The following is a 144,179-nucleotide window of genomic DNA, read 5'->3' on the forward strand; positions in this document are numbered from 1 at the left end:
TATTGAAAATTTTTAAACAGGTGAATAGTAAAACATGCCAACTGGTAATAAAATAGAGGAAACTCCATTGGTTTCTCCTTTAGAAATATAATTTATTTTTAAAATATAATGAGAACAAATTATTAAAGGAATAAAGTAAGATAAGATAGGGTGCTCTGGCACCAAGTGTTACATGCCTTGCTCGGCTACACTGTAGAAGGGTGAAGGGTGTTACATTTATTGTCCCTTAGGCAAATCCCACATCGGCAAAGCACGGAGATGGTCTTGGATTCAAAAAGTAATGATATACAAAATAGGGAAACTAATCACTAGATACGCCTTTTGGTGGAATGGCCTGGAGAGTTAGAAGAACTCCAAGGTTAAGTGTGCTCACTTGAGAGAAATCCTAGGATGGATGACCTCCTAGAAAGTTCTCCATTCCACTTATGGGACAAAATCGTGAGGCTTATGGCCAAAGCGGACAATTCTTCTAGTGGTTGGAGCCCGACCGTTACAGATCTGATCTCTCAAATCACACTCATCGACTGATCTCTTTGATTCAAAACTACTTGCTATGGTCAATCCCTCGACCTTTAACTATCCTATCTCCCTATTATGTTTCTAGAATTCTCTTTTGATGAGTCATCGAAATGGTCAGATTCTGCTAACGGACGCGTCACTTAGGGCTTCGTGAGCATTTAATGCTCGGGCAGGTATAAATAGGAAGGAGTATTGGCCATTTGCCCACTTACGCCATTTTCAGGTTTCTTAAGCAACCACGATGCTCTCTCTCATTTTCTAAAGTTTTTCGACACCGATTTATACTCCGGTAAGAGCTTTAATCTTTTTCCGATCAATTTTTATCTTTATCTTTGAAAATGAGCGATACCAATAGTCAGAGAGCTGTGAACCCTCCCTCTGTTCACATTTCAAGGACATCAAATGAAGGTGATGTGGTCAGGCCAAGTGGGTGACCTGAACCTTCCACAGCCATTATTCCGGTCCATGGTCAAGCGACTAGGCCAAAACAAGCATCGACTTCAAGGAAAGAGAACCTACTTGTGGACTAATTGCCATCAATCCTCGGGGAGGCCAATCTCCAGTCTATTAGCCAAGAGTACAATCTTCTGATTGACTCTTTTGAACTTATCAGATGCCATGGCGATCTTCGAACTGATCATTTCTTTAACGAAATCGACCTGATCATGGTGTATGAAGAGCAATTAAATGTCGGGCTTTGATTTCCCCTAAATGAATTCTATAAAGCCATTTTGAAGTTCCACCATGTCTGTGTAGCCCAGGTGCATCCGAACTCCTGGCAGACCCTGGTGGCCTTCAGAGGTCTTTACTGGGCTAAAAAACTAGAGCCCACGATGAAGGTTTTTGCTAAATTACATAGGCTCACTCGGTAAAAAGACGACGAATATTGATTTTTCCAAGTCAAGCTGAACTCCAGGCTCTTCATCGATCTCCCCTCCTCACTGAAGAACTAAAAAGATCGGTTTTTCATAATGAGAAGAAAGGATCCAAATGGCTTTAAGGGCATTCCACGTAGCTGACAGTATTTAGCTCCTAAAGTACCGAAGAAGATTGCCCTAAATAAAGATGAGAACGCCATGGTAAAGGAATTAAAGAATCAGGCAACCGTTCACAAATATTCATGCTTGGATGTCACACCTTATCCCTTGTAAGGCACGACATGTTCCCGTAGCATACCTAATGAATTACCGAACTCCACCTACTGATAACCCATTAGTTATGCTACAAAAGATTTTAAAACAAACCATAGCTTTTTATCTTATCAATTCTTTTGCGAAAAACCACATGAGAATAGTTAAAATTCCATGTAAACATTCATTGAAAATAATGATAGACTAAATATTGCAAAAGTTACATTTTCATAAGTTTCAAAGTAAAATACAAAATAGTTACAAACTCAAAATGTGATAGCAATGCAATGCTTTTAAATATAAACTGCTCAATGTTCGTACATCCATACGTATAGGTACAAAATATATCCAAAGGAATCACAAGGGTATACCTAACGTAAATACCCACAAACAATACCAAAATGCTACTTTCAAGTCTCTCACTCGGCAGCCTTCTCCTTTCCCTCACTTGCGACAGCATAAAGAAGCTATCGCTGAGTATATCACTCAGTGGTGCACAACTAATAACTTTAAAACTTAAGTTAAAACACAATTTGTCAAAGCATAATAAATCACATTTTTCTTAAGCATGAAAACTTCACAATAGTTCTAAGTCCATAAAGGCCATTTATTGGAATAACATTTTAAATAAAAAATCACACTTCATAAATCACAATTCACAAAGCATTAGTGTTTCCAACATCAACACATAGTTTAGGCCATGACACAAAATTTCATAATCAGTGCCGTGTTGTACACCACGACAAAGCAATCTCAACCTCACTAACCATTATTAATGAGGGAAGGGCTAGCTAGCTAATGAGTACTCATGTAGTCTTAACCTACTAACCGTTATTAATGGGAGACATAATCAATATCAATTATCAACCCCAAGTAGCCGTTACTACTGGGGAGTTCTGAAAGGGACTGTCATGCTAACTGTGATTTCAAAACAGTTTCCAAAAATTTCTCACTCAACAATCACATTTATAAGCCAATAAACACATTTAAATTTATCATAATATCCATATAAAGGTGGCAACACCCAAATTTCTTAAATGCAAAAGAAAAACCATATTTCATTCAAAGTAAACTTGTTCAAAGCAAACTCATTCAATTTAACACATTCCAAGCAATTTACAAGTTTAAAAATGAAGAAAATATTAGTTATGCACAAATCTTTAATAATTCTCCTTCCTTGTTACCTACTTCTCCTTGTCCATTCCAACTTATTTTTCTATTAAAATACCCAAATAGAATACCTCAATACCAATCTTAATTGCTGCCAAGAACTCATTACATGCATGTCTAATGCATCCCAAGTTAGCTTTGAAAATTTTAGAATATTTTGGTTTACGGACAGCTTGGTGCCCCAATCTTTAAACCTAATTTGAGCCTAGTTTCGATCATAATTTGGTGAGGTGTTCTTCATAAAAATTATTCATTTAGGTCTTAAATTTATTTTCCTTTTTGAATCGCCTAATTCAGAGCTGTGTAGCTCAAGTTATTACCAAAATACAGTTACTATTCACGTCACTGTTCATGCTGCAGATTCAGTTCTAGTAGATTTATCAATCCAAATTCGTTTAGCAATTTGATTAAGTTAAGTCCATAATTTGGTCTAATTTTCTTCATACAAAATGTTCTACTATGTCTTAGGTTTCCATCGGTTCAAGAATCGCCTAAATCGGAGTTTTTTAGAGAGAGTTATGGCCATGCAAAATTTACTGTTCATATGGTAAATCTGCAATTCTGTAGATTCAGTGATTCAAATATACTTAGCAATTTGATTGGGTTAAGTCCATAATTTGGCCTCAAGTTCTTCACATGAAATGTTCTACTATGTCTTAGGTTTCCATTGGTTCAAGAATCACCTAAATCGGAGTTTTCTATAGAGAGTTATGGCCATGCAAATTTTACTGTTCATATGGTCAAATTGTGCAGGTTCCAGAATTTTGTCTCTAAGTTCAAGGCTCATTTTGGATAGCTTAAGGTCATTTTCGGGGCAGAGTGTCTTCACAAATATTCTAGCCCTATATCTTAAGTTTCATTTCCAATTGGTTTCACACTAATTGGAGTTGTGTAGCTCAATTTATGGGCTGTCAAACACACTGAACTCAGTGTGCAAATTCTACCATAGGTTCAAATTTTTCATTTCTTCAATTATTCCCACTAACCAACCTCAATTCACATTTAATTCACTCAAAATGACTATAATTTAGCATTGACACATCAATGGCACTTCCTAGCACAAACCCCATAATTTTCAAATACCAAAGTTTGCAATTTTCCCTAATCCTACCATTTCATTACCTCCATTCATCAACCCAATGTCAATTCAAACTAAATAAACCTCAAATGACCATAATTTAACACTACACACATCAATTTCACTCTCTAGCACCAAAACTCCAATTTTCCCATGAATCCTAATCTCCTATAATTAAATTTATACACATTTCATGCAATTTCTTTGCCCCAATCATGTATACTACTTCAACTAAGCTTAATCTCATCATAAATTTCATTCAAAGACATCAAACCTTAACTTTTCTCTAATTTGGCCAAAACCTTAGTTTAGATTCCATGCATGTTTTCTTTCATTTTCTTATGAAATTTCATGCTTTCTCATGTAAATTCATCACACCCAAACTTGATTCAAAGCATATTTGGTTAATCAAGCATGAAAGAGAGAGCTTACCTCACTTGATGATTTTTCCCACTTCCAATCTCTTCCAAATCTTGCTCTTCTTATTTTTAATCTCTCAATCAAAGATCTCTTTGATGTTTTCTTTTAGTGGACTATGGAATTTATGAAGGGAATTGAAGTGAATCAAGACTTGGAAGGGAAAACAATGGTGGAAGAAGATTGGAGAAGAAGAGAAAAGAAAAGAGAGGGAGAGGGAAGATGGGTGGTGGCATGGAAGAAGGGAAAGAAGGAGACTTGTCTTCTTTTATACTTATTTATTCCTTTTTAATTAAATAATTAAGTTTAATTGTCAAAAGCCTATAAGTCATTAATTTTAATTAGGTCAAAAATGGAATTTAAATTCTAGATTTTTACCTCTTTTATTTTCTTTCTACTTTTACTCTAATTTTTCCCTCAATATTTCTTCATAATTCAATATTTTATTTTCATTTAATTAAATTGACATTTTGGTCAAAAATTAACTCTTAAAGTGAATTGACCAAAATACTCCTTATCGGGTCATAATCCCTCTTTTACAATATACCCAATGAGTCCTTATATTTTTGGGTCACTTGAATTTTTATTGTGTCACTTGAATTTTTATTATGTCTATCTCAATTAATTTTCTATTTATTTTTGGTCCTCAATGTGTCTTTGAATAGTACTAGTTACGGACAAAAAATGATACTATTCATAACTTGGAGGTTTGGGGTGTTACATTGGATGTGGTTATGGCCGAACTAAAATGGTGGATGATGCAAGTGATCACCCATGGGGACTATGAGCTGCAACACTCTGACCTCGGCCCTAGGATCGCTATAATCTATATCCTTAGTCTCTTAATCTTAGTGAACTCACTAATTTGTTCTTTATGCAGGTATGGTAGGAGGCAAGACTACAAAGGAAAGCCATAAGCAAAAAAGGGAGCTCACCAGGAAACTGCCCAGATGCCAAGATAGGACTTAGTGGAAGTACCGAGCTCTCCGTTCTGACCTCTAGAACAGCCAACCTCGGAGGTAGAGGTCATCACTTCTCCACCTCGATAGGCTGAACCTCCACCTCCTCTGGTCTCTTCAAGTACAGAAGGGGGGTCTTCCGGACCAGCAGTTAAGATACTCTCCTGAGGTGCTCAGGTCCTCCTTTAATCTCTAGAAAGGAATCGCTCAGTTCGGGGCAATCCCGATCTTGCTAAGGTCCTAGGTGCTACCATTTGTTTTCAAGAAGATCGAAATAAGATGGCCCAAGATAGCATTGACGATCTCCTGACTCAGACGATGAGCTTGGATTTGGAGGCTATTGCGAACCAGCATGTGATCAGAGAGAAGGCTCATCTCTTAAAACGAGAGATCATGAAAGTAGTTCAAGACGCAACAGCCGCCAAAGCCCAACTCTCAACTGCCAATGATCATATTGTTAAGTTAGAAGATCGAGCGAAGTCCTATGAAGAAAGGATAGCCGAACTGGAGCGGGAACTTGAAGACACTCAGGCCTGCCGATCTCGCTCAATTTACTGAAGAAATCAAAGTGAAGGAGGAAGAGCCCCTGGCGAGAGAGGTCGGTGCCTATGTGAATGCCCATAGCAATCTTTTGGCCGGACTCGTGAAGCGCTATCCTGAAGAAGACTTCTCCTAGATGGAGAAGCTCGCCCCAGAAGTTAAAGATGGGAGTGAGGGAAAGCCTGAGAGAGGGGAGGGAGAGGATGTTGAAAATGTAGCCAAAGAGCAGGTTGGGTGATGTGCTAGCTGTGAAGTAGCTTCCGCAAGTGCACAGTAGTATAGTTTTAAAAATAATATCATTCCCACAGAGAATTGTGCTTAAATTGGAAATAAAAGGATAAGCTAATTAGAATGGTAAAATTTAAAGATATTAAAAATGAAATTTAAAATTAAAATTGGTATTTGAGGAATTTAAACTAAATCAAACAATTAACTAAATTAATTAGACTAGATTACCAAGATTTAAGTTGAAATTGCTAATTATAAAATTGGGAGGAATTAAATCTAAATTCAATAAAAATTAAAGTGATTCTAGAGATAGGGTTCTCAATATTGTTTGCATGTGGTTTATCCCTAATTTAGCCAAACACATGAGAATTGCAATTTTGAGGGAAATCAATTCTTAGTTCTTTGAAACCTCTTTCAAGCATTTCAAAGTTGGTATTCATTAAATCAAACCCTGTTTTCACGGTATTTCAAACCTAACCCAAACATAATTAAAGCTCTAATTGATTTTTGAAATTCACCTTAATCCTCTTAGCTTATCTCTAACACCAAGAAAACTAAGTTTATTGCAAGATTATCTATCCCAAACATTCATTTTTCATTCCATCTGTCAAGGATTAAAACTTAACTTAATGAGGGCCCATTCATCAAGCAAGGCAACAAGCTCACAAGTAATAAATCAAAATGCAACAAATCTCATTTAAATGACTAAATCAGTTCAAAACCACAATACAAAGCAATATTTACAAACCCATTTCTAGAATCTCAAAGATCTACTCACAAATCATGGTTTTAAGACAAACCCAAGTATATAAATGAAGAAATAATGAAAATCTAATCTAAGGAATAGAAAAACCCAGTAGAATGATGATGAATCTGCTGCTGGAGAGTTGCAGAAATGTCCTCTGCTACTGTTGCAAAACCAGACTTCACGAGCTCCTCTTCCTTTCCTTCTTTCTTGCCCAAAATCTCTCTCTCTTTCTCCTTATGGAAAGAAAGATAAAAAGAAGCTTTTATATGGTTCAGAGGTCTGCTCTAGAATGGGTAAAAAGGTAGAAGATTCTGGAGAAAGTGATGTATTAAATCAGAAGAACGAAAATGCCACGTCAGCCATTTTCAGTAAAACGATACCAGTTGAATCGGTTGTGTGGCGAGTTGTGTCGCAGGTTGTGAAACCTGCTGCCCGAGAAAAACTGCATATCTGACAATCGACACAACCTGTGACACAAGCTGTGTTGCAGGTTGTGTCACTTTCGGCCTCTTTAACTCAACTTCAAAATTTTTGTAATTCAACTCTAATTTCTTCCAAATGGCTACTCTGATCAAAATACACCAAATTTCTCCAAATTTAACCTACAAAACACATAAATTCTAAAAATTAAACTGAGAAGTGTAAAATTACAAAATTGACTAAATATATGCTAATATCTATAGTAATAGCTATGAACAAGAGTAAATTATGTGCAAAAATTATACCTAAATAATGATATAAAATGCATGCATCAAATTCCCCCATACTCAAACTCTTGCTTGTCCCCAAGCAAAATTTCATTAAAACTCATTGGGAAGGGAATAGAATCAGTCTTTGAAAATACAAAAATCACTAATCCAAACTACCAACTTACCTCTAACCACCAACATTCCAAATTCTCACCAGCGAAGGACAAAGAATGAAGTAATCACTCTTAACAATTACATAATAGCTAAGAATTAACCAATCAACCCAAGCAACAAATACCAACCAGCTACAACAGTCAATTATGCTAAAACAAACCTAAATGAAATAGATAGTCAATGTGTCTCAAATAGATGGTGAGCAATGTATGGAAGATTATATTGTCAAACCCATATGCAAGCATAAAAGATCTAACGCCACTAATGTAACAAGCATTTTTCAAAGAATCATTAGGTCTTTTTAAAGGTTGTAATGGGGTCAAATAGGGTAAAATTATAGTTAACAAAGAAAGGGAATAAGGTAAACAAAATATGAGAATAATATTAATCATGAAACTCAAAGTGCATCCAATATTCTTTTTATTTTTTTTATTTTTTTATAATATATATATTTTTTTATATCAAGAGGAAAGAAATTCACAATGAATCTCAAGTGCCATCACAATGATTATATAAAGGGACTACTTTTTATACTTTTTTTTTTAATTGTGTACTTGTCCCTATTTCATGTCACACCTGAAATTACCTTTGGGATATTTTGGTGACCCCTTTTTTTTCAGCTTTTCATAATTACTCTAGCACTTTTCAAGATGTTTCAATCCTCCGAGTTTTTTTTATTTTTATTTTTATTTTATTTTTTTATGCACTTAATTGCTAAAATATTATTCTCATAAATAGGTGGTAGTGTTTAGGTTTTATGGCTAGGTAAATGATTTGGGTTCCAAAGAAATTAGAGAATTAAGGTTCAAGGGGGTTTGCAATAGTTGAAATGAAATTAAGGTAGGTTAAGGCTAAATGTGAGGTTTAAAATATGAAGAAATGCCTAAATCATATTCTTATCAAATGCAAGTTAAAAATTTCACTTTGAAAGATCTAAGATGCTTGTTCTAGGAATGGTAAGACGACAATGACCATTTTCTTCCTTAAAGGCTTATTCAGACACTCAAAAACTCAAAATAACTAATCAGAATCTGCATACCTAGATAAATATATTAATTTTCAGCTATTAAGTAAGAGAAAGAATAATGCTTAAGACTTTGTACCCAGCTGGAACTTTCATTCCACTGACCATCTAAAGGCAAGTTGGATTGCTTGAATAAGCAGCTTCTGGAATTCAAAGACTGGTTTAAAATCCAAAAATTTTAAATGAATAAATGAAATGCATGAATGTATAAATGTATAATGAATCTATATGCAACTAAGTATGCATAACTAAGTATATGAAGCTATATGCAGTGTATATATGTGAATATGTACAAGTATGAATTAATGAATGAGTATGTCACTATATGCAAGTGAAAAGGAAAAATAATTTTTGCAAAAATTTACCCTCTCCCCCATACTCAGAATGAACATTGCCCTCAATGTTAAAAGATTGCAAGGAATGGGATAATTTGGCTATAAATGCAATGGGTTCTCTCAAATATTATGCAGAAAATAGGTGGCTAATATGTGCATAAAGAATGGATATGTAAGCCTAAAGTGGATAAGGGGTACCCTATTTCATAAGTGGTAGCACAACTTGTGCTGAAAATGACACAAGTTTAGATAAGAATTGTTACCTCATTGAAGGTGCAGCCAATTTAATTAAATAAAATTTGGACAGCTGCTGCACTCATTGCAAAAGAAATAGTGGAATGGAATCCATTAAAGCAATTAAACTCAAAAAGTTAAAATAGGGAGGTTAAGCTCAAAAATATAACCATGAAGTGAAATTGCAAAGTAGCATATTAAAAGCAAGTGAGCAAAGCACTAAAGATTCAAAAGAAAAATGTGCTTATGAGTAACTAAAAAAAAAAAATTACTGAATAAGCAATGTTTCAAGTAAAAGAAAAGCAACACAAGCAAAATATTAACTAAACAAGTTACTAAAAACACTAATTAATTAAACAACTAAAATAAAGAGATGAAATATGTAAACTGAAAATAGAAGTTGGTCAGTCATGAATGATAACTCCTTTGCCCTTGCCATCTGGTGGAGGTGGTGGTGCTTGAGGTGATGGGTTTAGTCTAGTTTTTCAGTGGTTTTTTTTTTATCATGGGTTAGCGGGCTTTTTAGCATGGGGTTGGTCGCAGGCCCATTCTGATGAATTGGGTTGTCAACCTGCAAAACAAAATAAACGACACAAATTAGAACACAAGGATGGAGGTTGTGCCGGAAGTTGTGAAATCTTTTGCCCAAATTGTGCCCAGTAAACACAAGCTATGACACAACCAAAATCGACTGTGCCACAGGTTGTGAAATATTCTGCCCAAATTACGCCCAGTGAACACAAGCTACGACACAACCAAAATTGATTGTGCCGCAGGTTGTGAAATATTCAGCCCAAATTGCGCCCAGTGAACACAAGCTACGACACAACCAAAACCGATTGTGCCGCAGGTTGTGAAATCTGCTGCCCAAATTTGACAAAATTACATAGTACCTGAAAAATTGAAACAAATTAGATTTCAAGTGATTAGACCTTCATAACATGAATTCTAATTGCTCAACCTGTTATGTTCATCAAATACTCATAAAAAAAAATTTTCAAAGCACCAATTCACACATCCATATTCAAATAATTTTCTTTTAAACCAAGATGTCAAAGTTGGGAAAAAAACTTCCTCTAAAAATTAACAAAAAGGGCAATGAGTTCTGTAAAATCCACCAGCAAATAATCAACAATAGAAAGATGAAAAGTATAAGTGAACAAATTTAAAACTAAAATTTAAAGCTGAAATTTAAAACTAGAACTAAAAAAAAAAATTTAATTCTCATTTGCTTACAATGAATTGTATCCCATCTGCATAAGAAAATTAGAACAATGTCAAACTCTGAATAAAGAGTATAGAAAAACTTAAAACAAATATATGAAAGAAATAAAGAATCAATGAAAATTGTGGGTTATGCTCAAAAATGCTAAGTTTAGGTCTTTAGCTTGACCTTACTCAATTAAAATTTTATGGAGAATGAGAGAGATAGCAGGTTGCTATCTTCTCAATTGGTTCACCAACTGAATAATGCCTCAACCTTTGCCCATTTACCTTGAAATTACCAGATTTTTCACCAAAAATTTCCATAGCACCATGAGGAAAAACTTTCACAACTTTAAATGGACCTGACCACCTTGATTTTAATTTTCTTGGAAAAATTTCATCCTTGAATTGAATAAGAGCACCAAATCTCCTTCTTTAAAGTCCTTTTTCTTGATATGCTTATCATGCCATTTTTTAGTTCTTTCTTTATAGATCCTAGCATTTTCATAAGCATCAAGTCTCAATTCTTCTAACTCATCAAGTTGCAAAAGTCTTTTGTGTCCAGTAGCTTCTAAATCGAAATTGATTGCTCTTATGGCCCAATAAGCTTTATGATCTAACTCTACGGGCAAATGGCATGATTTTCCAAAAACTAACCTATAAGGTGTAGTTCTCATGGGAGTTTTAAAGGCTGTTCTATATGCCCAAAGAGTGTCATCTAATTTAAGGGACCAATCTTTTCTAGACTTGCTAACAGTTTGCTCCAAGATTTGCTTAAGTTCTCTATTTGTGATTTCTACTTGGCCATTTGTTTGAGGGTGATATGGTGTGGCAATCCTATGCTTTACCCCATAATTTCTAATCAATTTTTCAAATTGGTGGTTGCAAAAATGGCTACCACCATCAGTGATTATGGCACGTGGGGCACCAAATCTGGTCAAAACAAATTTTTTTAGAAATTTCTCAACTTTTGCATCATTGGTAGGTGTAGCAATAGCTTCTACCCATTTAGATACATAGCCACCCCTACCAAGATATATTTATTCCCATAAGAGGATGGAAATGGTCCCATGAAATCAATTCCCCACACATCAAACAATTCAACTTCTAATATGGACTGTTGGGGCATCTCATCTCTCTTGGAAATATTGCCTACCCTTTGGCACCTATCACACTTGCTTACAAAGTCTCTCACATGTTTAAACATATTAGGCCAATAGAAACCTAATGTCAAGACTTTTTCAACAGTTTTTGAGACACTACAATGACCACCATATTCAGAGTAATGACAATGATAAATAACATCATTTATTTCTTCCTCTGGTATACATCTCCTAATTATTCCATCATTACATCTCCTAAATAAAAGAGGCTCTTCCCAAGAATAAAATTTAACATCATGCAATAATCTTTTCTTTTGCTGCCAAGATAAATCAGGTGGCACCACAAGACAAATAATTCACAATATCAGCAAACCATGGAAGTGCATATTTCAACACATACAACTGCTCATTCATAAAAAAAATCATCAATTGGCACAATATCATCATCTTTATTTTCAGTTTTTATCCTAGAAAGGTGATCAGCCACCACATTCTCAACACTTTTTTTATCTCTTATTTCTAAATCAAATTCTTGGAGTAACAAAATCCATCTAATCAACCTAGATTTAGTTTCTTTCTTGCTCATTAAATACCTTATTGCTGCATGATCAGTGAAAACTATTACCTTTGAGTTGACCAAATAAGAACGGAATTTATTGAGTGCAAATACTACCACAAGGAACTCCTTTTCAGTTGTAGCATAATTAACTTGAGCTTCATCAAGGGTTCGGCTTGCATAGTAAATGGCATAAGGTTTTCTATCTTTTCGCTAGCCAAGGACAGCTCCAATAGCAAACTCGCTTGCATCACACATGATTTCGAATGGCAAAGTCCAATACGGGGGTTACATGATAGGAGCTGTTGTTAATGCCGTCTTTAACCTGTAAAAAGCAAGCATACAATCTTGATTAAAATCAAATTTAACATCATGATTCAAGAGATTTGTTAAGGGTTTAGCAAGTTTAGAAAAATCCTGAGTAAATCGCCGGTAAAACCCTGCATGTGTAAGAAAACTCCGCACTCCTTTGACAGTGGTTGGAGGGGGCATTTTTTCAATAGTTTCTATTTTGGCTCTATCTACTTCTATTCCCCTGTTTGAGATCAAATGCCCTAAAACGATCCCCTCTTGGACCATAAAGTGGCATTTCTCCCAATTCAACACGGATCATTATCGGACACATACGCAAGATTTTAGACAAATTAGTCAAGCATGAATCAAAATTAGTGCCATATACTGAAAAGTCATCCATGAAGACCTCCATAATTTCTTCAATAAAATAAAAAAAAATGGCCATCATGCACCTTTGAAAGGTGGCAGGCGCATTACACAATCCGAATGGCATCCTTCGATATAAAAAGATGCCATAGGGACAAGTAAAGGTAGTTTTTTCTTAGTCATCAGGATGGATTGGAATTTGAAAGAAACCAGAATATCCATCTAAGTAACAAAAGAAAGAATGCTTGGCTAATCTCTCTAACATTTGATCCATAAAAGGAAGGGGAAAATGGTCTTTTCTTATAGCATTGTTCAACTTCCTATAGTCTGTGCACATTCTCCAGCCTGCAACAGTTCTAGTGGGTATCAATTTATTATTCTCATTTTTAACAACTGTCACCCCACCTTTTTTTGGTACAACATGCACAGGACTAACCCACTCACTGTCAGAAATGGGGTAAATAATTCCAGCAGCTAGTAATTTCAGGATTTCCTTTTTCACAATATCCTTCATTGTTGGATTCAATCTTCTTTGGTGTTTAATAGAAGGTTTACTATTTGTGTAACACCCCTAAGTTCGGTAGTGCGTTCTACTGCTCCGGTGACCAGTGCTGTCCGGACAGCTAGGATGTCTAGAACCGTACTTCAATATGAGTGAGGAGGCATAAAATAATAAAATACAAGAAAAGAAAATACAAGAAAAACCAAGGAAAAATCATAGCAAAGAAATGTAACCGAGTAAGTGAGCCGGGAAACCTAGCGATAGGTGACCACACCGGGAAGTCACGGCGTGGACCGTTGACTAGCCCTGGACTGCGGGGAACCCTGGGAAACATTTTTAGGACTTAAATAGACCATTGTTGAAGAGTAAATATCATTAGAAAGATCAAAGAAAAATTAAATAATTAGTACAAAGAAAAGTGAGAAATCGAAAAAACAGACAAAATACGATTATTCAGAAAAATCGGAAAGCCACGAACAGGGCATTATGGTCATTTGACATCCCGAATTGTCTTTTGACCTAAATGTCCATTAAAAATAAATAGTATTACACTTAGAAAATGAAATGAAAAATTAATTTGGTGGTACCTAAAATAAATAGTGGAAATAATGGGTTAAATGTGGATTAATTGAAAAATTAACTTATAAAATGTTTTAATTTTAGTTAGTGGACCACTATAGGATTTATTAAACATGAAATATGGCTGAAGTGGTCCACTAACCACCTGAAATCCCATCTTCCTCAAAACCTCCCAACATTGCCGAATTGATGAACCCTTGAAAACCTCCATTAACGTTTTCTTTGAGCTTGATCCATCCTCCATTTTCAACTCCAAGCTCTTAGGTCCTTTCATGAAAAATGGTCTACACACCACAAGGAAGATATTGATGCCAATTTTGGGAAGTTTAAGCAAGGTTTAACAAGCTCCAAGCATAAGGTAAGTTCATAATTTTGAGAATTTCTTTGTTAAAGTTTATGTGCATGTTATGGGTATTAGTTTGGTGAAGGAAAATTTTGAGTTTGATGGGTTATTGTTGTTGTCATTTTGGACAGCCATGGTCACGTTTTTGATGAGGAAATTGTGCACATAATTGTTGAGAAATAATGTTGTTCATGGTGATTTAGTAACCTAGTGATTTAATGCATGTATATATGGTGAATTATGCACTTTGATGGAAATTAACTTATGGTACGGCAATGTGATGTTGATGAGTGATTTGTGGCAGCTTGTGGACACTTGAGAAAGGGTGTATATTGAAGGAAGTGTGGGCAGCATATTGACCTAGAAGGATTGATGTTAAGTATGTAAATTAAAGTTGTAAAGTGTATGTAATGTTTGTAATGTTTAGGTGTAATTGTAATGGTACTTAGAATTGTGATTGTGAATGATAATTGGTGTGTTGATGGTGATTGGAATCTGCCCAAAATAATGCTAATGTAATGTAGAAAATGTGTTGGTAATGTGCCAAAACAGTTTGGTAGGGTATGGAAGTGAACCTTGCAAAGGTAAGTGTGTGTTTGAAGTTTGGGTGTGAAATGCATATTGAGGGCAGTGTATATTTTGGCCTATAACCTTGAATGTGTAACCTCAATTGGTATGAGACCAATTTGGGGTGAAACTAGGCACAAAATGTGTCAACTTTCATTGAGAAACCATGCCAAAATTCTGCTTGCAAGGTGACCTAAAAATTTGACCAATTCGGATTAGGTGCAATTAGGACCTGAAAAATGACCAATTGGGCAGCAGTGAGTATTTAGGCCATAACTCACTCAAACCAGGTCCAATTGACCTGAAATTTTAACCATGAATAGTTAAGACCCATACCTACAAGTCTTATGAAGACACCAAAACCCAGAAATGATCATAAGCAAGTCAAACAACTTGCACAAGTTCGGGTCCAAAAACTGGCCGAACCAGAATTGACCAATTTGACCTAAAATTGACCTAAAATTGTACCACTTGACCAGCAATAGTGTAATGACCATAACTTGGTCTACTTAACTCGGATTGACCTGAAATTTTGCACCGCGTGCAATAAGACCTAGATCTACAAGTTTGTAGTTTCGACCGAGACCCGAAAACCGAGGGAACTAGATCGTCGGTTAGGTCAAACCGGTCTCGGAATCCAGAAATTGCATTAAAATGCACTAAGCAAGAAAATGACTTTGGTAAAACATACCAAACCTAAAACCTTATCGAATGTGACATTTTAACGACACTAAAACCTAATTTACCTAAAACGCAACGAGGGTCGGTATATTAGGTGATTAAGTGAATAATTGAGTTTAGTGTACTATTTACCAAACGACATCTATAAAGTCTGTTTAATTTAGTAATTAAACACTATAAATTTTGTTTCTCAGCTAACAAGGACTCAGGGAAAGGAAAGGAAATACTGAGTCCAGACCAGGGAGACAGTCATCAGAGGTTTGTGCACAACAACTGTTTCATTTGAATTATTTTCAATGGAAATAAATATTGATTAATTGTATATCATTATTTTAAATTGTGGAAATGTGTTTGAGGAATATTTATTGATTGAAAAATATTGTGAATGGTTTGAAACTGTGAAAAACTATTTGAATGACATTGATGGATACTTATTGATTGAAAAGCACTGTAAATGGTTTGAAACCACAGCTATCATGTATATTGATTGTATTCCTCTCTAGCTTGTCTAGTGGGATGAATTGAATTCCCTCTCTGGCTGAAGTGTTGAGGTGTGTGCCTGTTGAGGACGAATAGAATGAGTACTCATATTTTTGCTAGCTAGCCATGTTATTCCTCATTAGTCATCGACTTTTGGGATGAATTGAATACCTCATTAGCCATCGGCTTTTGGGATGAATTGAATTATGGATCATGATTAAGCTGTGTGTGATTTATTGATGTTTATTGTGAGATTGTGAAATGGATTTAAACTCTCATTGACATATACTGTCTGTTGAATTCAAACATGACCTGACTTATGAAAATCTATTGTGATATTGAGAAATGGAGTTTAAATTCTTATTGACCTTTATTGTCTTAAATTTGACTATGGTTTTAAGTATCCACTATTTACATGATTTATGAATTGTGATTTAAATTGTATTTGGTTAATGTTGTGCACCACTGAGACATTGTCTCGTGATAGCTTTATTCTTGTCGCGGTAGAGAGATAGGCAGAGCAGACTAGTGCATATACATCCAATGAGGATTACAGTATATTGAGTATACCGCTTTTGCTTTTATCTTGTAATGTATGACGTATGTACATATTGTTTTGGTTTTGAGCGATTGTAAATTAAATTGTACTTGAAGTTGTAAATTAATTATGAGTGTTTTGGATTGTAAAAGTTGTATTATATTTCCTTATCTCAGACTTTGAAAAATTTCTATGGAATTGTGTTGATAAATTGTTGTGTTGAGAAATGTATTGGAGTTGAGATTTGGAAAAAATTATTGAAGTGCTTTTTACGAGTTTTCAAGAAGCTGTTTTGTCCAAAATACAGATGGCACTTTGCCAAAATTTTCTGAAATTCCAAATAAACCAAATGAGTTAGTTATTTCACTTGATTCACCAAGTCTTTAACACTGTAAATAGTGCTCACCATTGTAAAAGAAGTAAGAAACGTTTTTAAAATCCCTTGTAGTGTATTTAATGGGTTATCGATGAAGCGGAGTTGGTAATTCATTAGATATACTACGGGATCATGTTATGCCTTACAGAGGGTAGGGTGTGACATGTTTTAGTGGTATCGAGCAAAGTTTTTAAATTCCGTTTTCACTGTTATTTGAATGTTCTTTTTGCATAGTACAACCGCTCAATATCATTGTTTGATACATACAAGACATTCTGATATAAATATGCACTAACGAGTGAATATTCTTGTGTTATTGTTCGGAAAGCTAAGATCCTCGCATTGAATATGGAAGAGGGTGATCGTTGATCGATCGATCTATTGAGGCTGAGGTGCAAGGGGATGCCCGGTGTACAAAATGTCGATGGTTCAAGTGACACCCCTGCGATCTGCGATTTCTGCTCGATTCGCTCAGAGATGGCTGCAATATTCCAACAAATGGTGTGTGCGCCTACTCAAGTCCCAATTCGGACACCCGTGGTACAACCACGATCTCCTACAAGGCGATATGATAAATTGATGAAGTATGGGGCTATAGAGTTTAAGGACGATAGATCCTATAGAAGGTGAGCAGTGGTTAGAGAGGATGGATAGGGTGTTCAAGAAACTTCATTGTCTGAGGAGCTCGGACTTGAATACTCGGTATCCTTACTACAAGGGGATGCTTATGGTGGTGGAAAACCATTCCCCACGATGCAGTAGAACTGCGATCTTGACACTGGAATGACTTCCTCGGGAATTGCATGTAAATACATCCACGATGCTTATGTAGACCGAAGCTACAAGAATTCTTAAGTTTGAAAGCAGAGGCGGATCGGTGGTGAGTATGAAAGAGAATTCTCCGCCTTAGCCACTATGCGATAAGCTTGCTTGCTACCGAGGAGAGATGCAAGAGGTTTGGCGGCTTGAAGCCCGATGTCAGTACAAGTGCTCGGCTTCAAACACACTAACTTCTCCGAACTTGTTTCTCAAGCCCTAGAGTTGGAAAGAGTTGAGTTTGAGACGCTCACGAGAAGAAGAGGTCGGAGAAGACAGAGAAAGAGGGAAAATTAGTAGATCGAGTTCCGGTGGTCATCTTGGAAAGAGGAAGAACTATGGGGACATGGCGGAGGTGGCAAGAAATCGGTAGGGGAAGACATTGGACAGAGACCTCCCTATCAGTCGCAGAGTACAGAAGTTCCTATCCTCCCGCCAATGTGAAACTTGTGGAAAGAATCATGGTGGAATCTGTTACAAGGCTATTGGAGCTGTTATAAGCTGTGGAGGCACGGACACTTTGCTAAGGATCGCACGGTAGTCGCGAGTTGGACCACCTCCTACTACTGCGAAGGGTCGATTGAGCCACTGTCACGAAGCTCACAACCACCTAGCAGGTAGAGGCGGGGGTAGAGGTAACCCAGAGCAGCCAAGGCACGATAAAGCAGTCGAGAACAAGGTTGCTCGATCGAGTCTATGCCATGCGGCGAGGAAGAGCGAGAGACATCGATGTTGTGGCTGGTACCTTCTCAACTTTTAACGAGAATGTATTTGTGCTATTTGATCGGGTTCTACCCATTCTTATGTGAGTGCTAGCATCATTGATTGCATTCTTTGTTCCATGTACAAAAATGGACTTTGAGGTGCTAGTAGCAAGTCCGCTAGACAGAGGTCGTGGTTAATAGAATGTATAGAGATTGTCCTTTGGTGATCCAAGGACACACTTTCTGTCGATTTCATTGAAATGCCCTTTAGAGATTATGATATCATCTTGGGCATGGATTGGTTAGCTAGGCATCATGCCATGATTGGTATGGATCAAGACGATCAATTTTGGTCTCCTCGATCTGATGATGTGGTGATACATGGGGAGAGGCAGCTATTGCCATCCAACATCATTTACTAGCGGAAAAATGATCGAGAAAAGGGTGTGAAGCATACTTGGCACATGTGGTAGACACCCAAGTGGGAGTCGGCATTGAAGGACATCCCTACGGTACATGACTTTCGGGCGTGTTTCTGATGAATTGCGGGATTACCTCCGAGAAGAAGTGCGATTTGAAATTAATGTTCACTGGTGTGGATCCAATCTCCATAACACCATACTGAGAATGGCACCAGCAGAGTTGAAGGAGTTGAAGATCGATTACAAGAATTACTTGAAAAGGGCTTCATCCGCCCTAGTGTGTCACCTTGGGGAGCACGGTGTTGTTTGTTAAGAAGAAGGATGGTACTCTCCGCTTATGTATAGACTACGAGCGGTTGAATAGGGTGACAATAAAGAGCAGATATCCATTGCCTCGCATTGATGATCATTCGATCGATTGAAGAATGCGGTGATATTCTCCAAAATTGATTTACGATCCGGTTATCATCGATTGAAGGTGCAAGAGCAGAGTATTCCAAAAGCGCTTTGAACTTCGGTATGGCCACTATGAGTTTCTAGTAATGCCATTCGGGTTAACAAATGCTCCATTGCTTTTATGGATCGATGAACACTATCTTGGACCATATCTTGATCAATTTGTGGTGGTGTTTATTGATGACATTTTGATATACTCGAGGAGTGCAGAGGAGCATGATAGACATCTGCGGATTGTACTGCAGACTTTAAAGGGAGAAACAGCTGTACGCCAAATTGTCGAAATGTGAATTTTGGCTGAAGGAAATCTCCTTTTTGGGACATGTTGTGTCAGCTGAAGGGATCAAGGTAGATTCCAGCAAGGTAGAAGCTATCCTTAATTGGAAACCGCCAGAACATCACGTAAATTCGCTCGGGCTTATTTGGATATTACCCGGTTTGTGAAGGGATTTTCTATGTTATCTTCTCCAGACCAAAGCCGGAAAGATGTAAAATTTGGTGGGTGATAAATGTCGTGAGTTTTAATGAGTTGAAGAGGTGCTTAACTGAAGCTCCAGTTCTCACTTTACCTACTCCGGGTAAAGAATACACAGTTTATAGTGATGCTTCTCACAATGGGTTAGGCTGTGTACTGATGCAAGATCGGAATGTCATTGCTTATGCATCACGCCAGCTGAAACCGCATGAGAGGAACTACCCAACACATGATGCAGGTTAGCGGCTATTGTTTTTGCTCAAGATCCGGAGACACTATCTGTATGGAGAGAAATGCTACATCTTCACAGATCACAAGAGCTTGAAGTACTTAGGTACCCAGAAGGAATTGAATTTGAGGCAGAGGAGATGGCTAGAACTCATTAAAGATTATGATTGCTTAATAGACTATCAGCCAGGAAAAGCAAATGTGGTGGCTGACGCCTTAAGTCGCAAGACTATGGCAAGTCTCAGAGTTTCTCCTTTGTCCATGGTATATGAATTGAAAGCCTGACATGCGGTTTAGAGGTTGATGATGAGGGATGACGGTAGTTGCATGGCATGTACAGCGGTGTTGATTGATCGGTCGAGAATGGTCGCTCGAGTGATGAAAAATATCGGAAGGCTGAAAGAAGTTCAGCAGGCAAGAAACTGAATTCTCTGTGTGAGATGATGGTTTATTGCTACATCGAAGCGAATGTGCGTTCCTAGTGATGTGGGCGAGCAGATCATTATGAAGGAAGCACATGAGTCTCCATTTGCTATGCACCTGGTGGAACTAAAATGTCTGAGAGGTTGAAAGAACATTCTTGGTGGATGGGCATGAAGAGAGATATAGCTGAATTTGTTTCCAAATGCCTAACTTGTCGACAAGTAAAGCGAACATCAAGTTCGGTGGTTTATTACATCCTTTGTCGATGCAGTGGAAATGGGAGCGAATAACTATGGATTTTGTTACAGTACTTCCAAGGACACAGAGTAGTCATGATGCAGTATGGGTTATAGTTGACAGATTGACTAAGTCTGCTCACTTTTTGCCAGTTCGGATGGACTATAGCATGGAAAGATTGGACAGATTGTACATATATGAGATTGTAAAATTGCATGGAGTGCCAGTATCAATTGTGTCAGAGATCCTAGGTTCACTTCTAGATTAGGGTAGTCTTGAGAGCCCTAGGAACTAGATTGAACTTCAAGACAAGATTCCACCCACAGACGGATGGCGACCGAGAGGGTTATTCAGATATTGGAGGATATGCTACGGGATTGTGTGATTGAATTTGAAGGTAGTTGGGATACACACTTGCCTTTGATTGAGTTTGCTTATAACAACAGCTACCAATCAAGCATAGGGATGCCTCCATATGAAGCTTTGTATGGCAGAAAGTGTAGAACTCCCTTATGTTGGGATGAAGTAGGTGAAAGGAAGATGATTGGACCGAGAAATTGTCCAGTGAGACAGAGGAAAAGATCAGTTGATCGAGAGATAGACTCAAGGCTGCATCGCCGTAAGTCCTATGTTGATCGAAGAGAAGAGATATTGAGTATGCGATGGGTGATAAGGTATTCCTCAAAGTTTCTCCTTGGAAGAGGATTATGAGATTTGGCGAGAAAGGGAAACTAAGTCCTCGTTTCATCGGACCATATGAAGTTACGGAAAGAGTGGGTCCTTTGGCATCTGGTTGGCATTACCTCGAGCTAGCAAGGATACAGTGTCTTCCATGTGTCCATGTTAAGGAGGCAGATCGGACCCATCTCATGTACTCTCGATTGAAGAGATTGAAGTAAATCAGACCTCTCATATGAGGAAGAACCCATAAAAATTACGGCTTATGAGGTGAAACAGTGAGAACAAGCAGATACACTGGTTAAAGTCTTTGTGGAACCATCATTCAGCCAGAAGCTACTTGGGAACGTGAAGAGGATATGAGAGACAGCACCACACTGCTCAGAGACTAATGCGTAAAATTTGAGACGAAATTTATTTAAGGGGGAGAATTGTAACACCCTAAGTTGGTAGTGCGTTCTCTTGCTCAGGTGACGATCTTTGTCCGGACTGCTAGGATGTCTAGAACCGTACTTCAATATGAGTGAGGAGGCATAAAATAATAAAATACAAGAAAAGAAAATACAAGAAAAACCAAGGAAAAATCATAGCAAAGAAATGTAACCGAGTAAGTGAGCCGGGAAACCTAGCGATGGGTGACCGCACCGGGAAGTCACGGCGTGGACCGTTGACTAGCCCTGGACTGCGGGGAACCCTGGGAAACATTTTTAGGACTTAAATAGACCATTGTTGAAGAGTAAATATCATTAGAAAGATCAAAGAAAAATTAAATAATTAGTACAAAGAAAAGTGAGAAATCGAAAAAACAGACAAAATACGGTTATTCTGAAAAATCGTGAAAGCCACCCGAACAGGGTCATTATGGTCATTTGACATCCCGAATTGTCTTTTGACCTAAATGTCCATTAAAAATAAATAGTATTACACTTAGAAAATGAAATGAAAAATTAATTTGGTGGTACCTAAAATAAATAGTGGAAATAATGGGTTAAATGTGGATTAATTGAAAAATTAACTTATAAAATGTTTTAATTTTAGTTAGTGGACCACTATAGGATTTATTAAACATGAAATATGGCTGAAGTGGTCCACTAACCACCTGAAATCCCATCTTCCTCAAAACCTCCCAACATTGCCGAATTGATGAACCCTTGAAAACCTCCATTAACGTTTTCTTTGAGCTTGATCCATCCTCCATTTTCAACTCCAAGCTCTTAGGTCCTTTCATGAAAAATGGTCTACACACCACAAGGAAGATATTGATGCCAATTTTGGGAAGTTTAAGCAAGGTTTAACAAGCTCCAAGCATAAGGTAAGTTCATAATTTTGAGAATTTCTTTGTTAAAGTTTATGTGCATGTTATGGGTATTAGTTTGGTGAAGGAAAATTTTGAGTTTGATGGGTTATTGTTGTTGTCATTTTGGACAGCCATGGTCACGTTTTGATGAGGAAATTGTGCACATAATTGTTGAGAAATAATGTTGTTCATGGTGATTTAGTAACCTAGTGATTTAATGCATGTATATATGGTGAATTATGCACTTTGATGGAAATTAACTTATGGTACGGCAATGTGATGTTGATGAGTGATTTGTGGCAGCTTGTGGACACTTGAGAAAGGGTGTATATTGAAGGAAGTGTGGGCAGCATATTGACCTAGAAGGATTGATGTTAAGTATGTAAATTAAAGTTGTAAAGTGTATGTAATGTTTGTAATGTTTAGGTGTAATTGTAATGGTACTTAGAATTGTGATTGTGAATGATAATTGGTGTGTTGATGGTGATTGGAATCTGCCCAAAATAATGCTAATGTAATGTAGAAAATGTGTTGGTAATGTGCCAAAACAGTTTGGTAGGGTATGGAAGTGAACCTTGCAAAGGTAAGTGTGTGTTTGAAGTTTGGGTGTGAAATGCATATTGAGGGCAGTGTATATTTTGGCCTATAACCTTGAATGTGTAACCTCAATTGGTATGAGACCAATTTGGGGTGAAACTAGGCACAAAATGTGTCAACTTTCATTGAGAAACCATGCCAAAATTCTGCTTGCAAGGTGACCTAAAAATTTGACCAATTCGGATTAGGTGCAATTAGGACCTGAAAAATGACCAATTGGGCAGCAGTGAGTATTTAGGCCATAACTCACTCAAACCAGGTCCAATTGACCTGAAATTTTAACCATGAATAGTTAAGACCCATACCTACAAGTCTTATGAAGACACCAAAACCCAGAAATGATCATAAGCAAGTCAAACAACTTGCACAAGTTCGGGTCCAAAAACTGGCCGAACCAGAATTGACCAATTTGACCTAAAATTGACCTAAAATTGTACCACTTGACCAGCAATAGTGTAATGACCATAACTTGGTCTACTTAACTCGGATTGACCTGAAATTTTGCACCGCGTGCAATAAGACCTAGATCTACAAGTTTGTAGTTTCGACCGAGACCCGAAAACCGAGGGAACTAGATCGTCCGGTTAGGTCAAACCAGTGCTCCGGAATCCAGAAATTGCATTAAAATGCACTAAGCAAGAAAATGACTTTGGTAAAACATACCAAACCTAAAACCTTATCGAATGTGACATTTTAACGACACTAAAACCTAATTTACCTAAAACGCAACGAGGGTCGGTATATTAGGTGATTAAGTGAATAATTGAGTTTAGTGTACTATTTACCAAACGCCATCGATAGAGACAGTTTAATTTTGTGCTGAAACACTTTAAATTGTGTTTCTCAGCTAACAAGGACTCAGGGAAAGGAAAGGAAATACTGAGTCCAGACCAGGGAGACAGTCATCAGAGGTTTGTGCACAACAACTGTTTCATTTGAATTATTTTCAATGGAAATAAATATTGATTAATTGTATATCATTATTTTAAATTGTGGAAATGTGTTTGAGGAATATTTATTGATTGAAAAATATTGTGAATGGTTTGAAACTGTGAAAAACTATTTGAATGACATTGATGGATACTTATTGATTGAAAAGCACTGTAAATGGTTTGAAACCACAGCTATCATGTATATTGATTGTATTCCTCTCTAGCTTGTCTAGTGGGATGAATTGAATTCCCTCTCTGGCTGAAGTGTTGAGGTGTGTGCCTGTTGAGGACGAATAGAATGAGTACTCATATTTTTGCTAGCTAGCCATGTTATTCCTCATTAGTCATCGACTTTTGGGATGAATTGAATACCTCATTAGCCATCGGCTTTTGGGATGAATTGAATTATGGATCATGATTAAGCTGTGTGTGATTTATTGATGTTTATTGTGAGATTGTGAAATGGATTTAAACTCTCATTGACATATACTGTCTGTTGAATTCAAACATGACCTGACTTATGAAAATCTATTGTGATATTGAGAAATGGAGTTTAAATTCTTATTGACCTTTATTGTCTTAAATTTGACTATGGTTTTAAGTATCCACTATTTACATGATTTATGAATTGTGATTTAAATTGTATTTGGTTAATGTTGTGCACCATCGAGACATTGTCTCAATGATAGCTTTTATTCTTTATCGCAGGTAGAGAGATAGACAGGGCAGCAGACTAGGCTGCATATACATCCAGCGAGGGATTACCTGGTATATTGAGTATACCGCTTTTGCTTTTTGTACTGTAATGTATGACACTGTATGTACATATTGTTTTGGTTTTGAGCAGTTGTAAATTAAATTGTACTTGAAGTTGTAAATTAATTATGAGTGTTTTGGATTGTAAAAGTTGTATTATATTTCCTTATCTCAGACTTTGAAAAATTTCTATGGAATTGTGTTGATAAATTGTTGTGTTGAGAAATGTATTGGAGTTGAGATTTGGAAAAAATTATTGAAGTGCTTTTTACGAGTTTTACAGAACTGTTTTGTCCAAAATACAGATGGCACTTTGCCAAAATTTTTACAGAAATTCTAAATAAACCAAATGAGTTAGTTATTTCACTTCAGTTCACCGAAGTCTTTAACACCTGTAAATAGTGCTCACCACTGTAAAAGAAGTAAGAAACGTTTTTAAAATCCCTTGTAGTGTATTTAATGGGTTATCAGTAGACGGAGTTGGTAATTCATTAGATATACTACGGGATCATGTTATGCCTTACAGAGGGGTAGGGTGTGACAATTTGGCTCTAGAAAAATCCTATGCATACAGACTGTTGGACTAATTCCCTTTATATCATCAATTGTATAACCCAAAACTCTACTATATTCTCTCAAAACTTTCAACAATTTGTCAATCTCAATATCAGTTAAAGATGCATTAATTATAACAGGATATGTTCCATTTGGTCCAAGAAAAGCATACCTGAGGTTGGAAGGAAGAGGTTTAAGATCTACCTTTGGGGCATCCTCTACCTTTAATGATGGTGGTTTAATCTCCAAAGTTTGCACTTCTTCAAGCTGAAAATTTGTGGCTTCAGGATGTGGTGGAGAGCTCTCTAAGTGTTGTGCAAAAGCAGCTATGTTATGATTGTCATCATCAATGCTCCCACCATGGACTAAGCAATTTTCAAGAGGGTCTTGTGGATAGCTTTTTTTGAAATGCTCTTAAACAATCTCATCAATAATGTCTACCCGCAAACAAGACTCAACTTCTTCATGTTTCCTTTTCATGGCTGGATTGATGTTGAATATCATTTGATCATCTCCCACTCTAAGTGTCAATTTCTCGCCCTTTACATCAATTAATGCACCAGTTGTTGCCAAAAAGGGTCTTCCCAATAAGATAGGAATTTTTGTGTCTTCTTCCATATCTAAAATGATAAAGTCCACCAGAATGTAGAATTTTCCAACCTTGATAGGCACATTTTCTAGAATGCCTTCTGGATACTTAATTGAACGGTCAGCCAATGAAAGATACATGTTTGTGGGCTTTAACTCTCCCATATTCAACTTCTTATATATTGAAAGTGGCATTAGGCTGACACTAGCTCCAAGGTCACATAAGGCATTTGCCACATAATTATCACCTATATGACAAGGAATGGAAAGCACACTCGGATCTTTGAGTTTGGGAGGTAACTTCTTCTGAATTATAGCACTGCATTGCTCTCCCAAGTTAACAGTATCATAATCTTCTAGTCTTCTCTTGTTGGTAAGAATCTCCTTCAAAAACTTGGCATAACTTGGCATTTGTGATAGTGCCTTAGTGAATGGCACATTGATATACAACTTCTTTAGCTCTTCAAGGAATTTGCCAAATTGTTTGTCTAGCTTATGCTTGATGAATCTTTAAGGGTAGGGAACGGTGGGCTTGTAAGGTTCAGGTGGGATGTATGGTTTCTCTCCTTCATCTTGCTCACTTTTGCTTTCTTCTTCTTTTTCATTTTTCTTTCTCTCAACTGAATTTCCTTCTTTTGTGCTCTCTTTTTCTTCTCTCTTGTTTTCACTCTCTTAACCAACTTTCTTACCACTTCTCAAGGTCACAACCTTACATTGTTCATGAGGGTTTTGTGGTTGGCTAGGTAGTTTCCCATAGGATTTGCTTCCTAATGAGCTTGCTTGTTGAGCCAATTGAGTCTCTAACATACGATTGTGGACTTGTAATTGATCCATGGTTTGTCTCATGTGTTGTATTTCTTCCTCCAACTTATATTCATCTTGCTTTGTTCAGCAAAAAATTTCTCCATCATGCTATTCAAGGTTAGCTTCGATTCATGAGATGGAAGGGATTGTTGTGCTCTTGCTTGATATCCAGGTTGTGGCTACCTAATGGGCTGAAATTGAGGTTGAAACTGAGGTCTATTCTGTTGCATATACTGCTGGTTATGAGCATAATTTGAGCTTTGACCTTGTTGAGAAAAAATTGCTTATGGTCTCCATGTTGAGTTATTCACATTAGAGTAAGAATTTCCCATAGGTTTCTGTTGATAACCTCCTACATAAGCAGCTTGTTCTTGCAAATAATCATCACCATAAGAAGAGTAATCAACTCCACAACTTTGGGTTCCATCTATGTAGGCAACTTGTTGCATAGTTGTAGGAGTTGAGGTTGTTGCCTTTGTGCAAAAATCACTAAGAAGCTGAGTCAACTGATCAAATCTTGCATTCATGTAGCTAACTGAGTCAAGTTCATAAATCCCAGCCTTCTTTGGCTCAAGTGCTCTAGGATTTCCCCATAAATGGGTATTATGAGCAATCTTCTCTAATAGATCATAGCATTCTTCACTTGTCATTCTCATGAAATCTTCTCCTGCTTGTGAATCAATTGTGTTTCTTATGGCTGGAGTAACTCTGGTGTAGAAATTATGAACAATCATCCATTTGGGTATTTCATGATGAGGACATTGCCTTTCAAGCTCCTTAAATCTCATCCAAGATTCATACAAAGTTTCATCATCCCTTGGCTTAAAAGCTACCATCAAATTCCTCAAATGAGTAGTCTTCCCAGGTGGGAAAATTTGAGATAGAAAAGCTTGAGATAGCTGCTCCCAAGTAGCTATAGTAGCTTGTGGAAGTGAGTCATATCACTCTAATGCTGAATCCCGAAGAGAAAATGGAAATAAGGTGAGCCGAATAACTTCATCTGAAACTCTAGGCTGCCTTTGTGTACCACATATCATCAAAAATTTCTTCAAATGAGAATGAGGATTTTCAAGTGGACTACCTCCAAATTGTGAATTCTGAACCATTTGAATGAGACTAGTCTTTAACCCAAATTGATTAGCTCCAATGATAGGTATATTATCTCTCACATCTGCACATCTAGGAAAAGCATAATCTAACATGGATCTTCTCTGAGGATCATTTTGATTAACAACTTCATTTTGCCTATTTTGCTTATTTCCTCCATTATCTCCACTAATAGCTCTATTTTCATTCTCCATATTTTCAATTTTCTCCTCTTGGTCAAATCTTTGTTGTTCTTCTTTTTCTGCTTCCTTTCTTCTCTTGTATTCCTTTTTGTTGGCTCGATAAAATTTTTCAATTTCAGGGTTGAACAACAATTCAGTATCACTTGTGCTTTTCGATCGTCTCATAAACAAGAAAAGTACCTAAAAAACACAAGGAACAGCAGTGAAAATAAAAGAAAATAAAAATTCTAATCAGCTTAAAACAATTAAAATCCAAATTAAAAACAAACAACTCCCCGGCAACGGCGCCAAAAACTTGATGTGCTAGCTGTGAAATAGCTTCCGCAAGTGCACGGGTCACAGTAGTATAGTTTTAAAAATAATATCGTTCCCATAGAGAATTGTGCTTAAATTTGAAATAAAAGAATAAGCTAATTAGAATGGTAAAATTTAAAGATATTAAAAATGAAATTTAAAATTAAAATTGGTATTTGAGGAATTTAAACTAAATCAAACTGTAACACCCCTAAGTTCGGTAGTGCGTTCTACTGCTCCGGTGACCAGTGCTGTCCGGACAGCTAGGATGCCTAGAACTACACTTCAATATGAATGAGGAGACATAAATAATGAAATACAAGAAAAGAAAATACAAGAAAAACAAAGGAAAAATCATAGCAAAGAAATGTAACCAAGTTAAGCGAGCCGAAAACCCTAGCGATGGGTGACCGCACCGGGAAGTCACGGCGTGGACCGTTGACTAGCCCTGGACTGCGGGGAACCCTGGAAAACATTTTAGGACTTAAATAGACCCTTGTTGAAGAATAAATATCATTAGAAATATCAAAGAAAAATTAAATAATTAGTACAAAAAAATGTGAGAAATCGAAAAACAGACAAAACCCGGTATTACCGAAAAATCGAGAATGCAACCCGAACAAGGGCATTATGGTCATTTGACATCCCGAATTGTCTTTTGACCTAAATGTCCATTAAAAATAAATAATATTACACTTAGAAAATAAAATGAAAAATTAGTTTAGTGGTACCTAAAGTAAATAGCAAAAATGAAGGGTTTAATGTGGAATAAGTGGAAATTCAACATATTATATGATTTAAAGTAAGTAAGTGGACCACTAAGAATCATAAAATGAATTAAAAATAAGCATAAGTGGGCAGATTGCTCCACTAAAAGATCATCTTCAACATTGAAACCTCCATTTGCCGTGAATGAAAAACTCCCCAAAATCCTCCATGGCCATTTTTCAATCAAGCTCCATGCACTCCTCCATTTCAACTCCAATCACCTAGGGTTCTTCATTAAAGTTTGTCTACACATCACAAGGAAGAGTTTGATACCAAATTTAAGAAGTTTAAGCAAGGTTTAACAAGCTCCAACCATAAGGTAAGTTAGCATTTTTGAAGATTTCTTTGATAAACTTTGTATACATGTTATGGGTGTTGGTTTTGTGAAGGAAATTTTTAAGTTTGAAGAGTATTGAGATATCCATTTTTGGGCAGCCATGTAATCATGTATTGATGAAGTAATTGTACACATATTTGATAAGAATTATGTTAGTTATGATGATTTAATAAACCTAGTGAATTACTTCATATTTATATGATGATTTTTGGCACTTTGATGGGAATTGATGAATTGTAGGACAATTTGGTGTTGAAGAAGATTTTCGGCAGCTTGGGGACACTTGAATAAATGTATGTATTCATGGAAGTGTTGGCAGAATATTGACATAGAAGGATTGATGGATATGTATATGAACTTGTTGTGTAAAGTATATGCAAAAATTTGTAATGGTTAGGTGTGTATGTGATTGTACTTAGAACTTGTAAATTGAGTGTTAATTGGTGTATTGAGGATAATTGTAATCTGCCCAAAATGATGTTAATGTAAAGGGGAATGTGTTTTTGGTAATGTACTAAAACAGATTTGGTAGGGAAGTAAACATATTGCAAGGTAAATGTGTGTAATTGATGTGTGTTAAGCAAAGTAACCAAGGGCAGTGTACATTTTAGCCAATAAGTTTAAATGTGTAACCTCAATTGGTATGAGACCAATTGGAGGTGGAACTAGGCACAAAATTTGCCAACTTTCATTGAGAAAACATACCAAAATTCTGTTTGCAAGGTGACCAAAGAAAATGACCAATTCGGATTAGGTGCAATTAGGACCTGAAAAATGACCAATTGGGTAGCAGTTAGTGTTTAGGCCATAACTCACTCAAAACAGGTCCAATTGACCTGAAATTTTAACCATGAATAGTTAAGACCCATACCTACAAGTCTTATGAAGACACCAAAGCCCAGAAATGACCATAAGCAAGTCAAACAGCTTGCACAAGTTCGGGTCCAAAAACTGGCCGAACCAGAGTTGACCAAATTGACCTAGAATTGACCTAATTTGATACCATTTGACCAGCAACAGTATAATGACCATAAATCGGTCTACTTAACTCGGAATGACCTAAAATTTTGCACCGCGGTCCATAAGACATAGATCTACAAGTTTGTAGTTTTGACCGAAAACCGAAAACCCAGGGAACTAGGCCGTCCGGCTAGGTCAAACTAGTATTCCGGAATCCAGCAAGTTGCATTAAAATGCACTAAACAAGGAAACGAGTTTGGCAAAACGTACCAAACCTAAAACCCTATCGAGTGTGACATATTAATGACACTAAAACCTAATTTACCTAGAAAACATCGAGGGTCGGTATATTAGGTGATTTAGCAAATAAAGGTATTCAGTGAATTGTTTAGCGAACATTATCGTTAGAGGCAAATTAATTTAGCACTGAAACACTTCAAATTGTGTTTCTCAGTTAATAAGGACTCAACAAAAGGGAAAGAAATACTGAGTCAGGACCAGGAGACAAATATCAGAGGTTTGTGCATAACAACTGTTTCTTTTGAATTATTTTTCAATTGAAATAAATATTGACTATTTGTACATTATTGTTTTAAATTGTGGAAATGTGTTTGAATGGATATTTATTGCTTGAAAAGCATTGTAAATGATTTGAAACTGTGAGAAATTGTTTGAATGATATTGATGGATACTCATTGCTTAAAAAGCATTGTAAATGGTTTGAAATTGTGGAAAAATTGGTTTAGTGTGATTTGTGAAAATTGAAGTTAATTATGAATTGTGTTGCCATTTTGTGAATGAAATTATGACTTGGGAAATTTATTGGATTCTCACGAATCATTTGAATAAAATGTTTGGAATTGATTTTGTGTTCACACTTAGCATGACAGTATCATATCATTCCTTCTCCATTTATGGAGTTATGATCGTTTATTTCCTTCTCCATTTATGGAGTCGTGATCGTTTATTTTTCCCTCTCTGGTTTACTAGTTGAGGTGATCAGATGAGTACTCATTATGTAGCTAGCTCCCTTCCTCATTAATTTCGATTAGTGGGGTTGTGATTGCTTTGTCGTGGTGTACAACGCAGCATTGATCGGAAATTTGTGTCATGGCTTGAGTTGTGAATGAATTGGCAACACTGTATTATTAAATTATTTGACTAAATTGTGTTATTATGTGATTTGATAATTTGTGAAATGGAGTTTAAATTCTTATTGACATTTACTGTCTTTTGAATTTAACTATGTTTCGATTACTGAGATTTAATGTGATATTGTGTTAAATTCTTTATGACATTTATTGTCTTGAATTTAATTATGGTTTTACGTATCTATCATTTATTTGAATTATGAATTGCGATTTAAACTTGTATTTGGTTAATGTTGTGCACCACTGAGACATTGTCTCAGCGATAGCTTTTTATTGTTGTGGCAGGTAGACAGACAGATAGGGCAGCAGACTAGGCTACTAATACCGCCAGCGAGAGATTTTTGGGTATAGTGAGTATACCACATTTGGCATTTTGTACTGTAATGTATATTCACTGTATGTATATTTTGTTGTTGGTTTGAGCAGTTGTAAATCCAAATTGTACATTTGACTTGTAAAATAATTATGAGTGGTTTTGGCTTGTACAAATTGTATTATATTTCTCATATCTCAACCTTTGAAAAATCACTATGGAATTGAGTTGATAAATTGTTGTGTTGAGAAATGTGTTGGAGTTGAGATTTGAAAATATATTGAAGTGCTTTTTATCGGTTTTCTGAAGAACTGTTTTATCCAAAATACAGATGGCACTTTGCCAAAATTTTTATAGAAATTCCAAATAGTCCAAATGTGTTAGTTCTATCGCTTCAGTTTAAAAATGTTTGTAACACTTGTAAATAGTGCTCACCACTGTAAAAGAAATAAGAAAAGTTTTTAAAATCCCTTGTAGTGTATTTAATGGGTTATCAGTAGACGGAGTTGGTAATTCATTAGGTATACTACGGGATCATGTTATGCCTTACAGAGGGGTAGGGTGTGACATGTTTTAGTGGTATCAGAGCACAGTTTTTAAATTCTGTTTTCACCTGTTATTTGAATGTTCTTTCTTCATAGTACAACTGCTCAATATCATTGTTTGATACATACAGTACATTACAGTATAAATATGCACTAACGAGAGTAAAAATCCTTGTGTTATTTTTTCAGGAGATCTTAAATCCTCGCATTGACTATGGAAGAGGGTGATCGTTCAGTCGATCAATCTATTGAGGCTGAGGTGCAAGGGGATGCCCCAGGCCTACATAATGTCAGTGGTTCAAGAAGACCCCTGCGATCGCAGTTTCTGCTCGATTCGCTCAGATGGCTGCAATGTTCCAACAAATGGTGTAATGTACCTACTCAAGTCCCAATACAGACACGATGGTACAACCACGTCTCCTACTAGGCAATATGATAAATTGATGAAATATGGGGCTCTGAGTTCAAGGGACATAGATCCTCTAGAAGGTGAGCAGTGGTTAGAGAGGATGGATAGGGTATTCAAGAAACCGCATTGCACAGAGGAGCTCGGTTGAATACTCGGTGTCTTTGTTCTGAGGATGCTTATGATTGGTGGAAAACCATTCCCCACGATCTGGTAGAACCAACGATTGCTAACACGGAATGACTTCCTCGGGAATTGATGTAAATATGTCCCGATGCTTATGTAGACCGAAGCTACAAGAATTCCTAAGTTTGAAACAGGAAGCAAATCGGTGTTGAGTATGAAAGAGAATTTTCCCGCCTGAGCCATTATGCAGTAAGTTTGCTTGCTACCAGCAGGGAGAGATGCAAGAGGTTTGAAACTGGCTTGAAGCCCAGTATCAGAGTACAAGTGATTGGCTTCAAACACACTAACTTCTCTGAACTTGTTTCTCAAGCCCTAGAGTTGGAAAGAATTGAGTTTGAGACTGCTCCTGAGAAAAAGAGATCAGAGAAGACAGAGAAAGAGGGAAAATCTGTAGAACAGAGTTCCAGTGGTCCCACTGGAAAGAGGAAGAACTATGAAAGACACAGCAGAGGTGGCAAGAAGTCTGGTAGGGGAAGACATTCAGGAAGAACTATAAAAGAAATAAGAAAAGTTTTTAAAATCCCTTGTAGTGTATTTAATGGGTTATCAGTAGACGGAGTTGGTAATTCATTAGGTATACTACGGGATCATGTTATGCCTTACAGAGGGGTAGGGTGTGACACAAACAATTAACTAAGTTAATTAGACTAGATTACCAAGATTTAAATTGAAATTGCTAATTATAAAATTGGGAGGAATTAAATCTAAATTCAATAAAAATTAAAGTGATTCTAGAGATAGGATTTTCAATATTGTTTGCATGTGGTTTATCCCTAATTTAGCCAAACACATGAGAATTGCAGTTTTGAGGGAAATCAATTCTTAGTTCTTTGGAACCTTTTTCAAGCATTTCAAAGTTGGTATTCATTAAATCAAACCCTGTTTTCACGGTATTTCAAACCTAACAAAAACCTAATTAAAACTCTAATTGATTTTTGAAATTCTCCTTAATCCTCTTAGCTTATCTCTAACACTAAGAAAACTAAGTTTATTGCAAGATTATCTATCCCAAACATTCACTTTTCATTCCATCTGTCAAGGATTAAAACTTAACTTAATGAGGGCCCATTTATCAAGCAAGGCAACAAGCTCACAAGTAATAAATCAAAATGCAAAAAATCTCATTTAAATGACTAAATTAGTTCAAAACCATATTACAAAGCAATATTTACAAACCCATCTCTAGAATCTCAAAGATGTACTCACAAATCATGGTTTCAAGACAAACCCAAGCATAGAAATGAAGAAATAATGAAAATCTAAGCTAAGGAATAGAAAAACCCAGTAGAATAATGATGAATCTGCTGCTAGAGAGTTGCAGAAATGTCCTCTGCTGCTACTGCAAAACTAGACTTCACGAGCTCCTCTTCCTTTCCTTCTTTCTTGCCAAAAATCTCTCTCTTTCTCCTTATGGAAAAAAAGATAAAAAGAAGCTTTTATATGGTTCAGAGGCCTACCCTAGAATGGGTAAAAAGGTAGAAGATTCTGGAGAAAGTGATGTATTAAATCAGAAGAACGAAAATGCCACGTCAGCCATTTTCAGTAAAACGACACCAGCTGAATCGGTTGTGTCACGGGTTGTGTCGCAGGTTGTGAAACCTGCTGCCTGAGAAAAACTGCATATCTAACAATCGACACAACCTGAGACATAAGCTGTGTCGCAGGTTGTGTCACTTTCAGCCTCTTTAACTCAACTTCAAAATTTTTGCAATTCAACTCTAATTTCTTCCAAATGGCTGCTCTAATCAAAATACACCAAATTTCACCAAATTTAACCTACAAAACAAATAAATTATAACAATAAAACTAAGAAGTGTAAAATTGCAAAATTGACTAAATATATGCAGTAATAGCTATGAACAAGGGTAAATTATGTGTAAAAATTATATCTAAATGATGATATAAAATGCATGCATCATTGGGGAAAACCCTCCTACTGAATAACTTGTATAATTTTCCTTTGGAATAAATTCCAATTTCTTTATTGATCGGTTTTTGATGAGATCGGAAAAATACCAAACTAAGAACAAATGAGCATTAATTCAATCCCCAATTAATTGGATAAGTCCAATCACAAATCTTAAGATCAGTTATCGAACATGACTGCTTAAAGAGCTGGGTGAATATTAAGCGCAAAGATGAGATCAGGAAACCTGAAAATACTTTATTTGAGACCAGCTCTCTATCCAATTTTGCTAGGTTCAGGATCACTCAGAGAGCGGATAAGATATTGGTTAAATATTTGAACAATGTGAGAGAGATCTGATCCTAAAACTACCTGAAAGTACCTGAAGTTTGGAGTGAGGGGGTCGGAAAACTAGATGCAGACTGATGGCTTGGCAATTAATCAAAACAGGCCGAACAAACATAAAGATCGAACAATCCTTTATTTGTTCATGAGATCATATAGACTCTGGATTTATTATTCATCTGAAAACAAGTTATTGTGGGTTCATGTGACACCCCTTACCCGTCTACAGTATATCCGAGTAAGATATGTCACACGGTGTACCGGAACACTCTATTTTATCTTAATCATTTTTATTCTTCCTTAATTAATTTTTATCATAGTTTTGAATATAACTTGTGAAATATAATTCATTTAAGTCATTTATTGAAATTATAATTTATTTGAGGTTTCGAAAATTTTATAGAAAATCCGGCAGAGTACCGGCTAAAAATGGAGAAAACAGTTCTTCAAAACCTGTGAAAAACACTTCCAATATTTTCAATCAATCCCAAACTCCATTTCATCAACAAAATCTCAATATGTTTTTCAACAACATTTCCATTTCTCAATCATTCATCTCATATGATAATCATGTAAAAGTCATAAATAAATGTTCACTTTTTCATTCATAAACACAATTTCTACTATTTACATTAATACCAAAATACATTACATAAGTTTCAATTACATATGAGAAAATAAAAGTTAATTACAAAATATCAAAATAAAACCTAGTGTCCTACCAATGCACTGAAGATGGTGAGGTGACACGGATACTATGCAGAGTGCGGGGAGGTCTCACCGATGCGTGGTCTACTGGGCTGTCGGTCAGTATCTCCAGAACCTACGTGCGGCAAAAGCAACGTGCTAAGCAATAATGCTTAGTGGTGCCAATAATAAAATAAAAAGAAATAACAGAAAATAAATATGTAGTGAATGTATTGATGTCTCATTGTAAATAAATTTTCGTTGAGTATTTGTAGTCATACTTATTTTGTACTGGTTATATTCATTATTTCTTTAAATTTATCCACTTTCATTTTTGGTTGCCCAAGTAACCTATACTGGACGACTGGACTGGATAAACGGGTAAACTAGCACTGGGTATCAAGTACCTCGGGCCGTCACACCATCGGTCACACATGTATCTCCCGGTGTGCAACAGAACAGCTAATAAGCTGTAATAATATTAGACACAAGGCCAAGTCTCAACACAATGTCAGAATGGCTAAAAGCCATGAAATCACAGAATGGCATAATGCCATGTGCAGTACTGCTAACTGAACCGTATTGGCATGCCAAACTATCCAAACCAATCTTGTTAGGTATACTAGGGCCTTTTACACTTTTGAATTTTATAATTTTTGAATTTTAAGCTTTGGTGTTACTATTCACTTCATTAGTCAACCAAAATGTTGACTTTTGCATAGAAAATAGGTACATTGGTTTTAATACTCCCAACATATCACATTTTGCATTCAAAATTTGTTGGTATTGGTTGCCAATACCATTTCTAAGTTTTAAGTTAATGGGGCAGAATTTTCAGTTTTGAAACCTTATTTTTACTATTCCATTAGTTACTGTTGCAGTGGGAATTTGGAAAAATGATAAACATGAAAGTTGTTACTTATTTTATCTAGTTGAATTTATTTTTTTGAGTCACTCCATTTGGAGTTTTGTAGCTCAAGTTATGGTCCAAAAACCACAGCTAGCCGGATTGGGATTTTTCTGGACTGACCATATCTGATCACGATGAGCAAAGGATCGCAACTCCCTTGTTGGATAGGTTCTGGTCATAATTTGGGATAGGTTTCTTCATGAAAGTTGTTGGTATATATCTTAGCTAGTTGTTGGTAAAGTTTCAGGTCAATTGGACCATTCTACACTGAGTTATGGCCAAATGAACAATCACTGTTCATTTGGTCATTCTGCAGAAACAGGTTGCAGGACACCCGGATTGGGGCAAGTTTTTGGTCCACTTGGTTTGGTCTTATGGGCATGGTTTCTTCACCAAAGTTGTGCCATTATGTGTCTAGTTTCATTTCCAATTGGCCAAACACCAATTGAACTTACACAACCCAAGTTATGGCTGCCCAAACAGGCTGGAGTCACATCCAAGCCTACAAGTCTCACTAGGCAGCATACCAAATCAGTTTTCTAATGCTACAATTCACTCCAAGTTGTGGTTAATTTACCTCAAATAGTCACTAATTGACCATTAGAATGTTCATTCACCATTACATAAGAAAAGTCCAAATTTCTCTCTAAAACCCTAATTCTCCATTCCAATTCTCACAACATACCTTAGTTAAACACACTAATTCATTATCAATATATATATACACTTTAAACACCATCTCTAGTCCAATCTAAACCCATCAAAACAATCAAAATCACCACCCCCTATAGGCTGCCAAAATTGACCATATACCCTAGCATGCATATTTCTCTTCAATTCCCACAAATTCCTAGCCTAACTTAGTGTCTTAACATGGATATCCAAAGAAAGAAAGAGAAAGATGGCACTAACCTTAGTAGGGCAGAATTTTCTCTTGTAAATTCTTCACTTTCTTTTGTTTTCTTGGCTTCCAAACACTCTAGCAAGGTTGGGTGACAAATTTTAGTGAAGGACTTTATAGAATTTGGGGTGAGAAATCAAAGGATTGAAGGTATGAGAGAATGAGAGTTATGGAGGAAGAAGGAGAAAACTCATGGCTGGCTGAAGAAGAAGGAGAAACACCAGAATTTTTTGGTCCATTTTGTCTCTTTTAATTGCTTTAAGAAGGCTTGTTGAATGGTGATTGGTGGAGGCCTTCCTAATGACATCATGTGATGTCATATTTAGGTATTTCTTTCATTTTCTTTTCTTCTTTTCTCTACTCATTTTCAATTCAATTTTTAACAATATTTATTCATATTTTAGATCATAATAATTATTTACTTAACTGGACAAGTCGGCCAAAAATCACCTGTGAAGGTGAAATGACCAAAATGCCCTCCGTTTGGCTTAACGGGCTAGAATTGTCTGTACCGATTGAAATTTTTTTCTATGTATTTTCTTGGCATTCTAATGCCATAAGAACCTCTGTAGCCCTTCTCTAGAGTCCCAGAAATTATTTTATAATTTTTCCCTCGGGTCTAGGGCTCCTAGTTGCGAGAACCGCAACTTCTCACTAGGTTACCCATCGCTAGGGCACCGGCTCATTTAACTTGATTGTATTTTATTTCTAAAATTTTTCCTAAATTTTTCTTATTAATATTTGAGTTAATTATGGTTCCTCACTTTAGTTTAAATATTTTCCAGACGTTCTAGGTGTCAGGATGACATCAGTCACCGGACGAGAGAATGTACGGAGTTGCTCTTCCCCTCTAATTTAAATTTCGTCCTCGAAATTTACCTGATGCAAATAGTTGAGGGAACTGTTGCTTCATCGTCTCTTCACTTTCCCAAGTTGCCTCTTCGGTGTTATGGTGCCTCCAAAGCACTTTCACCAGCGGAATCTGCTTATTCCTCAATTCTTTCACTTCCCGAGCCAGAATTCTTATGGGTTCTTCTTCATATGTCAAATCTGGTTGTACTTCAATTTCTTCCATGGAGATGACATGTGAAGGATCTGAGCGGTATCTTCTTAGCATAGACACGTGGAACACATTGTGGATCTTGTCCAGCTCTGGTGGTAAAGTTAGCCTATAGGCCACTGGACCCACACGTTCAATGATTTCATGTGGGCCAATGAACCTAGGGCTTAACTTACCTTTTCTTTCAAACCTCAGTACCTTCTTCCACGGTGACACCTTGAGGAACACTTTGTCGCCAACCGCATATTCTATTTCTTTTCTCTTCAAGTCGGCATAGGATTTCTGTCTATCTGAGGCAACCTTCAGATTGGCTTTGATTAGTTTTACTTTCTCCTCAGTTTGTTTCACCAAGTTTGGCCCTACCAGTTTGTCTTCGCCCAATTCAGTCCAGCACACTGGAGTTATACATTTCCTCCCATCAAGTGCTTCATACGGGGCCATTTGGATACTAGCTTGATAGCTATTATTGTATACAAATTCTGCCAGTGGGAGGTATCTATCCCAACTTCCCTCAAACTCAATGACACAACTCCTCTGCATATCCTTAAGGACCTGACATATATTTCATGTTATTATTATCATTTTAGTTCAATATTTGTATTAATTCAATTGGTTCAATTGTTTACCTGGATTACTCTTTCTGATTGCCCATCCGTTTGAGGATGGAAAGCTGTGCTAAAGTGGAGTTGTGTACCCAAGGATTCATGCAACTTCTTCCAGAATCTCGATGTAAACCTTGGGTCTCGATCAGATATGATGGAAAGTGGAATTCCATGTAGTCTAACTATCTCACTGATATACAATTCTGCTAACTTCTCCAGTGAGTAGTCAGTCCTAACTGGAAGAAAGTGTGCTGACTTCGTCAATCTATCTACTATCACCCATACTGCATCATGTTTCTTCTGGGTGAGAGGTAGACCACTTACAAAATCCATGGTGACCCGATCCCATTTCCATTCAGGTATGCGTATAGGCTGTAGCAAACCTGATGGAACTTGATGTTCTGCCTTAACTTGCTGACATGTCAAGCATTTAGTCACATAGTCAGCTATGTCCTTCTTCATACCAGGCCACCAATACTGAAGTTTCAGATCATGATACATTTTTGTACTTCCTGGGTGCATAGCATAAACACTGGTATGTGCCTCTTTCAGAATCGGCCTTCAATTCCCCATCATCTGGTACACATACTCTTCCTTTGTAGTACAGACACCCATCTGCTTTCACCTCATAGTCAGTTGTTTTTCCCTCTGAGATTTTACTCATAATAGCCATTAACTTTTCATCTGCCTTTTGCCCATCTAAAATCTGCTGTAGCAAGTTTGGCCTCACTTGCAACTCAGCCAAAATAGCTCCATCTCGAACTAAAGATAAACGGGCATTCAATGATCTCAAAGTTGTGATGGACTTTCTGCTCAAAGCATCAGCAACTACATTTGCCTTCCCAGGATGGTAGTCAATTACACAATCATAGTCCTTCAGGAACTCAATCCATCGTCTTTGTCTAAGGTTGAGCTCCTTCTGGGTTGGCAAGTATTTTAGGCTTTTGTGGTCTGTGTAAATGTAGCACTTTTCACCATACAAGTAATGCCTCCATATCTTCAATGCGAAGATAATTGCTGCAAGCTCTAGATCATGGGTAGGGTAATTCTGTTCATGTGGCCTTAGCTGTCTGGAAGCATAAGCGACCACCTTTCCCTCTTGCATCAATACACACCCTAACCCATTATGAGAGGCATCACTGTAGACCACAAAGTCCTTTCCTGACACTGGCTGTGTTAATACTGGTGCCTCTATCAACATAGCCTTCAACTTCTCAAAACTAGTTTGACACTTGTCATTCCAATCAAATCTGACATTCTTGTGTAACAACTTGGTCATTGGAGCAGCTATTAAGGAAAATCCCTTCACAAAACTCCTGTAATACCCAGCTAGCCCCAAGAAGCTTCTGACCTCAGTTGTATTTCTAGGAGGCTTCCATTCCATCACTGCTTCTATTTTCTTGGGATCCACTCTAATCCCATCAGCTGACACTATGTGTCCAAGGAATGCAATTTCATTTAACCAGAAGTCACACTTTGACAACTTAGCATACAGCTTCTTTTCTCTTAGGGTTTGCAGAACAAACCTCAAATGTTCATCATGCTCTTCCCTGGTCTTGGAATACACCAAAATATCATCAATAAAGACCACTACGAACCGATCTAGGTATGGATGGAAGATACGGTTCATAAGGTCCATAAATGCCGCAGGTGCATTTGTTAGGCCAAAGGGCATCACTAGGAACTCATAATGCCCATATCGAGTCCTGAATGCAGTCTTTGGCACATCTGCATCCTTCACCCTCAACTGATGATACCCTGATCTGAATTTTAGAAAATACTCCTGCTCCCTTCAACTGATCAAATAGATCATCAATTCTAGGCAACGGATATTTGTTCTTCACAGTCACTTTATTCAACTGCCGGTAATCGATGCATAACCTCAAAGTCCCATCTTTCTTCTTTACAAACAGCACTGGAGCTCCCCATGGTGACACACTGGGGCGTATGAACCCCTTATCAAGCAACTCTTGCAACTGAGTTTTCAACTCCCTCAATTCAGTGGGTGCCATCCTATAAGGAGCAATGGAAATGGGTGCTGTACCCGGCATTACCTCAATAGCAAACTCGACTTCCCTTTCTGGTGGCAAACCAGGCAATTCTTCAGGGAACACATCTGGGAGTCTTTTACTGTGGGTATGTCACACAGATCTGGCTTAGCCTGCCTAGTATCCACTACATGTGCTAGGTAGGCTTCACAGCCTTTTCTCATCAGTTTTCTTGCAGCTGTGGCTGAGATAACATTGGACAGGAAATCTGTCCTTTCACCCACAATAGTGATTTCATTACCCTCAGAAGTTTTCAGAGAAATTCTCTTCAATTTGCAATCAACTATTGCCTGATGACGTGATAACTAGTCCATTCCCAAAATCACGTCAAACTCGTGGAAGGGCAACTCAATTAGATCTGCCGAGAATTCATACCCCTGAATCCTTAACGGGCAACCCTTGTACACTTTGTTCACCACTACACTGTGGCCTAATGGATTAGTGACCAAAATGTCTTGGTCACTCTCCCCTACTAATATCCCCCTTTCTATAGGTAAGTTGATGCAGACGTATGAATGAGTGGATCCTGGATCCACTAATGCATGCACAGATGTATTGTAGAGGGAGAACGTACCCCTGATAACGTCCGGGGCATCTTGCTCCTCCTGAGCTCTCATGGCATAGGCTCGCGGCGGTGGTCCGCCTCGAGCCTCTCTGGCTCGGTCTGAGCCTCTGTGATGGTCCCACTGCATCAGATTTGCTAGATTTTCTACCCCTTTGTGGTGCAGGAGCAGGTATGTCTGCTTGTGTTGGAGCAGCTGTAGTAGTTCTGCGTGGATAGTTCCTCAACTGATGCTCTGTTGACCCACACCTTAGCGAGCACCGATCACTCTCAACACTCCCCCTTATGCCACTTCGTAATGTGGACATGCGAAGTTCTTGGGATTGGTCCCTGAACCCCATCCCTGGAGAGTTGCCCACTGATGGTGTGGGTGACCTCTCCTAGGGGTAAGCGTGGCACAGGCCCCAGGGTGACCCTGACCTTGTGGTTGACCTGAACTCTGTACAGGTGGACCCTTGAACTTTTTCCCAAGTGCAGGAGATGAACTAGACTGACCTGGGCTCCTCTTCTGCTGTCTCTCTCTTCTGGTCTGCTCACTTATTCTTACTTTCTCAACTTTTATTGAAGCTTCCACTAACTTGGTGAAGTCGGTGATTCCCAAGGCAGTGATCATAATCTTTATGTTGTCATTTAATCCCTCTTCAAATCTCTTACACCGTTCGGCCTCATTAGGGACTATCTCCCTCCCATAGCGGCTTAATCTGACAAATTCTTTTTCATACTCGGCCACTTCAACTGTCTCTGTATCAGATTAATGAATTCCCTTCTTCTCTCTTCCAGGTATACACTACCCACATATTTCTTCTTGAATTCAGAGAGGAAGAAGTCCCAAGTTATTACTTCTGGCTGTACTTCACTGGACACCGTATCCCACCATTCATATGCATCATCTTGCAATAGAGATACAGCAGCTTCTAGATTTTGCTCTGGAGTGCAGTGGAGTTGTTTTAAAACTCTGCCTGTTCTGTTCAACCAATTTTCGGCTGCAACAGAATCATCTTCTCTCTTGCCAAAGAAGTCCACTGCTCCAAATTTTCTCAATTTTTCCAGGTGTGATTTCGGTTGTGGAGGTGGTGGTGGTGGCCTTACCCCAGCCATTTGTTTGAAGAATTCAGCCATTTGTTGGAACACGGCCTTTGGAGGCTGAACAGGCTCTGCTTGAGCTGGCGGAGCAGGTTCTCCCCTACCCCCAGTCTCAGCTGCTGCAGGTGGAGCATGACTCTCCACTTCCTCCTCAACTGCCCTCTGAGATGTAGGGTCCATATCCTATTCAAAATAACAAAGACAAACAGATCTGCATTAGTGTCACCTCAACTCTTACAAATGCAATGCATGGTATGGACTCAATCTAAGCCCAGAAACGCCTAAACCGTGCTCTGATACCACTAAATGTGACACCCCTTACCCGTCTACATGATATCCGAGTAAGATATGTCACACGGTGTACCGGAACACTCTATTTTATCTTAATCATTTTTATTCTTCCTTAATTAATTTTTATCATAGTTTTGAATATAACTTGTGAAATATAATTCATTTAAGTCATTTATTGAAATTATAATTTATTTGAGGTTTCGAAAATTTTATAGAAAATCCAGCAGAGTACCGGCTAAAAATGGAGAAAACAGTTCTTCGAAACCTGTGAAAAACACTTCTAATATTTTCAATCAATCCCAAACTCCATTTCATCAACAAAATCTCAATATGTTTTTCAACAACATTTCCATTTCTCAATCATTCATCTCATATGATAATCATGTAAAAGTCATAAATAAATGTTCACTTTTTCATTCATAAACACAATTTCTACTATTTACATTAATACCAAAATACATTACATAAGTTTCAATTACATATGAGAAAATAAAAGTTAATTACAAAATAACAAAATAAAACCTAGTGTCCTACCAAAGCACTGAAGATGGTGAGGTGACACGGACACTATGCAGAGCTGCAGGAGGTCTCACCCAGTCTGTGGTCTACTGGGCTGTCGGTCAGTATCTCCAGAACCTACGCGCGGCAAAAGCAACGTGCTAAGCAATAATGCTTAGTGGTGCCAATAATAAAATAAAAAGAAATAACAGAAAATAAATATGTAGTGAATGTATTGATGTCTCATTGTAAATAAATTTTCATTGAGTATTTATAGTCGTACTTATTTTGTACTGGTTATATTCATTATTTCTTTAAATTTATCTACTTTCATTTTTGGTTGCCCAAGTAACCTATACTGGACGACTGGACTGGATAAACGGGTAAACTGGCACTGGGTATCAAGTACCTCGGGCCGTCACACCATCGGTCACATATGTATCTCCCGGTGTGCAACAGAACAGCTAATAAGCTGTAATAATATTAGGCACAAGGCCAAGTCTCAACACAATGTCAGAATGGCTAAAAGCCATGAAATCATAGAATGACATAATGCCATGTGCAGTACTGCTAACTGAACCGTATTGGCATGCCAAACTATCCAAACCAATCTTGTTAGGTATACTAGGGCCTTTTACACTTTTGAATTTTATAATTTTTGAATTTTAAGCTTTGGTGTTACTATTCACTTCATTAGTCAACCAAAATGTTGACTTTTGCATAGAAAATAGGTACATTGGTTTTAATACTCCCAACATATCACATTTTGCATTCAAAATTTGTTGGTATTGGTTGCCAATACCATTTCTAAGTTTTAAGTTAATGGGGTAGAATTTTCAATTTTGATACCTTATTTTTACTATTCCATTAGTTACTGTTGCAGTGTGAATTTGGAAAAATGATAAACATAAAAGTTTTTCCTTATTTTATCTAGTTGAATTTATTTTTTTGAATCACTCCATTTGGAGTTTTGTAGCTCAAGTTATGGTCCAAAAACCACAGCTGGCCGGATTGGGATTTTTCTGGACTGACCATATCTACAGTGCAGTGAACAGTGATTGCAACTCCCTTGTTGGATAGGTTCTGGTCATAATTTGGGGTAGTTTTCTTCATGAAAGTTGTTGGTCTATATCTTAGCTAGTTGCTGGTAAACTTTCAGGTCAATTGGACCATTCTACACTGAGTTATGGCCAAATGAACAATCACTGTTCATTTGGTCATTCTGCAGAAACAGGTTGCAGGACACCCGGATTGGGGCAAGTTTTTGGTCCACTTGGTTTGGTCTTATGGGCATGGTTTCTTCACCAAAGTTGTGCCACTATGTGTCTAGTTTCATGTCCAATTGGCCAAACACCAATTGAACTTACACAGCCCAAGTTATGGCTGTCCAAACAGGCTGGACTCACATCCAAGCCTGCAAGTCTCACTAGGCAGCATACCAAATCGGTTTTCTAATGCTACAATTCACTCCAAGTTGTGGTCAATTTACCTCAAATGGTCACTAATTGACCATTAGAATGTTCATTCACCATTACATAAGCAAAGTCCAAATTTCTCTCCAAAACCCTAATTCTCCATTCCAATTCTCACAACATACCTTAGTTAAACACACTAATTCATTATCAATATATATATACACTTTAAACACCATCTCTAGTCCACTCTAAACCCATCAAAACAATCAAAATCACCACCCCCTATAGGCTGCCAAAATTGACCATATACCCTAGCATGCATATTTCTCTTCAATTCCCACAAATTCCTAGCCTAACTTAGTGTCTTAACATGGATATCCAAAGAAAGAAAGAGAAAGATGGCACTAACCTTAGTAGGGCAGAATTTTCTCTTGTAAATTCTTCACTTTCTTTTGTTTTCTTGGCTGCCAAACACTCTAGCAAGGTTGGGTGACAAATTTTAGCAAAGGACTTTATAGAATTTGGGGTGAGAAATCAAAGGATTGAAGGTATGAGAGAATGAGAGTTATGGAGGAGGAAGGAGAAAACTCACGGCTGGCTGAAGAACAAGGAGAAACACCAGAATTTTTTGGTCCATTTTGTCTCTTTTAATTGCTTTAAGAAGGCTTGTTGAATGGTGATTGGTGGAGGCCTTCCTAATGACATCATGTGATGTCATATTTAGGTATTTCTTTCATTTTCTTTTCTTCTTTTCTCTACTCATTTTCAATTCAATTTTTAACAATATTTATTCATATTTTAGATCATAATAATTATTTACTTAACTGGACAAGTCGGCTAAAAATCACCTGTGAAGGCGAAATGACCAAAATGCCATCCGTTTGGCTTAACGGGCCAGAATTGTCTGTACCGATTGAAATTTTTTTTCTAAGTATTTTCTTGGCATTCTAATGCCATAAGAACCTCTATAGCCCTTCTCTGGAGTCCCAGAAATTATTTTATAATTTTTCGCCCGGGTCTAGGGCTCCTAGTTGCGAGAACCGCAACTTCTCACTAGGTTACCCATCGCTAGGGCACCGGCTCATTTAACTTGGTTGTATTTTATTTCTAAAATTTTTCCTAAATTTTTCTTATTAATATTTGAGTTAATTATGGTTCCTCACTTTAGTTTAAATATTTTTTCAGACGTTCTAGCTGTCCGGACCGACACTCGTCACCGGGACAGTAGAATGTACGGAGTTGCTACAGGGAGGGTTTTACAGTTCAGAGAAAATGACTGAGATCAAGTGAATGGTAGAGATCGGATAAAACGCCTACAAGGGAGATCGACTGAAATCCGAGTTGTGATTAAAGATCAGCCCAAAATGTGGTGTTTACAATTATACCCTTTGTAAATTTTCTTTTGACGTATATGCACATGTATATATGTTTGTATGTATGTATGTAAAGGACTTGAGTAGTTGTATAAAGTGTTGAAATTTTACTTTTGGTTTATGTAAAATTTGTAATGTAAACTTGTTTATTCTGATTAATACAATATTTAAGTTTCTTTTAAAATTTTCAATTAATGAATTACTTCCCGCTTGATTGAGTTGATGAGATTGGATGGTGTTGGTTTTAATGGAGTGGTGGTTATTACATCTATTGGGAGTGTTTTAACAAGTTTTGAAGAACTGTTTTCTCAATTTTTAGACGGAACTCTGCCAAAATTTCTATAAAAATTTCAAAAATTATGAAATGATCAAAATTATATTTATGATATAAACCCCATTTAAAAACTCTTTAATAGTTATTTGTCATTTCTTTACACTTTAAAAGGAATTGAAATTGTTTAAAATCCCTTGTAATATATTTAATGGATTATCGGTAGGCGAAGTACGGTAATTAATTGGATATGTTACGGGATCATGTCATGCTTTATATAGGGATAAGGTGTGACACACTTAAAAGAAATAGGATCAGTACAGAGACTAGACTCAACAAAACTAAGCAAAGAATCTTGAAAATCATAAAACCGTACATCTCTAAGGATAGCTAAGATAGAGATGTTAAGTCCTTCTTTAGTTAAGGGCTTTATTCCTACTTGACCTAATCTTTCATGGATGTAGTTGTATCCTTTGGCTTTGTTCTTGTTCAAGGACAAGGAAGTTAAAAGTTTTATGATCTCAAAAGGCTTTGTGATATGGATGTCTCTTTCCTCTGTTTTAATGTTATAGTCAGTTTTACTAAGGAAGTTAAACTTGCTTTATTTATAAATCTAATCTTTCTGAACTTTAGGAAGTTTCCAATTATCTATTAACTTTTCAAAATCTTTAATAATTAATTCTTCACTGTTTATTATCTTCTCCCCTGTTCCAAAGGTCGAAGAGCTGGAAACAAATTGATTCCTGCAAAATATATCCATGATTTAAACAATTTAATTAATACATTCCCTACAGTAGGAAAAATTCTTCTAGACTTACCGCCACACCACTAGAACTTACAACTATCAAACTCAAGTCCTCAAAAGGGCTAAGGAATGTAAGAATCAAATAGACAAAATCACAGTAAAGGAAGACCTGTTCCATCCTCTGATTATTTATGGTTTAAAATTCTTTGTCCCTTGGGTTCTTGCTTGGGACTATGAATATAAAACTGGACAACTTCTTCAAAGGCCCTATATTGATCCGAAGGTTCAAGGCCAAGCGGTGATCTAAATTTCAAAAGAACCAAAAAGCCTCATCCGCAGCTGTAGAAGAATGGCTTCTAAAGCAGTCTAAGGATTGTTAAAAGCAAATTACCTCTAGCTCAACTTTCCTTGCTCAAAAATCACATGCAAGTTCTCTGCTTACTCGAGCTAAAACATAAGAGAAATACTTCATAATAATGAAACAACTTTTGTCGAGCAGAACAGATTCCTTTGCAACTTCCAGCAGAGCAAGCTTTTCATCAGAAGTAGTCAGTCTTGATAATGACAATGAAGATGACTGTTTTGGAAATTTTACTACATTAAAGCATAAATAAATGTCGTCATGAATTTTAAAGCTCTTTTAAGTAGGCAACCTCATGAGTCTACAGTATTATGCTCAATTATTCTGCCTCACATGGCTACAAAATCAAGTACTTCACCAACTCTCGGCGCATGACCTCAACTTTCACATGCAGCACAGTAACTTCAAATAATTGTAAAGTATCCTCCTTCATCTATAAAAGGAGGCTTTTGCTCCCAAAGAAATCAAGTTTTTTTTTTCTTTACACCTTAGGAACACTCTCCACTCTCCTTTGGCTGATACCCTTTTCTTTGTACATTAACCTTTTAACTTTAGTTCTATCTCCATATGTAAGTATTTTTTTGAAAGCTTCAACCAAAGTTCATTTTGCTTTCATCAATTTATGTTTAACTATCTCTGTGGCTGGTTCTACAACCTAATTTTGCTTTTCATTAATTTATGTTTAACTATCTCTGTGGCTGGTTTTACCGCCCATATTTTATACTTTTGATTTTTATCTATTTGGCTTTATTGATTGTTTATTGAGTTATCTCTAACTTCAATATATTAATTCTATCATTGTGTGTTATCCCTTTGATCCGGGTGTCTATTGATAGGATATTCTACTAATTCTTTCTATAGCAGAACAAATAGGACTAGGAATCCAAGCAGTTTGCATAGTCTACACTAGAATGGCACTTAAGATTGATTTAGCCAGAGTTATCCTACCTACCAAGGAAAACAGTTTACCCTACCAAGTATTGAGTCTACCAGCCACCGTTTCCACCAGAGGAGTGTTAAGTGTTACAAGACAATCGAGCATAAATAATTGGCACTCCAAGATAGTTCCCAAGAACATCAACCTCCTTGAAATTCAAATTCAAAGAGACGAACTGACGAGCTTCGGGAAAGCACATGTTGGAAAAATAAAACAATGGATTTAGCATTATTAATAATCTCCCATGAGGCAACATTGAACTCATCCAAAATCGATTTAATAGCAGCCACTTGAAACATTGACACCTCAGCAAAAAAGATCAAATTGTTAACAAAAAATAGATGAGTAAGGTGAAGGCCTTCCCCACTCAATCTCAAACCTTTCCAAGTTCCCAAATTAGCTGGCACCCTAACATGTTGAGCAAGATGCTCAATACACAGGACAAACAAGTGGGGTGAAAGGAGACAACCTTGCTACAAGCTTCTTAAGAGGGAGAAATAATCAGAAGGTTCCCCATTCGATAGCACTCTAAAACTAGCAGAAGATACACAATGCATGATCATATTAATCAAATGACTTGATCATATTAATCAAATGACTTGGCAGGTTAGCATCAACCAAATTATCAAAAATGAAACTCCAGCTATGTTTATCTTAAGCTTTTGCAATCTATTTTGAGGACCATGAAAACTTTCCTCCCCTCCAATATATCCATAAAGTGAACAACCTCCTGCACAAGAATAATGTTACCGATAATGTGGCCTCCTGGAACGAAACTGCATTGCTCCTTCCCTACAAGATCAGCCATACAATTAAGTTTAATAATAATCACCTTGGAGAGAACTTTGTAATATATATTTTTTTAATTAGTTAACTTTATGAGTGATAATATATTTTAATTATATATATTAACTAATTTATATTTTTAAAGAATATAAATTAAAAAATAAAAAATGTAATTTTATTGAAAATCAAATTGAAAATATAAAAATGAAAAATAAAATATTAAAATGAGAATATTATAGTTACATGTTATAAATTTTAATAATCAATAGTATATAAATAAAATAAAAATAATTTTAATAAAAAGTGAAATATTTAAAATTTAAATTAAATATTAAAAAAGTTAATTTCTATTAAAAATATGCGTATCACAAACATTCACCTAGTTTTATAATATAGTTTTAAAACTAGAGGAAGGAACTGATAAATAATGCTAATGGCCCAAATAAGGAAACAGTCTCTGCGCTCTCTCTCTCGACTCTGATCAGCGAGAACCTCACGGATTGGTTCTACGTTGTCATGAATGAAACGTACCCGATTGCTATGCCTCGAAGACTGGTTCCTAATTCCCTAATATTGAAAAATAAAGGCCACATTAAATTTGAGGAAAATTCTCCTCATCACTCTTCAATTCCTTAAGTTTCGTTTTCTGATATGGACATGTGTTTTTGGTTCTTGACATAAAGTTATGTGCAGAGAATGCGTTTTATTTGAATCTCTGGTTCTTTTGGACGATTTGATCGAGTTTAGGACGTGAAAAATTTATCAACTCAAGTGGCAATGGTAGCCTCACTAGAGAAATTTCTCTTCGGATTCTTGATGATGTCCATCACATTGTGGATGGTTTTCATGTAAGTCTCCTCAATTTTGCTTTATATGTGTATCTATGCTGTGTTCTCAACCTACTTCTTCTTCTTTCTTTTTTTTTTTTTTTTTTTTTTTGTAATTTTGGTTTGATCACTAGCGGCTGGCAACTGAATTTTGACACATAATTCAGTCTTGTAGATGGTTATGAGAATTTTAGCTTCCTAAAATGTACTATGCAATGACTGATAACCAAAATGGAGCTTGCATTTTGGTATCAGTTGCAAGGTAGGGGACGCAGAATCTGAAAAGTCTTTGGTTACAAAATTGAACTGTTAGCCATACTTGAATTTGAGAGATAGAACTTTGGGCTTGCTTAGTTGTGGAAGACATTTCTTTGCTTTAATTGTCCTATTTTCTTTTCTATATTCAGTTTTTGCTTTCCATAGGAAGACTGGATAACATGTTCATAATGTGCCTATTCTTACTTTTTGTCTCTCTTATAAGGCTGCATTTGATATGGAATTAAGTAAATTGTTATAGGAGTAACTGTTTTCTACTACTCTTTTTGTTCTACGTTTTTGTTGCGAGCCACACAACTCTATAGCCCTCCTGTTCTATTGCAAGCCAAACTTATTCTTAACCAAAAGGAGTTCGGCATAATATCCATGAGGATCAAAGAATGTAACTCACAGTGGAATAATGATTTGATTTGAGTGAATGGTGCCAAATGGGCAAGAATGAGGTTTTTCTAATTTTGTGAATGGATGAATTGGAAATTGATATGATGCAAAAAAGTAGATACACATAGTAAACTCTTTAATATGATATTGCAAGAATTGCATTTTGCTATTATGATACATGATATTTGATTGCACAGTTTGTTGTTTAGGAAAAGGTTTCCTGCCTTTTCATCTCCTAAAGCAGCTTTTTTACATAACAAATCTAATAATAATAATAATAATAATAATAAATGTCTAGCAAAAAGCTAAAAGAAAGAGTTGCAACTTGTTTTAGTAGAATTGTCCGGGGAAGATGTTAACTAGCTCATTGTTGTTGCTTTTGTGATGGTCTTTGGTCTCATATAGGCCCTTGCTTTCTAGTTATGGTTTTGCAACAGTTGTGATTTAAGATTGATAATGAATCTCTCAATTACCATCACATTTGTTGGAAGATGAAGATGTCCCACATGAAAAGGAAAAGAGGGACATATAAAATGAGGCCCATCAAAGTCAAAATTGCTTAGCCATCAACCCCAACGGCCACAAAAATCCTTGGGACCTACAGTCAGCTAAGCCCGTGTGGGAGTCGAGAAGAAAAGACTTGAGGGGGAGTGTTGAATGATGAAGAAATGGACCCAGTCTGATAAAAACTAACAATATCAATACGATAATAATCGTTTCACAGTTATATAAGTAGTTGTTTCTCTGTTTTAATTGCCAAATTTGATTCTGCTTTTCTTTTCAGATTTGCTTCTAGGTTGCTGGCTTGGATTTTAAGCAGGACTATTGGAGCATCTGTTGGATTTCGGGTTGGTGGATGGAAATGTTTAAGAGATGTTGTAGTCAAGTTCAAAAAGGTTTATCTTCTACATCTTTGACTGGGTCTGTTTTTCATTTTCGTGTGACTGAATTAATGAGGAGGCCTGTTTTCTTGCACATTGTAGTAAATTCAAGGCCTGTTTATACTATAGTAAGGTATCATCACTCATAATTCTCTTAGTCTCTTTGGGTGACTGATTTGAGGTGTTTTCTTTACTTAGAAATCTTCTTTGCTGCAATATTCAAAATTTCATTGTGGATTATATTTTTATAGAGAAGATATAGTCGAGCCATTTTTTTTTTTCGAATTATTAGGCCCGCTTTTATGAGTTTTATATGAAGTGTATTCTGCATTATGCATCTCTCTTTGCAAGTTATTGCCTTCAGTACTCATAGAATACTGCTATTTATCCAGCATGTTATACGTTATGATTCTTATTAATTGGTAGTGTTTTATGCAATTCCAAATTAATGCATATGATTATGCCTCTCTTTCATTTTGGAGTTTAAGGATGGTTTTGAAGCAAATTTAAATGTTCACAATGGGGGTCAAAGACTTAAGTATTTTTATTGGGCTTGTTCAATCATTCCCTCTAGCATAGTTAAGTATCAATGAATTGGCCCAATGAACCATAAGTTTTTAAAGTTATGTAGCATTGGGTTAGATTTCCCCCATGTTCCTTATTAATGTATTAGGAAGTGCTTGCATGGTTTTCTTCTTTTTCTTTCAACAACAAAAATTTGTATTTGTTGTAGAAATTTACCTTTAGAGAGCAACATGGATTCTCATTTCACTGATCTGAATGAATACATTTTTCCTCCACTTTTGCATCTGCATCTTGTTCCTTTTCACTCTTTTGTGAAGGGCATGCCAGTCAATTTTTTCACTATCAAAGTTGTGCCGCCACCCTTTTTCTCAGGTTTGAAAGAGCAGAAATTTGTATCTCCATCATATAATTCATTTCGTTGTCATTTGAAAATCTTACAGGGTTCTGTTGAATCTATATCAATTGGTGAACTTAGACTTGGCATACGGCAATCCTTGGTAAAACTTGGGGTTGATTTCATTTCTAGGGATCCAAAGCTACAAGTGCTTATATGTGACTTTGAAGTTGTAATGAGGTCTTCTAGCAAAGGCACTCATAAAACTAAAACTCGAAAAGTCCGAACCCGCACTTCAAGCCAGGGAAAGTGGACGATGTTAGCTAACATAGCAAGATTTTTGTCAGTTTCTATTACAAATTTGGTTTTAAAGGTAAGTGTTCTAACTAAGTTATTATTTTAAAGGAATCACATTATACTTATTATTCATTTCATATATATAATCATCCACAAACTTGTGCATAGATGCTAATTGATCTTTTTCTTATTCTCTCTAGTCCTTTGTTTTCTATGTCATTATTCAATTGTTTGCATTGAAAAAGGGTAGTTTAGATATTCAGTTCATTGGCTAAGGTCATTTATTAGATTTTGAAGAAGAAAACGGACATGCAAATATAGAATTTTCAATGGATATAGGGACATGTTTTACCTACAGAGTGAGGCTGCGAGCAAGGCTAGTTTATCATATTCCAAATTTCATTGTTCGATTATTATGTCATTTACCTTTTTTTTGTCCTTCTATGCAAGGTAATTGAATTTGAAAATAGAGTCGAAATATGTGGTATAAACTTTTGGTTGAACTTGAAATGACTTCTACTTAATTAATATGCAGCTCTTTATTCGTTCTCCCTAAATTATTAAAATATAAGGTAATAACTTTTAGCTAGCTGCACCTTCAAACTATAGGATTTCATGTATAGATCTAGATTTTGAAAACCAAAATTAATGTTGGTTAAGAGTTATTGAGCAAATTAGTCTATTGCTAACAGGAGACTTTACTGAGCCATGATCACACAAAAATGGTGGTCAACTCAAACTTAGCTCAATTGATAGACATGATTGGTTTGTTTGAATATTGTTGAGAATTGTGGGCCGAAGAGCGTGGATTATCAAACTGGCAGGGCTGCACACTGAATTGGGCTTGAAATTGGGCTCCCAATCACCAAAATGGTCTAAAGCCATTTTGGTTTGAATTGCCAACACTTACTATGTCCTTTAATGTTCTTATACACTACTGATTTAGGACTTGTTCCCACAAGTCATATTCCAACACTCCCCTTCAAGTGCAATTGGATTCAATTTAGGCTCATAGGCCCAACTGTCACTTGTCATTACATGTGGTGGTCCATCTAACATGGGTCTCGCTCCTCTTGGCTATGCTCTCCAGATCTAGCTCGCTAGGCTAGCCCATGGATCCACACTTGAGTTTGGTTCGCTGAGACTCAACTTATGGGTTTGGCTTGCTAGGGCCATTTGGCCACCCTACTTTGATATCATGTAGTTTTGAAGGGAGAAAACTCAATGAATTATATTTATCAACAATGTAGTAAATATATACACCCGTCCTATACAATTTCCTAATTAGAAATATATAAAAATCCTTAAAATCATCCAATTCCTAAAATTGTGCTATCCTAAATAAGAATACATAGTTGATTTCCTATCTCATAACAAATATTAAATGAATGAGAAATGTGTTGGGTCCACATATATAACCACTAAAAACATGGTCTTAATTTGAACAAGCTCATTAAGCTCAACTTTCTTACTTCCTATGTTTGTAGTTGTTGTGAATTTGTATAGATTGGATGTGTTATATGTTATGATCTCACATCGCTAAAGAACAATCTTGGTAAGAGGTTAATAAGTTTTTAGGCACCCTCCCCTTGCAAGCTAGTTTTCAAGGGTGAGTTTTACGTAGGTGGCGTATCCTCACGGGGTGCAATCTTAGCGATTCGTGGTGCTTAATAGTTCATATCAATTGTTATGATCCTACATCGCTAAGGAACAGCCTTGGTGAGAGATTAATAAGTCCCTAGGCATCCTTCCCTTTCAAGCCAGTTTTCAAGGGTGAGTCCTACCTAGGTGACCTATTCCTCACATGGTTCAACTTTAGTAACTCATGGTGCTCAATAGTTCATATTAATTGGTCAGAGCCAAACCCATCTTGCGAGACCCCACACTCAAAGTGGTGGCCCATGGAGTGGTGGCCTAGACCCATTATGTAAAGGACATGTGATTTGATGTACAGGGTGCTTGCTGTGACCAACGTGGCTGTGACCGAGGAAATTGATTATCCAAATGTGGGGTATTATTATGATCTTACATCACTAGGGAACATCCTTGGTGAGAGATTAATAAGAATTGATATAAACTGTTGAGCACCATGAGTTGCTGAGGTTAAACTATGTGAGGATAGGCTACCTAGATTGAACTCACCCTTGAAAACTAGTTTATAAGGGGAGGGTTCCTAAAGACCTATTAACCTCTCACCAAGTTTTTTCCTTAGCAATGTAGGATCGTAACAATACTCTACGCTTGGAGAACCAACGCCCTCATTGGTCACATCTATGTTGGTCATAGTCATGTTGGTCACAATTAGTACCCTATACACTGGACCACCTGTCCTTACATAACGGGTCTAAGCTATCACTTCTTGAGCCACCACCCAATGGGCTACCACTCCGAGTGTTGGGTCTTGCAAGATGGGGCTAGCTTTGATACTAATAGATATGAATTGATAAGCACCACGGCTTACTGAGGTTGAACCATATGAGGATAGGCTACCTAGGTAGAACTCATTCTTGAAAATCGGCTTGTAAAGGGAGGGTGTCTAGGGACTTATTAACCTCTCATCAAGGTTGTTCCTTAGCAATATGGGATCGTAACAATTCGTTAAGGTTGCACCATGTGAGGATAGGAAATCTAGGTAGAACTCACCCTTGAAAACCCGCTTACAAAGGAAGGGTGCCTAAGGACTTATTAGCCTCTCACTAAGGTTGTTCCTTAGCGATGTGGGATTGTAACATTATTATAAATACTTTATTAAGAAGGAAGGTGACAATAGACATGGTGTTGAAATTGAAGTTCAAACCTATGTTAAAGTACCTTATTTTATTAATTAATAATACTTAAAGCACATTGATTGTGATTTCTTTTCTATTTTCCTTTTCTTCATGATGTGTGCCCCATGTCAAAGATTTTCACTAGTTATTGTAATTCTATTTGGAACATTGCAGATGCCCAAAGCTATGGTTGAAGTTAAGGGATTGAGATTGGACATAACCAAAGATGGTGGAAATGGATCCAAGCTAAATCTATTCGTTAAGCTACACATATTACCTATTGCCATTCGCATGGGTGAACCATGTGTCAGTTGTGACCAATCATCTAACTCTGATGGCGGAGGATGCATTTTTACAGGCGAGACATCATTTGGTTGTGAAGAGTTTTCTCTCTCTTGTGAATTTGGTTTGGATAGGTAATTGCCCTTTGTATGTTCATTTACTTTAGTTTCTAACTTTTTAAGGTCTAATCATTACTAGTTAATTGGTAGTGATATTAGAAGAGATTGGATTTTCTTTTTTGATAAGTAAGAAGGCAGAGTTTATTAAAGGACATAAAAAACATTTGTATAAACTACAATTGCATAATGGGAGTTTATATTGTAATGTTATTACACAAAAAAAAAAAAAAACTACAAATAAAATTTAAAATATCTAAGGTCCATTTTTATGTTGTAATGTTCTTACCCAACAAAAAAAGCTGCAAATAAAATTTAAAATATTAATGTTCTTACACAAAAAAAGAAAAAACTACAAAAAAATTTAAAATATCTAAGGTCCATTTGTTTCTTTGAAAATATTTTTCCAAAAATTTTTTATTCATTTTTCTGAGTTGATTGTGTGTAGAAAAATTAGACAGTCAGTAGAATTTTTTTTTTTTTGTTAAAAGTAAAACTAAATCAATTTTGAACTTTTGCAAGACATTAAAATGGGAAAGCATCTAAAAGAAAACCACATAGGCACATATCTAGAAGTCCAACGACTGCCATCAACCATCAATTGTTGACATTTGCCACCATTAGACACCACTTATACAAGAATTTACCATTGTATTTATGTATTTTTTTTGCTTTTTCAACTATAAATTGAAAGATGTGAAGTTCTTATAGATCAAAACATTCTCATGATTTTCCTCATCAAAAGATTTATTTTTCTTCCAATGTTCAAACACCATAAAGTAGTTTTTACTTGATTAGTTACTATTATAGCCAAACAATGTGAAATAGTTCTTTTTCTTAGAAAATGTTTTCCCTAAACAAGTATTCCCTACAAAAGAAATAGAGCCTAAATGATTAAAAAAAAATTTTTCCTTATTGAAGAGTATGCAACCACTTATTTAGGGGGTGGGTATGAGGATTTGTGGTTGATAAAAAGAACTTTGGTGAATAGTTATTAGTTCTAAATTTGTTTGTAGGCCATGAAGATTGATTTCAAATTCATTTCTTCTTTTAGCTTATTGGTAAGCATTATAAAGTTAATTATAGCCCATTGGCTTATTTCCTTACTAATCTTCATCACACGCTCGTTTTAGTTTTTTACATCTTTGATGACTATGATTCTTCTATCTTCCATTTTCTTTAAGAATCTTAATGTCTATTTGGTTCAGCTTTTGGAGCTACCTTTTATCAATTGAAACTTCAACTGTTGAATCAAAAGTGTTTGGTAAACCAAAAAGAAAAGTTGGACAACTAAAATCCTAAAAGCTCTCTTTTGTTTTCTATAACTAATAGCTACAAATCTTGTATAAGCTAGAAATTCAAGCTTCTAGAGCTAGTTGGCTTTTATAAAATTATATTGAATTTCAAACTAATTATAAAAATATTTATTGATAGTTCAACAATAAAAAACTTTAATAATTTCTTTTTAACATTTTAAAAATATATACAAACATTTATTTATTTGAATAGATACTAACCCATTAAAATATATAAACAATTAATTAAAATATAAAAATATTAAATAATAATTATTTATATGTACATGCATGTATTATTAAAAAGTTAATTAAAAAGATAAATTCATCGGTATGTAATAAATAAATTTTGACATATAATATGTAACGCAAATAAAATTGTCCTTTTTGGTAATTTTATAACCTGTTTGCTATTCCAACTGCCAACTTACCAAACACTTTATAATCAATTATAACCATCGATTATAAATAGCCGCTAGCCATTAGCCACTCTTGGTTGACCTCTAATTGTCACCCAATCATATCTAACCTCTGCCGTTGAACCAAACAGGTCTTTATGGGTAACAAAATTTTATGGTATTATCTATTTGTGAATAGTATCAGTTAGCAAAATGCTCAAGCTTTGCATGCGATTGTAAAGATCAAGAATTATGTTTTTTTCCTACATTGCTTTATGGCACAAGATATGAAAAATGGGTGGTTTTTGCTATAATAGGTAAGCACCGAATTTCTACATATAGTTTGCATGATTTTAAAGATTTTGAGATGATGGGGTATGGAAAGACTTTCAAGCAATACATATATGTATAGTTGCATATGGTTGGAAGAATGAGTATTTTCATGAAATATTTTCTTTTTGATCAAATTTATCTTGGGATAGATTTTCTTACAATTCGCCATGGTGTTTTACCTATTGTCTCTATTGGTGAATCCAAAAAAGTGGGGTTCATATAATATATAAATGAATGTTTGGGTACTTAATATTTTATATAATTATAAATTTGTAATTATTCTTATGAGTTTTCATATATTGAAAATAACAAATAATTGCTTAATTACAAACACTATGAAATACATCTTTCTTGGAAACAAAAATTTCCAAAGATATGCTCCTGAAAATAATTACTAATTTTATTCCACAATCACTCTTTAACCGATAACTATATGAAGACAAAAGTTTTTAAAGTATCAAAGCTTATTTAAGAATATATTTGGAGGAACAGATTTTTATTTAAGAATAACTGTACAAATATCTACAATAAAAATCATCTCTTAAATCTAAAATGCCATAATGAAATTGTTCCTAAGGCATATGTGTTATTATTTATATATGAAAGGATAGAATAGTGGGGTCCCATGAAAAATCAAAGTGGGATTGAGCCTATATATGTATGTGTGTGTGTGTGTGTGTCTTAATAGTTTTTGTGTGGAAGTGACCCCATTTCCCCTAATGTGCATCTGCCATTGCTTGTCCCATTTTTTATTGAAGTACTTTTTCATTCTCTCTTAACATAATTACTTCTTTATTAAAAACGAGAAGAAGAAGAAGAAATTCTTGTGGTGGGGCTTGTAGAGGTATACTAAAAGGGGTTGGTATAGGGGTTAGATTGGACAGTTAGATTGCTTTGTGCTTCCCCTTTTGGAATTTCAACTCTTCCCCTACTTGTGAGCAAAATGAACTTTGTATGTGCATGTTTCTTACTTTGTCTTTGATCATGAAGGTTAAGGTGTTGGTTTTATCAATTTCATGTTCTTCTATTTGTTTCTTTTTGGCTGCAGGGAAGTTGGTGTAATTATCCACAATTTGGACATTGCCTGTGGTGAGGTCATTGTGAACCTGAATGAGAAGGTGCTTTTAAAAAGGAAGACTTCAGATGCTTCTTCTCTGACAGATAAAGCAGTAGTAAATTCTGCTGTTGTTAAAGATTCACAGAGAAAACAATCAGCAATTGTGGCAATTATTAAGTATACTTCTATGATTCCTCAAAAGGTATGAGAACTATTTAAATAGGTTTAATATCCATATCTCCATCTCCATGCTTTTATTTTATATTCATTTGAAAGTTGTTTATGAGATACTTCAGCATGTGCTCTGGAGAACAAATTTATTGCATTGAAAGAGTGAAATTGGTGCCCATATATTATTTTTTGTTTTTTTTTTCAGTTTATTTTATTTGAGCAAAAGGATGAATGGTTGATAAATTGATTTATGTCTTGAGTAAAATGTCAGGCGATATAAGACGATAAAATTGCAGGTGGGACATCTTGCATGATTGTTATTCAACTCTAATATACTTCCTTCAAGCTTCTTATTGTCTATGTTAGAAATCTGTGTTGTTGTTGTTCTTCAGCCATATAGAATAGTTATTTGTCAAATGTTTAAGAATGCCAATTTTTTCTACTGATTTAAATGTCAGTTGAGAAACTTGCTTTTTGTCTTGTAGGTTAGCTTCACTTTACCAAAACTGGATGTGAAGTTTGTTCATCAGGAACATGATCTTGTCTTTGAGAATAATATCATGGGCATTCAATTAAAGAGCATCAAATCCCGATGCACTGAAGATATGGGGGAGAGTACTCGCCTTGATGTTCAGATGGATTTTAGTGAGATACATGTATGAGTAATGATTGCTGTCAAAACTCTTTTGGAGTTGTAATTTTCCCATTCATCATTCTGCCTGGCCTCTTCTTGATGACAATTTTTTGCATTGCATTTCAGCTTCTCAGAGAAGCTGGAACTTCTGTTTTGGAGATAATGAAAGTTGTTGTCATCTCTTTTGTTTACGTTCCAATAGAGGTCAGTCTTCTATAATTTAATCACTGTAGCTAAATGTCTTCTGCAGTTGGTACCTGAAGTATAAAGTACAAAATTGTAAATACTGAGCAGTTATGTTCAATGGATTAGTGGCTATGACACCTTATTTTCTTGTAGGAGCTGTTACTTTTTAGGTATTATCTTGTACTGTCTGGCATTTGATTAGCATTACTTGAAAGATAAAAATCCATCGTTTGTAGGTGGCTATCTGGTAACTCTTATTTTACACAATTAAAGGTATAATTTATGCTTGGATGCCTTTTCAAGGTTTCTAACAACGTGCCTGCATTTGATGCTATTCAAGCTTTCTGACATTGTAGCATCAGTGATTAAAAAAAAAAAAAAAAAAAAAAAAAAACTGTAGTACCAAGCTAAATAAATTCTTGTCTTTTTGCTTTTTTTTTTTTTTTTTTTTTTTTGACGCTGATGAGGTAGGTGACAACTATCCTTTTTAATGCTTGGTTGGTTTATTATATTTAATCAGTTCTTTTTTTTTTATGCTTTTACTTTTCAGCCAACCCCACCAATTAAAGCTGAAATAGATGTTAAGCTGGGAGGTACTAAGTGCAAAATTATGATGAGTAGATTAAAGCCATTGTTGCAACTCCATTACTCAAAAAAGAAAAAAATGGTACTTCGAGAGGAAATTTCTACTCCTGTAAAGCCACAATCAACTGCATCCAAAGCCATCACGTGGACATGTACTGTCTCAGTTCCGGAGATGACATTTGTTCTTTATGGTATCAATGGGTTGCCTCTGTATCATGTAAGTGATGTGCTTGCTATTATGCATTTTCTTGTACTAGATTACGTTGGTCAAGTCCTTCATCTTAGATACTATGTTGGGCTAGTGCTCCATAGCTGCTTGCCCATGGGTTATACTGTAATGTGCATTATTTTGTTGCAAACCTCAAGGGTCAAATGGCAAGAAATTGGTCTTTTTTCCTCATGACGAACCAAACAAGTGAATAGCATGTCTAGAAAAGGAGGGCCCCAGGGGGGAGAATACATATGGCCTAATATCGTACAACTTGCACTATAATGCTTTTTACAATTCTAACACGAAATTTAATTATTGTCAATTATATATGATAAATTTTTAAATTTGAAAAATCAAAGCATATGACTGATTGGCTCTAAGTGACCAGCTGAGATGCTGATGTGGTAGTAAATTCAAAAAAAATAAAAAATCCACAAACTGGCTACTGCTTTCTCTCTCTCTCTTCATCTCCAGTCTCCCCTTCCACTTCCCCATGTGCACCTCTCTCTCCTCCCCTAGCTCACACGCACCACTCTCTCTCTTGTAACGAGTTACTGTCGTTGATCTTCGACCCATCTAGTCAGTGATCTGTTGTCACATCATTGGATTTTGGGGTCCCATTTTAGGCCTTATGACCTGTTATAGTCATTTCAAGACTGAAATATAAGTTAGCAAAAGATTATTAATGGGTTTCTAACTTTCTTTAATAGTAAAATACACTTGCAAAATCAAAGTCAAAATTAACTTTGTTCTTGTGCATACAGCACAATTACTGCTAAGTACCACCACCCAGGTGAGAAAAATCAGCACCTGAACCCAGATGAGATATTTTTTTTTTATTTGGAAACCCACCAAGAATCTCTTCCGAAGCTCCAAGATACTACCAATGGCAATGATTTCTTCTGAGGAAAGGTTCTTGAAACCATGCACCATTATATTATATGCCACAATTATTCACCACTGGCTAAATCGCTCGAGAATCTTAAGACAAATCATGATCACTATGGCAAGATAGAGAGAGGAAGGGACAATGTCTTGTAAAAGAAAGACGGATTCTGTTATGACAATAAGAAGAATAGGAGCTGTGGGAATGTATAGGAGAATATGTTGTGTAAGTAGGATGTGAGCTTTTATGGGCAATTGTAAATGGAGAGAAATAACTGAAGGTTGTTAAGAAGTCAGACTTGGTATTAGGAAAGTCAGACTTAGTTGTAACAGTTGAAAGGCTGTCCATAAATAGAAATGTAATTTGAAAAAGGAAGCACTTATGATCAATAAAGAAAATATTATTCTCTCCGCATCTATTCTCTCTCTATTTCTCATTCCTATTTCTTCCATTATCTCATCTCCTTTCTTCTTCATTCTCAGAGCGGAAACCTAACTCAGGGATTCTGTGACAGATTCAATGGCCTAGGAAAAGGGCCAGTACCTTTGGTTGGGCAATATTGTTTTTTCCTTTATTTTATTCAGAGTTAACCACCATGTCATGTCAATTGAAAGCTCGAGCCAGAATTGTAAAAGCTGCTAAAGTTTTTTTTTTTTTTTTTTTTTTTTTTTGTGATATTAGGCCTATATTTATATACATACAGAGAGTTTAGGACTTTAGTAGGTTGCTGGTAAAAATTGGCCACCTTAAATGACTTTTCCATCCAACAGAAACTGTACATTACGGGAACAGATGCTGGGAATTCCTGTAATTTTATAAATCTTTGGAAATCAATTATAGCTTACCATCTCTGTTCTCATTTATAACAAGTACTGTTATATGACACAGCAAGGTGTTAAACTCTAGTGATAGTGATAGCAATATCTATTCTGCTTAATTTAGTCTCATTTAGGCAATGCTGAAATTATGTTTCCCAAGACCCCAACAATTTGAGTGAGCTTTTGAGAGGTTTTAATTTCGTGGTTTTGGTTTTGCTGTTTTCCTCAATATTAACAAATTCTTAAAAAATAAAATATAGCAGAACCTAATTGTTTGTTTGATCGCAACTTCCACATCATAGAGTGGGATAACATATGAGGTGGAGCTGCATATTCCATGTTTGCTTGTTTATGTTGTTAATTCTTATGCCATCATTGCATCTATACAATTTAAATGTTTTTTTTTTTAATAGTTTTTATCTTTGAAGTTCCCATGTTCTAGAGGTTTTACAAGTTCATTTATTGTAGTTCTGATCTTTTGAGTTCCCATGTTCACATTAAATATTTATCTTTTTTCATAGCAGTGCAGCAATTAACTTCTGACTTCTTTGTGTAGTTATGCTTGCAATCATCACATGTTTTCACGAATAACGTATCAAGCATGGGCACTGCAGTACATTTGGAACTTGGTGAACTAAACTTCCACAAGGCAGATGAATATCAAGAAGGCTTGAAAAAAAGCCCATTTGTTGTTGAATCAAATTCAGGTGCATTAGTTCATATAGTGAGGGTTAGTTTGGATTGGGGCAAAAAGAATCTTGAATCATCTGAAGAGGATAGTGCTAGATGTAAATTAGTTCTCTCTATTGATGTGATTGGCATGGGTGTTTATTTTAACTTCAAACGCATACAATCACTTATAGTAACTGCTATATCCGTTCAATCTCTCCTGAAAAGTCTATCTGGTTCTGGTAAAAAAACAAGTCAGAGCCAAGGTGGGCGATCATCTAAACCATCAGGGAAAGGGAATCAATTTTTGAAATTTAATTTGGAACAGTGTTCTCTAAGTTTTTGTGATGAAACAAGTTTGGACAATGCAGTTGTTGCTGATCCAAAGCGTGTCAATTACGGATCACAAGGTGGTCGAGTTGTAATTAGTGTCTCAGATGATGGCACACCACGTACTGCAAGTGTGATAGCCACAGTTTCTGATGATTGCAAGAAGTTGAAGTATTCTCTTTCTCTTGACATATACCATTTCACTTTGTGTGTGAACAAGGAGAACCAATCTACAGAAGTGGAGCTTGAAAGAGCAATGTCAATTTATCAGGAACATTTGGAGGAACATAGAGCTGATGCAAAAGTAACGTTGTTTGACATGCAGAACACAAAATTTGTACGGCGTTCTGGTGGCCGTAAAGGGATTGCTATTTGCTCTCTTTTCAGTGCTACTGAAATTACAGTCAGGTGGGAGCCTGATGCACATTTATCATTGATTGAACTTGTTCTGCAACTGAAATTACTGGTACACAATCAAAAGGTTCAGGAACAAGGTAACGAAAGTATGGAAGAAGCCTCTAGCATGAGAGACACTGAACAAAAGAAATCTGCCTCTTTGGAATCAGGAAATGTTGATAGGCCTAAGAAAAAGGAAAACATTTTTGCTGTTGATGTGGAAATGCTGAATATATCAGCTAGGGCTGGAGATGGGGTTGATGCAATGGTGCAGGTTCAATCAATTTTTTCAGAAAATGCCCGTATAGGAGTACTTCTTGAAGGACTTATCCTCAGTTTTAATGGGGCCAGAGTGTTCAAAAGTGGTAGAATGCAAATTTCTCGAATACCTAGAGCTTCGAGCAGTTTATCTGATGCAAAATTGCCTGCAGCTATCACATGGGATTGGGTGATTCAAGGGCTTGATGTTCATATTAGCATGCCATACAGGTTGGAGTTGCGTGCCATTGATGATTCGGTTGAAGATATGTTGCGGGCTTTAAAGCTTGTAACTGCTGCTAAAACTCAACTTATATTTCCCATGAAGAAAGAAAACTCAAAGCCCAAAAAGTCTAGTTCAACAAAATTTGGATGTGTAAGGTTTTGTATAAGCAAACTAATTGCTGATATTGAGGAAGAACCAATGCAGGGTTGGCTTGATGAGCACTACCGGCTGATGAAGAATGAGGCTGGTGAGCTGGCTGTCAGGCTAAAGTTTCTTGATGAATTTATTTCTGAAGTTAATAATTGTCCTAAAACTGCTGAAACAAATGATTGCACCATTGAAAGAAAGGTTAATTATAATGGGGTTCAGATTGATGTACAAGATCCTTTGGCTATTCTGAAATTGCAAGAAGAAATTTACAAACAATCATTTAGATCATATTACCAGGCATGCCAGAGGTTAGTACCTGCTGAAGGTTCAGGTGCCTGTAGGGAGGGGTTTCAGTCTGGTTTTAAGCCTAGCACATCAAGAACTTCTCTTCTTTCCATTTCTGCTACAGAGTTGGATGTAAGCTTGACGAGAATTGATGGTGGAGAAGATGGGATGATAGAGGTTCTGAAAAAGCTTGATCCTGTCTGTCGTGAAGCGGACATACCATTTTCTCGACTCTATGGGAGTAACATTTTATTGCGTACTGGCACTCTTATTGCTCAGATAAGAAATTATGCATTACCTCTTTTTGCAGCTGCCACTGGTAAATGTGAAGGTCGTGTTGTGCTGGCACAGCAGGTAAGGTTCAAAGCTGCTTCTCAGCCTCTTCTTCTGCTTCCTTTACAGGCTATGATGTCTCTCACTCTCTCACTCTCTCTCTCCTCTCTGTCTCTCTCTCTCTCTCTTCATTTCCAGCATGTGATTATTCGCCTTCTCTGGATGCTTTGTTCTAGCAATAAACAAAGGCGCCTGACATAAATGGTGATAAACTAGTGGGCATTATGTGATAGCATTTTCAGAAATATTTAATGTTCAATGAATTGTTCCCTTGTAATTATACTAGAGTTGGCCTGGAATAAAGACATTCAAAAGTTGGTGGAAATGGATTCTGGATTGGTGATGAAGATGTTCTCTAATTAGGAAGGCAGTAGAATGTGGAATGTGGCTTTCAAGTTTCAAATGCACTTATGCTTATAGATACAGTGGGAGTTGCATCTTATGCATGTCTATAGGGAAGCATATAAGATGGCTGATTGGCTCACAAGTTATTCTCTTAGTCATACCTTTGAGACTATTTCATGCAGAGCTAGATTAAGACCCCCATTGTAAACAAACACTTGTTGCTTAAGTCAATATAGAGTAAAATGTACAATTTGAAGAATTTACAGTAGATTCATGAGAGATTCTTATGACACAATTGCCTCTCTTTTGAATATGGAATGACTTGGAAAACACCAAATGTTTCCATTTGAGAGGTTAATTGATCTTCTAGTTACAAACTTGTACCATTGTCATGTTTAGTTCTCTATAGTTTACTGCTAGAAACTCAGGAGGTAGGCAATATTTGTTAATTTTCCTTTTTCTCTAAAAAATGAGTGATACTTTAAAAGCTTTTTACTTCTGTTAGGAGAAAAGGGATTGAACTTGCTTTAGTTTTAGGCAGATAGAGAAAATCATATCGTTATACTATTGAGAAAAGTAGGAAATCATGACTTGGTGACATTATTGAAAATGTATCATGTTGATGTGGAAGGACATGTGTTTACTATTGTCATACTATAGTGATGGCAATGTGATTTTTGGACAGCCTGCAACATATGTTTATAATGTGGCATGAACTAAACTGTCAAATCACTCAGACAAATGATTGAAGCACAGAAAATATGACCTCCTTTTTACTTTTTTTTTTTCATGTGTTAGTCTCTTGCTTCTATAATTAAGCTGCAATCCAGTGTACTATGTCTTGCATCTGCGTGCTTCTCTCTTTCTCTAATTGTAGTTATTCTTCTCTTGAATTAGGCAACCTGCTTTCAGCCCCAAATTTACCAAGATGTCTACATTGGGAGGTGGAGAAAGGTGTGCTTGCTCCGTTCAGCTTCCGGCACAACTCCTCCAACAAAATCATACTTCGATTTGCCTATATATTTTCAGAAAGGTGAAGTATCATTTGGAGTTGGCTATGAACCATCTTTTGCTGATGTGAGTTATGCTTTTACAGTTGCTCTCCGTAGGGCTAATCTAAGTGTCAGAAATCCTGGTCCACTAGTTCAACCACCAAAAAAAGAGCGCAGTTTACCATGGTGGGATGATATGAGAAATTACATTCATGGAAATATCACCTTAGTCTTCTCTGAAACTAGATGGCATATTCTTGGAACATCTGATCCTTATGAAAGCCTTGACAAGCTTCAAATTACATCTGATTCCATGGAGATCCAGCAGTCAGATGGTCGTATTTATATGTCTGCAAAACACTTTAAGTTTTTCTTGAGCAGTTTGGAGAGTTTGGCAAATAACTGTGGCGTAAAACTTCCTAGTGATGTATATGGTACTTTCCTTGAAGCTCCAGTCTTTATTCTTGAAGTCACAATGGACTGGGATTGTGATTCTGGTACTCCACTGAATCATTATCTATTCGCACTCCCTAGTGAAGGGAAACCTCGTGAAAAAGTTTTTGATCCGTTCAGATCTACATCTCTCTCACTCCAGTGGAATTTCTCTCTAAGACCCTTTATTCCATCATGTGAGAATCAATCCTCTTCTTCCTCCATGGGTGGTAGCACTGTTGTAGATGGAAGTGTCTATAATCCAACTCACAAGCCTGAAAATGTTTCAATTGATCCAACAACATTGAATGTTGGTGCTCATGATTTTGCATGGTTAAGAAAGTTTTGTTATTTGAATTATCTTCCTCCTCACAAATTACGTTTTTTCTCCCGATGGCCTCGTTTTGGAGTTCCCAGAATTCCCAGATCAGGCAATTTGTCATTGGACAGAGTGATGACAGAATTCTTCCTTCGTTTAGATGCTTCACCCATTCGTATAAAACATATGCCATTAGATGATGATGATCCAGCAAAAGGATTTACCTTTAATATGTCAAAGTTGAAATGTGAAATCTGTTTCAGTCGGGGTAAGCAAAAGTACACTTTCGAATGCAAGAGAGACACTCTTGATCTTGTTTACCAGGGCGTGGACATTCACATGCCTAAGGTTATCTTAGATAGAGAAGATTCTACCAGTGTTGCAAAAGTAGTTCAAATGACAAGGAAAAATTGCCAGCCTTCAACTGTGGATAGAATTCCTAGTGAAAAACACAATAATATCAGTGGTTGCACTGAGAAGCACCGAGATGATGGATTTATTTTATCATGTGATTATTTTACAATCAGAAGGCAGGCACCGAAAGCTGACCCTGCAAGACTATTGCCATGGCAAGAGGCTGGAAGAAAAAATCTTGAGATGAAATGTGTGAGGTCTAAGTTTGAAAATGGGAGTGAGAGTGATGATCACACACAATCTGACCCAAGCGATGATGATGGATACAATGTGGTAATTGCTGACAATTGTCAGCGAGTTTTTGTTTATGGTCTCAAGATTTTATGGAATATTGAGAATAGGGATGCTGTTTGCTCTTGGGTTAATGGATTATCCAAAGCACTTGCACCACCCAAGCCATCTCCTTCTCGGCAGTATGCACAGAGGAAATTACTCGAGGAGAACCAGTCACCTGCAGAAACTGAAGTGAATCAAGATAATATATCTAAACCCCCTTCTACCAGCTATAATGCTGATTCTCCTTCTCAACATGCTGAGACTTCAGGATCTCTCTTATCTCCATCACATTCAGCTAAAATAGAGAATTCATCTTCAGCAGCTGGTATGTATTGAGATTTGTTTGAATTCTATAACTTGTGAATGCATATTTGTTTATGGAACTGGTAATGACTCATAATTGTAGTTGCTTATTGGTCTATTGCAATGAGAATCAGAGCCATTAGAAATGTAAATTTACATTTACAATGTAAAATCTCTACAACTCCTTGTTAATGAAGTTTTCTGCTAAGAGACATCTATTTTCTTTGCTTTTTTTTCCAGCAACAAATGGAAGCATAGATGATTCTGAAGAGGAAGGGACTCGCCATTTCATGGTGAATGTTATTGAGCCACAATTCAATCTGCATTCAGAAGAAGCTAATGTAAGTTGTGAACCTCACTTCAAGAATGTGTCTTCATCTGGGAATTTTGTATCACATTGACCTTTTATTCTTTGTTCCTATGTTCATGTTTTAAGTGTCCGATCTAGCAGGTTTATGTCCCTTAGTTATTACTGTTAACCTGCTTTATGATTCCCTGTGTTCATTACATCATACTATGGGGTATTTCAGTTTATTCAGAAGCCTCTAGATGAGAAATTTTTGTGGTTATGAATAGAAATGAAATTAAAATGTTAATGGCTGCTATTTTGAGGAAGCTTTATGATTTTTGAATCACTATAATCTTACTATCGCATTTTTATTTTTATTGTTGAAATTAATTATGCATTCCAAAATTTTTGATATATAGGATTGAAATAGTAAATGCCAACCAATTCTTATTTGTGATGCAGTTTTATTGCAAATATGATGATCAATAAGTTGTGTGCTTAGACTTGCTAGCTAGTTGCCCTGCTAAGCTTGCATTTTTATGAAATTTGAATATGGAATCTGAGCAATGTTTGAAAGCAAGTTTGAACCATTGTTTCTCTATCTAAACTGACAATTTTATTTTAGATTGTTCTCTGCTCTTGCGTGATTGTTTGTATGTAATCCAGATTAAACAATGGGTATATATAAGTTACATTGTTATCTAAGAAATGAGTGCATCATTCATTTTTACCTTACAAGACATTTGGACATAAACTTATCTGCTAGTGTTTTTATATTTGTCTATGAAGAGTTTTGCCTTTTTATTCTCTTATTGCTCAAGTGTGTTTTTCACTTGAAGTATTCAAAGAAGATTCATGCTTAAGATATTTGCCAGATCACAATGATCTTGCAATATGTTTTATTTCTAGCATTCTTTATGAATCTAAAATCATCTTAAGAATCTATGACAATGTAGTGAAATGTCTTAACTAGTGGTACTCATGAACTGGGGTTAAATTGTTTTGTCCACCAGGGTAGATTCCTACTTGCTGCTGTTAGTGGTCGCGTTTTAGCCCGATCATTTCATTCTATCTTCCAAGTTGGACATGAGATGATTGAAGAAGCACTGAGCAGTGGAGATGTACAACTTCCTGAATCTGTACCTGAAATGACATGGAAGCGCATGGAGTTCTCTGTTATGTTGGAGCATGTGCAGGCTCATGTTGCACCAACTGATGTGGATCCTGGCGCTGGACTGCAGTGGCTTCCAAAAATTCGAAGAAGCTCCCCTAAAGTAAAGCGTACTGGTGCTCTACTTGAAAGAGTGTTTATGCCCTGTGATATGTACTTTCGTTATACAAGACACAAAGGCGGGACTCCAGACCTGAAGGTCAAACAGCAATGTTATATTTTCATTGGCTATTTTATCTACATTGCCGAATCATGTAGTTTATCATTTATTTGTTTGTGAATGCATTTTTATCTAAATGGATACTTGATTTGAAAAACTTGGTTGTGTTTGATTTATTCTATAGGTGAAGCCTCTAAAGGAGCTCACTTTCAATACTCATAATATAACAGCAACAATGACATCTCGACAGTTTCAGGTTATGCTGGATGTGTTGACAAATCTCCTCTTTGCACGGCTTCCAAAGTGAGGATGTGAATTTTTTGTTATTTTAATTTCTGTTTGGGAATAACATTTATTACTTTTTCCCTATTTGAAATTTAAAAGTCATACCTGGCACATAGATCCAAGATAAATTTATGAGCCATATGCTTCGCTTTTTTAATTAAGTAAATACTTAAATGCAAAGGTATATTCTGTTTCAGAATTCAGAGAGCTATTAGCAGTCACTTTATACAAATTTTATACATGATGAATTACTGCAGATATAGGAACAAATTTTATTTCTGGAACATGTATATCTGTTGACCTGATGCAGTTACTTTTTGGTGTGCAATTTACTTAAATGGGTGCAGAATTAATCGTGTCATCAGGTGAAATTTTTTTTCTCACTCTTCAAATTGATTTGCACAACGTCTGTGATTCAGGCCTAGAAAGAGTAGTCTGTCATTTCTGGCTGAAGCAGATGAAGATGTTGAAGAGGAGGCAGATGAAATGGTGCCTGATGGTGTGGAAGAGGTAGAACTTGCTAAAATCGACCTTGAACAAAAAGAAAGGGAGAAGAAGTTGCTTCTTGATGACATCAGGAGATTGTCTCTTAATGGTGATACTTCTGGAGACCTACTTGCAAGAAAGGAAGGAAATTTGTGGATGATCACTGGTGGAAGATCCGATCTGGTAAGAGAAGATTGTCTACAATTTTTAATTTGGCAGTTCTATTTACTACCATCACACTAGTTTTGTCGTCTTTAGTTTAACACATTTTGTCAGCTTTGTATATCTCTTTTAATATGTTATAATTTTCTATAGTCTTCATACTGCAGAGAGAAGTATACTTGGCATGATTTTGTTCATGGAGATTTCCTAAAAATTATGTGGTAGTGGTTTTAGTGTTTGAATTTTCTCCATTCCCAACACTATCCCTCAAAATGTTCAGAATATGCACAGGGAATTTGCACCTTTTTCTCAAAATTTATAGTGGGTGTGGGTCACAATTCTAAGTTATTTTGTGGTTCCAAGGTTTTTTTTTTTTTTTTTGGAGATTTTAGATGGGTTAACTATACACATGATTTAAGGTGTCACTGCAGGAATCCATCCGGATGCTCTTGCCAGGTATTAAAGTGGTCTGCTGTTTAACAATTCCCCTTCATATATATGGTGCAACCTTTTAGTAGCAATGGACACCTTTGTAAAGTTGTGGCATATTACTTCCTTTTTACTGTAGCATGCAGACATTAGTGTTGAAGTGACTCGATAATGTGTGTAAGAGTAAAGGTAAAAAGGAAATTGGGGAGTTGTTCAGTAGACATGGTAAAAAAGAAAGAAAAAAAAAAAGAAGGAATTTTGGTTGCACAGATAATGAGGGTAGTGGCGGTGGGACTAATGATGGTAGCGGTGGTAGCATGATGAAAGTGATAGGGATGGTGGAGCTGTTGATTATGTTGTAGGTGTGACAAAAATGACAGTGTTCGTGGGAACAGCAATTGTGACAACAAGAGCAAGAATGCTGGTGGTTTTAATAAATAAAATTCACAAAGGTGTACTCATATTAAAAGTTTCATAGTAGTAATGGTGATGCTGCTGATGTTAGGTTGAAAAAAATTTCAGTTAAAAGCTGAAATTGATTTGTTATGAAACTCACTTATTATGAAGTTGTTAACATTTGAATTGAATTGTGTTATCAATTCACCCATTACTAAACCTTCCTCATAATGGAGCTTCAGAAGTTCAAAGTACTAATGCAATTGTTGTGGGATAGATTAATTAAGATATTTTAGAATCTGAATGCTTCTCTATGAACTCTTTATTTTGAAGGGAAGCATACAGTATTTAATTGCAAGGTAGAATAGCAATTCTTCCAATGCTTTTGTAAGTTTGCTCTAGTGTGTTTATTTGATAATCCACTTGGTTATCAGGGAACTCTGAAGGTCTGGTGGTCAAAATAATGCAATTCTTGATCAATGGAATGTGGAAGTAGGCATCATGGCTTTCATTTCTCATAACTATCGTCTCTTCTCTGTTTTCTCTTGTATCAGTTGACTGTAGCATCAACAGAATCAAGTGTTATATCCAATTTTCCATTTAGACCATGCACAATTTTTTCCATGCTTTAGCATGTTAACTTGAATTTTTTATACGGATAGTAAATGATTAACCTTCACTTCTCTAGGTCCAAGGGCTGAATAGAGAGCTTGTAAATGCAAAAAAGTCTAGGAAGGCAGCATCTGCATCCTTAAGGACGGCTTTGCAGAAAGCTGCCCAGCTACGTCTGATGGAGAAGGAGAAGAACAAAAGTCCATCCTGTGCAATGCGGATATCTTTGCAAATCAACCAAGTTGTTTGGAGCATGCTTCTAGATGGTAAATCTTTTGCCGAGGCTGAGATAAATGACATGGTAAGTACCCAAAGATGATAAAACATCTATTTTCTTTTAGCTTTCTGTTTTACTCTAAATTCAAAAGGAAATGTCAGTGAGACTTGCAGCTCTTATACTTTTCATGTAGATTGTGGTACCTTGGCATACAAATTTTGGATATAAAAAGTCAAGGTTATGTTTTGTAGAATAGAATGAGTTGAACGTAATAGCTTTTCTATTCCTGTCTTTTGCTGAAAATATAAAAATGATATAATATGATGCTAATTTTTATTCCCATATATAGTTTAGTGGGTGGAATGCTGATGGTGGTGGTAGCAAAAATAAAACAAGGCATTGTAATCCTGATTGCATTTTTTTTTTGGTAGTAGGCATTTCATTACTTAATCTAATGATGATTGCATAATATTATGGGCATTACATTAAATTAGGTATTTTTATGCAGCCAAATAAAGCAAATTATAGAATACACATAGTGTACTAAAAAATTGTACACCAAGAACTCATAAAAAATTGGTTAAGTTATGAATTTAGGAAATGGGCCCACTCTTTTATGAGTGAAAGTGCACATACACTGGGTGTACCTAATAATATCTTGCCAAACAAAATAATGAGACTTGTAGAGCTTTAATAATAATAACAATAATAATAATAATAATAATAATAATAATAATAATAATAATAATAATAATAATAAAAGACTGGCAGAGTGCATAATATGATCTAAAAAAAGCTAATGATGTACTATGTTTCAATTTTGGTGACTTCTGGTTTTTCAAGGATGTATGTGATAAGGTTTTCACTTGTTTGCATTCTTTCTTTATCAGATTTTTGATTTTGACCGGGATTACAAGGATGTTGGTGTTGCTCTATTTACAACAAAATACTTTGTTTTGAGAAACTGCTTGCCTAATGCCAAGTCAGATATGATTCTCTCAGCATGGAATCCTCCATCAGATTGGGGAAAGTATGTTGTTTTCTTCTATCTGTTTGTTTCATTTATTCATTCTCTAGGCCCATAGTTCTTTGTCATGCATTATTAAGTTTCACTATTCCGATTTCTTGTATTATTGATAGTGATCTTCCTATCTATATAAGGTTGCTTTGTGTCTAAATCATGCAAAATTGTTCTAGGAACAAATACGGTGACCTTTTTTTCTTTTGAATTTTGTGGCCATAAGTATCTTAATGGGTTAACTTGCATTGGTTAAAGTACAGAGCCTTGGAATGATATAGAATTGATTGGGCTATGAAACAACATTTTTTAACCCAATTTGATATTACCAGTAGATCATATTACAATGAACTCTATTTGGGTGGATGTATTTGATGACACTAGTTGTCATCCAATAGGTTGTTCAAAGGGAACAGGGACTATTGTTTTGATGCTTTTTATGTCTTCCTTTGTAACATCTTTCCCTATTAAAAACATTAACAGATTAGTACCTATTAAAAAAAAAATTTTATTTGCTCATCAGAGAATTACTAATATCTACTTTTTTTGCTATAGAAAAGTCATGCTTCGTGTGGATGCAAAGCAAGGAATTCCAAGGGATGGAAATTCTCATATTGAACTTCTCCAAGTAATTTAGTTTTTCTTTTCTTCTCTCTTTGTTCCTTTATGTTTCTCTATTTTGACTTCTCACAACAATCGAAAAAAAATATGGGGCATAAACCATTTGTATGCATCGTCCAATTTGTTAAAATCTCTCCCCATTTGTGTAGTCATCTGTCAAAAAGGACACTACTTAAATAAGAAGAAAAAGTTAATGGAGAATGCAGAAAATGGAGATGTCTATTAGTGTTAGCCCTTTTGGTAAATTATAAGTTGAGGTTGAGAGGCTTCTTAGGTGTAACATACAAGAAAATGATATCATTTACTTATCCACTTCTTAACTTGTTTTCGCATTATGGACTAGTGCTTGCAAGGACAATCATGTTTTCTTAAATGCTGGCATTCTACAATTATTTTATAGTGGAAGAAGAAATCTAGAACTACTCTCTCACTAGGTTGTTATTAGAGGGTGGAGGGTGAGTAATAGGGACCCTTTTGAAGGGGTAGTCATTGTAGTTTCTAAATTGAAATTGTCTTGCTTGAGTTTCGTAGGTTTATGTATAAGAGTTGCACCATGGATAAAATAACGGTTGCAGCTACGTTCACAATTGCAGCTAATGGAAACAGACTTATAACAGCCGTAATATAATGATAACGGCCTATTGCTATGCAAATTTTTTTTGAGCAAATTGCAAAGATCATGAAATGAATAGATATGTAAAGATTTAATTAAAACAAAGATACACAACTAATAATAAGCATAGATGCATCAAATAAAGTAGGGGTGAGCATTCGGTTCAAACCGAACCGAACCGAATTAAATTACAAAAACCGAACCGTAAATTTTAGAAACCGAACCGAACTGAAATGGGTGAAAAATCAAATCGAACCGAACCATTTTATTTCGGTGCGGTTCGTTTTAAACCGATCGGTTTGATTTTTTATTGATTTTTTAATTTAGACTTGATTTTCAAGTTATTTAGTCTAATTTTAACTTTGGTTTGAACCTAATAACCATTAATCAATGAAATTAAACAATTAATATATATATAATTAAATATAATTCATAAATTTTTCATAAAAATAAATCAATTCAAAAATCGATTCGGTTCGATTTAGTTTGATTTGACTATATAAATTATTATTCGGTTCGGTTCGGTTTAACCGATTTTTTTCTCTTCAAAACCGAACCGAACCGAAATAACCGAAATTTTTATAATTTAAAACCGAACCAAACCGATTTAATTTTAAAACCGAACCGATTGAACCGAATTGACTCGGTTCGGTTCGGTTTTTCGGTTTGAACCGAATTCTGCTCAGCCTTAAAATAAAGGCATTAAATGTATTATTCTTAGATATTAAATCCAACATAAACCATAATTTTGTTCAACAAATGAGCAAAAACACCGACAACAAACTAATAACTCACATTTTACAAAATATGGATGTAGAAGTGTGATTAATTATTCTCCTTGACTCCAAATAAACTTTCACTAATTGATGATATTAGCTCAATAAATGAAGTTTTGTGAAAGAAAATTTGAGATGGAAATTTGAGAGAAACAAAAAGAGAAGTGTTGAAAAAAAAAAAAAAAAAACACTACCTCTCCACTCCAAAACAAAAAAGACTTTGTGCGCACGTGAGGAACGGTTATTACTCATTACTTAACGGCCAACAACGGCCATTGCCGTTATGTACCTATCATTACCAATACTTTTTTTTTTTTTTTTGCTGATATTTAACGTGGATAATGAATTCCCTCTTAAAACATGTATTTAACATAATGGATGTTATTTAAAACCATGAGTTGCACTTTAAGTAAAATTTTTGTTTGCCTTCTTTAATATGGATGGTTTAGAAGAAAATCCAAACTAATTATGGGTTTTCTATTTGAAAATTAGCAAATATTTGTCTCATGATTGCTTAACATAATCTCTCCCTTTTACTTCAGGTAGAGATTTATCCCCTTAAGATTCACTTGGCAGAGACAATGTACAGGATGATGTGGGGGTATTTCTTCCCAGGAGAAGAACAAGAATCACAAAGGCGACAGGTTAGTTGAAAACTGCAATGATTTTGAATTGATGAACAAATTACTCAACGCAAACAAGCTTTTAAAGGTATCAAGATGTTTATTTTGGTGTTTTGCATTGTGCGATCAGGAAGTTTGGAAAGTTTCAACAACTGTTGGTGCAAGACGTGTAAAGAAAGGCTCATCAATCCATGAAGCTTCTTCATCACATAGCCATGCAAGAAAAGGGTCTGATGTCACATCTGCACTCATTACTGGCTTGGGCCCAGAGTTGAGAAGAACATCTTCTTTTGACAGAACGTGGGAGGAGACACTTGCAGAGTCTGTTGCTACTGAACTTGTCTTGCAGGCTCATTCATCCAGTATTTCTTCTTCAAAAGCCGACCCAATTGGTTTTAATGAACAACCAGATGAATCCTCTAAAAGTAAATCAAAAGAAGCCAAGCCCATAAAGTCCAGTCGTTCAACTAATGAAGAAAAAAAGATTGGAAAGTCAAATGAGATTGGAAAGTCAAATGAAGAGAAGAGATCCCGGCCTCAAAAAGTCATAGAGTTCCACAATATTAAGATAAGTCAGGTGGATTCAGTTTGTGTGAATTGATCGTCTGTTATTTTGTAATACAATGATCTTGATTATGTAGCTAATTATGTAGCTAATATTTTATATTGCTTTTGTGTAGGTTGAGCTTCAGATTACTTATGAAAGCTCAAGATTTAATCTGCATGAGCTTAAGTTGCTGATGGATACATTCCACCGTGTTGAGTTCACTGGGACTTGGAGGAGGCTGTTCTCACGAGTAAAGAAGCATGTTGTTTGGGGAACCCTGAAGTCTGTGACAGGAATGCAGGTAATATAATGTCTTGGAGATGCCATACTGCCAATAAATTCCATTATTTAAAATAACATTTCAGAATTAGATTTTCATTGGATTCTATTGATTTTCTCACCATAAACTTGGTTGCATGAAGTTTTGCCATGTATTGGTTGGTTTATAAATTTTTGACTTTTGAGAGATTCATAAAGCTTCACCCTGATGATAATTAAAATGATATTGAACATGATTACTATTATGGTTAATCAACAACATATCTAATTCATTTATTTATATAAATAAACCAGAAAGCACTGTTTAGAAGCCAAAGAAGTTGCCATTCCTTTCTTTTTACATTTTCCCTTCCAGTTCCTTCTTACTCTGGTTTAAAATCCCATACAGTGCAGCTCTAGTCAATTTTTTTTTCTTCTAATTCCTAAGTTCTTTTGAATTGAGCATTTGTACTCACTAGGTATCTTTTTCTCGTTTTGTGTGTGTAATACATATAGACACATCCTTTTTCGGTAGGAATTGTATGCTAATAAGTGGCATACTCCTAGTCCTAGGCCTTGAACCTGGTTCATTCCTGTGGTATTGATAGGTGGTTAAAATCAAAGTAAACTTTGGAATCTATTATTTTCTTTTTGTATTGACAGGCTGTTAGTACACCATTTCTTTTTTTACTTCCAATGTAAATTTGCAAATTAATTTAAATCTAAATTGTGTTGGGATTTGTTGAAATTTAGAATGATAGAAAAGATAGGAGAAATTAACAAGAGAAAGATTTATGTGATTTGGCTATCAAGAACCTATGTTCGTAGACATAACATCTCAAAGGGTTACATTTCCTTCACTTGTGTGTTTAACATAATATATGAGTCCATGTTTATTATGGAAGATAAGGTATATATGTCGTCCTATCAGTAAACCATAATTCATTCATTTATACAAGTATTAATATTAATCAAGGCAATGATTTTTCTAATCAATCTCATGATTTTCTCATAATTATGAAATTCTTCAATGTTGTGACATATTCCATGAGTTAAGGGAAAATCTTATCAGTTCCAATAGGAATTCTACAGTGAAGTATGCCAATCATATTGCCTCTTTCCAACTAATTCCATGTCTGATAAGCACCATTGTTTTTGTAGGGTAAGAAATTCAAAGATAAAGGACATACTCAACGGGAATCCAGTGGAGCTGCCATCCCTGATAATATTGAGCTTAATTTTAATGATGATGGTCAACTACGGAAAGCTGACCAGTATCCGAACTGGCTTAAGCGTCCAAGTGATGGAGCAGGTGATGGATTTGTAACTTCTGTGAGAGGTCTTTTCAATACTCAACGCCGCAAAGCCAAGGCATTTGTGCTGCGAACTATGAGGGGTGAAGCAGATAATGATTTTCAGGGTGAGTGGAGTGAAGGTGAAGCTGAGTTCTCTCCCTTTGCTAGGCAACTAACAATAACAAAAGCTAAGAAACTTATCAGGCGGCACACAAAGAAATTCCGCTCAGGAGGACAGAACGGTTTGTCAGATTTTCCTTTATGTACTCTTAATTGCTTCTTCCTTTTATGAGTTTGGACCTCATGGTACAGTTTTCTAATGCATTTGTAGAGTATATCATGGAGAAATCAAATTAATCACATGGTTGTATTTTCATTATTATTGCATGCATTCATTGCTGAATTATCATCCCCGGCTTTTGGATTTGCTTTCACATAGTTTCAAATGCTTTTTTCAGGTTCATCCTCTCTAGAAAGTGAATCACTTCCATTGTCTCCAAGGGAAGGCACCCCATTTGAACTATATGAAAGTGATTCTTCTAGTGAATCTTCACCATATGAGGATTTTCATGAGCAACTTGAACTCCAGTCGCTTAAAGGAGACATATAAAGGCTTTTAGACATTATGCATATTGGCTCATTCAATCAGGGGAATTTGCTTCTTGGCCACTAACTATTTTAGAAACTTGGAAGACCTAAAATGAGACTTAAAATGTGCCAAGTCACCTTATAACAAGAGCGTATGCAGCATTTTTACACGTTGGTAACATATGGTTCAAGACATGAGTATGCTTTCAAGAATCATCAACATAACCGTAATGAAACCACTCCATAAGGCCCCTAGCGGCCTTTTGGGTGGGTAATCCTTTCGGTGTCACAGTTATGTTTAATTTTGTAGCCAATTTAGCTTTTGAGTAGATATACGATTTCCTTATACAAGTTTCAATAATCTCACAAATTTGTATATATTTTGAATAAATAATGGAGAATAAAAGAACGAAAAATCATCTTTCAAACTTGAAAATCTCTTTACATATAGAAGTGTTCGTGTACTTCAGTCAATGTGCTGGTTGCTGGGTGTAATCATTTAATTTCATGTAAAAAGTATCAATTTTATCCTTTGTCCTTAAAGCGTTGCTAATAATATCGTTATTACATTTTAATTTATAATATAAAATTCTCTAAATTTTAATAAAATTAACATAAAAGCCTTTTTATGTACCAGTTTTTCCCTTTCTATACCGTGCTGACATCATTTAAAAAAAAAAAACAAAAATACCTAAATACCTTCAAGCAAAAATCCTTTTTCATCCATGCCTCTCTTTTCTCTCTCATGCCGATGAGTTTTTCTACCTCTGCCTTCACTATCACCATTTTCAATCTTTGCTCTCTCAAATTACCCCCAAACTGAGCATTAATGAAATCAAATAATTTCAAAACAAAAAATTTTCACCCATTAAAGTAAAATTTTCAACCATTAGTCATGACTAAATCATAATAAATAATTTTATTAACCATGAACAAATTTCTTACCAATTTTTTAATAAATTTTAGAATTTCGATTGAAATATCTAGTAAAACCACCAAAATCAATAAAAAAAAAAAAAAAAATTCAACCCATGAACAGAAACGAAACAAAATCTCTTGTTGTCGATGTTCGTATTGTCTAGCAGTGAGCCTTTGCTGCTTGTCATCAAAGGACCTTTAGCTTCGCTCTTAGTACAATGGGTTTGGTTGGATTTTTGCTCTGCCATCAGCTCATCTTCGAGCCTAGCACACTCACAGCACACCATGTTCAACTTTAATCCAGACCTCATTCATTGCACGAAAGATATCAATAGCCTCCATTTAAAAGCCATTAACTGAAAACACTCCAAGGACTATATTCCATGTCACAACATCTCTTTCAAGCATTTCATCAAACACCCTCTAAACATCCCTCAAACTCCCATAATTACCATTAAAAGCAAAAGGGTGCTACCCACAAAGACATCCAAATCAAAATCAAGTTTAAAGAAAAACCCATGAATCTCCATACCCTTCTAAACATTCAAATTATCAACACATGCCTTGAGGCGGAAAGTGTTTCACATGAAAACATAGTTAATGAAAGAAACATTTACTTTAAAAAGACAATAACAGGTTGTAAGGTCAAGAAGAGTGGCAAATTGAAGGATGAGAGAGGCATAAAAAGAAACACTTTGGGAAAGAAAGCCATTGAGAAGAGCAAAGGCATTGGCTTTTTTATTTAGCAAAGAGCAAAAACATGGGATTGATAACCGATGGGCTTGGAACCGCATGTGACAGTGGCTTTTGAAGCTGCAGGATCTTGGATTGAAGTCAATATTTGAGGCTGAATTCTTATCAATATTTGAAGCTATAGGATCACTCATCTCAAAATCCATTTAACTTGACCCTCCATTATCATTACTAGTGCCTGCATTCAAACAAAATTAGTTTCAAGGGAAACTATTGAACTGCATGCTTTTAAATATTGACCAAAAAATTTTCCAGCAATGCCATCACAGAAGGATTTACCATGAATTGTTAACCTACCATCTTTATGGGACAAATCAGTAGAGATTTCATGTTGATTAGAGATCCTATGTACCGAGTATTTGCCAATTGATAAATTTTAAGGCATAAGATGGATGGGTGGAGAAGAATAGAGAGAGTAGATCGGGTGGGTGGTGATGATACAGAGAAAACGAGCATGGAGAGATAAGTGGGGAAGACTATTGGAATTTATTTAAGGGCATCTAAGTCCCAAGCTAAGGCATGAGGGATACATAGAACTGTAGGTGTTTATTGTGACATTTATTGAATCCACGTGCACGAAGATTCCATATGAACATTTATCTGTATATTAAAGGACTAATATTATTCTCACTGAGCTAAGTTAGTAGGAGTAGTCACCGTTTAGGAATCGTCAATAATTCTTCTTAAATTGTTGATGTAAGTTCAATGAAATCATAAACTTAAATTAAATTGTCATGGGATAGTTTGGAAGACGGTTCCTGAACCGTCAGTTTCGGTTCGAACTCCGGTTTAAGACGATTTAAAGGACGGTTCGAAAAATGACGATTCAAGACGGTTTCGAAGCAGTTTAGGGGCAGTTTAAGAGTGACTTAAATAAAAAAATTAGAGAAAAAATTTATTAATTTAGAATTTAAGTTATATTTATAAAAATATTTTAATTTTTCTTAAAAATCTTTCAATCAAAATAAAATAAGAAAAAAAAGAATGAAAATGACTTGTTTTTAAGAAAAATTTAATAAACAAGACTTGAACTTATTAAAAAATTAGAGATGAAATTAATTTTTAAAAAAATAGAAAAAATGTGCATGAACTTAATTTTACCTATGTATTCCTTTAGGATTTAGGAGAATCAAAATTTTCAGTTATAAGTTGAGAGAATGGATATTGAGGTGGTTTGGTCATGTGAAGTGTAAACATACGAAAGTTCCAGTTAGACAAGTAGAGCAAATTGGGTTAGAGGATAGAAATAAAAGAAGAGGTAGACCTAAACTGACTTGGAGGAGAATAGTACAATATGACCTAGAAGCATTACACATTTCCGAGGATTTAACCCAAAATCTTTTAGAGTAGAGAAAAAGAATTTATATAGCCAACCCCAATAAATTTTTGGGATAAAAGTTTAGTTAAGTTGAGTATTACTTGCCCTTTTTTAAAAAATTATATGATAATTGATAATTAAAAAAGTATAAAAGAAAAAATAATTAAAATAGAGGGTATTGAAAATTTTATTGAAGATATAAAATAATAACAGAATAATTGAGATAGTATTAAAATTTTCAATGAACATATAAAACAACAAAGTATGAGAATTGTGAGAGTACTGAGAATTAAAATGAATGTAGAAAATAATTATTTAGAAAATTTGAAAAAAATTTAAAGAGTATTAAAAATGAAAGAGAGTGTAGAAAATAATTGTATAAAGAATTAATGATATATATATATATATATATATATATATATATATATATATATATATATATATATATATAAATGAATTAGGAGTGGAGTGAGGTATTTATTGAATTTTTTATATTTAAATTGCTAGTTTGGTCTGATTCGGAACCGTCGATTCAATTCGGTTCGTAACCGCCGGTTTACGGTTTATAAAAAATATAAACCTGAACTAAACAGTAGAAAGACGGTTTCGGTCCGGTTCAAAATCGGGTTCAGTTTTGACGGAATCGATTCTGATTCGATTCCGGTTCGAAATCAAACTGTGGCCACCCCTAAGCTAAGGTATAAGGTATACTTAGGTCTAACGTGTAGGTATGTACTATAATGTTTATTGAACTCATCTGCATGAGGATTTCATATAGAAATTTACCTATTTATGAAAAGGCTAACATGATAATTGTTTAAATACTCATTCGACTTGAGATACTAAGTTATCTTGTATGAGAATTGTTATGTTTTGATACTGGATACAAGGATGGGCACGTGTAGTAGTTATTGGATATAATATGAACTATGTGGAGGAATTTTCACCCTAGGTAATTAAGGATAATGTTCCGATTAATCTTGACCAGTGTAGACTATTAAATCTTCGCACAAAATAGAATAAGATTAAGAATAATATTTAATTAATCAATCACAGTGAAAGAACATGTCACACCCTACCCCTCTGTAAGGCATAACATGATCCCGTAGTATACCTAATGAATTACCAACTCCGTCTACTAATAACCCATTAAATACACTAAAAGGGATTTTCAAAACTTTTCTTACTTCTTTTACAGTGGTGAGCACTATTTACAGGTGTTAAAACCTTTTTGAACTGAAGTGATAGAACTAACACATTTAAATTATTTGGAATTTCTGTAAAAATTTTGACAGAGTGCCATCTGTATTTTGGATAAAACAGTTCTTCAGAAAACCTGTAAAAAGCACTTCAATATTTTTCCAAATATCAACTCTAACAAAATTCAACACAATATTTTTCTCAACTCAATCCACAACAATTTTTCAGTATTTTCAAAGGATGAGATAAAAGAAATATAATACAAATTTTACAAGTCAAAATAACTCATAATTCACTTTACAACTTCAATGTACAATTTTAATTTACAACTGCTCAAATAATTTACATACATATTATTACATGCATACATCAGACCTATGTACATGGGTATACCTATAATATACACGAGCTGGTCAGAAAGTGTCTTCAAAGAAACTTACTCCGCTCTATGCTCTTCTTACTCATGACAAAGATACAAAGCTATCGCTGAGTGGTGAACTCAGTGGTGCACAACTATAATTTAAAACATAGTACAATATACATTGACAAAATTTACAGTAAATAAATTGGGAATCTGAATACTCATCAAATTCCAAAACTCAAAATATTCGTTGCCAATAATGTAAATCATTTGTATAAATGACTTTGATCACAAAATTCAATTTATCAAATCATGACTAACCATTTATGTAATTCCAACAAAATCAATTATACATAAACTATAATTGAAATCACAATTCTTTACCATTCAAAAGCCATTCTGTATCTCAAAAATTATTCTTTATCTCACTAACTATGCAAGACTAATCCGAAAGGGTCATCTTCGATGTGATTCTAACTCCCTATGGTCGGGGAGGTCGAATCAGATTCTAACTCCCTGTGGTCGGGGAGGTCGAATCATCGTGCACAGTACCATCACAATAATGAATCTTCCGCAAGGGCCATAACGATAAAATAAACTTAGATCTAACCTCAAATCAGAGGAAAATCTAAGCCTGTGCACGTACCATGGTAATCAAAACACAACTAACTCCATTGTCTTCTCAACAAATGAGAGAGACGGGTAATAACCTAGTCAAGCATCTATAGTGAGATATAAAATAATATCACAATCCTTTTAGTGAGCATAAATCACAATATAATTCGATTCAAATTCAATTCCAATATCCAATAATTTTTATGCTCAACACAATTCAAATCATAAATTTGCATTTTTCCATGAAAATTACCATCACAATTCAAAACATGTTCTATCACAATTTTCCAAAATATAATTTATTCAATCCATAACAATGCTTAATACTTGTGAAAATACCATTTCACAAAGCTAAATTCATACATACTATAACAATTTCAATAATCATTGAATTAAATCCAATGCTTGTTAAATATAATACATAAGAAAAATATGTCATTTAATCATATGAAATATTCAAAACAAAATCAGTTAAAAACTAGTTGTGCACAAACACAATTTAAAACAATAACATACAATTAATCATATGAAATCTTATTCAGAGTAAAATCAGTTGAAAACTAGTTGTGCACAAACCTCTGATGACTGTCTCCTGGTCTGGACTCAGTGTTTCCTTCCCTTTCCCTGAGTCTTTACTAACTGAGAAACATAATTTAAAGTGTTTCAGTACTAAATTAAATTGTCTCTATCGATAATGCTTGATAAGTAGTTCACTGAAATCTATTATTTGCTTAATCACCTAATATATCGACCCTCGATGTGTTCTAGGTAATTTAGGTTTTAGTGTCACTAATATGTCACATTCGATTGTGTTTTAGGGTTGGTACTCATTACCAATTTCATTTCCTTGTTTAGTGCATTTTATTGCAAATTGCTGTATTCCGGTATACTAGTTTGACCTATCCGGACGACCTAGTTCCCTCGATTTTCGGGTTTTGGTCAAAACTACAAACTTGTAGATCTATGTCTTATGGAACGCGGGGCAAAATTTTAGGTCATTCTGAGTTATGTAGACCAAGTTATGGTCATTTTACTATTGCTGGTCAAATAACATCAAATTAGGTCATTTTAGGTCAATTTTGGTCAACTTTGGTTCGGCCAGTTTTTGGACCCGAACTTGTACAAGCTGTTTGACTTGCTTATGGTCATTTCTGGGCTTTGGTATCTTCATAAGACTTGTAGGTATGGGTCTTAACTATTCATGGTTAAAATTTCAGGTCAATTGGACCTGTTTTGAGTGAGTTATGGCCTAAACACTAACTGCTGCCCAAATGGTCAGTTTTCAGGTTTCACTTGCACTTAATCCGAATTGGTCATTTTTTTATGCCACCTTGCAAGCAGAATTTTGGTATGCTTTCTCAATGAAAATCGGCACATTTTGTGCCTAGTTTCACCTCCAATTGGTCTCATACCAATTGGAGTCTCAACTTTACACTTATAACCTAACTTATACACTGCATTCATCAATCACACAACCTGCACACAATTTGCACTTCCAATTTGGCAATCCTCCTTCTTCCAAACTCCAAATAAGCATACATGGCACTTCTAATACTCATTAAATAGTCTCAATTTCATCAAGTCATCATCAAAATTTCATCATAATTAAACAGCCCCAATTTAACATTAAAACCCTAATAATTTTTCAATTTCAATTATACATACAATTCAACCTATATACATGTCTATATTCACTCTCAAGCATCATTCAGCAAGTTTAATCATTCAAAACCATCTAAACCTAGCTCTCCTCAAGGCTACCAGAAATTAGAAGGAGTGTAGACTTATCATTTCTCTTAAATTTCAAGAGAATTCAACTCGCCTCATGAAGCTCATCAACTTGAAAGAAGGAAGGGTGGGGGTTCTTTGCACTTACCTCATATGTGTGACCCTTGCTGCCCTTGACAACTCCACTATTTCCTCTCCTAATGGCTGCCCAAGGATTGTTCTTGATGTGAGGATAAACTTTCATGAAGGGACTTGTTGGATTTATGGCATGAAAGAGTCGAGATTAAGCTTTGCATGAAAGATGGATATGGAAGTTTGGAGAGAGATTTGAATTCGGCAATGGGTTTCAAAGGTTGAAGAAGGTGACTTGGTTAGTGGAAATTCTGTCCACTTAATGAGTTTAAATAATCCATAGTGCTCCACTAACATAATTAACATTTAAATAATCTAAAATTTTAATTATTCCACATTTTACCCTTAATTCCTCTTAATTACTCCACACATTTGACTTCACTTTTTTTTTTTGCATTATTAAATTTTTAACACTACTAATTTTTCATGGACATTTAAGTCAAAAGTCAACTCGGGGTATCAATTGACCAAAATGCCCTTATTCGGTTTGTATTTCGAAATTTTTAGTGTTACCGATTAAATCCTTGACCCATCGATTTCTAAATTTTCATTTTTATTTATATTGACTTACTAATTTTTCTTTGACATTTTCCAAGTGTAATATTATTTATTTTTAATGGACATTTAGGTCAAAAGACAACTCGGGATGTCAAATGACCACAATGCCCCTGTTCGGGTTGCATTCCCGATTTTTCGGTAACACCGGGTTTTGTCCGTTTTTCGATTTCTCACTTTTCTTTGCACTAATTAATTAATTTTTCTTTGATATTTCTACTGATATTTATACTTCAATAAATATTTATTTGAGTCCTAAAAATATTTTCCAGGGTTTCCCGCAGTTCAGGGCTATTCAACGGTCCACGCCGTGACTTCCCGGTGCGGTCACCCATCGCTAGGGTTCTCAACTCGCTTAACTTGGTTACATTTCTTTGCTATTATTTTTCCTTTGTTTTTCTTGTATTTTCTTTTCTTGTATTTCATTATTTTATGTCTCCTCACTCATAACGAAGTGTAGTTCTAGGCATCCTAGCTGTCCGGACAGCACTGGTCACCGGAACAGCAGAACGCACTACCGAACTTAGGGGTGTTACAGAACAAACATGATTTATACACAACATTCATATTCCATGCATCAGTGTATAAATCAGAACATTTTGATGAAAGGATAATACACTGATAGACTAATCACTTAAAGGATAGTCAAAATACTTTGACAAATTATAATATTTGAGTGGTCATTGCACATTATTAAATGTCAATAGTGATATACAAATATAATTGATGAATTATCAATTGATAATAAAATTAAAATGTTAATTTTTATTTGATCCTCTAATATATTACGAATCTAATGGGTCACATAAGTATAGATTAAAATGGGGCTATCAAGTACAACTTGATTAAAAGAATAGCTCTAGAGACTTATTGACTAAAACATAATTTTTATAGGGACTGCTTTAGATCCTAATAATTAAGTACGTACTTAATTTAAATTTTTAAGAGTTAAAGTTGTAACATCCCGTTTGCATAGCCTGGTAGATTTCACTGTTCCGGTGACCGGTGTCGGTCCGGACAGTTAAGGGGATTAGAACCACACTTAAGACAACTAGATAAGCCACAAACACAAATAATTAGTAATGTTCAATTAGTTAAGTATAAATAAGAAAAACAGAACATAAGAAGTTAAACGAGCCGAGAGTCACAGCGATGGGTGACCTTCTCGGGAAGGACTGCGAAGTCGTTTTAAACTCAAATTTCGAACCGTAAAAAGTGATGCTGCGGTCCTTAGGGCCCTTATGGACACAGTGGAAAAGAGAAAATCATGAAAAAGAACTGTTACGTCAGTCAAATAATTAGGTCAGGGAATCGAAAGAAATATGGAATTATTTGCAAACCGAGATGAACCGGCGAGGGACAATTTGGTCAATTGACCCCGAGAGCTGACTCCTGACCTAAATGTCAAATAAAATCGGAGAAAAGAAAATTTCAGAATCGAGAATTAAATTAAAGAACTAATAGAAAAATAGAAAAAAAAAGGAAAAAATCAAAAAGTAAAAAGGTGATGACATCATGCATGACCTCATGCATGATGCCATAACTAAACTAATTAATTTAATTAATTAATTAGAAATTTTGTGGTCTTCCATAACTAAAATAAATAAAGAAAATAAAAGAAAAAAAAAAGTAAAAATCACTTCTTCTTCCTTCCATCTTGCCGCCCCATCTTCCCCATATTCCCTCCATGAAAATTTTCCATTAAAGCTTGCACTCAAGCTTTAATTTCTCCACTTGATCCTAATAACCCCCTTAAAATACTCCCTAGAGCTTGTTATTATAATTTGAGAAGAAGACTACAAGAGGAAAGAAGGGCTAAGAGAGAGATTTGAAGCTTTAAGTTGAGGTTAGTATATTAAACTCCTTATTTTTCCATTTAAATGCATAATTAGTGGTTGAAATGAGCTTAGAATTTATGAAATGAAATAAAAATATGGGGGAAGGACCATTGCTGAAATTCGGCTAGCTTGAAGAGGGGACATCAATTGTATGGCTTGAGGGTTTTGAATGAGTTAAGAAACCTTACTTAGTTGAATGATTAGCATTAAAACCATTAAATGTAGTTAAATGCATGAGATGAATGAGTTAGGGTTTGAATGTTAGGGTTTGTGAACCAAATTTTGGAGAAATGCTTAAATGATGACTTTGGTCTATTGTGAGATGAAAAATGGTCAATAATGACCAAAAGAGATGTGTGGAAATTGTGAGAATGAAAGTTAAATTCGTAGGGCAAATGGTCATACTGCTGGCACCATGACCAAGCCAACTTTGAAGGACCAAAACGGAAATTTTACAAGTCCAATTGATATGCCACTAATTGGGGATGAAAATATACATAAAATAGCACAATTTTCATTAAGGAACCATGGCCAAAAACTGACCAAAACTTAGTGAACCAATTGACCAAAGTGAAATGAGAGCAGTCACATCAAGATAAACTGACCAAATGAACAGTAATTGTTCATTTGGTCATAACTCGAGCTAGGAAGGTCAAAATGACCTGAAATTTTACCCGTAATTAGATAAGATATAGATCTAAAACTTTCATAGAGAACACCAATCCAAATTATGCCATTAACCTAATCAAATGATTGAGAAAAGTTGAGTTACTAAACCTGCAAAACTGCAGATTTCCATTTGAACATTAAAGTTCCAATGGCTATAACTCTCTCTAGGAAACTCCGATTTAGGCGATTCTTGAACCGATGGAAACCTAAGACATAGTAGAACATTTCGTATGAAGGAAATTAGACCAAATTATGGACTTAACTTGATCAAATTATTGAATGAAGTTGGATCAAAAATCTACCAGAACCTAAATTGCAGCATGAACAGTGTACGTGAACAGTAATTGTATTTTGGCTATAACTTGAGCTACAAAACTCTAATTGGGGTGATCCAAAAATGAGAATACACTTAAGACAATAAGGAACATTTTCTATGAAGGAAGTTTTGTCAAATTCCAACAGTAAAAGGGCCAATGGAACAGTTCAACTTGGAGCACCAAAATTGAAAATTTGACAATTTGGCCAAAAGGATTTAAGCTTTGAGAAAATGACCAAAACCAACAAATTTAATGACCAAAATGTGGTATGTGGGTGAAGTTGGAGTTCCCATACCTATTAAGCCTTAGAAAGTCAACTATTTGACTTGAATAGTATAGTGAATAGTAACCCAAAACACAAAAATTTCGAGAACGTCGAATTTAACACGTTAGAACTAGGTAAATGTGAAGCTAAATTTATTTTGGATTTGTGTTAAGTTCTAGTACTGAAACATTGTAAAATTGTGTGTTTCAGTTGAAAAGAATATCGAGAAGGAACCCGAGGAACCGAGTCGAGGCTAAGGAACGACTCGCTTGAGGTTTGTGCACAACATCTCCATGCTTTAAAATTCATTGATAAAGTGAACGAAATATGTATTTTACTTGTGATTTGGAATTGTTGAAAGTTTATTTGTGACATTATTTATGATGTTTTGATTTAAACTATGAAAGTTATTGTGTATATTTGAAATAGCAATGTTTAGCAAATCGTTAAGATAAGTTTTGAAACCACAATGTCATGACCATATATTTGAACACCTCACTAGCACGACTAGTAGGGGTAATTAGTTTCGAATTTTGATTCCTTCTCTGGAGAAGTGTTGAGGTGTGCCAGTAGAAGAGGATGTGAATGGATATCCATATATTTGAGCTAGCTAGCCTTGTGATGTGATTTCTCTTTAGCCTCTGGCTATTGAGATTCTATTTGTTTCGAATGGCATGATCTAACTGTGGGTTTTATGAAATGTGTTTTGATACTTCGAAATGAACGTGGTTTGCATTAAAATCTCATAATTCATGTTTTGTGTTTAATGCTCATGTTTAGTCAAATTTTTGAATAAATGTGATTTTATTTTTGCATAAAGATTATTTTAGTATGTTGTGCACCACTGAGTCCTAGTACTCTGATAGCTTTTATTCTTCATGCAGATCTGAGAGACTAGAGGAAGCAGATCGAAATGCTAAAGATTGAGGATCATTCAGCCTAAAGTCTTCGGGTATAATTTATACCCTAATTGTAAATATTTCTTTTGATGTATATATTGCACATAAATGTATGGACATGTAAAAATGGGTCTTGAGAAGTTGTATAAAATTTGTATAAAGTTGTAATATATATTGTAGTTTGAAATTCTCTTAATATAAATTTTGTAATGATCTATTTAAATTGTTTTGTTTCTAATGAAATATAAATGGAACTATTTTATTTAATTTGAATGAAATGATTGTTAGTATTTTGATGATCATTGGATACTGGATTTGAAATGGAAAGTTGATAAATGTGTTGAGAACTTGATTGAGATTGCGTATGAAATTGAAGCAGTTGTTGAGAAATTTTTTAGAAGTACTTTTTACAGGTATTTGAAAAACTGTTTTCTCAAAATATAGAGGGAACTCTGTCAAAATTTCATAAAATTTGCGGAAAAATAAAATGGGCTAAAATTTCCAATTAGCTTTCAACTTAATTACATGTTTAAAATACTTATTAGAAATGCCCACCACTTATAAAAAATAAGAAAATTGTTTTAAAATCCCTTGTAAGGTACTTAATGAGTTATCGGTAGGTGAAGTTCGGTAGTTCATTAGGTATTCTACGGGATCATGTTATGCCTTACAGAGGGGTAAGGTGTGACAAAAGTAATTATGTAATTTTTATCTCCTGTAAAGGTCAATCGTAATTAATCAATTTAATATAAAAAGGTCTCATATCCTTTTATTTGTCTCTCTCTCTCCCGTCATTTTAGAGCTAACACTCAAACAATTGCCCCTATCTTAGGAGTGTGCATTGATCAGTTCATTTCTTTTTTGTCTGAAAATTTGAAAAAACCGAATAAATTGAACCTATTAAAAATCGAATTGAATAATAGGTAAAATCAAATTGAATTGAACTAAATTAATTTGATTTGATTAGATTTGATTCATATTTTTTAGATTATTTTAGCTATTTTTTAAAACAATTTAAATTATTTTTAACTAGAAGGATTAGATCTTTAGAAGTAAAGGAAGCACTTAAGAGAATGAAAGTGGGTAAAGCCTGTGGACCCTGTAACACCCCTATATGCATTGCATGGTATATTTTACTGTTCCGGTGACCGGTGTCGGTTTGGAAAATTAAGAGGATTAAAACTATATTTAAGTCACCTAGAAAATCTGTAACACCCTCCCGGTAACCACTCCGTACATTCTACTGTTCCGGTGACTGGTGTCGGTCCGGACAGCTAGAACGTCCGGAAAAATAATTAAACTTAAGTGAGGGACCAAAATTTACTCAAATATTAATAAGAAACACTTAGTAAAAATTTTAGAAATAAAATACAACCAAGTCAAATGAGCCGGTGCCCTAGCGATGGGTAACCGGAGGGAAGTTGCGGTTCTCGCAACGAAGAGCCCTAGACCCGGGGGAAAAATTATAAAATAATTTTTGGGACTCCAGAGAAGGGTAATTGAGGTTCCCATGGCATTAGAATGCCAAGAAAATACCTAGAAAAATTTTTCAATCGGTACAGACAATTTTGACCCGTTAAGCCAAACGGAGGGCATTTTGGTCATTTCGCCTTCCGAGGTGATTTTTGGCCGACTTGTCCAGTTGAGTAAATAATTAATATAACATAAAATATGAATAAACATTACTAGAAATCAAATTGAAAATGAGTAGTGGAGAAAATGAAAGAAAATGAGGAAAAAAGCTTAATTATGGCATCATGGTGATGTCATTAAGGTTATTTGGACCAATCACAATTTAACCACCCTTTGACTAACTAAATAAAAGACTAAATGAATACTAAATTTACCAAAATTTGCAGCAGCCCCTCTTCATTCCCTACCCAGCCGAAACACACCTAGAAACCTCCATTGAAGTTCAAATAAGCAAGCTCAAATTCCTACCTTGTTTCACCCTAAAATCATAACCTAGCTTCACTAAAGTTTGTTCTAGTACCTTGCATGGTCTCTTGGCAGCCTAGAAGAAGGAAGAAATTGGAGTTTAGGGCTTTGGAAATTCTGCCCAAACAAGGTTAGTGCATATATGAAGTTTAAAACTCATTAGTTCCATGATCTATGCTTGTAATGAATGAAAAATTGTGAAATAATGAAACAAATCCATGTGTATCTCTACCAAAGAATTTAGGCAGCCCTATGGGAGATTGAGGTTGATTGTTTGATAAGCTTAGAATGGTTGGAAATCATGGTTAAAGTATTAATATGCATGGAGACTTAAGTAAGTATGTTAATCAAAGTGTATGAGTAATGAGTTTGGACATTAGGGTTGTGTAGGTGAAATTGTGACTTAGCTTAGGAAATGGTTAGGGAACTTTTTAATGGTCAATTAGTGACCATTTTAGGTAGGTTGACCCTAATTAGAACTGAAAAATGAGATGGTAAAGTAAAAGTATAAACTGCCCTATGGACAGCAGCATAGGGACTGAAATTTCAGTCCCTTTGCACTGCCATAACTTGGGCTGTGCTTGTCCAATTGATGTTTGGCCAATTGGACATGAAACTAGGCTTATAATGGCACATTTTTGCTGAAGAAACCATGCCCAAAAGACCAAAGCAAAAGGGTCAAAACTCAGCCACAATCCGGAACCCTGAAACTGCCTCTGCAGAATTTGACCAAATGAACAGTAACTGTTCATTTGGCCATAAGTCACTGTAGATTTGGTCAATTGGTCTGAAATTTTTACAGCAACAAGTTAAGACATAGACAAACAACTTTCATGAAGGAACCTACCCCAAATTATGGCCAGAACCCATTCAACCAAGTGACTCAAGTCACTGTTCATGCACTGTAGATATGGTAAAATTCTGCAGACTGCATATCCGGACAGCCTGGGTTTTTGAGCCATATCTGGAGCTACAAAACTCCAAATGGAGTGATTCAAAAAAGGAAATTCAACTAGACAAAATAAGGAACAACTTTCATGTTTTACATTTCCTCAAATTCCAACAGTAACAGTGTCCAATGGAACAGTGAAGTTGACTCACCAAAACTGAAAAATCTGTTTGTGTTGAGTTACACTTTGGAATGGCAAAAACACTTAATGCTAACAAGTTTTAAACACTAAATGTGGTATGTTGGGAGTGCCAAAGTTGATGTACACATTTTTATTCTAAAAGTCAACATTTTTGTTGACCAATGATGAATAGTAACACCAAAAAAGTTGAAATTCACAAATTGACGAATTTAAGAGTTTCAAATGCCCTAGTATACCTAACAAGATTGGTTTGGATAGTTTGGCATGCCAAGAGGGTTCGATTAGCGATCGCACATGGAAAAAATGCCATTCTGTGATTTCATGGCTTTTAGCCATTCTGACTGTGCATTGAGACTTGGCCTTGTGCCTGATATTATGTACTGCTTGTTAGCTGTTATGTTGCACTCCGGGTGATGCATATGTGACTGATGGTGTGTCGGCCCGAGTTACTATGTACCCATGCGGTTACCCATTATCCATCGATGCGTCTAGTGTAGGTTACTTGGGGCAACCAAATGAATAAAAGTGAACAAAGTTAATGAATTAATGAATATACCAAAATCAAACAAAGAAAGCATACACTTTGCATACACATTTATTTTCTTGCCAATTTCTTCTATTATATTATTGCACCACTAAGCATTATTGCTTAGCGCGTTTTTTGCCACGCCGTAGGTACTGGAGATTCCGATCGTGAGCCCAGAGACCACGATCGGGTGAGTCCATCCGACGCTTCGCTCGATGTCCGTGTCACCTCACTACCTGCAGTGCATCGGTAGGGCACTAGGTGTCATTTTGTCATTTTGATATTTTGTAGCAGATTTGTATTTTCTCATATGTACTTGAACTCATGTAATATATTTTGATGTTTATGTAAATAATGAAAGTTATGACTATGAATGCAAGATTTGAGCATGTATTTATTGCTTGTATATGAGAAATGGATGTTGAGAAATGAAAAGGTTGTTGAAACCTGAAACTGAAAAATTGTTCAAATCTTGATATTGAGTTTTGTGATGATATTGAAGTTGAGAATGAATGAATTTGTTTATTGGAAGTGTTTTTAACAGGTTCCGAAGAACGGTTTTCTCCATTTTTAACCGGTACTCCGCCGGATTTTCTTTAAAATTTTCGGAACTTTAAATGAATAATACTTTTGATAAATGGCTTAAACAAATTGTATTTCATAAATTATAAGCAAAAGTATGATATAAATTAATTGAGGAATATTAGAGTGTGCCGGTACACCGTGTGGCATTACTTACTCGGGAATACTGTACACGGATAAGGGGTGTCACAAAATCCCTGAATGAAAATTAATAGTGATTACCAGAAGGTTAAGTATAAATAAGAAAAACAAAGCATAAAAGGTTAAATAAGCCGGGAGTCACAGCGATGGGTGACCTTACCAGAAAGTGATTGCGAAGGCAACTGTAAATCTAATTTTGAATGGGACATTATCACACTACAGTCCTAAGAAGTATTGCGAAGTTAGTGAAAAAGAGAAAATCACAGAAAAGAGTTGATAAGTAGATCAAATAATTAGATCAGGATTCCCGAAGAAACACTGAATTATTGGCAAATCGGATCAGACCGACGAGGGGCAAAGTGGTCAATTCACCCCTAGAGGTGACTCATAACCTAACTGTCCAATAAAATCTGAGAAATGAAAGTTTTACAATATAGAATTAAATTAAAGAAGTATGGAAATGTCACACCCTACCCTTCCATAAGGCATAACATGATCCCGTAGTATACCTAATGAATTACCAACTTTGTCTACTGATAACCCATTAAATACATTACAAGGGATTTTAAACCTTTTCTTACTTCTTTTTACAGTGGTGAGCACTATTTACAGGTGTTCATTTTTTTTTTTTAACTGAAGTGAAACCAGATAATACATTTGAATAAAATAGTTCTTCAAAAACCTGTAAAAAAGCACTTCCTATATTTTGTTCAATCCCCAAACTCCAATATTTAATCAACACAATATGTTTCTCAACATTTGCCAACTCAAATCCACAATAATTTTTCTAGTGTTTTCAAAGTTGAGATAAAAGAAATATATCACAAATTTTACAAGCCAAAATAATTCATAATTTATTTTACAACTTCAATGTACAATTTTAATTTATAACTGTTCAAAACCAAGAACACTATATACATACAGTGAACATACATTACAATATAAAATGCAAAATATGGTATACTCAGTATACCCAATGAACTCTCAATGAAGCACTAGCAATCTAGTCTGCTGCCCTATCAGTCTGTCTACCTGCGACAGCAATGAAAAGCTATCGCTGAGCCAATGTCTCAGTGGTGCACAACATTAACAAAATATAACTTTAAAACATAAATCTTAAGTCACATAAATAGTGGATGCTTAAAACTATAGTTAAATTCAAAAGACAGTGAATGTCAATAAGAATTTAAACTCCATTTCACAATATCACAATAAATATCAATAAATCACACACACAGCTTAATCATGTTCTAAAGTCCAATTCATCCCAAAAGCCGAAGGCTAGTGAGGAATAACATAGCTAGCTAGCAATAATATGAGTACTCATTCTATTCGTCCTCAACAGGCACACACCTCAACACTTCAGCCAGAGAGAGAATTCAAAGTCAATTCATCCCACTAGACAAGCTAGCGAGGAATTCAATCAATATACATGATAGTTGTGGTTTCAAACAGTTTACAATTTTTTTCAAGCAATAAGTATCCATCAAATATCATTAAGACAATTTTTCACAATTTAAACAATAATAAACAATTTGTCATAATTCATTTCAATTGAAAATTCAAAAGAAGTAACTGTTGTGTACAAACCTCTGAAGTGTAGCCTCTTGGCCCTGACTCAGTGTTTCCTTCCCCTTCCCTGAGTCTTTGCTAACTGAAACACACAATTTGAAGTATTTCCGTACTCATTTATACTGTCTCTAACAATAAGGCTTAATAATTAATTTATTGAATTTTATTATTTTCTTTAGTCAACCTAAAATGTTGACCCTCGATGCACTCTAGGTGAATTAGGTTTTAATGTTACCAATATGTCACATTTTATAGCCTTTTAGTATTGGTACATGTTACCAAATTCACTTTCAAGTATATTGCATTTTATTGCAATTTGCCGAATTTCGGTATACTAATTTGACCTAGCCAGACGACCTAGTTCCCTCGGTTTTCGGGTTTTAGTCCAAACTACAAACTTGTAGGTCTATGTCTTATTACACGCGGGGCAAAATTTCAGGTCATTCTGAGTTGTGTAGACCAAGTTATGGTCAATTTACCAATGCTGGACAGAATGTATCAAAATGGTAACTTTAGGTCATTTTTAGTTCACTTTTGGTTTGGCCAGTTTTTGGACCTGAATTGTGCAAGCTATTTGGCTTGGTTCTGGCCATTTTTGGGCTTTGGTGTCTTCATAAGAATTGTAGATATATGTCTAAACTATTCACGGTAAAAATTTCAGGTCAATTGGACCTATTTTGATTAAGTTATGGTCAAAATACGAACTACTGCCCAAATGATCAATTTTCAGGCTTTCAAAGCACTAATCCGGATTTGGTCATTTTTCAAGTCACCTTCTAGGCAGAATTTTGGTAAGCTTCCTCCATAAAAGTTGGCACATTTTGTGCCTAGTTTCACCTCCAATTTGTCTCATACCAATTAGAGCCACACACTTAAGGTTCTAAGCCAAAACATACACTGCCCTATTACAATTTATTCATACTTTACCAATTACACATCCTATGCTTACCAAGTTAACTCTTCCATGGCAATTCTGGTTTGTACCATAAAATTAACACACTTTTCTTCACATTTTTGGTCATTTTGGCAGCTTGTAACCACTCTCAACATACACACTATAATACAGAATTTTCCAAAGTCCCATTTACAGCAATCAAAGTCCCATTTACAACTATTCAACCACATGAACATACCTCATTTTCATGTCCAAATTCAAACAATCATTTATACACACATGCTGCCATCAATGATAACATAATTCAACAATATTTCATGAACTTAAACACTTCAATCTTCTTCATGACGCTGCTACAAGTTTACAAATACCCATCAACCTCCATTTAAATATTTTTTCAAGCTTCCAAATCAAACCTTACTCATGGAATTCAACTACAATACAATCAAACATTTAAATCATCATTCAAACTACTATTTAGATGCAAGAATAAGCTGTTCATATTGAGGTTCCATGGCTGCCAAAATTTACATCTCCATTAAAACATCAAACTTCAAAAATTATTCCACAAATCAACTACCCACAACATCCATTCAAAGTTGAATGAAACAAGAATAAAAAATACATACTTACCACTTTTGAAATTCTTCAAAACCTCACCAAAACTTAAATTTCTTACTGCCTATATGTTTCCCAAGATGTGTAGGCAAAGTTTAGTGAAGGAAAAATACAAGGATCGTGGCTTGAAGATGGAAGAATGAAGCTTGCATGCAATTCGGCCGTGGAGGTTTGAGAGCATTTCAATTTCGGCTGGTTTTGCAAAGTGAGGAAGATGAAGGCATATTCTGTCCATATGTTGATTAAATGTCCACTTAAGTGGAGTTAGTGGAGCACTAATAGGATTAAAAGTATTTTTTTATGTTAAACTTTCTAATTTTCCACATTTTTCTCCTATCTTTTGCAATTTAGATTATGTACCACTATTTTAATTTTTCATGACATTTTCCAAGTGTAATATCATTTATTTTTAAAGGACATTTAGGTAAAAAGACAACTCGGGGTGTCAAATGACCATAATGCCCCTGTTCGGGTTGCATTCCTGATTTTTCGGTAATACCGAGTTTTGTCATTTTCTCGATTTCTCGTTTTTCTTTGTACTAATCAATTAATTTTTATTTGATATTTCTAATGATATTTATACTTCAATAAGTCTTTAATTATGTCTTAAAAATATTTTCCAGGGTTCCTCGCAGTCTAGGGCTAGTCAATTGTCCACGCCGCAACTTCCCGGTGCGGTCACCCATCGCTAGGGTTCTCGGCTCATTTAACTTGGTTACATTTTATTGCTGTTATTTTTCCTTTGTTTTTATTGTATTTTCTTTTCTTGTATTTCATTATTTTATGTCTCCTCATCAATATTTAAGTGTAGTTCTAGGCATTCTAGCCATCCGGACAGACACTGGTCACCGGAACAGTAGAACGCACTACCGAACATAGGGGTGTTACAGGAAAAACAAAGGAAAAAGAAAAAGAAATGAAAATAGAATAATGACATCATGTGTATGACATCATATAGATGACCTAAGCAATGACATCATAAATAATTTTTATTTAATTTAAAGTTTGACTAAGTCAATTTAAAGATAAAAACAAAAAAATTAAAAAGCCAAATTTCATTCCTTCCCCTACCTTTGGCCGGCTCACTCCCTCTCCCATTTCTCTCTCTACAAACCTCTATTAAAGCTTATGTTTAAGCTTTTAAAACCCCTAAATTACTCATAAATTCCCCAAAGTTCTTAATTAAACCTTGTTCTTACAACTTGAAAAGAAGATTGAAGAAGAAAAAGGAAGAAAAAATTGAAGGAATTAAAGCTTGAGAACTTGAAGAAAGAGTTTAGTAGTGAAATTCAATTTCACTCTTTAAATTCATGTATATATATTTGAGTTAACTTAGGTATTGTGTAAAAATCAAACAAATCTTGCACATCTATATATATATGAATTTCGGCCAACATATAGGGAGTTAGGGTTTGCATGATTTTGATGAATTAAAAGTTTAATTGAGTGTAAATTGGTGTGTAGAAGATAGCTATACACTTTAATTGCACTAATTGAACAAGATGCAAAAATTAGGGTTCTTAAGCCACTGAATTTGGGAGAAAATTTGGTGAAAATTGGAATTCGATGCAATGGGACCTAATGGAGACTTAAAATTGTCAATTGGGACCAATTGGAGTGTGTTAGAATAGTGAGAATTGAAAGACAATAAGGATTAGTGAGGGTTTATTTGTGGGCAGTTTGACCTAGGTCCATTTTAGGGACCAAAACTGTAATTCTTCCACTCCAAGTGGTGTGAGGCCAATTGGATATGAAATAAGACACATAATGCCACAATTTTTATGTAGAAACCATGCCCTGAAACTAACATTAGGCTAATGAAAAATTAGGTCAAATCAGGGTAATGCACACTGCCACTGTACAAAAATGACAAAATGAACAGTATTTGTTCATTTGGCCATAACTTGGTCTAGGAAGGTCCAAATGACCTGATTTTTGTGGAATTAGAAAGATATGACATAGTGCTACAACTTTTATGGAGAACACAAACCTAAATTCTGCCCATAACCAAGTCAATTTGCCACCCAAATTTGATTGCCAAAAACTGCTAGAAGCAAGAAAGTGCTTAGAATTCTAGGTTAAAACTAATCTGGCCAGCCTTAGGAAAATGGCCATATCTTGGGTTACAAAACTCCAAATGGAGTGATTCAAAAAGAGAATTAAAGCTAAGACAATAAGGAATAATTTTAATGCAGAGCACTTAGTCAAATTCCTACAGTAACCAGACCAATTGAACAGTGCAAAACAGGGGACAAAACTGAAAAATTGAAATTTCTCTTAGGAGACTAAAAAAAATTGAAGTGGCAACTAAGGCCAACAAATTAGATAGTCAAAATGTGGAATGTGGGTATAATTGGAATTCACATACTTATTAAGCATGAGAAAGTCAATATTTTGACTTAAATAGTGTCATGAATAGTAACCCTAAAATGCAAAGTTTAGAGAATGCCATTTTAAGCCTATGTAGTGATATAATTAAATAAGTATTCAATAAATTATTGGAATCATTATGAGATATAATACTGAAACACTGTAAATTGTGTGTTTCAATTGAAAAAGAGACGGACAAGGATAAAGCAAATTGAGTCAAGGCCTAGAGGCGACTCAAATCAGGTTTGTGCACAATAACTTGAAACTATTATTTTCACATTGAGACCTTGATTTGTTACGCATTGTAAGTGTATTGTGTTAATTTTGAATTTCAAGAACTATTGTATTGCCACTTTGTCAATGTAAATTGGACTTTGGAAATTGATTGGATTTTGCATGCAATATTTGAATAAATAATTTTAAATTGATTTCGGATTTACACTTAACATGACAATACCATATTATTCCTCCATCATTTATGGGGTTGGGATTAATTATTTTTCCTCCCTATCTGGCTTGCCAATTGAGGTTGAGATCGGATGAGTACTCATATAGCTAGCTAGCCACCTCCCTCATTGATTTCGATTAGTGAGGTTGTAGATTGCTTTGTCATGGTGTACAACACGGCATTGATCGAAAATTTTGTGTTATGACCTAAGTTGTATATGGATTGGCAACACTGTGTTTATTAAATTATTTGACAAAATTGTATTATAAATATTGGTTTGAAAATTTTCAAATGAGATTGTGAAATGCTTGAATTATTACGTATCAGTGAATGTTTTATTTCCAGTATTTTAAATTTTTGTTGTGCACCACAGAGTAAATTATACTCAGCGACAGCTTTATTTGCTGTCGCAGATAAGGGAAAATAGAAAGCAGCAGTGTGAGCTGCTATTTGGACAGAGGACTTCACTGATTTTTAGGTGCGGGTATTATTTTATATCCAATGTATGTAGTTTGATGTAAATATAGTATTGTTCATATTTATTGATGTAAATTGAGCAGCTGTCAGTAAAAATTGTAATAATATTATTTTTGGATTTTGTGTATGTAAATAAACTTTAATGCAATGTTTATGATTTCATGGATTTATTTTGACAATGTTTTGAAATGTAAATTTTGATTTAAATTGCGGTTGACCATGTTGAATTGAGTTGTGTTGAGATATTGGAGGTTAGGGTGCGATTGAAAATCATTTGGAAGTGTTTTTTACAGGTCTTTAAAATTTGGTTTTTCTCAATTACAAACGGCACTTTACCTAAATTTTTAAAAAAATTACAGAAAAATAAAATTTATCAAAATTTTTGCCAAGTCTTTAAAATGAAATTAAAAGTTTTTAATACCTGTTAAAAGTACTCACCACCTTCAAAAGAAGATAAATTGTTTTAAAATCCCTTGTAGTGTATTTAATGGGTTATCGGCAGGTAAAGTTCAGTAATTCATTAAGTATACTACGAGAACATGTCATGCCTTACGGAAGGGTAAGGTATGACACATCAGACCATCAAAAGTCCTATATTGATATGAAGAGGAGGGATATTGAATATGCAGTAGGTGATAAGGTATTCCTCAAGGTTTTCCCTTGGAAGAACATGATGAGATCCAACAGAAATGGTAAACTCAGTCCTCATTTCATTGGACCGTATGAGGTTCTGGAAAGAGTGGGTCCTCTGGCATATCGATTGGCGTTGCCTCCAGAGTTGGAGAAGATACATAATGTCTTCCATGTGTCTATGTTGAGGAGGTATCGATCAGACCCATCTCATGTACTACCAGTAGAAGAGATTTAGGTGAATCCAGACGTCACATATGAGGAAGAACCTATTGAAATTCTGGCATATGAGGTGAAGCAGCTGAGAAACAAGCAGATACCACTAGTAAAAGTGTAGTGGAACCATCATTCAGGCCAGGAAGCTACTTGGGAGCGTGAGGAGGATATGAGGAGGCAACACCCACAGCTGTTTAGAGACTAAGGAGAGGTAAAATTTCGAGGTGAAATTTATTTTAAGGGGGGTGGGGAGGGGGGGGGGGGAGGGGGGGAGAATTGTAACACCCCTATATGCATAACTTGGCATATTTTATTGTTTTGGTGATCGGTGTCGGTCCGGATAATTTAGAGGATTAGAACTATATTTAAGTCACCTAGAAAAGCCCTGAATGAAAATTAATAGTGTCACACCCTACTCCTCTATAAGGCATAACATGATCTCCTAGTATACTTAATGAATTACCAACTTCGTCTACTGATAACCCATTAAATACACTACAAGGGATTTTAAAACTTTTCTTACTTCTTTTTACAGTGGTGAGCACTATTTATAGGTGTTAAAAATTTTTGAACTGAAGTGAAATAGCTAACACATTTGAATTATTAGTAATTTCTGTAAAATTTTTGGCGGAGTGCTATCTGTATTTTGAATAAAAGAGTTCTTCAAAAACCTGTAAAAAGCACTTTAAATATATTTCTCAATCTCAAACTCCAACATTTAATCAACACAATATGTTTCTCAACTCAAATCCACAATAATTTTTCAGTATTTTCAAAGGCTGAGATAAAAGAAATATATCACAAATTTTACAAGTCAAAATAATTTATAACTTATTTTACAACTTCAATGTACAATTTTAAATTTACAACTGCTCAAAACCAAGAACACTATATACATACAGTGAACATATATTACAATACAAAATGCAAAATATGTTATACTCAATATACCTGATGAACTCTCAATATAGCATTAGCAGCCTAGTCTCACTGTCGATCTGTCATACAAGCATGGCAATGAAAAGCTATCGCTGAGTAAAATTTACTCAGTGGTGCACAATAACAATTTGAAATGCGATATATAAATCTTTTATTGACAATTCACAAATCAAATAATTCACAATTCCATTTCATAATTTACAAAGTTCATATAACATAAATTTGATCAAATAACTGAATAATACAGTTTTGCCAATCAATAATACCATTTGATCAAATAACTGAATAATACAGTTTTGCCAATCAATAACACAATTTGATCAAATAACTGAATAATACAGTGTTGCAACCAAATAACACCATTTGATCAAATAACTGAATAATATTGTTTTGCCAATCAATAACTCCATTTGATCAAATAACTGAATAATACAGTTTTGCCAATCAATAACACAATTTAATCAAATAACTGAATAACACAGTGTTGCCAACCAATAATACCATTTGATCAAATAACTGAATAATACAGTTTTGCCAATCAATAACTCCATTTGATCAATTAACTGAATAATACAGTGCCAATCAATAACACAATTTAAGGCCATGACACAATTTTTCCACACATGCCGTGTTGTACACCACGACAAGACACACTCACCTCAATAATCGAAATCAATGAGGGAGGAAGCTAGCTGAATAATGAGTACTCATCCACACTCACCTCAGACTGACAAGTCAAAGAGGGAGGAACATAATCACACTCACCCCAGACTGATAAGTCAAAGAGAGAGGAATATAATCACACTCACACCATAAATGGAGGAGGAAAATAGTAACAGTGTCATGCCAATTGTGAATCAAAGCAATTCCAAATCACAATATTTCATAGAAACATCAAATCACATTTTATCTCAAAATTTCCATTTGCAAAGTAGGCAACACAATAATTTTCAAATAAGATTCTCAAAGCCAAAACAATAAAAAATTATTCATAACTCATTTCTCCAAATAAATTTTCTGGTAAAAGTAATGAATATAAAAAGTATTGTGCACAGAAACAATTTAAAACTATAATGTTCAAATAAATTTTTAAGTAGAAAATTAGAAATCAAAATTATTGTGCACAAACACAACTTAAAACAATAACATATAAATAATCATAATTTATTTCAATTGAAAAATTCAAAAGAAATAACAATTGTGCACAAACCTCTGATAACTGTCTCTTGCCTCTGACTCAGTGTTTCCTTCCCTTTCCCTGAGTCTTTGCTAACTGAAACACACAATTTGAAGTGTTTCAGTACTCATTTAAATCGTCTCTAACAATAAGGCTTAATACTTAATTTATTGAATTCTATCATTTCCTTAGTCAACCTAAGATGTTGACCCTCGATGCAGTTTAGGTGAATTAGGTTTTAATGTTACCAATATGTCACATTTGTAGCCTTTTAGGGTTGGTACATGTTACCCAATTCATTTCCATATATATTGCATTTTATTGTAATTTATCGGATTTCGGTATACTAATTTGACCTAGCCGGATGACCTAGTTCCCTCGGTTTTCGGGTTTTGGTCAAAACTACAAACTTGTAGGTCTATGTCTTATTGCACGCGGGGCAAAATTTTAGGTCATTCTGAGTTATGTAGACCAAGTTATGGTCATTTTACTATTGCTGGTCAAAATGTATCAAAATGGTCACTTTAGGTCACTTTTAGGTCACTTTTGGTTCGGCCAGTTTTTGGACCCGAATTTGTGCAAGCTATTTGACTTGCTTATGGTCATTTCTGGGCTTTAGTGTCTTCATAAGACTTGTAGATATATGTCTCAAATATTCATGGTAAAAATTTCAGATCAATTGGACCTGTTTTGAGTGAGTTATGGCCAAAACACTAACTGCTGCCCAAATGGTCAATTTTCAGGCCTTAAATGCACTAATCAGGATTTGGTCATTTTTCAAGTTACCCTCCAAGCAGAATTTTGGTAAGCTTCCTTCATGAAAGTTGGCACTTTTTGTGCCTAGTTTCACCTCCAATTGGTTTCATAACAATTGAAGCCACACACTTAAGGTTCTAGGCCTAAAACATAAACTGCCCTATTGCATTTTGTTTATCACTCATCAAAGGACACATTTAACATTACCAAGTTACACATTCATGCTAATTCTGGTTTGTACCATAACCTAAACACATTTTACTTCACATTGTTGGTCATTTTGGCAGCTTATAATCACACTCAATATGCACCTTATGGTACAAATTTACCAAGTCCAAATTACACACAATTTAACTACATAATATAACTCATTCACATGTCCAAACTCCAACTCTTATACACGTACACATGCTACCATAACAAGTATCATAATTCAACAATAATATTCCATAAATCAAACCATGAAATAACACATTTAGGTCCACACTTCACATTGCCGAATTGTACCTCTCTTTGAATTAATTTCCAAGCTTCCAAAATCAAGTGTACACTCACATATACATTTAGTATACATCACCCAATTTATTCCTACACACATAGACCCTTCATCAACACTTTAATCTACCATTTACATGCAAGGATAAACTGCCCTTAAGGAGTTTCCATGGCTGCCAAGAATATACATCTCCCTTAAAACATCAAACTCCAAAAATCTTTCCACAATTCAACTACCCATAACATCCACACAAACTTTAATGAAGCAAGCATCAAAAATACCTACTTACCACTTTGGAAACTCTTCAAAACCTTGACTAAACTTGATCTTCTTGCTGCCTATCTACTGCCCAAGGTGTATGGACAACTTTTAATGAAGGAAAGTGCAAGGAAAGAGGCTTGGATCATGCTTTCATGAAGCTTCAAAACCATGCGGCCATGGAGGTTCTTTCTTGGGAGCAATTCGGCTGGTTCTTTGAGAGGTGAGGAAGATGACATTCTGCTGTCCAAATGAAGCTTTAGTGGTCCACTTAAGTGAGTTAGTGGTGCACTATGTGAAGGTTAATTATTTATTTATTCTAAAGTTTCATTTTCCCTCATTTAACTCTCAATTTTTGTTATTTACATTAGGTTACACCAATTTAATTTTTCATGACATTTTCCAAGTGTAATATCATGTATTTTTAATGGACATCAAATGACCATAATGCCCCTGTTCCGATTGCATTCTTGATTTTTCGGTAACACCGGATTTTGTCATTTTCTTGATTTCTCATTTTTCTTTGCACTAATTAATTAATTTTTCTTTGATATTTCTAATAATATTTATACTTCAATAGACATTTATTTAAGTCCTAAAAATATTTTCCAAGGTTCCCCGTGGTCCAGGGCTAGTCAATGGTCCATGCCGCGACTTCCCGGTGCGGTCGCCCATCGCTAGGGCTCTCGGCTCGTTTAACTTGGTTACATTTCTTGTATTTTCTTTTCTTGTATTTCATTATTTTATGTCTCCTCATCTATATCTAAGTGTAGTTCTAGGCATTCTAGGTATGCGAGCAGGACATCGGTCACGAAACGATGAGCACTCTACCGAACATATGGGTGTTACAATTCTCCCTCTCTTAAAATAAATTTCGTTCGCAAAATTTTACCCAATAGCTATCTTATAATAGTCATACATTTATTTTCTCCTTTCTATGTGATCGTATAATCTTCTTTCCCTCGAATTTGTATAAGACTTTTAACAATCTAATACAACATTTAAATTGTTTGTATAACACTAATCTTCTCTTACTATTGTGCTGTCTAATATTCAATTCATGTTCCTTCTTGAATGACCCTTGAGGTCATGTTAGAATGATTTATCTAGTCATTGGTCCTCTGACCATTCTAGTCAATAGTCTTCCTCACATTCGTAACATTTCTTTGTTATATCTGAACCAACTGTTCAAATTTTTACTTCCACAATTCTTTTTATCTATTAATATTCTATAACTTACTTCCTTTTGTACTAAACTATAACCTTTCGATTTTCTAACTTTTGAGTTTTAAATCCCTAAGTAGGATTTTCAAACTTATTTCTAACAATTAAATTCTGTCCTGGCATAACTATACCAAAACAGATGCCATTGGCAATTATTCTCATCTTGGTGTACTATCGAGTAGTACGTAGCTCTACACAATAATCTCAAGTCAGTACTGTAATCTGCAGCTTATAGTATAAACATCAAGAACATTGCATAGTTACTACGATACATTCCAATAGATCAAACTTTCTGATATTTTATCCTTTTTGAATTTACTGATATTCGAATCTTATTCTGATTACAATATCCATTAACAATTACTAACAGTAACATCCTTGCCTTCATCTAGAGCAATTCTATTATTGTAACTTACTTTTACATCGTCTTGCCTTACATTAAGTAGGCTTGCTGTTTAGCTTTATAATTTATGGTGTGTTAGAAAATACTTTTTCGCCAATAAACTCTTCCAAACTAATTTCACTTATTATCACAATCCCTACCTTAAAGGACTAATCACTAATGCATCAAAATTTATTCCCCTGTAAAGAAATAATAACAGAACATATAGTTCTAACACTAACATAAAAGCATGCAGATTCCAGGTCAAACAATACATAAACGAAGGGTGCCATCCTTCTTCTTAACAAACAATACTGGCGCTCCCCATGGTGACACACTAGGGTGGATGAAGCCTTTTTCAAGTAGTTCTTGCAACTGTATCTTCAACTCCTTCAACTCTGCTGGTGCCATTCTATATGGTGTTATGGAGATTGGATCCACACCAGGCATAACATTAATTTCAAACTGCACCTCTCTTTGCGGAGGTAATCCTGGCAATTCATCAGGAAACACATCTGGAAAGTCATATACTGTAGGGATGTCCCTCAATGCTGGACTCCCCACTTGGGTGTCTATGTGCCAAGTATACTTCACACCCCTTTATGATCATTTTTCTGGCTAGTGCAGCCGAAATGATGTTTGATGGCAATAGCTGCCTCTCCCCATGTATTACCACATCACTGTACTGAGGGAGACTAAAAACGACTGTCTTCAATCTACAGTCGATCATGGCGTGATGCCTGGCTAACCAATCCATGCCCAAGATGATATCATAATCTCTGAAGGGCATTTCAATGAGATCAGATAAAAAAGTGTGTCCTTGGATCACCAAAGGATAATCCCTATACATTCTATTAACCCTGACCTATTGTCCTAACGGACTGGTTATTAGCACCTCAAAGTTCATTTTTTTTGTATATGGAACAGCAATGCAATCAATGATGCTAGCACTCACATAAGAATGGGTAGAACCCGAATCAAATAATACAAACACATCTTGATTAAAAGTTGAGAAGGTACCAGCCACAACATCAGATGTCTCGGCTTCTCCTCTCTGTCTCATTGCGTAGACTCTGACTAGAGCACTGTCTTGCTCTAATTGTTTCACTGTGCCTTGGCTGCCTGCTGGGTTACCTCTACCCCTGCCTCTACCTCTGCTGGGTGGTTGTGAACCTCTGGTAACAGGGCTCTGAACTGACCCTTCAGTAGTAGTAGGAGGTGGTCCAACTCTGCGAGTACTAGTGTAGTCCTTGGCAAAGTGTCCTATGCCTCCACAGTTATAACAGGCTCCTATGGCCTTTTAGCATACCCCATCCTGATTTCTACCACAAGTTTCACATTGGCGGGGATGGTAGGAACTTCTAGTTGTTCGACGACTGGACCTTGGTGGTCTCTGCCTTGATGATCTACCTCTGTTATATCCTTGAGCTCGGGGCTCCTCAAATTCTTTTCTCTTCCCCAAATTACTGCTTGAGCTCAGACCCATAGGTTTCTCCCTCTTCTCTATTTTACACTACCCTTGTGGGGGTTGGGTTTGTACTTGGGTTTGGGTTGACAGATTATCAGCCATTTATTGAAAGAAAGTGGCCATTTGCTGGGCCATTTGTACAGTAATTTGTACCGGTAAAACTGGTACAGTCGGGCCTTCGACACTTTGTGGAGCTGGGGCCTCAACTTGTACCTCAGCCTTTATCGATTGATTGACTAAACGATCACCCTCTTCCATAGTCAATTCGAGGATCTTAGACCTCCTGAACAAATAACACGAGGAGATTTCCTCCCGTTAGTGCATATTTATAATGTAATGTACTGTATGTATCAAACAATGACATTGAGCAGTTGTACTATGAAGAAAGAATATTCAAATTATAGGTGAAAATAGAATTTAAAAACTTTGCTCTGATACCACTAAAACAGGTCACACCCTACCCCTATGTAAAGTATAATATGATCCCGTAGTATACCTAATGAATTACCAACTTCGTCTACTGATAACCCATTAAATACACTACAAGGGATTTTAAAACTTTTCTTATTTCTTTTTACAGTGGCGAGCACTATTTACAGGTGTTAAAAGTTTTTGAACTGAAGTGAAACAGCTAACACATTTGAATTATTAGTAATTTCTGTAAAAATTTTGGCGGAGTGCCATCTGTATTTTGAATAAAAGAGTTCTTCAAAAACCTGCAAAAGGCACTTCAAATATATTTCTCAATCTCAAACTCCAACATTTAATCAACACAATATGTTTCTCAACTCAAATCCATAATAATTTTTCAGTATTTTAAAAGGCTGAGATAAAAGAAATATATCACAAATTTTACAAGTCAAAATAATTTACAAATTATTTTACAACTTCAATGTACAATTTTAAATTTACAACTGCTCAAAACCAAGAACACTATATACATACATTGAACATATATCACAATACAATATGCAAAATATGGTATACTCAATATACCCAATGAACTCTCAATATAGCATTAGCAGCCTAGTCTGCTGTCCTGTCAGTCTGTCTACCTGCGACAGTAATGAAAAGCTATCTCTGAGTAAAATTTACTCAGTGGTGCACAATAACAATTTGAAATGCCATACATAAATCTTTTATTGACAATTCACAAATCAAATAATTCACAATTCCATTTCACAATTTACAAAGTTCATACAACATAAATTTGATCAAATAACTGAATAATACAGTTTTGCCAATCAATAACACCACTTGATCAAATAACTGAATAATACAGTTTTGCCAATCAATAACACAATTTGATCAAATAATTGAATAATACAGTGTTGCCAACAAATAACACCATTTGATCAAATAACTGAATAATACTGTTTTGCCAATCAATAACTCCATTTGATCAAATAACTGAATAATATAGTTTTGCTAATCAATAACACAATTTAATCAAATAACTGAATAATATAGTGTTGCCAACCAATAACACCATTTGATCAAATAACTGAATAATACAGTTTTGCCAATCAATAACTCCATTTGATCAATTAACTGAATAATACAGTGCCAATCAATAACACAATTTAAGGCCATGACACAATTTTTCCACACATGCTGTGTTGTACACCACGACAAGACACACTCACCTCAATAATCGAAATCAATGAGGGAGGAAGCTAGCTGAACAATGAGTACTCATCCACACTCACCTCAGACTGACAAGTCAAAGAGGGAGGAACATAATCACACTCACCCCAGACTGATAAGTCAAAGAGGGAGGAATATAATCACACTCACCCCATAAATGGAGGAGGAAAATAGTAACAGTGTCATGCCAATTGTGAATCAAAACAATTCCAAATCACAATATTTCATAGAAACATCAAATCACATTTTATCTCAAAATTTCCATTTGCAAAGTAGGCAACACAATAATTTTCAAATAAGATTCTCAAAGCCAAAACAATAAAAAATTATTCATAACTCATTTCTCCAAATAAATTTTCTGGTAAAAGTAATGAATATAAAAAGTATTGTGCACAGAAACAATTTAAAACTATAATGTTCAAATAAATTTTTAAGTAGAAAATTAGAAATCAAAATTATTGTGCACAAACACAACTTAAAACAATAATATATAAATAATTATAATTTATTTCAATTGAAAAATTCAAAAGAAATAACTATTTTGCACAAACCTCTGATAACTGTCTCTTGCCTCTGACTCAGTGTTTCCTTCCCTTTCCCTGAGTCTTTGCTAACTGAAACACACAATTTGAAGTGTTTCAGTACTCATTTAAACCGTCTCTAACAATAAGGCTTAATACTTAATTTATTGAATTCTATCATTTCCTTAGTCAACCTAAGATGTTGACCCTCGATGCAGTTTAGGTGAATTAGGTTTTAATGTTACCAATATGTCACATTTGTAGCCTTTTAGGGTTGGTACATGTTACCCAATTTATTTCCATATATATTGCATTTTATTGTAATTTATTGGATTTCGGTATACTAATTTAACCTAGCCGGATGACCTAGTTTCCTCGGTTTTCGGGTTTCGGTCAAAACTACAAACTTGTAGGTCTATGTCTTATTGCACGCGGGGCAAAATTTTAGGTCATTCTGAGTTATGTAGACCAAGTTATGGTCATTTTACTATTGCTGGTCAAAATGTATCAAAATGGTCACTTTAGGTCACTTTTAGGTCACTTTTGGTTCGGCCAGTTTTTGGACCCGAATTTGTGCAAGCTATTTGACTTGCTTATGGTCATTTCTGGGCTTTGGTGTCTTCATTAGACTTGTAGATATATGTCTCAACTATTCATGGTAAAAATTTGACATCAATTGGACCTGTTTTGAGTGAGTTATGGCCAAAACACTAACTGCTGCCCAAATGGTCAATTTTCAGGCCTTAAATGCACTAAATTCGGATTTGGTCATTTTTCAAGTTATCCTCCAAGCAGAATTTTGGTAAGCTTCCTTCATGAAAGTTGGCACTTTTTGTGCCTAGTTTCACCTCCAATTGGTTTCATAACAATTGGAGCCACACACTTAAGGTTCTAAGCCTAAAATATAAACTGCCCTATTGCATTTTATTCATCACTCATCAAAGGACACATTTAACATTATCAAGTTACACATTCATGCCAATTCTGGTTTGTACCATAACCTAAACACATTTTACTTCACATTGTTGGTCATTTTGGTAGCTTATAATCACACTCAATATGCACCTTATAGTATAAATTTACCAAGTCCAAATTACACATAATTTAACTACATAATATAACTCATTCACATGTCCAAACTCCAACTCTTATACACATACACATGCTGCCATAACAAGTACCATAATTCAAAAATAATATTCCATAAATCAAACCATGAAATAACACATTTAGGTCCACACTTCACATTGCCGAATTGTACCTCTCTTTGAATTAATTTCCAAGCTTCCAAAATCAAGTGTACACTCACATATACATTTAGTATACATCACCCAATTTATTCCTACACACATAAACCCTTCATCAACACTTTAATCTACCATTTATATGCAAGGATAAACTGCCCTTAAGGAGTTTCCATGGTTGCCAAGAATATACATCTCCCTTAAAACATCAAACTCCAAAAATCTTTCCACAATTCAACTATCCATAACATCCACACAAACTTTAATGAAGCAAGCATCAAAAATACCTACTTACCACTTTGGAAACTCTTCAAAACCTTGACTAAACTTGATCTTCTTGCTGCCTATCTACTACCCAAGGTGTATGGACAACTTTTAATGAAGGAAAATGCAAGGAAAGAGGCTTGGATCATGCTTGCATGAAGCTTCAAAACCATGCAGCCATGGAGGTTCTTTCTTGAGAGCAATTCGGCTAGTTGTTTGAGAGTTGAGGAAGATGACAATCTGCTGTCCAAATGAGGCTTTAGTTGTCCACTTAAGTGAGTTAGTGGAGCACTATGTGAAGGTTAATTATTTATTTATTCTAAAGTTTCATTTTCCCTCATTTAACTCTCAATTTTTGCTATTTACATTAGGTACCACTAATTTAATTTTTCATGACATTTTCCAAGTGTAATACCATGTATTTTTAATGGATATTTAGGTCAAAAGACAACTCGGGGTGTCAAATGACTATAATGCCCCTGTTCGGATTGCATTCCTGATTTTTCGGTAACACCGGGTTTTGTCATTTTCTCGATTTCTCATTTTTCTTTGTACTAATTAATTAATTTTTTTTTGATATTGCTAATAATATTTATACTTTAATAGACATTTATTTAAGTCCTAAAAATATTTTCCAAGGTTCCCCGTGGTCCAGGGCTAGTCAACGGTCCACGCCGCGACTTCCTTGTGCGGTCACCCATCGCTGGGGCTCTCGGCTCGTTTAACTTGGTTACATTTCATTACTATTATTTTCCCTTTATTTTTCTTGTATTTTCTTTTCTTGTATTTCATTATTTTATATCTCCTCATCTATATCTAAGTGTAGTTCCAGGCATTCTAGCTGTCTAAACAGACACTGGTCGCTAGAACAGTAGAACGCACTACCGAACATATGGGTGTTACAATTCTCCCTCTCTTAAAATAAATTTCGTCTGCGAAATTTTACCCAATAGCCATCTTACAATAGTCATACATTTATTTTCTCCTTTCTATGTGATCGTATAATCTTCTTTCCCTCGAATTTGTATAAGACTTTTAACAATCTAATACAACATTTAATTTGTTTGTATAACACCAATCTTCTCTTACTATTGTGCTGTCTAATATTCGATTCATGTTCCTTCTTGAATGACCCTTAAGGTCATGTTAGAATGATTTATCTAGTCATTGGTCCTCTGACCATTCTAGTCAATAGTCTTCCTCACATTCGTAACATTTTTTTGTTATATCTGAACCAACTGTTCAAATTTTTACTTCCACAATTCTTTTTATCTATTAATATTATATAACTTACTTCCTTTTGTACTAAACTATAAACTTTCGATTTTCTAACTTTTGAGTTTTAAATCCCTAAGTAGGATTTTTAAACTTATTTCTAATAATTAAATTCTGTCCTGGCATAACTATACCAAAACAGATGCCATTGGCAACTATTCTCATCTTGGTGTACTATCGAGTAGTACGTAGCTCAACACAATAATCTTAAGTTAGTACTGTAATCTGCAGCTTACAGTATAAACATCAAGAACATTGCATAGTTACTACGATACATTCCTATAGATCAAACTTTTCGATATTTTATCCTTTCCGAATTTACTGATATTCGAATCTTATTCTGATTACAATATCCATAAACAATTACTAACAGTAACATCCTTGCCCTCATCTAGAGCAATTCTATTATTGTAACTTACTTTTACGTCCTCTTGCCTTACATTAAGTAGGCTTACCGTTTAGCTTGATAATTAATGGTGTGTTAGAAAATACTTTTCGCTGATAAACTCTTCCAAACTGATTTCACTTATTATCACAATCCTTACCTTAAAGGACTAATCACTAATGCATCTAAATTTATTCCCCTGTAAAGGAATAATAACAGAACATATAGTTCTAACACTAACATAAAAGTATGTAGATTCCAGGTCAAACAATACATAAACGAAGAGTGCCATCCTTCTTCTTAACAAACAATACTAGCGCTCCCCATGGTGACACACTAGGGCGGATGAAGCCCTTTTCAAGTAGTTCTTGCAACTGTATCTTCAACTCCTTCAACTCTACTGGTGCCATTCTATATGGTGTTATGGAGATTGGATCCACACCAGGCATAACATTAATTTCAAACTGCACCTCTCTTTCCATAGGTAATCCTGGCAATTTATCAGGAAACACATCTGAAAAGTCATATACTGTAAGGATGTCCCTCAATGCTGGACTCCCCACTTGGGTGTCTACCACATCTATATATACATGAATTTTGGCCAACATATAGAGAGTTAGGGTTTGCATGATTTAGATGAATTAAAAGTGTAATTGAGTGTAAATTGCTGCGTAGAAGATAGCTAGACACTTTAATTGCACTAATTGAACAAGATACAAAAATTAGGGTTCTTATGCCAATGAATTTAGGGGAAAATTTAGTGAAAATTGGAATTTGATGCAATGGGATCTAATGGAGACTTAAAATGGTCAATTGGGACCAATTGGAGTGTGTTAGAATAGTGAGAATTGAAAGACAATTCGGATTAGTGAGGGTTCATTTGTAGATAGTTTGACCTAGGTCCATTTCAGGGATCAAAACTGTAATTCAGCCACTCCAATTGGTGTGAGGCTAATTGGATATCAAAGTAGACATATAATGCCACAATTTTTATGTAGAAACCATGCCCTGAAACTGACATTAGGTTAGTGAAAAATTAGGTCAAATCCGGGTAATGCACACTTCCACTGTACAAAAATGATAAAATAAACAATGTCTATTCATTTGGCCATAACATGGTCTAGGAAGGTCCAAATGACCTGATTTTTGTGGCATTGGAAAGATATGACATAGTACTACAACTTTTATGAAGAAAACAAACCTAAATTCTGCGCATAACCATGTCAATTTGCCACCCAAATTTGGTTGCCCAAAACTGCTAGAATCAAGAAAGTGCCCAGAATTCTGGGTTAAAACTAATCTAGCTAGCCTTAGGAAAATGGCCATATCTTGGGCTTCAAAGCTCCAAATTAAGTGATTCAAAAAGTAAATTAAAACTAAGACAATAAGGAATAATTTTGATGAAGAGCACTTACCCAAATTCCCACAGTAACCAGACCAATGGAACAGTGCAAAATAGGGGACCAAAACTAAAAAATTGAAATTTCTCTTAGGAGACTAAAAAAAATTGAAATGGCAACTAAGGCCAACAAATTAGACACTCAAAATGTGGTATGTGGGTATAATTGGAATTCTTATACTTATTAAGCTTGAGAAAATCAATATTTTAACTTGAATAGTGCCATGAATAGTAACCCTAAAATGCAAAGTTTAGAGAATGCCATTTTAAGCCTATGTAATGATATAATTAAATAAGTATTCAATAAATTGTTGGAATTATTATGAGATATAATATTGAAACAATGTAAATTGTGTGTTTCAGTTAAAAAAGAGACGGACAAGGATAAAGCAAATTGAGTCAAGGCCTAGGGCGACTCAAATTAGGTTTATGCACGATAACTTTGTTAGTAGTATGCCCTAGAGCATATCATTTAGTATGTATCTTGTACATATTTTTATTAATAAAAGGCATTTCCACTTTTCCGTTTACATAATATATTTATGTGTAATAGAAAAGGTCCATTGATATTTTGTTAGAAATATTATTCTTAAGTTGTTAAGAATATGAGTGACAATATTTCTAGCACAAAGTATCATAAATGGGTTCACAATCGAGGATACTTCATAATAAGGACATGACTTATCCAGAAAGATTGTATTCATGTTTGTTCCCAAGTTATTTATATGAGATATAAATAAGATGGAATGGTGAGTCTCATGCCATATAACAAACATGATAGGCACTTATAAATGATAAGTAGGTCGAACCAGTGACACTTATGACAAGCACATGGAGTTTACTCTTGTCAATGTTTTGTCATAAATCATATCAGTGCATATAATCTTTAGACCTGAGATAGCACAGTTATCTTGTATATAGGTAGTTTGAGTTTGATACTGCTTTCATACTTGTAATATGTATGGGTATATGGGCATCTGTTGGCTCCTACTAGTTATATATGGAGGTAGGTGTTGATCAAGATGGAATCTGTTCCTCTAAGTAAATAGAGTTAAAATCCTATGTTCATTTAATTGTTCTTGATGTTTCAAGTTCCTGGCCAGGACAGATAGATTTATTCAGAAAAGAGTTTCTGATGAGAAAAATCTTTTAATCAAGAACTGGACTTAAAAGAGAACATAATATTCATAGCAAATGGAGTTTGACATAAACCATGACTCTTGAGTTGGGATTTTATGTAGAGATTCTAGTGCATGGTAACATATGATTATAGGTTCATTTAAGGTAAATCTTATTACTAATTGGGTGGCCATGGCATGCTATGCTAGGTGTTAACCATGGTCTATGAGGTTCATAAAATGATTTAGAGAAATCATTTATGGTAAGAAAGAGTTCTGATGATATTAAGAGTTGATATCATGTCTCATTGCCAATTAGTGATGAGCCTAGTAAGTCACACACATACACAAGTTATCACCTATTTAAATATGATTTAATTAATTAATTAAAGAGTTTAATTGATTAATTAAATAGGTTTGGTTGCAATTAAATTCCAAAGTCCCTAGCATGACTTGAAACCAAATCTAGATTATTGGATGTGTAGTATAAATTAAATTTATATTTAAAGTGTTTAAATATGAATTTAATTGATGAGAAATTAATTAATAGAGATTAATTAATTAATTTATATTTGATATAAATTAATTAGAAGAAGAAAATAATTATTTTGGGTTAAGAACTCAAAATTAAGACACAGGGCATTTTGGTCATTTTGCGGTGTGACACGTGGCACCATGAGATGGTGACACATGGCATAACACATAAGCTTGCCAAATATTTTTAATCATGTAAGATGATTAAAATCAAGATTAAATATAGGTTTGACACTTGGCACAATGTGATTGGGTCACTTAAACCTAGAGCTAATCAAAAGGTGACATGTGGCTAGGGTTTAATGTGTTAACCTAGCTATTTAAGTGGGGTTATGAAAAGAAAACACAACCAGCAGCCTCTCCTCTCATATGTCACGCCACTTTGAGCCTCTCCAGCTATTTCTCTTCATCTCTCATCAATTCAAAGAGATTAGCCATCAATCTCTTGAATTAAGAACACTAGAAATTGTTTCTAGTGTCCTGTTTGCATCTCTAATCTCTTAAAAGGCAGAACTTGAATTTCTAATTAATAGAAAAGGCTTAGAAGCTGTTCAAGGGCTGCCATAGGTGTTCTTGGTGTGGACAAGCTAGAGGGACAACATCCGGTGTCACGAAGACGAATCTCAAAGGCGAGACATTGCGGCACATCAAGAGGTTAGTGTAATCGTTCTTGATTTAATCTAGGGTTCTAAAATTAATCTGATTAATTTTAAAATCTTAAATGGCAAATACAGATCCAAAAACATATTAAAAGAGTTTTAATATGTTGTTTATCATTGAAATCAAATAGATAAAAATAAATCTTGCATGGTGCTTGTGACCCTAGGTGAAAATTTTTGAATTCAATGGTATAATCTTGTGGTTTTCACGCCTTCCGTTCCTTCAATTGGTATCGAGCCACTATATTTGCCATTTAGATTGTTGATTATATAATTTAATTGTGTGTTTGATCATGAGATCAAGAGATTCATTGCTGGTTGGATCATGAGGTGTGGCGGCACACATGGTGGAGCCACCATTGGTGGCGGCAACAATGGTTCCATGGGTGGTTCAAGGTTTGGCTTTTAATTCTGCAATTGTTGTATGATCTAAGGCCTATTCTTTGACTAATTAAAGTGTTTAATTAGTTGTTTTAATCACACAATTAAATTATTATTCAAATCAGAATTTTAAAAATTGTTTGAATGTGATTCAAATCTGAATTTTAAAAGTTGTTTGAATGTGATTCAAATCTGAATTTTTAAAGTTGTTTGAATCATATTTAAATCTGATTTTTTAAAATTGATTCAATAAAATTCAGATCTGATTTTTTAAAAAAATATTTGAATGTGATTCAAATATGATTTTTTAAAAAATGTTTGGATGTGATTCAAATCTGAATTTTTGAAGTTGTTTGAATGTGATTCAAATCTGAATTTTTAAATTTGTTTGAATGAGATTCAAATCTGAATTTTTAAATTTATTTGAATCATATTCAAATCTGGATTTTTAAGTTGAATATGAGATATTCAATTTAATTTAAGTATGTATGTTTTATTTAATTGTTAAATAGTGATATGCATGATGGATGATCATGGACTATAAAAGACCAATGTGATTGGATTTATTTCTTTTATGTTTCTTTGGGATTGTAAATTAATTAATTTATTTTAATTTATTTTGGGCATGTATTATTAAGTTTATAATATTTTTGGGTTGTAATTTCATTTATTTAAGTTCTTGTAAATTCGCCTTGGTATGCCAAGGATTACTATGTAATATTGGATTGCAAGAAGTTCAAGGAGGTCAAGAGCATTGGTGGGACCAGTGGGAGGAATTCAAGATCAAGTGTTGATTATGTACTCCTTCAGCAACTCTTGTAAAATGAATGAATGAAATGCACCTAGGAATGCCCTGATTCAATTCTTGGTGGCTCAATTGAATCCCTTAGAAATCCATGATCATACCATATTTCGCTTATCCATGAATGAATGTGATGTATGGGAATGTATGCAATTATATGATATATGCATGCTAAATGGATAATGTGCAAAGTGAGACCTTAATAGTAAATAGAATGACCATAAAATCTTCCAAACAAATGATTAAGTTGGAAATGCTATAATTAAAGTAATTATAACATAGGCCCTCCATTGGGGCAATTATTTTAAGAAATTTTAAATAGTTGCATAAGATGCAATTTATTTAAGAGATTTTCTTAAGAATAATTGTTAAGCATGAGATGTTGTTAATATGTAAATGGTTTAGTGGCCAATATTGGATGTACCTGAGGACATTAAAATTATTTGCATAATTCTTGGCTCAATGGGATCAACTTAACTAATGCAAGATAAGTCAATATTGGATGTACGAGATTTTGAGCATTAGGGGCTAGCAAAGGATTGAACCTCACATGAGATGTGATGGGCAAGGAGTTGCTCACTTATAGTTTATTGTAATTCCAATAATGGATGTACGAGGATGATCAATAGAATTATAAGAATTCAATCACCCACTAGAAATCCATCCAACTAGGATTTCCGTTTTCTACTTTGGAAGTGTAGGATTCGCTAAGTTAGTGGGAGGACCAATTTGATTAAAAGACCATAATCATTTTGGTTAATTACATGATACATTTACTAATTAATCTGTTATTTTCTGCGATTACTTTTACGATAAAAATGAGCACAAAACAACCACCACCATCCAATATCCTTGCAAGCATACTTGATCACAACAGTTGACAGACCTAATGCATGCGATTGGCTAAGAAATTTGGAACTTGTCTGAACCTTGAACATATAGGATATGTTCTAGATTCAAATGTTCTGGTCCCTTACCTCCAGAGGCCACACAAGAGGAACATGATACTTTGGACAAGTGGAAGGAGCATGATATGAGAGCTAAGTGTTACATGCTTGCTTCCATGAGTAATGAGTTCTGAAGCAACATGAGAACATGCAGTGCTAGTGAGATCCTCCTTCACCTACAAGAGTTGTATGGTGAGCACAGCGGGAATGCTAGGTATGAGATATCTAGACAGTTATTACGTATGAGGATGTCCGAGGGCAGAATGTTGGGGATCATGTCCACAAGATGATTGGTGATTGAGCGGTTGGAACATCTTGACTTCAACATGGATTTCCAACTACAAACGGATTTGATCCTTGATCCCTTCACGAGTCTTTTGGGAATTTTGTGACAAATTTCCATATGACTAAACAGAATGCACCTTAGTTGAATTACTCAACATGCTGGTTATTGCCCAAAAGAATATGCTGTGCAATAAAGGAAAAGAGGTAGCTTTGGTTGCATCTTCTTACTGGAAAGTCCAACAAGAAGAAAGGCAATAAGAAAAAGAACCTCGATTCTGGTCCTTCAAGAAAATAGCTAAGCAGAAAAGGAAGACTAAAGGCGATGAAGGCAAAGGAAAGTGTTTCCCTTGCCAAAGGATGGGCCTTTGGAAAAGGAACCGCCTGAGTATCTTGCTTCTCGAAGGACAAGAAGGATACACCTTCGGAAGGTATGTCCATATCTTGTTATTTAGATTACGATGATACTTATAGTTCATCTACGACTTGGGTTTTAGATCGGTGCAGTTCTCACATTTCTAATGATATGCAGGAACTAGCAAGCGATGGCGACTTGCATTCTCAAGATATTAGAGTCGGATTGGCAATGGCTCAAGCTGTTGAAGCTTTAGCCATAGGATCTAAATCTTTTACATGTTTGGACATGTTTTGTGTTTGGATAATATTTTATATGTACTGATGCTTTTAAGAACATCATTTCTATATCTAGTTTGACTAGAAATGGCTATGAATTTGATTCCAGATGATGTTTGCAATATTTATTTTGGAAATAAATATGTTGGTTCGGGTTATATGAATGATGGTCTTTATTATTTGGATAATAATGACAAACACAAAATGAATGCAAGTGATCTAAAAGAATACAATGCCATGGTGAAAACCAACTCAAGTTCAAAATATATTTGGCACTTAAGGTTATGTCATGTTGCGAAGATAGGATTGCAAAATTGGAGAAAATGGGGATTCTATCCTCATTGGGCTCTGAGCCTACTCCAACTTGTGAATCTTGCCTTCAAGGCAAAATGACTAGATCACCCTTTGTTGGACAAGGGCTAAGATTTGAAAATATTTTGGAACTAATACATAGTGATGTATGTGGTCCGTTTAAAGAAATGGCTAGAGGGCTTTCATTATTTTATTACCTTTCTTGATGATAAATCAAGGTTTGGGTATTTGTATTTGATGAAATACAAACATGAATCCTTTGAAAAGTTCAAAGAATTTAAATCTCAAGTAGAAAATCAAACAGAAAAAATATTAAAGCTCTTGATCGGATCGTGGAGGTGAATATTTGAGTCTTGAATTTGATGAATACTTGAGAGAGCATGGCATTGTTTCTCGGTGACTCCTCCAGAACACCACGGTGAATGGTGTATCTGAAAGGAGAAATCGTACCTATTGGATATAGTATGATGAGCTATCTTGATATGCCAATCTCCTTTTGAGGATTTGCATTAGAATCGACTTTATATATTACGAATAGGATTCCATCAAAATCAGTTTCTTCCACACCTTATGAGATATGGCATGGAAGAAAACCAAGTCTTAAGCATGTTAAGATTTGGGGTTGTCCACTTATATCAAAAGTCAGATAATCGATAAATTGGAGACCGGATCGAGAAAAGGTCGATTTGTTGGATATCCAAAAGATAGTTTTGGATATTATTTTTATTTGCCTACTTCACAAAAGGTTGTGATAAGTAGAGATGCCACATTTCTTGAACAACGGTTTGTTCAAGAAGGAGGCAAAGGAAGGCAAATAGAGTTAGAATTGGAGAATTCGACCAACCAATCAGATGGATATAGATCCATCTAGTCAACCTATACCCATTGATGAAACATCTACAATTTGTTCCTCGTAGAACAACGGTATCTCACCCACGGTGAGATATGGTTTTCTTCATGAAGAAGAACAAGAGTTGTCTACTCATGAAGAAGTAGATCATGGAGATGATCCACTTACCTATGAAGAAGCTATATCGGATATAGACTCTTCAAAATGGATTGATGCTATGAAATCCGAGATTGATTCCATGTATAAGAATCAAGTTTGGGATCTTGTTGACCCACCAAGGTATTGTACCTATAGGGAACAAATGGGTTTTCAAGAAGAAAATTGGTTACGATGGAAAGGTAGAGACCTATAAGGCAAGGCTAGTAGCGAAAGGGTTTCGCCAAAGGCAAGGAATAGACTATGAGGAGACTTTCTCTTTGTTGCCATGCTTAAATCAATTAGGATTTTATTAGCAATAGTGCATACTATGATTATGAGATTTGGCGGATGGATGTCAAAACTTTTCTCAATGGATACAAGAAAACATTTTCATGGAACAACCTAGCAGTTTGAATCCCAAGATGGTTCCAAGGTATGCAAGCTAAAGCGATCCATTTATGGGTTGAAACAAGCTTGAGGAGTTGGAACATCCGTTTTGATGAAGCCATTAAATCTTTTGGTTTTATCAAAAATGAGGATGAGCCATGTGTATATAAGAAGGTTAGTGAGTGCTATCACTTTCCTTGTCTTATATGTGGATGACATCTTGTTGATGGGTAATGATACTGGTATGTTGATGACTATAAAGGTATGGTTGTCAAATACATTCTCCATGAAAGACTTAGGGAGGCAACCTATATTCTTGGGATTCGCATCTATAGAGATAGAGCGAAAGAATAATTGGTTTATCCCAAAGTCTATACTTGGAAAAGGTGTTAAAGAGGTTTAACATGCTTGATTCCAAGAGAGGATTGTTACTAGTGAGACATGGTATCCACCTTTCTAAAGAGATGTCTCCAAAGACACTGAAGAAAGAGATAAGATGGCGGATTCCATATGCTTGGCTATTGGAAGTTTAATGTATGCAATGTTGTGTACTAGGCGGATATCGCATATCTTGTTAGTTTGACTAGCGGTATCAATCCAATCCAGTTTGGAACATGGATAGTCAAGAATATCCTTAAGTACTTGAGAAGAACTAAGGATTTATTCTTGATTTATGGAGGTGGAGACTTGCAATTGGATGGTTATCGATTACGATTTCCAATCGGATATTGATGATAGAAAGTCTACCTCTAGATATGTGTTCATTTGTAATGGAGGTGCGATCGGTTGGAAGAGTTCCAAGCAGAGCACGATTGCGATTCCACTACAGAGGTGAGTATATTCTTGCATCGAGATCGCAAAGGAAGTCGTTTGGATAAAGAAGTTCAAATGAGAACTTACAGTAGTTCCTTCCATTGAGTCGCGGTTCCATTACCTGTGACAACAATGGAGCGATCATATAGGCTAAGGAACTAAGGTCTCACCCAAAATCCAAACACATAGAAAGGCACTACCACATTATCGAGAGATATAGTTGGGCAAGGCAATATAGCCATGCAGAAAATAGCATCAGCTGAAAATCCAGCTGATTCATTCACTAAGCCTTTGTCACAAGCTCAGTTAGACTGACATCTTGAGAAGATGGGTCTAAGGTATTGTAATGAATGGCTCTAGTGCTAGTGGGAGATTGTTAGTAGTATGTCCTAGAGCATATCATTTAGTATGTATCTTGTACATATTTTTATTAATAAAAGGCATTTCCACTTTTCCGTTTACATAATATATTTATGTGTAATAGAAAAGGTCCATTGATATTTTGTTAGAAATATTATTCTTAAGTTGTTAAGAATATGAGTGACAATATTTCTAGCACAAAGTATCATAAATGGGTTCACAATCGAGGATACTTCATAATAAGGACATGACTTATCCAGAAAGATTGTATTCATGTTTGTTCCCAAGTTATTTATATGAGATATAAATAAGATGGAATGGTGAGTCTCATGCCATATAACAAACATGATAGGCACTTATAAATGATAAGTAGGCGAACCGGTGACACTTATGACAAGCACATGGAGTTTACTCTTGTCAATGTTTTGTCATAAATCATATCGATGCATATAATCTTTAGACTGAGATAGCCAGTTATCTTGTATATAGGTAGTTTGAGTTTGATACTGCTTTCATACTTGTACTATGTATGGGTATATGGGCATCTGTTGGCTCCTACTAGTTATATATGGAGGTAGGTGTTGATCAAGATGGAATCTGTTCCTCTAAGTAAATAGAGTTAAAATCCTATGTTCATTTAATTGTTCTTGATGTTTCAAGTTCTGGCCAGACAGATAGATTTATTGAGAAAAGAGTTTACGATGAGAAAAATCTTTTAATCAAGCTGGAATTAAAGAGAACATAATATTCATAGCAAATGGAGTTTGACATAAACCATGACTCGGCTTGAGTTGGGATTTTGTAGCAGAGAGATTCTAGTGCATGGTAACATATGATTATAGGTTCATTTAAGGTAAATCTTATTTCTAATTGGGTGGCCTTGGGATGCTTTGCTAGGTGTTAAGCATGGTCTATGAGGTTCATAAAATGATTTAGAGAAATCATTTATGGTAAGAAAGAGTTCGATGATATTAAGAGTTGATATCATGTCTCATTGCCAATTAGTGATGAGCCTAGTAAGTCACACACCTACACAAGTTATCACCTCTTTAAACATGATTTAAATAATTAATTAAAGAGTTTAATTGTTTAATTAAATAGGTTTGGTTTGCAATTAAATTGCAAAGTCCCAACCATGACTTGAAACCAATTCTAGATTATTCGCTGTGTAGTATAAATTAAAATTATAATTAAACTGTATAAAAATGAAATTAATTGATGAAAATTAATTAATAGAGATTAATTAATTAATTTATATTTGATATAAATTAATTAGAAGAAGAAAATAATTATTTTGGGTTAAGAACTCAAAATTAAGACACGAGGCATTTTGGTCATTTTGCGGTGTGACACGTGGCACCATGAGATGGTGACACATGGCATAACACATAAGCTTGCCAAATATTTTTAATCATGTAAGATGATTAAAATCAAGATTAAATATAGGTTTGACACTTGGCACAATGTGATTGGGTCACTTAAACCTAGAGCTAATCAATAGGTGACATGTGGCTAGGGTTTAATGTGTTAACCTAGCTATTTAAGTGGGGTTATGAAAGAAAACACAACCAGCAGCCTCTCCTCTCATATGTCACGCCACTTTGAGCCTCTCCAGCTATTTCTCTTCATCTCTCATCAATTCAAAGAGATTAGCCATCAATCTCTTGAATTAAGAACACTAGAAATTGTTTCTAGTGTCTGTTTGCATCTCTAATCTCTTAAAAGGCAGAACTTGAATTTCTAATTAATAGAAAAGGCTTTGAAGCTGTTCAAGGGCTGCCATAGGTGTTCTTGGTGTGGACAAGCTAGAGGACAACATCGGTGTCCTCAAGACGAATCTCAAAGATTGCGCACATCAAGAGGTTAGTGTAATCGTTCTTGATTTAATCTAGGGTTCTAAAATTAATCTGATTAATTTTAAAATCTTAAATGGCAAATACAGATCCAAAAACATATTAAAAGAGTTTTAATATGTTGTTTATCATTGAAATCAAATAGATAAAAATAAATCTTGCATGGTGCTTGTGACCCTAGGTGAAAATTTTTGAATTCAATGGTATAATCTTGTGTTTTTCACGCTTCCGTTCCTTCAAACTTTAAACTATTGTTCTCACATTGAAACCTTAATTTGTTAGGCATTGTAACTATATTGTGTTAATTTTTGAATTTCAAGAACTATTGTGTTGCCACTTTGTGAATGTAAATTGGACCTTGAAAATTGGTTGGATTTTGCATGCAATATTTGAATAATATAATTTTAAATTGATTTTGGATTCACACTTAGCATGACAGTACCATATTATTCCTCCTCCATTTATGGGGTTGAGATCGATTATTTTTCCTCTTTCTCTGGTTTGCCAGTTGAGTACTCATATAGCTAGCTAGCCACCTCGCTAATTGATTTTGATAAGTAAGGTTGTAGATTGCTTTGTCATGGTGTACAATATGGCATTAATAAGAAATTTTGTATTATGACCTAAGTTGTGTATGGATTGGCAACACTGTGTTTATTAAATTATTTGACAAAACTGTATTATAAATATTGGTTTGAAAATTTTCAAATGAGATTGTGAAATGCTTGAATTATTATGTATCAGTGAATGTTTTATTTTCAATATTTTAAATTTTTATTGTGCAATACTGAGTAAATCATACTCAGCGACAGCTTTATTTGCTATCGCAGATAAGGGAAAGGAGAAAGCAGCAGAGTGAGCTGCTATTTGGATAGAGGACTTCACTAACTTTTTGGTACGGGTATTATTTTACATCCAATGTATGTAGCTTGATGTAAATATATTATTGTTCATATGTATTGATGTAAATTGAGCAGTTGTACAGTAAAAATTGTAATAATATTATTTTTAGATTTTGTGTGTGTAAATAAACTTTAATGCAATGTTTATAATTTTTATGGATTTATTTTGACAATATTTGGAAATGCAAATTTTGATTTGAATTGTGGTTGACTGTGTTGAATTGAGTTGTGTTGAGATATTGGAGGTTGGGGTGCGATTGAAAATCTTTTAGAAGTTCTTTTTACAGGTCTTTAAAATTTGGTTTTTCCCAATTACAAACGGCGCTCTATCGAAATTTTTACAAAAATTGTGAAAAAATAAAATTTATCACAATTTTTACCTAGTCTTTAAAATGAAATAAAAAGTTTTTAATACCTGTTAAAAGTGCTCACCACCTTCAAAAGAAGATAAATTGTTTTAAAATCCCTTGCAGTGTATTTAATGGGTTATCGGTAGGTGATGTTCGATAATTCATTAAGTATACAACGGGAACATGTCTTGCCTTACGGAAGGGTAAGATGTGACACATCAGACCGTCAAAAGTCCTATATTGATCTGAAGAGGAGGGATATTGAATATGCAGTGGGTGATAAGGTATTCCTCAAGGTTTCCCCTTAGAGGAAAATCATGAGATTCAGCAGCAATGGAAAACTCAGTCCTCATTTCATTAGATCGTATGAGGTTCTGGAAAGAGTGGGTCCTCTGGCATATCGATTGGTGTTACCACTAGAGTTGGAGAAGATACATAATGCCTTCCATGTATCCATGTTGAGGAGATATCAATCAGACCCATCTCATGTACTGCCAATAGAAGAGATTGAGGTGAATCAAGACCTCACATATGAGGAAGAACCTAATGAAATTCTGGCATATGTGGTGAAGCAGTTGAGAAACAAGCAGATACCACTAGTAAAAGTATTGTGGAACCATCATTCAGGCCAGGAAGCTACTTGGGAGTGTGAGGAGGATATGAGGAGCCAACACCCATAGCAGTTTAGAGACTAAGGATAGGTAAAATTTCGAGATGAAATTCATTTTAAAGGGGGGGGGAGGGGTGGAAGAATTGTAACACCCCTATATGCATAGCCTGGCATATTTTACTGCTCCAGTGACCAGGATCCGTCCAGACAATTAAGAGGATTAGAACTATATTTAAGTCACCTGGAAAATCCCTAAATGAAAATTAATAGTGATTACTAGAAGGTTAAATATAAATAATAAGAATAAAGCATAAAAGGTTAAATGAGCCGGGGGTCATAGCGATGGGTGACCTTACCGGGAAGTGACTGCGAGGGCAACTGTAACTCTAATTTTGAATGGGACATTGTGACACCGCAGTCCTAAGAAGTATTGTGAAGTTAGTGGAAAAGAGAAAATCACATAAAAGAGTTGATAAATAGGTCAAATAATTAGATTAAGGTTCCGGAAGAAACACTGAATTATTAGCAAATGAAGATTGAAGAAGAAAAAGGAAGAAGAAATTGAAGAAATTAAAGCTTGAGAACTTAAAGAAAGAGGTTAGTAGTGAAATTCAATTTCACTCTTTAAATTCATGTATAGATATTTGAGTTAACTTAGGTATTGTGTAAGAATCAAACAAATCATGCACATATATATATATATATATATATATATATATATATATATATATGAATTTTGGCCAACATATAGGGAGTTAGGGTTTGCATGATTTTGATGAATTAAAAGTGTAATTCAGTGTAAATTGGTGTGTAGAAGATAACTATACACTTTAATTGCACTAATTGAACAAGATGCAAAAATTATGATTCTTGAGCCAATGAATTTGGGGAAAAATTTGGTGAAAATTGGAATTTGATGCAACGAGACCTAATGGAGACTTAAAATGGTCAATTGGGACCAAATGGACTGTGTTAGAATGTTGAGAATTGAAAGAAAATTCAGATTAGTGAGGGTTCATTTTTAGACAGTTTGCCCTAGGTCCATTTTAGGGACCTAAACTGAAATTCTGCCACTCCAATTGGTGTGAGGCTAATTGGATATGAAAGTAGACACATAATGCCACAATTTTCATGCAGATATCATACCCTAAAATTGATATTAGGTTAGTGAAAAAGCAGGTCAAATCCGGGTAATGCAAACTACCACTGTACAAAAATGATCAAATGAACAGTGTTTGTTCATTTGGCCATAACATGGCCTAGGAAGGTCCAAATGACCTGATTTTTGTGGCATTGGAAAGATATGACATAGTACTACAACTTTTATGAAGAACACAAACCTAAATTGTCACACCCTATCCTTCTGTAAGGTATAAAATGATCCCATAGTATACCTAATGAATTACCAACTTCGTCTACTGATAACCCATTAAATACACTACAAGGGATTTTAAAACTTTTCTTACTTCTTTTTTACAGTGGTGAGCACTATTTACACGTGTTAAAAACTTTTTGAACTGAAGTGATAGAACTAACACATTTGAATTATTAGGAATTTCTATAAAAATTTTGGCAGAGTGCCATCTGTATTTTGGATAAAACAGTTCTTCAGGAAACCTGTAAAAAAAACACTTCAATATATTTCTCAATCTCAACTCCAACAGTTAAACAACACAATATTTTCCTCAACTCAATTCCACAATAATTTTTCAAAGAATGAGATTAAAGAGATACAGTACAAATTTTAAAAGTCAAAATAACTCATAATTTATTTTACAACTTCAAGGTACAATTTTATTTTACAACTGCTCAAACCAAGAACAAAATATACATACAATGAATATACATTACAGTACAAAATGGAAAATGGAGTATACTCAATATACCCGATGCTCTCTCACTAAATGCTCTAGCAGCCTAGTCTGCTGCCCTGTGCGTCTGTCTACCTGCGACAGTAATGAAAAGCTATCGCTGAGATAATGTCTCAGTGGTGCACAACATTTACCAAATACAACTTTAAATCACAATTCATAAATCATATAAATAGTGGATACGTAAAACCATAGTTAGATTCAAGACAATAAATGTCATAAGGAATTTAAACTCTATTTTACAATATCACAATAAATCTCAGAAATCAAAATGTAGTTAAATTCAAAAGACAGTGAATGTCAATAAGAATTTAAACTCCATTTCACAATCTTACAATACATATCAATAAATCACACACAGCTTAATCATGTTCCAAAGTTCAATTCGTCCCAAAAGCCGATGGCTAATGAGGTATTCAATTCGTCCCAGAAGCCGATGGCTAATGAGGAATAACATAGCTAGCTAGCAAAAATATGAGTACTCATTCTATTCGTCCTCAATAGGCACACACCTCAACACTTCAGCCAGAGAGGAAATTCAATTCGTCCCACTAGACAAGCTAGCGAGGAATACAATCAATATACATGATAGCTGTGGTTTCAAATCATTTCCAATGCTTTTCAATCAATAAGTATCCATCAATATCATTCAAACAATTTTTCACAGTTTCAAACCATTTACAATGCTTTTCAAGCAATAAATATTCATTCAAACACATTTCCACAATTTAAAATAATAATGTACAAATAGTCATAATTCATTTCAATTGAAAAATTCAAAAGAATTAGCTGTTGTGCACAAATCTCTGATAACTGTCTCGTGGCCTTGACTCAGTGTTTCCTTTCCTTTTCCTGAGTCTTTGCTAACTGAGAAACACAATTTGAAGTGTTTCAGTATTCATTTAAACTGTCTCTAACGATAATGCTCGATAATTAATTCACTGAATTCTATTATTTGCTTAGTCAACCTAATATGTTGACCCTAAATGCGTTCTAGATAAATTAGGTTTTAGTGTTACTAATTTGTCACATTCAATAGTCTTTTAGGGTTGGTACATGTTACCAAATTCATTTCCTTCTATATTGCATTTTCTTGCAATTTGCTGGATTCCGGGATACTAGTTTGACCTAGCTGGACGACCTAGTTCCCTCGGTTTTTGGGTTTCAGTCAAAACTACAAACTTGTAGATCTATGTCTTATTGCATGCGGGGAAAAATTTCAGGTCATTCTGAGTTATGTAAACCAAGTTATGGTCATTTTACTATTGCTGGTCAAAATGCATCAAAATTGGTCACTTTAGGTCATTTTAGGTCAATTTTGGTTCGGCCAGTTTTTGGACCCGAACTTGTGCAAGCTGTTTGACTTACTTATGGTCATTTCTGGGTTTTGGTGTCTTCATAATACTTGTAGATATGGATCTTATATATTCATGGTCAAAATCTCAGGTCAATTGGACCTGTTTTGAGTGAGTTATGGCCTAAACACTAACTGCTGCCCAAATGGTAAATTTTCAGGCCTTAATTGCACTAATCCGGATTTGGTCATTTTTCAAGTTACTTTACAAGCAGAATTTTGGCATGCTTCCTTCATGAAAGTTGGCACATTTTGTGCCTAGTTTCACCTCCAATTGGTTTCATACCAATTGGAGGCACACACTTAAGGTTCTAAGCCCAAAACACAAACTGCCCTATTGCATTTTGTTTATACTCATAAAAAATCACCTTTAACACTTACAAACTTCACCTTCATGCCAATTCTGGTTTGTACCCTAACCTAAACATATTTCACAATATTTTATTGATCATTTTGGCAGCTTATAATGACTTTTAACATACACCATAAATTGCAGAATTTGTCAAACTCAATTACCACAATTTAATCACTTAATCATGCTCATTTACATGTCCACTATCATAACATATATCTTCACTACTAATTTACATACATATTTGGCAAACTTTAGGACCACAATTCATTAAACAACTTCATGAATTCCAGCATTCTTTAAAGAGTTAACAAGCTGCCATATTTGTCAAGCCTCCATAATTGCCTTCAAACTCAATTTCCACTTGGTCCACCATTACATATGCATGAAGTTAACTTACCAACACTTTAAATCACATTAGTCAACATTAATTCTTCACAATACATGTAATAATATTTCATTTAGTGTACAATTTCATGGCTGTCCATTTAGGCACTCACGCATAGAATTTTAAATTCAACAACATTTCCAATTCAAGTGCTCAACTTTAACATGCACCAAGAATTAACCTACTAAAACTTTTATTCACTTTTATCAACATCAACACCCATCAATTTCATGGGAAAATAATTCAAAATATTTAAGTACCATGGCTACCTAACTAGTGCATAATAACAACTCACCAAAACCTCAAATTTTCTTCATCAATTTGTTCATCTCAAGCTTCCCATAAACTTTACTTAAGAAATAAATCAATTTAAACACTTACCTATTGTTGGGGCTTGTTAATTCTTCACCAAACTCCCTTGAATTTAGTATCTACTTCTTCCTTGTGAGGTGGGGATCAAAATTAGTGAAGAAACTTTGGTGTTTGGAGGTGGAAATGATGGAGATTATGAAGCTTTAAGCAAAACGGCCATGGAGGATTTTCAAGCTTTTCATTTCGGCAATGGTGAGTGAATGAAGAAGATGAAGGTGTTAGTGGGGTTTACACCTGCCCACATATTGATTATTTTAACCCCATAGTGCTCCACTCACCAATATTTAATTACATTAGAAGTTAAATGTGTTAATTACTCAATTTGAATCCCATTTTTGTTATTTACATTAGGTACCCCTTCTTTAATTTTTCATTATATTTTCCAAGTGCAATATTATTTATTTTTAATGGACATTTAGGTCAAAAGGCAACTCGGGGTGTCAAATGACCACAATGCCCCTGTTCGGATTGCATTCCCGATTTTTCGGTAACACCGGGTTTTGTCTGTTTTTCTATTTCTCACTTTTCTTTGTACTAATTAATTAATTTTTCTTTGATATTTCTAATGATATTTATACTTCAATTGATATCTCTTTAAGTCCTAAAAATATTTTTTAGGGTTCCCCGCAGTTCAGGGCTAGTCAACGGTCCACACCGTGACTTCCCGGTGCGGTCACCCATCGCTAGGGTTCTCGGCTCGCTTAACTTGGTTACATTTCTTTGCTATTATTTTTCCTTTGTTTTTCTTGTATTTTATTTTCTTGTATTTCATTATTTTATGTCTCCTCACTCATATCGAAGTGTAGTTCTAGGCATTCTAGCTGTCCGGACAACACTGGTCATTGGAACAGTAGAACGCACTACAGAACATTGGGGTGTTACATAAATTCTGCCTATAACCAAGTCAATTTGTCACCCAAAGTTGGTTGCCCAAAATTACTAGAACCAAGAAAGTGCCCAGAATTCTGGGTTAAAACTAATCCGGCCAGCCTTAGGAAAATGGCCATATCTTGGGCTACAAAGCTCTAAATAGAGTGATTCAAAAATGGAATTAAAGCTAAGACAATAAAGAATAATTTTGATGAAGAACACTTACCCAAATTCCCACAGTAACCAGACCAATGGAACAGTGCAACACAAGGGACCAAAACTGAAAAATTGAAATTTCTCTTAGGAGACTAAAAAAAATTGAAATGGCAACTAAGGCCAACAAATTAGACACTCAAAATGTAGTATGTGGATATTTTAACTTGAATAGTTCCATAAATAGTAACCCTAAAATGCAAAGTTTAGAGAATGTCATTTTAAGCCTATGTAGTGATATAATTAAATAAGTATTCCATAAATTGTTGGAATTATTATGAGATATAATATTGAAACATTGTAAATTGTGTTTTTCAGTTAAAAAAGAGACGGACAAGGATAAAGCAAATTGAGTCAAGGCCTAAAGGCGGCTCAAATCAGGTTTGTGCACAATAACTTTAAACTATTGTTTTCACATTGAAACCTTGATTTGTTATGCATTGTAACTGTATTGTGTTAATTTTGAATTTCAAGAACTATTGTGTTGCCACTTTGTGAATGTAAATTGGACTTTGGAAATTGGTTGGATTTTGCATGCAATAGTTGAATAAATAATTTTAAATTGATTTCGGATTCACACTTAGCATGACAGTACCATATTATTCCTCCTCTATTTATGGGGTTGAGATCGATAATTTTTCCTCCCTCTTTGGCTTGCCAGTTGAGGTTGAGATCAGATTAGTACTCATATAGCTAGCTAGCCACCTCCCTCATTGATTTCGATTAGTGAGGTTGTACATTGCTTTGTCATGATGTACAACACGGCATTGATCGGAGATTTTGTGTTATGACCTAAGTTGTGTATGGATTGACAACACTGTGTTTATTAAATTATTTGACAAAATTGTATTATAAATGTTGGTTTGAAAATTTTCAAATGAGATTGTGAAATGCATGAATTATTATGTATCAGTGAATGTTTTATTTCCAGCATTTTAAATTTTTATTGTGCACCACCGAGTAAATCATATTCAGCGACAACTTTATTTGCTGTCGCAGATAAGGGAAAGGAGAAAACAGCAGAGTGAGCTGCTATTTGGTTAGAGGACTTCACTGACCTTTTGGTACGAGTATTATTTTATATCCAATGTATGTAGTTTGATTTAAATATAGTATTGTTCATATGTATTGATGTAAATTGAGCAGTTGTATAATAAAAATTGTAATAATATTATTTTTGGATTTTGTGTATGTAAATAAACTTTAATGCAATGTTTATGATTTCATGGATTTATTTTGACAATTTTTGAAATGTAAATTTTGATTTGAATTGTGGTTGACTATGTTGAATTGAGTTGTGTTGAGATATTGGAGGTTGGGGTGAGATTGAAAATCATTTGGAAGTGCTTTTTATAGGTCTTTAAAATTTGATTTTTCTAATTACAAACGGTACTCTGCCAAAATTTTTACAAAAATTGCGGAAATATAAAATTTATCAAAATTTTTACCTAGTCTTTAAAATGAAATTAAAAGTTTTTAATACCTGTTAAAAGTGCTCACCACCTTCAAAAGAAGATAAATTATTTTAAAATCCCTTGTAGTGTATTTAATGGGTTATCGGTAGGTGAAGTTCGGTAATTCATTAAGTATACTATGAGAACATGTTATGCCTTACGAAAGGGTAGTGTGACACATCAGACCGTCAAAAGTCCTATATTTATCTGATGAGGACGGGTATTGAATATGCAGTGGGTGATAAGGTATTCCTCAAGGTTTCCCCTTGGCAGAAAATCATGAGATTCGGCAGAAATTGGAAACTCAGTCCTGATTTCATTGGACCGTATAAGGTTTTGGAAAGAGTGGGTCTTCTAGCATATCGATTGGCGTTACCTCCAGAGTTGGAGAAGATACATAATGTCTTCCATGTATCCATGTTAAGGAGGTATTGATCAGACCCATCTCATGTATTACCAGTAGAAGAGATTGAGGTGAATCCAGACCTCACATATGAGGAAGAACCTATTTCCTAGAAAAGCCCTGAATGAAAATTAATAGTGATTACTATAAGGTTAAGTATAAATAAGAAAAATAAAGCATAAAAGGTTAAATGAGCCGGGGGTCACAGCAATGGGTGACCTTACCGGGAAGTGAATGCGAGGGCAACTGTAACTCTAATTTTGAACGGGATATTGTCACACTGCAGTCATAAGAAGTGTTGAGAAGTTAGTGGAAAAGAGAGAATCACAGAAAAGAGTTGATAAGTAGGTCAAATAATTAGATTAGCGTTCCGGAAGAAACACTGAATTATTGGCAAACCGGATCAGACTGGCGAGGGGCAAATTGGTTAATTCACCCCTAGAGGTGACTCATGACTTAACTGTCCAATAAAATCTGAGAAATGAAAATTTTGAAATATAGAATTAAATTAAAGAAGTATAGAAAAATAAAGGAAAAAGAAAAAGAAAAGAAAATAGAATAATGACATCATGTGTATGACATCATATAGATGATGTAACACCCTCACTGTAGCAATTACGTACATTCTACTGTTCTGGTGATCGGTGCCGGTCCGGATAGTTAGAACATCTGGAAAAATATTTAAACTAAAGTGAGAAACCATAATTAATTCAAATATTAATAAGAAATTTTACGAAAAAATTTTAGAAATAAAATACAACCAAGTTAAATGAGCCGGTGCCCTAGCGATGGGTAACCCAGTGGGAAGTTGCGGTTCTCGCAACTAGGAGCCCTAGACTAGGGAGAGCATAAAATAATTTTTGGGACTCCAAAGAAGAGTCATTGAGGTTTCTATGACATTAGAATTGCAAGAAAATGCTTAGAAAAATTTTTCAATCGGTACAGACAATTTTAATCTGTTAAGCAAACGGAGGGCATTTTGGTTATTTCGTCTTCAGAGATGATTTTTGGCCGACTTGTCCAGTTAATTAAATAATTATTATGATCTAAAATATGAATAAATATTGCTTGAAGTGTAATTAAAAATGAGAAATGAAAATAAGAAAACAAAGTAAAAAGAAAATGGAATTAAATTAGATTTATGACATAGGATGATATCATTAAAAAGCTTTCCACCAATTAGAAATTGACAAACCAATTAAAATGAGATAAATACAACTAAAATGAAGTAAAAAAACAAATACAAATTCTGCTATTCTCTTCCCATTTCAGCCGTGCTCTTTCCTCTCCCTCATTCCACCATTAAAGCTTCACCAAAGCTTTACATCCCTTACCAAATCACCACCAAACCCTAACTTTCCTTCATGAAAAATTGTCCCTACCACTAGAGCAAGTACTGGATAGCAATTTGAAGAAGGAAAAGGAAGTTTTGCAAACTTGGGAGTAGCTCCAATAAGGTTAGTGTCCAATCTCCTACCTCTTTTACTTAATTCATGTTTATTGGCATGAGATAAGTGGAAATTGTAAGAAAAACAAAATAAAATTTATGTGTGTTCATCCCTATAATTTCAACAGCTTAGGGATGGTTAGGCTTGATGAATTTACTTAAAGCAAAGTGGTTTATGAGTTGCCCTTGGTATGAGATGAGTGATTGAACATGTATGTGTAAGTGAAATGCATGAATGGAACTTGAAAATTTGGACACTTGAACAACATTAAAGTTTGCTCATGAAATGATATATTAACTTTGTAATGGCCCATTAGTGACCATTTGAATGTGTGTGTGGAGGAATTGAAGTGAGTAAGGATAATGGAGTTGAGCTTAGGCATGCTGCCCTTGGTGACCTGCAAGACTACGTTTGAGTCCAATAGGTTTGGGCAGCTATATCTAGAGTTGTATAGGTTCAATTGATGCAAGGCTAATTGGGCATGAAACTAGACACATAATGGCACAACTTTAGTGAAGAAACTCTGCCTAGAAAACCAAACTAAGTTGACCTAAAAATTACCCTAATCTGGGTGACTTACAATCTGCTTAGGCAAAATGACCAAATGAACAGTGTTCATTCATTTAGTCATAACTCAGTGTATAAAGGTCCAATTGACTTGAATTTTTACCAGTAGAAAGCTGAGACATAGCCCTACAACTTTCTTGAAGAAAACAAACCCAAATTTTGACCATAACATATCCAAAAACTGATCTATAATCATTGTACAAAAAGGGCAGAATTGATTCTGCCCAGAAAATTTGGAAAATTGCAATCCGGCCAGTTATGGTGTTTAGGCCATAACTTGAGCTACAAAACTCCAAATGGAGTGATTCAAAAAAAGAAATGTAACTAGACACAAAAAGGAACAACTTCCATGAAGACAATTTTGTCAAATTTCTACTGTACAAATGACCAATGAAATAGTAAGCTTAGTGCTTGAAATCTGAAAATTGGAAATAACCAACACTTAGCTTTGAAATGGTATTAACAACCAATACCAACAACTTTAGAATGCAAAATGTGGTATGTTGGGGATATTAGAACCAATGTACCTATTGTCTATGAAAAAGTCAATATTTTAGTTGACTAATGAAATGAATAGTAACAATTAAACTTTAATTTCAAAGAATTGTAAAAATCTAAAAGTGTAACATGCCCTAGTACACCTAGTAAGATTGGTTTGGATAGGTTGGCAAGCCAATAGGGTTTGGTTAGCAGTACTGCATATGGCATTATGCCATTTTATGATTTTATGGCTTTTAACCATTTTGATATTATGATGATACTTGGCCTTGTGCCTAATGTTTATTGTAGCTTATCAGCTGTTCTGTTGCACAGCGGGAGATACATATGTGACCGATGGTGTGACGGCCCAAGGTAATTGATACCCAGTGCCAGTTTACCCGTTTATCCAGTCCAGTCATCCAGTATAGGTTACTTGGGCAACCAAAAATGAAAGTTGATAAATTTAATGAAATAATGAATATAACAAGTACCAAATAAAAAAGATTACAAATAATTACTAAAAATTTATCTGCACGAGACATCAATACACTCACTGCATGTTTATTTCCTTTTAGTTCTTTTTATTTTATTATTAGCACCACTAAGCATTATTGCTTAGCATCACTTTTTGCCACGCGTAAGTGCTGGAGAGACAGACAGAGAGCCCAGCAGACTACAAACTGGGTGAGGTCAAAGATTTGCCTAGAGTCAGAGTCACCTCTCATCTACAGTGCATAAGTGGTAGGACCTTTAGGTCCCTTTTGAAATTATGTTTTTGCATTTTGTAATAGGTAGTAGTTTGTGATTTATAAATTATGAACTCATGTAAATAGTAAATTTATGTAATCATATGTTGATGTACATATTTTGTAAAATTTTGTTAATTAATATAATTTGAGAATATCTTCATGAAATTTTAGTTGATTTTGAATTTGAATGAAATTGTGGATTAACGTTGAGAACTTGAGATGATTGCTAATGTTGAGAATTTTTGAGACCATGTTGATGGTTATTGGAAATGATTATTGGAAGTGTTTTTCACAGGTTCCGAAGAACTGTTTTCTCCATTTTTAGCCGGTACTCTGTCAGATTTTCTACAAAATTTTCAGAACCTGAAATGAATTTATAATTTCTATAAATGACTTAAATGAGTTAAATTTCACAAATTGTACTTCATAACTATGAAGAAATAAATTAAGGAAGGATAAAAATAATTGAAACAAAATATGGTGTTCCGGTATACTGTGTGACATATCTTACTCGGCTATACTATAGACAGGTAAGGGGTGTCACATTTAGTGGTATCAGAGCACGGTTTAGGCATTTCTACGTCTAGATCGAGTCCATACCATGCATTGTGTTTGTAAGAGTCGAGGTGACACTAATGCAAATCTATTATCTTTCTTATATTGATTATGTAACACCCCAAAGTTCGGTAGTGCGTTCTGCTGCTCCGGTGACTAGTGTTGTCCGGACAGCTAGGATGCCTAGAACCGTACTTCGATATGAGTGAGGAGACATAAAATAATGAAATACAAGAAAAGAAAGTACAAGAAAAACAAAGGAAAAATGATAGCAAAGAAATGTGACCAAGTTAAACGAGCCGGGAAACCTAACGATGGGTGACCGCACTGGGAAGTCACGGCGTGGACCGTTTACTAGCCCTGGACTGCGGGGAACCCTGGAAAATATTTTTAGGACTTAAATAGACCCTTGTTGAAGAATAAATATCATTAGAAAGATCAAAGAAAAATTAAATAATTAGTCCAAAGAAAAGTGAGAAATCGAAAAACAGACAAAACCCGGTAATACCGAAAAATCGGGAACGTAACCCGAACAGGGGCATTATGGTCATTTGACATCCCGAAGTGTCTTTTGACCTAAATGTTCATTAATAATAAATAGTATTACACTTAGAAAATAAAAGAAAAAATTAATTTAGTGGTACCTAAAGTAAATAGCTAAAATCAAGGTTAAATGTGGGATTAAGTGAAAGTTAGCTTAAAATATGATTTAAATTTAGTTAGTGGACCACTAGGGATTTAATTAAACATAAATATGGCTGAAGTAAGTCCACTAACCAGCTGAAATCTCATCTTCCTCATGTCCTCTCAATATTGCCGAATTGAAGAACACAAAAACCTCCATGGCCGTTTTGGGTAAAGCTTGATCCATCCCCTCATTTCAACCCCAAATCACCTAGGGTTCTTCATTAAACTTTGTCTACACATCACAAGGAAGATATTGATACCAAATTTGAGAAGTTTGGTGAAGGTTTAGCAAGTTACAATCAAAGGTAAGTTTACACTTTTGAGAATTCCTTTGTTAAACTTTATGTTCATGTTATGGGTGTTAATTTTGTGAAGGAAATTTTAAAGTTTAAGTAGTTATTGAGATAGCCATTTTTGGACAGCCATGGGGTCACGCATTTAGTGATTTATTATGCATATAATTGATGAGAAATAATGTTGATCATGGTGAGTTAGTAACCTAGTGAATTACTTCATGTTTATATGGTGATTTATGCTCTTGGATGGGAATTGGTAAGTTGGATGGCACTTTGATGTTGAAGAAGGTTTGCGGAAGCTTGGGAACACTTGAGTAAATGTATATATTGAAGGAAGTGTAGGCAGAATATTGACCTAGAAGGAGTGATGATATGTATGTAGATTGATATTGTAAAGTGTATGTAAAATTTGTAATGGTTAGGTGTGTATGTAATGGTACTTAGAAATTGTAAATGTGAATTATAATTGGTGTGTTGAGGGTAATGGTAATCTGCCCAAAGTAATGTTGATGTAATGTAGAAAATGCTTTTGGTAATGTACCAAAACAGATTGGTAGGTAATTAAACAAATTGCAAAGGTAAATGTGTGTTTGAAGTGGGGTGTGAAAGGCATATTGAGGGCAGTGTACATTTTAGCCTATAACCTTAAATGTGTAACCTCAATTGGTATGAGACCAATTTGAGGTGAAACTAGGCACAAAATGTGCCAACTTTCATTGAGAAAACATACCAAAATTCTGCTTGCAAGGTGACCTAAGAAAATGACCAATTCGGATTAGGTGCAATTAGGACCTGAAAAATGACCAATTGGGCAGCAGTGAGTGTTTAGGCCATAACTCACTCAAAACAGGTCCAATTGACCTGAAATTTTAACCATGGATAGTTAAGACCCATACCTACAAGTCTTATGAAGACACCAAAACCCAGAAATGACCAGAAGCAAGTCAAAAAGCTTGCACAAGTTCGGGTCCAAAAACTGGCCGAACCAAAGTTGACCAAATTGACAAAAAAAAAAATGACCTAATTGATGCCATTTGACCAGCAATAGTGTAATGACCATAACTTGGTCTACTTAACTCGGATTGACCTAAAATTTGCACCGCGGTCCATAAGACATAGATCTACAAGTTTGTAGTTTCGACCGAGACCCAAAAACCGAGGGAACTAGACCGTCCGGCTAGGTCAAACCAGTGTCCCGGAATCCAGCAATTTGCATTAAAATGCACTAAACAAGGAAATGACTTTGGTAAAACATACCAAACCTAAAACCCTATCGAATATGACATATTAATGACACTAAGACCTAAATTACCTAGAACACGTCGAGGGTCGGTATATTAGGTGACTTAGCAAATAAAGGTATTCAGTGAATTGTTTATCGAACATTATCGTTAGAGGTAAATTAATTTAGCACTGAAACACTTCAAATTGTGTTTCTCAGTTAACAAGGACTCAGCAAAAGGGGCAGAAATACTGAGTCAAGACCAGGAGATAATTATCAGAGGTTTGTGCACAACTAGTTTTTAACTGATTTTGTTCTGAATATTTTATATGATTAAATGACATATTTTCTTATAAACTATGTTTAACAAGCATTGGATTTAATTCAATTATTATTGAAATTGCTATAGTATGTATGATTTTAGCTTTGTGAAATGGTATTTCCACAAGTATTAAGCATTCTTATGGATTGAACAAAAATATGTTTTGGAAAATTGTGATAGAACATGTTTTGAATTGTGATGGTAATTTTCATGGAAAAATGCAAATTTATAATTTGAATTGTGATGAGCATAAAAATTATTGGATATTAGATTTGACTTTGAATCGAATTATATTGTGATTTATGCTCACTAAATGGATTGTAATATTGTTTTATATCTCACTATAGATGCTTGACTAGGTTATTACCCGTCTCTCTCATTTGTTGAGAAGACAATGGAGTTAGTTGTGTTTTGATTACCATGGTACGTGCACAGGCTTAGATTTTCCTCTGATTTGAGGTTAGATCTAAGTTTATTTTATCGTTATGGCCCTTGCGGAAGATTCATTATTGTGATGGTACTGTGCACGATGATTCGACCTCCCCGACCATAGGGAGTTAGAATCTGATTCGACCTCCCCGACCATAGGGAGTTAGAATCACATCGAATATGGCCCTTTCGGATTAGTCTTGCATATTAGTGAGATAAAGATTGATTTTTGAGATACAGAATGGCTTTTGAATGGTAAGAAATTGTGATTTCAATTATGGTTTATGTATAATTGATTTTGTTGGAATTACTTAAATGGTTAGTCATGATTTGATAAATTGAATTTTGTGATCAAAGTCATTTATACAAATGATTTACATTATTGGCAACGAATATTTTGAGATTTGAAATTTGGTGAGTATTCAGATTCCCAATTTATTTACTGTAAATTTTGTCAATGTATATTGTACTATGTTTTAAATTATAGTTGTGTACCGCTGAGTTCACCACTCAGCGATAGCTTTGTATGCTGTTGCAGGTAAGATGAGCATAGAGCATTAAGTAAATTTCCTTGAAGATATATTCAGATCAGCTCCAGGTATATCATAGGTATACCCATGTACATAGGTTTTGATGTATGCATGTAATAATATGTATGTAAATTATTTGAGCAGTTGTATAGAAACTCTTGTAAAATATTTGGTATGTAATTAAATGTAAATTATTGTAAATGTAAATTTGAGATTTCATTTACTTGAATAGTTTTGTATTATATTTCTTGTATCTCAGTCTTTGAAAAATCACTGCGGATTTGAGTTGAGAAAAATGTTGTGTTGAGAAATATGTTGGAGTTGAGATTTGCAAATACATATTGAAGTGCTTTTTACAGGTTTTCTGAAACTGTTTTATCCAAAATACAGAGGGCACTCTGCAAAAAATTTTTACAGAAATTCCAAATAATTCAAATGTGTCAATTCTATCACTTCAGTTCAAAAAGGTTTTAACACCTGTAAATAGTGCTCACCACTGTAAAAGAAGTAAGAAAAGTTTTGAAAATCCCTTATAGTGTATTTAATGGGTTATCAGTAGACGGAGTTGGTAATTCATTAGGTATACTACGGGATCATGTTATGCCTTACAGAGGGGTAGGGTGTGACATGTTTTAGTGGTATCAGAGCCATGGTTTTAAAGTGAATTTTGAACTGTGAATTTGAAATCTTTTTGTCAGAACTACAACTGCTCAAATGTTTGATACATATAGTACATTTACATCATAAACGTGAACTAATGGAGAGGAATCTCCTTGTGTTGGTTGTACAGGAATAGAAAATTCTGTGAGAAAAATGGAAGAGAAGAATGAGATAATAGAACAGTCTGTAATGGCAGAAGAACAAGTTGAAGCCCCAGCTCCACAAAATGACGAAGGCCTGACTGTACCAATTTTACCGGTACAAATTACTGCACAAATGGCCCAACAAATGGCCACTTTCTTTCAACAAATGGCTGATAATCTGCCCCAAGCCCAATCTGCACTCCAACCCCCACAAGGGCAGTGTGAAATGGAAAAGAGGGAGAAACCTATGGGTCAGAGTTCGAACAGTAATTTGGGGAAGAGAAAAGAATTTGAGGAACCCCGAGCTCAGAGATACGATAGAGGTGGATCATTAAGACAGAGACCACCAAGGTCCAGTCGTCGAACAACTAGAAGTTCCTACCCTTCCTGCCAATGTGAAACTTGTGGAAAATATCATGGTGGGATATGCTATAAGGCCTCTGGAGCCTGTTACAATTGTGGAAAACTTGGACACTTTGCTAAAGATTGTGCTAAACCACCTCGATCTGCTCTCCGAAGTTCACAGACCGTCAATCAAAGTCAAGATAGAAATAGAGTTGGTACTCCTCACCACTACAACACAGTGAATCAACCCGAATATAGTAGCGCACCAGTCGGAGAGTCCACTGTGCGCCAAGTAAAAGGAGTAGAAACTTCAGATGTAGCTGCTGGTAAGTTCTTAATTTTTGAAAGAAACAATTAGTTATTATTTGATCCTAGCACTACTTAGTTGTGTGTTAGTGTCAGAACTATAGGTTCTGTTGTTATTCCTTTACATGGAAATGAATTTTGATGTATTAGTGACTAGTCCTTTAGGATAATAACTACAATAACAAGTATGGTTGACATTAATTTTAGAAGAATTGTTAGCTAAAAGTATTTTCTGACATACCGTAAATTATAAAGCTAATTGGCGAGCCTACTTAATGTAAGGCAAGAGGACCTAAAAGTAAGTTACAGTAATAGAATTACTCTAGATGAGGGCAAAGATGTTACTATTAGTAATT

At 35.0% G+C, this 144,179-nt stretch overlaps 1 protein-coding gene, 1 long non-coding RNA gene and 1 other non-coding gene across 6 annotated transcripts; 2 read left to right on the plus strand and 1 right to left on the minus strand.

Annotated features, from left to right (window-relative positions):
- The first annotated feature begins 27,548 nt into the window (after window positions 1-27,548).
- Window positions 27,549-27,655, plus strand: LOC131178186 (small nucleolar RNA R71). The gene has a single exon (XR_009147318.1). It is a non-coding gene; the product is annotated as a small nucleolar RNA R71 (small nucleolar RNA).
- A 20,927-nt stretch (window positions 27,656-48,582) lies between these two features.
- Window positions 48,583-79,805, plus strand: LOC110653446 (protein SABRE). 4 transcript variants are annotated; one of them, XM_021809090.2, is made up of 23 exons: window positions 48,583-48,680; window positions 50,528-50,682; window positions 52,103-52,214; window positions 53,165-53,431; window positions 56,298-56,539; window positions 59,596-59,806; window positions 60,261-60,431; window positions 60,536-60,613; window positions 61,146-61,397; window positions 63,652-65,763; window positions 66,985-68,845; window positions 69,064-69,164; window positions 70,126-70,482; window positions 70,628-70,746; window positions 71,148-71,397; window positions 72,890-73,114; window positions 73,921-74,060; window positions 74,604-74,676; window positions 76,601-76,702; window positions 76,812-77,258; window positions 77,362-77,529; window positions 78,648-79,023; window positions 79,240-79,805. In XM_021809090.2, exons 2-23 carry the CDS (start codon window positions 50,612-50,614, stop codon window positions 79,389-79,391), a joined length of 7,887 nt encoding a protein of 2,628 aa, XP_021664782.2. In that variant the 5' UTR covers window positions 48,583-48,680; window positions 50,528-50,611; the 3' UTR covers window positions 79,392-79,805. The 4 variants fall into 4 exon arrangements, 3 of the variants coding, with proteins under 3 accessions (XP_021664782.2, XP_057991403.1, XP_057991405.1); XM_058135420.1 differs by lacking the exons at window positions 48,583-48,680; window positions 60,536-60,613 and having other exon boundaries at window positions 50,254-50,682; XR_009143551.1 differs by lacking the exons at window positions 48,583-48,680; window positions 77,362-77,529; window positions 78,648-79,023; window positions 79,240-79,805 and having other exon boundaries at window positions 50,251-50,682; window positions 74,609-74,676; window positions 76,812-76,856.
- A 985-nt stretch (window positions 79,806-80,790) lies between these two features.
- Window positions 80,791-81,601, minus strand: LOC110653430 (uncharacterized). Its single transcript, XR_002494565.2, has 2 exons — window positions 81,338-81,601; window positions 80,791-81,218 (listed from the first exon to the last, which is right to left on the minus strand). It is a non-coding gene; the product is annotated as an uncharacterized LOC110653430 (long non-coding RNA).
- Between the last annotated feature and the right edge of the window lie 62,578 nt (window positions 81,602-144,179).

The sequence above is a fragment of the Hevea brasiliensis genome, chromosome 2 (assembly GCF_030052815.1).
Source record: "Hevea brasiliensis isolate MT/VB/25A 57/8 chromosome 2, ASM3005281v1, whole genome shotgun sequence".
NCBI lineage: Eukaryota > Viridiplantae > Streptophyta > Magnoliopsida > Malpighiales > Euphorbiaceae > Hevea > Hevea brasiliensis.

Coding starts and splice junctions, on each gene's coding strand:
- LOC110653446 (XM_021809090.2), top strand. CDS start 50,612: ATGGTAGCCTCACTAGAGAAATTTCTCTTCGGATTCTTGATGATGTCC. Junction 50,683..52,102: donor ACATTGTGGATGGTTTTCAT/GTAAGTCTCCTC, acceptor TTTTCTTTTCAG/ATTTGCTTCTAGGTTGCTGG. Junction 79,024..79,239: donor CCGCTCAGGAGGACAGAACG/GTTTGTCAGATT, acceptor TGCTTTTTTCAG/GTTCATCCTCTCTAGAAAGT.